This window comes from Phyllobates terribilis, unplaced genomic scaffold (assembly GCF_046119375.1).
Source record: "Phyllobates terribilis strain yellow unplaced genomic scaffold, ASM4611937v1 Scaffold_29__1_contigs__length_15306474, whole genome shotgun sequence".
NCBI classification, from domain to species: domain Eukaryota; kingdom Metazoa; phylum Chordata; class Amphibia; order Anura; family Dendrobatidae; genus Phyllobates; species Phyllobates terribilis.
Genome location: NW_027362789.1, coordinates 4676647 through 4820825, shown reverse-complemented (window position 1 = coordinate 4820825; position 144179 = coordinate 4676647). Strand labels below are relative to the sequence as shown.

The 144179-nt window shown below is 43.2% G+C and overlaps 1 protein-coding gene across 1 annotated transcript; it reads left to right on the top strand.

Moving 5' to 3' along the window:
• Positions 1-52663: 52663 nt before the first annotated feature.
• On the top strand, positions 52664-127053 carry LOC141178585 (uncharacterized). Its single transcript, XM_073660463.1, has 7 exons — positions 52664-52726; positions 124359-124508; positions 124638-124817; positions 124901-125024; positions 125108-125205; positions 125374-125464; positions 125831-127053. Exons 2-7 carry the CDS (start codon positions 124437-124439, stop codon positions 127006-127008), a joined length of 1743 nt encoding a protein of 580 aa, XP_073516564.1. The 5' UTR covers positions 52664-52726; positions 124359-124436; the 3' UTR covers positions 127009-127053.
• Positions 127054-144179: the final 17126 nt, after the last annotated feature.

Sequence of the window (144179 nt, the reverse complement as noted above, 5' to 3'; positions counted from 1 at the left end):
GTTCTATTGTTCTCGGTATTCTGCCGAAGCTTAAAAATGCTTTGGAACTCATCCATTCTTCTCGGAATTCCATTGAAGTTTAAAAATGCTTTGGAACTCTTCCATTATTCTCGGAATTCCGCTAAAGTTTAGAAATGCTTTGGAACTCTTCCATTGTTCTCGGAATTCCGCTGAAGTTTAAAAATTCTTTGGAACTCTTCTATTGTTCTCGGAATTCCACTGATGTTTAACAATGCTTTGGAACTCTATCGTTGTTCTCGGAATTCCGCTGAAGTTTAAAAATGCTTTGGAACTCTTCCATTGTTATCGGAATTTTGCTGCAGTTTAGCAATGCTTTGGAACTCTTCCATTGTTCTCAGAATTCTGCTGAAATTTAAAAATGCTTTGGAACTTTTCCATTGTTCTTGGAATTTCACTGGAGTTTAAAAATGCTTTGGAACTCTTCCATTGTTCTCAGAATTCTGCAGAAGTTTAAAAATGCTTTGGAACTCTTCAATTTTTCTTGGAATTCCGCTGATGTTTAACAATGCTTTGGAACTCTTCCATTGTTCTTGGAATTTCACTGGAGTTTAAAAATGCTTTGGAACTCTTCCATTGTTCTTGGAATTCCGCTGAGGTTTAACAATGGTTTGGAACTCTTACCATGATTCTCGGAATTTCACTGAAGATTAAAAATGCTTTTGAACTCTTCCATTGTTCTTGGAATTCCGCTGATGTTTAACAATGCTTTGGAACTCTTCCATTGTTTTCCGATTTCCGCTGAAGTTTAAAAATGCTTTGGAACTCTTCCATTGTTCTCGGAATTCTGCTGAAGTTTAACAACGCTTTGGAACTCTTCCATTGTTCTCAGAATTTTGCTGAAATTTAAAAATGCTTCGGAACTTTTCCATTGTTCTTGGAATTTCACTGGAGTTTAAAAATGCTTTGGAACTCTTCCATTGTTCTCGGAATTCTGCAGAAGTTTAAAAATGCTTTGGAACTCTTCAATTTTTCTTGGAATTCCGCTGATGATTAACAATGCTTTGGAACTCTTCCATTGTTCTTGGAATTTCACTGGAGTTTAAAAATGCTTTGGAACTCTTCCATTGTTCTTGGAATTCTGCTGAAGTTTAAAAATGCTTTGGAACTCTTCCATTGTTCTCGGAATTTTGCTGAAGTTTAAAAATGCTTTGGAACTCTTCCATTGTTCTCGGAATTCTGCTGAAGTTTAAAAATGCTTTGGAACTCTTCAATTTTTCTTGGAATTCCGCTGATGTTTAACAATGCTTTGGAAATCTTCCATTGTTATCGGAGTTCCGCTGAAGTTTAAAAATGCTTTGGAACTCTTCCATTGTTCTCGGAATTCTGCTGATGTTTAACAAAGCTTTGGAACTCTTCCATTGTTCTCGGAATTTCGCTGAAGTATAAAAAGGCTTTGGAACTCTTCAATTTTTCTTGGAATTCCGCTGATGTTTAACAATGCTTTGGAAATCTTCCATTGTTATCGGAGTTCCGCTGAAGTTTAAAAATGCTTTGGAATTCTTGCATTGTTCTTGGAATTCCACTGATGTTTAACAATGCTTTGGGACTCTTCCATTGTTCTTGGAATTCCACTGATGTTTAACAATGCTTTGGGACTCTTCAATTGTTCTCGGAATTCCGCTGTAGTTTAAAAATGCTTTGAAACTCTTCCATTGTTCTTGGTATTCCGCTGATGTTTAACAATGGTTTGGAACTCTTACCATGATTCTCGGAATTTCACTGAAGATTAAAAATGCTTTGGAACTCTTCCATTGTTCTGGGAATTCCGCTGATGTTTAACAATGCTTTGGAACTCTTCCGTTGTTTTCGGATTTCCGCTGAAGTTTAAAAATGCTTTGGAACTCTTCCATTGTTCTCGGAATTCTGCTGAAGTTTAACAACGCTTTGGAACTCTTCCATTGTTCTCAGAATTTTGCTGAAATTTAAAAATGCTTCGGAACTCTTCCATTGTTCTCGGAATTCTGCTGGAGTTTAAAAATGCTTTGGAACTCTTCCATTGTTCTCGGAATTTTGCTGAAGTTTAAAAATGCTTTGGAACTCTTCCATTGTTCTCGGAATTTCACTGAAGTTTAAAAATGCTTTGGAAATCTTCCTTTGTTCTCGGTATACTGCTGAAGTTTAAAAATGCTTTGGAACTCTTCCATTGTTCTTGGAATTCTGCTGATGTTTAACAATGCTTTGGAACTCTTCCATTGTTATCAGAATTCCGCTGAAGTTTAAAAATGCTTTGGAACTCTTCCATAGTTCTCAGAATTCTGCTGAAGTTTAAAAATGCTTTGGAACACTTCCATTGTTATTGGAGTTCCACTGAAGTTTAAAAATGCTTTGGAACTCTTCCATTGTTCTCGGAATTTCACTGAAGTATAAAAATGTTTTGGAACTCTTCCATTGTTCTCAGAATTCCACTGAAGTTTAAAAATGCTTTGGAACTCTTCCATTATTCTCGGAACTCCGCTGATGTTTAAAAATGCTTTGGAACTCTTCCATCAATTTCAGAAATCCGATAAAGTTTAAAAATGCTTTGGAACTCTTCCATTGTTCTTGGAATTCTGCTGTAGTTTAAAAATGCTTTGGAGCTCTTCCATTGTTCTCAGAATTCCGCTGATGTTTAACAATGGTTTGGAATTCTTCAATTGTTCTCAGAATTCCGCTGATGTTTAACAAGGCTTTGGAACTCTTCCATTGCTCTCGGAATTCTGTTGAAGTTTAAAAATTCTTTGGAACTTTTTCATTGTTCTCGGAATTCCGCTGATGTTTAAAAATGCTTTGGAACTCTTCCCTTGTTCTTGGAATTCTGCTGAAGTTTAACAATGCTTTGGAACTCTTCCATTGTTCTCGGAATACTGCTGAAGTTTAAAAATGCATTTGAACTCTTCCATTGTTCTCGGAATTCCGCTGACGTTTAAAAATGCTTTGGAACTCTTCCATTGTTCGCGGAATCATGCTGAAGTTTAAAAATGCTTTGGAACTCTTCCATGGTTCTAGGAATACTGCTGAAGTTTAAAAATGCATTGGAACTCTTCCATTGTTCTCAGAATTCTGCTGAAGTTTAAAAATGCTTCGAAATTCTTGCATTGTTTTCGGAATTCTGCTGAAGTTTAAAAATGCTTTGGAACTCCTCCATTGTTCTCGGAATTCCACTGATGTTTAACAATGCTTTGGAACTCTTTCATTGTTCTCGGATTTCCACTGAAGTTTAAATATGCTTTAGAACTGTTCTATTGTTCTCGGTATTCTGCCGAAGCTTAAAAATGCTTTGGAACTCATCCATTCTTCTCGGAATTCCATTGAAGTTTAAAAATGCTTTGGAACTCTTCCATTATTCTCGGAATTCCGCTAAAGTTTAGAAATGCTTTGGAACTCTTCCATTGTTCTCGGAATTCCGCTGAAGTTTAAAAATTCTTTGGAACTCTTCTATTGTTCTCGGAATTCCACTGATGTTTAACAATGCTTTGGAACTCTATCGTTGTTCTCGGAATTCCGCTGAAGTTTAAAAATGCTTTGGAACTCTTCCATTGTTATCGGAATTTTGCTGCAGTTTAGCAATGCTTTGGAACTCTTCCATTGTTCTCAGAATTCTGCTGAAATTTAAAAATGCTTTGGAACTTTTCCATTGTTCTTGGAATTTCACTGGAGTTTAAAAATGCTTTGGAACTCTTCCATTGTTCTCAGAATTCTGCAGAAGTTTAAAAATGCTTTGGAACTCTTCAATTTTTCTTGGAATTCCGCTGATGTTTAACAATGCTTTGGAACTCTTCCATTGTTCTTGGAATTTCACTGGAGTTTAAAAATGCTTTGGAACTCTTCCATTGTTCTTGGAATTCCGCTGAGGTTTAACAATGGTTTGGAACTCTTACCATGATTCTCGGAATTTCACTGAAGATTAAAAATGCTTTTGAACTCTTCCATTGTTCTTGGAATTCCGCTGATGTTTAACAATGCTTTGGAACTCTTCCATTGTTTTCCGATTTCCGCTGAAGTTTAAAAATGCTTTGGAACTCTTCCATTGTTCTCGGAATTCTGCTGAAGTTTAACAACGCTTTGGAACTCTTCCATTGTTCTCAGAATTTTGCTGAAATTTAAAAATGCTTCGGAACTCTTCCATTGTTCTCGGAATTCTGCTGGAGTTTAAAAATGATTTGGAACTCTTCCATTGTTCTCGGAATTTCACTGAAGTTTAAAAATGCTTTGGAAATCTTCCTTTGTTCTCGGTATACTGCTGAAGTTTAAAAATGCTTTGGAACTCTTCCATTGTTCTTGGAATTCTGCTGATGTTTAACAATGCTTTGGAACTCTTCCATTGTTATCAGAATTCCGCTGAAGTTTAAAAATGCTTTTGAACTCTTCCATAGTTCTCGGAATTCTGCTGAAGTTTAAAAATGCTTTGGAACACTTCCATTGTTATTGGAGTTCCACTGAAGTTTAAAAATGCTTTGGAACTCTTCCATTGTTCTCGGAATTTCACTGAAGTATAAAAATGTTTTGGAACTCTTCCATTGTTCTCAGAATTCCACTGAAGTTTAAAAATGCTTTGGAACTCTTCCATTATTCTCGGAACTCCGCTGATGTTTAAAAATGCTTTGGAACTCTTCCATCAATTTCAGAAATCCGCTAAAGTTTAAAAATGCTTTGGAACTCTTCCTTTGTTCTCGGAATTCCGCTGAAATTGAAAAATGCTTTGGAACTCTTCCGTCGTTCTCAGAATTCCGCTGAAGTTTAAAAATGCTTTGGAACTCTTCCATTGTTCTTGGAATTCTGCTGTAGTTTAAAAATGCTTTGGAGCTCTTCCATTGTTCTCAGAATTCCGCTGATGTTTAACAATGCTTTGGAATTCTTCAATTGTTCTCCGAATTCCGCTGATGTTTAACAAGGCTTTGGAACTCTTCCATTGCTCTCGGAAATCTGTTGAATTTTAAAAATTCTTTGGAACTTTTTCATTGTTCTCGGAATTCCGCTGATGTTTAAAAATGCTTTGGAACTCTTCCCTTCTTCTTGGAATTCCGCTGAAGTTTAACAATGCTTTGGAACTCTTCCATTGTTCTCGGAATACTGCTGAAGTTTAAAAATGCATTTGAACTCTTCCATTGTTCTCGGAATTCCGCTGACGTTTAAAAATGCTTTGGAACTCTTCCATTGTTCTCGGAATCATGCTGAAGTTTAAAAATGCTTTGGAACTCTTCCATGGTTCTAGGAATACTGCTGAAGTTTAAAAATGCATTGGAACTCTTCCATTGTTCTCAGAATTCTGCTGAAGTTTAAAAATGCTTCGAAATTCTTGCATTGTTTTCGGTATTCTGCTGAAGTTTAAAAATGCTTTGGAACTCCTCCATTGTTCTCGGAATTCCACTGATGTTTAACAATGCTTTGGAACTCTTTCATTGTTCTGGGATTTCCACTGAAGTATAAATATGCTTTAGAACTGTTCTATTGTTCTCGGTATTCTGCCGAAGCTTAAAAATGCTTTGGAACTCATCCATTCTTCTCGGAATTCCATTGAAGTTTAAAAATGCTTTGGAACTCTTCCATTATTCTCGGAATTCCGCTGAAGTTTAGAAATGCTTTGGAACTCTTCCATTGTTCTCGGAATTCCGCTGAAGTTTAAAAATTCTTTGGAACTCTATCGTTGTTCTCGGAATTCCGCTGAAGTTTAAAAATGCTTTGGAACTCTTCCATTGTTATCGGAATTCTGCTGCAGTTTAGCAATGCTTTGGAACTCTTCCATTGTTCTCAGAATTCTGCTGAAATTTAAAAATGCTTTGGAACTTTTCCATTGTTCTTGGAATTTCACTGGAGTTTAAAAATGCTTTGGAACTCTTCCATTGTTCTCGGAATTCTGCAGAAGTTTAAAAATGCTTTGGAACTCTTCAATTTTTCTTGGAATTCCGCTGATGTTTAACAATGCTTTGGAACTCTTCCATTGTTCTTGGAATTTCACTGGAGTTTAAAAATGCTTTGGAACTCTTCCATTGTTCTTGGAATTCTGCTGAAGTTTAAAAATGCTTTGGAACTCTTCCATTGTTCTCGGAATTTTGCTGAAGTTTAAAAATGCTTTGGAACTCTTCCATTGTTCTCAGAATTCTGCTGAAGTTTAAAAATGCTTTGGAACTCTTCAATTTTTCTTGGAATTCCGCTGATGTTTAACAATGCTTTGGAAATCTTCCATTGTTATCGGAGTTCCGCTGAAGTTTAAAAATGCTTTGGAACTCTTCCATTGTTCTCGGAATTCTGCTGATGTTTAACAAAGCTTTGGAACTCTTCCATTGTTCTCGGAATTCTGAGGAAGATTAAAAATGCTTTGGAACTCTTCCATTTTTCTCAGAATTCCGCTGAAGTTTAAAAATTGTTTGGAACTCTTCCATTGTTCTCAGAATTCCACTGAAGTTTAAAAATGCTTTGGAACTCTTCCATTATTCTCGGAATACTGCTGAAGTTTAAAAATGCATTGGAACTCTTCCATTGTTCTCGGAATTCCGCTGTTGTTTAAAAATGCTTTGAAATTCTTCCATTGTTCTCGGAATTCCGCTAAAGTTTAACAATGCTTTGGAACTCTTCCATTGTTATCGGAATACTGCTGTAGTTTAAAAATGTATTGGAACTCTTCCATTGTTCTCAGAATTCTGCTGAAGTTTAAAAATGCTTTGGACCTTTTCCATTGTTGTCGGAATTCCGCTGAAGTTTAAAATTGCTTTGGAATTCTTCAATTGTTCTCAGAATTCCGCTGATGTTTAACAAAGCTTTGGAACTCTTCCATTGCTCTCGGAATTCTGTTGAAGTTTAAAAATTCTTTGGAACTTTTTCATTGTTCTCTGAATTCCGCTGATGTGTTACAATACTTTCGAACTCTTCCATTGTTCTCGGAATTCCGCTGAAGTTTAAAATTGCTTTGGAACTCTTCCATTGTTATCGGAATTCTGCTGCAGTTTAGCAATGCTTTGGAACTCTTCCATTGTTCTCAGAATTCTGCTGAAATTTAAAAATGCTTTGGAACTTTTCCATTGTTCTTGGAATTTCACTGGAGTTTAAAAATGCTTTGGAACTCTTCCATTGTTCTCGGAATTCTGCAGAAGTTTAAAAATGCTTTGGAACTCTTCAATTTTTCTTGGAATTCCGCTGATGTTTAACAATGCTTTGGAACTCTTCCATTGTTCTTGGAATTTCACTGGAGTTTAAAAATGCTTTGGAACTCTTCCATTGTTCTTGGAATTCTGCTGAAGTTTAAAAATGCTTTGGAACTCTTCCATTGTTCTCGAAATTTTGCTGAAGTTTAAAAATGCTTTGGAACTCTTCCATTGTTCTCGGAATTCTGCTGAAGTTTAAAAATGCTTTGGAACTCTTCAATTTTTCTTGGAATTCCGCTGATGTTTAACAATGCTTTGGAAATCTTCCATTGTTATCGGAGTTCCGCTGAAGTTTAAAAATGCTTTGGAACTCTTCCATTGTTCTCGGAATTCTGCTGATGTTTAACAAAGCTTTGGAACTCTTCCATTGTTCTCGGAATTCTGAGGAAGATTAAAAATGCTTTGGAACTCTTCCATTTTTCTCAGAATTCCGCTGAAGTTTAAAAATTGTTTGGAACTCTTCCATTGTTCTCAGAATTCCACTGAAGTTTAAAAATGCTTTGGAACTCTTCCATTATTCTCGGAATACTGCTGAAGTTTAAAAATGCATTGGAACTCTTCCATTGTTCTCGGAATTCCGCTGTTGTTTAAAAATGCTTTGAAATTCTTCCATTGTTCTCGGAATTCCGCTAAAGTTTAACAATGCTTTGGAACTCTTCCATTGTTATCGGAATACTGCTGTAGTTTAAAAATGTATTGGAACTCTTCCATTGTTCTCAGAATTCTGCTGAAGTTTAAAAATGCTTTGGACCTTTTCCATTGTTGTCGGAATTCCGCTGAAGTTTAAAATTGCTTTGGAATTCTTCAATTGTTCTCAGAATTCCGCTGATGTTTAACAAAGCTTTGGAACTCTTCCATTGCTCTCGGAATTCTGTTGAAGTTTAAAAATTCTTTGGAACTTTTTCATTGTTCTCTGAATTCCGCTGATGTGTTACAATACTTTCGAACTCTTCCATTGTTCTCGGAATTCCGCTGAAGTTTAAAATTGCTTTGGAACTCTTCCATTGTTATCGGAATTCTGCTGCAGTTTAGCAATGCTTTGGAACTCTTCCATTGTTCTCAGAATTCTGCTGAAATTTAAAAATGCTTTGGAACTTTTCCATTGTTCTTGGAATTTCACTGGAGTTTAAAAATGCTTTGGAACTCTTCCATTGTTCTCGGAATTCTGCAGAAGTTTAAAAATGCTTTGGAACTCTTCAATTTTTCTTGGAATTCCGCTGATGTTTAACAATGCTTTGGAACTCTTCCATTGTTCTTGGAATTTCACTGGAGTTTAAAAATGCTTTGGAACTCTTCCATTGTTCTTGGAATTCTGCTGAAGTTTAAAAATGCTTTGGAACTCTTCCATTGTTCTCGAAATTTTGCTGAAGTTTAAAAATGCTTTGGAACTCTTCCATTGTTCTCGGAATTCTGCTGAAGTTTAAAAATGCTTTGGAACTCTTCAATTTTTCTTGGAATTCCGCTGATGTTTAACAATGCTTTGGAAATCTTCCATTGTTATCGGAGTTCCGCTGAAGTTTAAAAATGCTTTGGAACTCTTCCATTGTTCTCGGAATTCTGCTGATGTTTAACAAAGCTTTGGAACTCTTCCATTGTTCTCGGAATTTCGCTGAAGTTTAAAAAGGCTTTGGAACTCTTCAATTTTTCTTGGAATTCCGCTGATGTTTAACAATGCTTTGGAAATCTTCCATTGTTATCGGAGTTCCGCTGAAGTTTAAAAATGCTTTGGAATTCTTGCATTGTTCTTGGAATTCCACTGATGTTTAACAATGCTTTGGGACTCTTCCATTGTTCTTGGAATTCCACTGATGTTTAACAATGCTTTGGGACTCTTCAATTGTTCTCGGAATTCCGCTGTAGTTTAAAAATGCTTTGAAACTCTTCCATTGTTCTTGGTATTCCGCTGATGTTTAACAATGGTTTGGAACTCTTACCATGATTCTCGGAATTTCACTGAAGATTAAAAATGCTTTGGAACTCTTCCATTGTTCTGGGAATTCCGCTGATGTTTAACAATGCTTTGGAACTCTTCCGTTGTTTTCGGATTTCCGCTGAAGTTTAAAAATGCTTTGGAACTCTTCCATTGTTCTCGGAATTCTGCTGAAGTTTAACAACGCTTTGGAACTCTTCCATTGTTCTCAGAATTTTGCTGAAATTTAAAAATGCTTCGGAACTCTTCCATTGTTCTCGGAATTCTGCTGGAGTTTAAAAATGCTTTGGAACTCTTCCATTGTTCTCGGAATTTTGCTGAAGTTTAAAAATGCTTTGGAACTCTTCCATTGTTCTCGGAATTTCACTGAAGTTTAAAAATGCTTTGGAAATCTTCCTTTGTTCTCGGTATACTGCTGAAGTTTAAAAATGCTTTGGAACTCTTCCATTGTTCTTGGAATTCTGCTGATGTTTAACAATGCTTTGGAACTCTTCCATTGTTATCAGAATTCCGCTGAAGTTTAAAAATGCTTTGGAACTCTTCCATAGTTCTCAGAATTCTGCTGAAGTTTAAAAATGCTTTGGAACACTTCCATTGTTATTGGAGTTCCACTGAAGTTTAAAAATGCTTTGGAACTCTTCCATTGTTCTCGGAATTTCACTGAAGTATAAAAATGTTTTGGAACTCTTCCATTGTTCTCAGAATTCCACTGAAGTTTAAAAATGCTTTGGAACTCTTCCATTATTCTCGGAACTCCGCTGATGTTTAAAAATGCTTTGGAACTCTTCCATCAATTTCAGAAATCCGATAAAGTTTAAAAATGCTTTGGAACTCTTCCATTGTTCTTGGAATTCTGCTGTAGTTTAAAAATGCTTTGGAGCTCTTCAATTGTTCTCAGAATTCCGCTGATGTTTAACAAGGCTTTGGAACTCTTCCATTGCTCTCGGAATTCTGTTGAAGTTTACAAATTCTTTGGAACTTTTTCATTGTTCTCGGAATTCCGCTGATGTTTAAAAATGCTTTGGAACTCTTCCCTTGTTCTTGGAATTCCGCTGAAGTTTAACAATGCTTTGGAACTCTTCCATTGTTCTCGGAATACTGCTGAAGTTTAAAAATGCATTTGAACTCTTCCATTGTTCTCGGAATTCCGCTGACGTTTAAAAATGCTTTGGAACTCTTCCATTGTTCTCGGAATCATGCTGAAGTTTAAAAATGCTTTGGAACTCTTCCCTGGTTCTAGGAATACTGCTGAAGTTTAAAAATGCATTGGAACTCTTCCATTGTTCTCAGAATTCTGCTGAAGTTTAAAAATGCTTCGAAATTCTTGCATTGTTTTCGGAATTCTGCTGAAGTTTAAAAATGCTTTGGAACTCCTCCATTGTTCTCGGAATTCCACTGATGTTTAACAATGCTTTGGAACTCTTTCATTGTTCTCGGATTTCCACTGAAGTTTAAATATGCTTTAGAACTGTTCTATTGTTCTCGGTATTCTGCCGAAGCTTAAAAATGCTTTGGAACTCATCCATTCTTCTCGGAATTCCATTGAAGTTTAAAAATGCTTTGGAACTCTTCCATTATTCTCGGAATTCCGCTGAAGTTTAGAAATGCTTTGGAACTCTTCCATTGTTCTCGGAATTCCGCTGAAGTTTAAAAATTCTTTGGAACTCTTCTATTGTTCTCGGAATTCCACTGATGTTTAACAATGCTTTGGAACTCTATCGTTGTTCTCGGAATTCCGCTGAAGTTTAAAAATGCTTTGGAACTCTTCCATTGTTATCGGAATTTTGCTGCAGTTTAGCAATGCTTTGGAACTCTTCCATTGTTCTCAGAATTCTGCTGAAATTTAAAAATGCTTTGGAACTTTTCCATTGTTCTTGGAATTTCACTGGAGTTTAAAAATGCTTTGGAACTCTTCCATTGTTCTCAGAATTCTGCAGAAGTTTAAAAATGCTTTGGAACTCTTCAATTTTTCTTGGAATTCCGCTGATGTTTAACAATGCTTTGGAACTCTTCCATTGTTCTTGGAATTTCACTGGAGTTTAAAAATGCTTTGGAACTCTTCCATTGTTCTTGGAATTCCGCTGAGGTTTAACAATGGTTTGGAACTCTTACCATGATTCTCGGAATTTCACTGAAGATTAAAAATGCTTTTGAACTCATCCATTGTTCTTGGAATTCCGCTGATGTTTAACAATGCTTTGGAACTCTTCCGTTGTTTTCGGATTTCCGCTGAAGTTTAAAAATGCTTTGGAACTCTTCCATTGTTCTCGGAATTCTGCTGAAGTTTAACAACGCTTTGGAACTCTTCCATTGTTCTCAGAATTTTGCTGAAATTTAAAAATGCTTCGGAACTCTTCCATTGTTCTCGGAATTCTGCTGGAGTTTAAAAATGATTTGGAACTCTTCCATTGTTCTCGGAATTTTGCTGAAGTTTAAAAATGCTTTGGAAATCTTCCTTTGTTCTCGGTATACTGCTGAAGTTTAAAAATGCTTTGGAACTCTTCCATTGTTCTTGGAATTCTGCTGATGTTTAACAATGCTTTGGAACTCTTCCATTGTTATCAGAATTCCGCTGAAGTTTAAAAATGCTTTTGAACTCTTCCATAGTTCTCGGAATTCTGCTGAAGTTTAAAAATGCTTTGGAACACTTCCATTGTTATTGGAGTTCCACTGAAGTTTAAAAATGCTTTGGAACTCTTCCATTGTTCTCGGAATTTCACTGAAGTATAAAAATGTTTTGGAACTCTTCCATTGTTCTCAGAATTCCACTGAAGTTTAAAAATGCTTTGGAACTCTTCCATCAATTTCAGAAATCTGCTAAAGTTTAAAAATGCTTTGGAACTCTTCCTTTGTTCTCGGAATTCCGCTGAAATTGAAAAATGCTTTGGAACTCTTCCGTCGTTCTCAGAATTCCGCTGAAGTTTAAAAATGCTTTGGAACTCTTCCATTGTTCTTGGAATTCTGCTGTAGTTTAAAAATGCTTTGGAGCTCTTCCATTGTTCTCAGAATTCCGCTGATGTTTAACAATGCTTTGGAATTCTTCAATTGTTCTCAGAATTCCGCTGATGTTTAACAAGGCTTTGGAACTCTTCCATTGCTCTCGGAATTCTGTTGAATTTTAAAAATTCTTTGGAACTTTTTCATTGTTCTCGGAATTCCGCTGAAGTTTAACAATGCTTTGGAACTCTTCCATTGTTCTCGGAATACTGCTGAAGTTTAAAAATGCATTTGAACTCTTCCATTGTTCTCGGAATTCCGCTGACGTTTAAAAATGCTTTGGAACTCTTCCATTGTTCTCGGAATCATGCTGAAGTTTAAAAATGCTTTGGAACTCTTCCATGGTTCTAGGAATACTGCTGAAGTTTAAAAATGCATTGGAACTCTTCCATTGTTCTCAGAATTCTGCTGAAGTTTAAAAATGCTTCGAAATTCTTGCATTGTTTTCGGTATTCTGCTGAAGTTTAAAAATGCTTTGGAACTCCTCCATTGTTCTCGGAATTCCACTGATGTTTAACAATGCTTTGGAACTCTTTCATTGTTCTGGGATTTCCACTGAAGTATAAATATGCTTTAGAACTGTTCTATTGTTCTCGGTATTCTGCCGAAGCTTAAAAATGCTTTGGAACTCATCCATTCTTCTCGGAATTCCATTGAAGTTTAAAAATGCTTTGGAACTCTTCCATTATTCTCGGAATTCCGCTGAAGTTTAGAAATGCTTTGGAACTCTTCCATTGTTCTCGGAATTCCGCTGAAGTTTAAAAATTCTTTGGAACTCTTCTATTGTTCTCGGAATTCCACTGATGTTTAACAATGCTTTGGAACTCTATCGTTGTTCTCGGAATTCCGCTGAAGTTTAAAAATGCTTTGGAACTCTTCCATTGTTATCGGAATTCTGCTGCAGTTTAGCAATGCTTTGGAACTCTTCCCTTGTTCTTGGAATTCCGCTGAAGTTTAACGATGCTTTGGAACTCTTCCATAGTTCTGAGAATTCCACTGAGGTTTAAAAATGCTTTGGAACTCTTCCATTGTTCTCGGAATTTTGCTGATGTTTAAAAATGCTTTGGAACTCTTCCATTATTCTCGGAATTCCGCTGACGTTTAACAATGCTTCGAAACTCTTCCATTGTTCTCGGAATTCCACTGAAGTTTAAAAATGCTCTGGAAATCTTCCATTGTTTGTTTAATTCCGCTGAAGTTTAAAAATGTTTTGGAACTCTTCCATTGTTCTCGGAATTCCGCTGAAGTTTAAAAGTGCTTTGGAACTCTTCCATTGTTCTCGGAATAACGCTGAAGTTTAAAAATGCTTGGGAACTCTTCCATTGTTCTCAGAATTCCACTGAAGTTTAAAAATGCTTTGGAACTCTTCCATTGTTCTCGGAATGCTGCTGAAGTTTAAAAATGCTTTGGAACTCTTCCATTATTCTCGGAATTCCGCTGATGTTTAAAAATGCTTTGGAACTCTTCCTTTGTTCTCGGAATCATGCTGAAGTTTAAAAATGCTTTGGAACTCTTCCATGGTTCTAGGAATACTGCTGAAGTTTAAAAATGCATTGGAACTCTTCCATTGTTCTCAGAATTCTGCTGAAGTTTAAAAATGCTTCGAAATTCTTGCATTGTTTTCGGTATTCTGCTGAAGTTTAAAAATGCTTTGGAACTCCTCCATTGTTCTCGGAATTCCACTGATGTTTAACAATGCTTTGGAACTCTTTCATTGTTCTGGGATTTCCACTGAAGTATAAATATGCTTTAGAACTGTTCTATTGTTCTCGGTATTCTGCCGAAGCTTAAAAATGCTTTGGAACTCATCCATTCTTCTCGGAATTCCATTGAAGTTTAAAAATGCTTTGGAACTCTTCCATTATTCTCGGAATTCCGCTGAAGTTTAGAAATGCTTTGGAACTCTTCCATTGTTCTCGGAATTCCGCTGAAGTTTAAAAATTCTTTGGAACTCTTCTATTGTTCTCGGAATTCCACTGATGTTTAACAATGCTTTGGAACTCTATCGTTGTTCTCGGAATTCCGCTGAAGTTTAAAAATGCTTTGGAACTCTTCCATTGTTATCGGAATTCTGCTGCAGTTTAGCAATGCTTTGGAACTCTTCCCTTGTTCTTGGAATTCCGCTGAAGTTTAACGATGCTTTGGAACTCTTCCATAGTTCTCAGAATTCCACTGAGGTTTAAAAATGCTTTGGAACTCTTCCATTGTTCTCGGAATTTTGCTGATGTTTAAAAATGCTTTGGAACTCTTCCATTATTCTCGGAATTCCGCTGACGTTTAACAATGCTTCGAAACTCTTCCATTGATCTCGGAATTCCACTGAAGTTTAAAAATGCTCTGGAAATCTTCCATTGTTTGTTTAATTCCGCTGAAGTTTAAAAATGTTTTGGAACTCTTCCATTGTTCTCGGAATTCCGCTGAAGTTTAAAAGTGCTTTGGAACTCTTCCATTGTTCTCGGAATAACGCTGAAGTTTAAAAATGCTTGGGAACTCTTCCATTGTTCTCAGAATTCCACTGAAGTTTAAAAATGCTTTGGAACTCTTCCATTGTTCTCGGAATGCTGCTGAAGTTTAAAAATGCTTTGGAACTCTTCCATTATTCTCGGAATTCCGCTGATGTTTAAAAATGCTTTGGAACTCTTCCTTTGTTCTCAGAATTATGCTAAAGTTTAAAAATGCTTTGGAATTCTTGCATTGTTCTTGGAATTCCACTGATGTTTAAAAATGCTTTGGGACTCTTCCATTGTTCTCGGAATTCCGCTGAAGTTTAAAAATGCTTTGGAACTGTTCCATTGTTCTCGGAATTCCGCTGAAGTTTAAAAATGCTTTGAAACTCTTCCATTGTTCTTGCAATTCCGCTGATGTTTAACCCCTTAACAACATCTGACGTACTAATACGCGTCTGTGCCCTGGGACTTAAGAGCCAGACCCGTATTAGTACGTCATGGCGATCGCGCGCGCACACAGGCTGTGCGGACGCGATCGCCGCCGGGTGTCAGCTGATTGTCACAGCTGACACCCGGTAGTATGTGCAGGGAGTGGTCCTGCACCGCTCCCAGCACATTAACCCCCGCGATGCTGCGATCGAAGTCGATCGCAGCCGATCGCAGCATTGCGGGGGCAAGGGGAGGTGATCGCCGATACTCACCTCCTCTTCCGGCTTCCAGCGCAGTCTGCAAAGGCTTCCCGGGTGTTGCCATGACGACCCGATGTCGTCATGACAACATCCGGGTCACCAGACAGCAGGAAGATTGTTTGGATATGCGCAGTGCATCTCCAAACAATCTTCACACTGTGCACCGCTAACAGCCTGCATGGCATTGGGATTGTGCTCCGTCCCTATGCCATGCAGGCGATCAGAGAAAAAAAAGTGAAAGTCCCAGAGTGGGACAAAGTAATAAAGTGTATAAACTGTCTGAAAATAAAAAAATAAAAAAAAATTGCAAAAAATAAAAAATAAAAAAATAATCCACCAAAAATAAAAATATAATGTACCCATCAATAAATATTATTATAAAAAAAAAAAAAAAACTATAAAAGTACACATATTTGGTATCGCCGCGTCCGGAACAACCTGATCTATAAAACTGTCCCACTAGTTAACCCCTTCAGTGAACACGATAAAAAAAAAAAAAATAAATGACTCAAAAAACAATGCTTTATCACCATACCGCCAAACAAAAAGTATAATAACACGCGATCAAAAAGATGCATATAAATAAAAATGGTACCACTGAAAATGTGATCTTGTCCCGCAAAAAACAAGCCACCATACAGCTCCATCAGCCGAAAATTAAAAAAGTTATAGCTCTCAGAATAAAGCGATGCTAAAAAATATTTTTTTCTATAAAATAGCTTTTATTGTGTATAAGCGCCAAAACATAGAAAAATGATACAAATGTGGTACCGCTGTAAACGTACTGACCCGAAGAATAAAGCTACCTCATCAATTTTACTACACGCGGAACAGAATAAAAAAAAAATTAAAAAACCAATTCCTGAATTGTTGGTTTTTGTTTATTCTGCCTCCCAAAAATCGGAATAGAAACCATTCAAAAAATGTCACGTGCCTGAAAATGGCACCAATAACAACGTCAAGTCATTCCGCAAAAAACGAGCCGTCACATGACTGTCTGCCAAAATCTGGAAAAATTATAGCTCTCAAAATATGGCGATGCAAAAACTAGATTTTACAAACAATGCGTCTTTTAGTGTGTGACAGCTGTCAGTCATAAAAACCCCTTATGATTCTGGCATTGCTGTAATCACACCGACCTGAAGAATAAAGTCGTCTAATCACTTATACTGCACAAGGAACGGCGTCAAAAATAAACTCTTGGGTTAGGATTGGGCTAGGGTTAAGGCTGGGTTTGGGGCTAGGGTTGTGCTGGGGCTAGGGTTGTGCTGGGGCTAGGGTTGTGCTAGGGCTAGGGTTGTGCTATGGTTAGGTTTGTGCTAGGGTTAGGGCTGGGGTTGGGATTTTTTTCAAAAGTAAGAAAAAAAGATGACGATATGGCGACTAGTGTTGAGCGCAAGTGCTCGCTACTTTAGTTTGCATCGGGTGCTCTGGTATGCATTGAGTATCGTGGGTATTTGAGTGACATGCTCGAGTCTCTGCCCCATATGCTTCACGGCCAAAAAAACTTTACGGGGATTGCCTGCCATGCAAGAGCGATCCCCGCATGTTTTTTTTGGGGTGTCTAATAACCATGAAACATGCGGAGCAGGGACTCAAGCATGTCACTCGAGCACACGCTGTACATGGTGCATACCTGAGTACCCGATGCAAACTCAAGTAGCGAGCACTTGATCTCAAGAATAATGACAACTTATTCAATATGATGACCTAATGTAAACAAATTCTGTGCAGTACCTCTGGGTTCAAAATGTTCACTATACACCTTAATAATATCCTTGAGGGGTATAGTTTCCAAAATGGGGACACTTGTGGGGGAGCTCCACTGTTTAGGCACATCACGGGCTCTCCAAATGCGACATGGTGTCCGCTAACAAATTGAATGGAAAATCGGCTCAAATTGTTAGCGGACGCCATGTTGCGTTTGGAGAGCCCCTGTGTGCCCAAACTTTAGAGCTTCCCCACAAGTGACCCCATTTTGGAAACAAGACCCCCCAAGGCACCTATCTAGATTCATAGTGAGCACTTGGAACCCCCAGGTGCTTCACAAATTGATTCATAAAAATGAAAAAGTGTTTTTTTTTTCACTTTTTCATTTTTACGAATCAATTTGTGAAGCACCTGGGGGTTCCAAGTGCTCACTATGCATCTAGATAGGTGCCTTGGGGGGTCTAGTTTCCAAAATGGGGTCACTTGTGGGGGAGCTCTAAAGTTTGGGCACACAGGGGCTCTCCAAACGCAACATGGTGTCCGCTAACAATTTGAGCCGACATTTTGTTAGCGGATATCATGTTGCATTTGGAGAGTCCCTGTGTGCCCAAACTTTGGAGCTCCCCCACAAGTGACCGCATTTTGGAAACTAGACCCCCCAAGGCACCTATGTAGATGCATAGTGAGCACTTGGAACCCCCAGGTGCTTCACAAATTGATTCATAAAAATGAAAAAGTGTTTTTTTTTCACTTTTTCATTTTTACGAATCAATTTGTGAAGCACCTGGGGGTTCCACGTGCTCACTATGCATCTAGATAGGTGCCTTGGGGGGTCTAGTTTCCAAAATGGGGTCACTTGTGGGGGAGCTCTAAAGTTTGGGCACACAGGGGCTCTTCAAACGCAACATGGTGTCCGCTAACAATTTGAGCCGACATTTTGTTAGCGGATATCATGTTGCATTTGGAGAGTCCCTGTGTGCCCAAACTTTGGAGCTCCCCCACAAGTGACCCCATTTTGGAAACTAGACCCCCCAAGGCACCTATCTAGATGCATAGTGAGCACTTGGAACCCCCAGGTGCTTCACAAATTGATTCATAAATATGAAAAAGTGTTGTTTTTTTTCACTTTTTCATTTTTACGAATCAATTTGTGAAGCACCTGGGGGTTCCAAGTGCTCACTATGCATCTAGAAAGGTGCCTTGGGGGGTCTAGTTTCCAAAATGGGGTCACTTGTGGGAGAGCTCCAAAGTTTGGGCACAGAGGTGCTCTCCAAACGCAACGTGGTGTCCGCTAACAATTTGAGCCGATTTTCCATTCAATTTGTTAGCGGATACCATGTTGCATTTGGAGAGTCCCTGTGTTCCCAAACATTGGATCTCCCCCACAAGTGACCCCATTTTGGAAAATAGACCCCCCAAGGCACCTATCTAGATGCATAGTGAGCACTTGGAACCCCAGGTGCTTCACAAATTGATTCATAAAAATGAGAAAGTGTTTTTTTTTTCACTTTTTCATTTTTACGAATCAATTTGTGAAGCACCTGGGGGTTCCAAGTGCTCACTATGCATCTAGAAAGGTGCCTTGTGGGGTCTAGTTTCCAAAATGGCGTCACTTGTGGGGGAGCTCCAAAGTTTGGGCACAGAGGGGCTCTCCAAACGCAACGTGGTGTCCGCTAACAATTTGAGCCGATTTTCCATTCAATTTGTTAGCGGATACCATGTTGCATTTATACAAATGCACAAAGCATGGGCAACAAACAAGGAGAATTGGAACTACTAATGCAGGAAAAGGAATATGATGTCATTGGAATCACTGAAACTTGGTGGGACGATACACATGATTGGAATAAAAGGCTAAAAGGATACAACTTATTTGCAAGAAACAGACTTGATAAACGAGGAGGAGGTGTTGCATTGTATGTTAGAAAAGCGTATATCTGCACAGAGATTGAAGCTTCAGAGACTGGGAGTTCTGTGGAAACTGTTTGGGTAAGAATACAAGGAGAGAACAACGGAAAGGTCACCATTGTAGGCATTTACTACAGGCCACCTGGGCAAGCTGAAGATATGGATGAACTCTTTATGTATCAAATGACCAAGTTCTCCAAAAAATATGACATAGTGGTCATGGGAGATTTCAACTATCCAGACATTTGTTGGGAATCTCTCTCAAGTAAAACTAACAGGTCAAGCAAATTCTTATCCTCTCTTGCTGACAACTTTATCTTCCAAAAGGTAGGGGAGAAAACAAGGGGATCTGCTACTTTGGATCTAATCCTTATAAACAGGGAGGAAATGGTTGAGGAGGTAAAGGTGGCTGGGACTCTAGGAGGCAGCAATCATGCTATTATAGAATTTTGGATAACTAGAGGAGGAAGACATGTGAAGACTCAAACTTCAAGGTTAGATTTTAGAAAGGCAGATTTTAAGAGACTCAGAAAGAGAATAGGAGGGATCCAATGGCTGGATGTCCTTAAGGACAAAAATGTCCAGGAAGGATGGGAAATTTTTAAAAATGAGATTCTCAAAGCACAATCGTTAACAATCCCGAAAAGGAGGAAGAAAGGGAAGCATTTAAGGAAACCAGGATGGATGAACACAGAACTTAAACACATGCTAAAAAGAAAGAAAGAAATGTTTATTAAATGGAAAGAGGGAGGCATATCTAAAGAAGATTATAATGCAGTCTGCAGATCCTGCAGGGCACGTATCAGGTTAGCTAAAGCTGACAATGAATTAAGGCTTGCAAGAGATGTCAAAAGCAATAAAAAAGGATTTTGGGGGTATGTCAAAAGTAAAAGAAAAGTCAAAGATGCTATAGGATTTTTACAGGATGAAAATGGAGAAATGGTAAGAGAGGATGTTGAGAAGGCCGAACTTTTTAATTCCTATTTTGCATCTGTTTTCTCTCAGAAAGAAAATGTAACATCAACTGATCTTCACTGTCCTTTTAAAGGAATAGAGGAATCCAAGTTATCTGTAAACAGAAAGATTGTGAGAGAATATTTAGCTAACATAAATGAGTTCAAGTCTCCAGGTCCAGATGAATTACACCCCAGAGTACTGAAGGAGATCGTAGAAGAAATTTTAGAACCACTCTCCATAATCTTTGAAAATTCTTGGAGAACAGGAGAAGTCCCAGAAGACTGGAGAAGAGCAAATGTTTTTCCTATCTTCAAAAAGGGGAAGAAGGTGGACCCAGGGAACTATAGGCCGGTGAGTCTGACTTCTATACCAGGAAAGATCTTTGAACAAATTATTAAACAACATGTATGTAAGTACATGGATAAGAATGAAGTGATTAACCAGAGTCAGCATGGGTTTGTAACTAACAAGTCATGTCAGACTAACTTAATTTCCTTCTATGACAGAATCACTGACTGGGTGGATCAGGGAAATGCTGTAGATATAGTATATCTTGACTTCAGCAAAGCATTTGACAAAGTATCTCACACCATCCTTATTGAAAAAATGAACAAGTATGCAATGGACCAGGCAACTGTTAGGTGGATTCATAACTGGCTTAGTGATCGGACTCAAAGGGTGGTTGTAAATGGCTTCACATCCAGCTGGATGAATGTCTCAAGTAGGGTACCACAGGGCTCCGTCCTGGGACCTGTATTGTTCAACATCTTTATCAATGATTTAGATGAAGGAATTGAGGGTAAACTGATTAAATTTGCTGATGACACAAAGCTAGGAGGGATAGCTAATACTAGAGAAGAGAGAGAGAGGATTCAAAAAGACCTAAATAAACTGGAGCAGTGGGCAGCAACCAACAGAATGGTTTTTAACAGGAAAAAATGCAAAGTACTACATCTGGGCAATAAAAATGAAAAAAGCATATACAGAATGGGAGGAATAGAGCTAAGCAACAGTACATGTGAAAAAGACTTAGGTATACTAATAGATCATAGACTGAACATGAGTCAACAGTGTGATGCAGCAGCAAAAAAGGCAAATACAATTCTGGGATGTATTAACAGAAGCATACAGTCTAGATCACGTGAAGTCATTATCGGTCTTTACTCCTCTTTGGTCAGACCTCATCTGGAATACTGTGTACAGTTTTGGGCACCACATTTTAAAAAAGACATAGACAAACTGGAGCAAGTTCAGAGAAGAGCGACCAGAATGGTGACTGGTCTGCAAACCATGTCCTATGAGGAACGGTTGCAGGATTTGGGAATGTTTAGCTTGCAAAAAAGAAGACTGAGAGGAGACTTAATAGCTGTCTACAAATATGTCAAGGGCTGTCACATTGTAGAAGGATCATCTTTATTCTCATTTGCACAAGGAAAGACTAGAAGCAATGGGATGAAAATAAATGGGAGGAGACACAGATTAGATATTAGAAAAAACTTTTTGACAGTTAGGGTGATTAATGAGTGGAACAGGCTGCCACGAGAGGTGGTGAGTTCCCCTTCAATGGACGTCTTCAAACAGAGGCTGGACAGACATCTGTCTGAGATGATCTAGTGAATCCTGCTTTGAGCAGGGGGTTGGACCAGATGACCCAGGAGGTCCCTTCCAACTCTACCATTCTATGATTCTATGATTCTATGAAATTGATTCGTAAAAATGAAAAAGTGTTTTTTTTTCACTTTTTCATTTTTACGAATCAATTTGTGAAGCACCTGGGGGTTCCAAGTGCTCACTTTGCATCTAGAAAGGTGCCTTGGGGGGTTTAGTTTCCAAAATGGGGTCACTTGTGGGGGAGCTCCAAAGTTTGGGCACACAGGGGCTCTCCAAACACAACATGGCGTCCGCTAATTATTCAAGCAAATTTTACAATCAAAAAGTCAAATGGCGCTCCTTCCCTTCTGAGCCCTGCCGTGCGCCCAAACAGTGTTTTTTCCCCAAATATTGGGTATCTGCGTGCCCAGGGGAAATTGCACAACAAATTTTGGGGTCCATTTTTTCTTGTTACCCCTGTGAAAATAAAAAAAATTGGGTCTAAAGTAACATTTTTGTGAAAAAAGTTAAATGTTCATTTTTTTCTTCCACATTCAAAAAATTCCTGTGAAGCACCTGAAGGGTTAATAAAGTTCTTGAATGTGGTTTTGAGCACCTTGAGGAGTGCAGTTTTTAGAATGGTGTCACTTTTGGGTATTTTCTGTCATAAAGACCTCTCAAAGTGACTTCAAATGTGATGTGGTTTTGTAAATTTTGTTGGAAAAATGAGAAATCGCTGGTCAACTTTTAACCCTTATAGCTCCCTAACAAAAAAAAATTTTGGTTCCAAAATTGTGCTGATGTAAAGTAGACATGTGGAAAATGTTATTTATTAACTCTTTTGTGTGACATATCTCTCTGATTTCAGGGCTTAAAAATTCAAATTTTGAAAATTGCAAAATTTTAAAAATTTTCGCCAAATTTCCGTTTTTTTCACAAATAAACGCAAGAGATATTGAAGAAATTTTTCCACAATCATGAAGTATAATATGTCATGAAAAAACAATCTCAGAATCAGGGGGATCCGTTGAAGCGTTCCAGAGTAATTACCTCATAAAGTGACAGTGGTCAGAATTGTAAAAATTGGCCTGGTCATTAACGTGCAAACCACCCTCGGGACTTAAGGGGTTAACAATGCTTTGGAACTCTTCCATTATTCTCGGAATATCACTGAAGATTAAAAATGCTTTGGAACTCTTCCATTGTTCTTGGAATTCCGCTGATGTTTAACAATGCTTTGGAACTCTTCCGTTGTTTTCGGAATTCCGCTGAAATTTAAAAATGCTTTGGAACTCTTCCATTCTTCTCAGAATTCTGCTGAAGTTTAACAATGCTTTGGAACTCTTCCATTGTTCTCAGAATTTTGCTGAAATTTAAAAATGCTTTGGAACTCTTCCATTGTTCTCGGAATTCCGCTGGAGTTTAAAAATGCTTTGGAACTCTTCCATTGTTCTCGGAATTTCACTGAAGTTTAAAAATGCTTTGGAACTCTTCCTTTGTTCTCGGTATTCTGCTGAAGTTTAAAAATGCTTTGGAACTCTTCCATTGTTCTTGAAATTCTGCTGATGTTTAACAATGCTTTGGAACTCTTCTATTGTTATCAGAATTCCGCTGAAGTTTAAAAATGCTTTGGAACTCTTCCATTGTTCTCGGAACTCTGCTGAAGATTAAAAATGCTTTGGAACTCTTCCATTGTTCTTGGAATTCTGCTGATGTTTAACAATGCTTTGGAACACTTCCATTGTTATCGGAGTTCCGCTGAAGTTTAAAAATGCTTTGGAACTCTTCCATTGTTCTCGGAATTTCACTGAAGTATAAAAATGTTTTGGAACTCTTCCATTGTTCTCAGAATTCCACTGAAGTTTAAAAATGCTTTGGAACTCTTCCATTATTCTCGGAACTCAGCTGATGTTTAAAAATGCTTTGGAACTCTTGCATTATTTTCGGAATTCCGCTAAAGTTTAAAAATGCTTTGGAACTCTTCCTTTGTTCTGGGAATTCCGCTGAAATTGAAAAATGCTTTGGAACTCTTCCATTGTTCTCAGACTTCCGCTGAAGTTTAACAATGCTTTGGAACTCTTCCATTGTTATCGGAGTTCCGCTGATGTTTAACAATGCTTTGGAACTGTTCCGTTGTTTTCGGAATTCCACTGAAGTTTAAAAATGCTTTGGAACTCTTCCATTATTCTCGGAACTCAGCTGATGTTTAAAAATGCTTTTTAACTCTTCCATTATTTTCGGAATTCCGCTAAAGTTTAAAAATGCTTTGGAACTCTTCCTTTGTTCTGGGAATTCCGCTGAAATTGAAAAATGCTTTGGAACTCTTCCATTGTTCTCAGAATTCCGCTGAAGTTTAAAAATGCTTTGGAACTCTTCCATTGTTCTCGGAATTCTGCTGTAGTTTATCAATGCTTTGGAGCTCTTCCATTGTTCTCGGAATTCCGCTGATGTTTAACAATGGTTTGGAACTCTTCCATTGTTCTCGGAATTCTGCTGAAGTTTAAAAATTCTTTGGAACTTTTTCATTGTTCTCTGAATTCCGCTGATGTGTAACAATGATTTGGAACTCTTCCATTGTTCTCGGAATACTGCTGAAGTTTAAAAATATATTGGAACTCTTCCATTGTTCCCGGAATTTCGCTGAAGTTTAAAAATGCTTTGGAACTCTTCCATTGTTCTCGGAATTCCGCTGAAGTTTAAAAATGCTTTGTAACTCTTCCATTGCTCTTGGAATTCTGCTGAAGATAAAAATGGTTTGCAGCTCTTTCATTGTTCTCGGAATTCCGCTGATGTTTAACAATGCTTTGGAACTCTTCCATTCTTCTCGGAATTCTGCTGAAGTTTAAAAATTCTTTGGAACTTTTTCATTGTTCTCTGAATTCCGCTGATGTGTAACAATGCATTGGAAGTCTTACATTGTTCTCAGAATTCGGCTGAAGTTCAAAAATGCTTTGGAACTCTTCCATTGTTGTCGGAATTCCGCTGAAATATAAAATTGCTTTGGAACTCTTCCATTGTTCTCGGAATTCTGCTGAAGTTTAATAATGCTTTGGAACTCTTCCATTGTTCACGGATTTCCGCTGATGTTTAACAATGCTTTGGAGTTCTTCTATTGTTCTCAGAATTCTGCTAAAGTTTAAAAATACTATGGAACTCTTCCATTGTTCTCCAAATTCCATTGATGTTTAAAAAAGCTTTGGAACTCTTCCATTGTTCTCGGAATTCTGCTGAAGTTTAAAAATTCTTTGGAACTTTTTCATTGTTCTCTGAATTTCGCTAATGTGTAACAATACTTTGGAACGCTTCCAGTGTTCTTGGAATTCCGCTGTTGTTTAACAATGCTTTGGAACTCTTCCATTGTTCTTGGAATTCCGCTGAAGTTTAACAATGCTTTGGAACTCTTCCATTGTTCTCGTAATACTGCTGAAGTTTAAAAATGCATTGGAACTCTTTCGTTGTTCTCGGAATTCCGCTGAAGTATAAAAATGCTTTGGAAATCTTCCATTGTTCCCGGAATTCTGCTGAAGTTTAGCAACGCTTTGGAACTCTTCCATTTTTCTCAGAATTCCGCTGAAATTTAAAAATGCTTTGGAACTCTTCCATTGTTTTTGGAATTCCGCTGGAGTTTAAAAATGCTTTGGAACTCTTCTATTGTTCTCGGAATTTCGCTGAAGTTTAAAAATGCTTTGGAACTCTTCCATTGTTCTCGGAATTCTGCTGAAGTTTAAAAATGCTTTGGAACTCTTCCATTGTTCTTGGAATTCCGCTGATGTTTAACAATGCTTTGGAAATCTTCCATTGTTATCGGAGTTCCGCTGAAGTTTAAAAACGCTTTGGAACTCTTCCATTGTTCTCGGAATTCCGCTGATGTTTAACAAAGCTTTGGAACCCTTCCATTGTTCTCGGAATTCTAAGGAAGTTTAAAAATGCTTTGGAACTCTTCCATTTTTCTCGGAATTCCGCTGTAGTTTAAAAATTGTTTGGAACTCTTCCATTGTTCTCGGAATTCCTCTGAAGTTTAGCAATGCTTGGAACTCTTCCATTGTTCTCAGAATTCCGCTAAAGTTTAAAAATGCTTTGGAACTCTTCCATTGTTTTAGGAATTCCGCTGAAGTTTAAAAATGTTTTGGAACTCTTCCATTGTTCTTGGAATTCCGCTGAAGTTTAAAAATGCTTTGGAACGCTTCCATTTTTCTCTGAATTCCGCTGAAGTTTAACAATGCTTTGGAACTCTTCCACTGTTCTCGGAATACTGCTGAAGTTTACAAATGCATTGGAACTCTTCTATCGTTCTCAGAATTCTGCTGAAGTTTAAAAATACTCTGGAATTCTTCCATTGTTCTCGGAATTCCGCTGAAGTTTAAAAATGCATTGGAAGTCTTCCGTTGTTCTCGGAATTCCACGGATCTTTAACAATGCTTTGGAACTCTTCCATTGTTCTTGGAATTCCACTGAAGTTTAAAAATGCTTTGGAACTCTTCCATTTTTCTCGGAATTACGCCAAAGTTTAAAAATACTTTGGAACTCTTCCATTGTTCTCGGAATTCCTCTGAAGTTGAACAATACTTTGGAACTCTTCCATTGTTCTCGGAATACTGCTGAAGTTTAAAAATGCATTGGAACTCTTCTATCGTTCTCAGAATTCTGCTGAAGTTTAAAAATGCTTTGGAATTCTTCCATTGTTATCGGAATTCCGCTGAAGTTTAAAAATGCTTTGGAACTCTTCCACTGTTCTCGGTATTCCGCTGATGTTTAACAATGCTTTGGAACTCTTCCATTGTTCTTGGAATTGCGATGAGGTTTAAAAATGCTTTGGAACTCTTCCATTTTTCTCGGAATTCCGCTGAAATTTAAAAATGCTTTGGAACTCTTCCATTGTTCTTGGAATTCTGCTGAAGTTTAAAAATGCTTTGTAACTCTTCCATTGCTCTTGGAATTCTGCTGAAGATAAAAATGCTTTGCAGCTCTTCCATTGTTCTCGGACTTCTGCTGATGTTTAACAATGCTTTGGAACTCTTCCATTGTTCTCGGAATTCTGCTGTAGTTTAAAAATTCTTTGGAACTTTTTCATTGTTCTCTGAATTCCGCTGATGTGTAACAATGCATTGGAACTCTTACATTGTTCTCAGAATTCTGCTGAAGTTTAAAAATGCTTTGGAACTCTTCCATTGTTGTCGGAATTCCGCTGAAATTTAAAATTGCTTTGGAACTCTTCCATTGTTCTCGGAATTCTGCTGAAGTTTAATAATACTTTGGAACTCTTCCATTGTTCATGGAATTCCATTGATGTTTAACAAAGCTTTGGAACTCTTCCATTGTTCTCGGAATTCTGCTGAATTTTAAACATTTTCTGGAACTTTTTCATTGTTCTCTGAATTTCGCTGATCTGTAACAATACTTTGGAATTCTTCCAGTGTTCTTGGAATTCCGCTGTTGTTTAACAATGCTTTGGAACTCTTCCATTGTTCTTGGAATTCCGCTGAAGTTTAACAATGCTTTGGAACTCTTCCATTGTTCTCGGAATACTGCTGAAGTTTAAAAATGCATTGGAACTCTTTCGCTGTTCTCGGAATTCCGCTGAAGTATAAAAATGCTTTGGAAACCTTCCATTGTTCCCGGAATTCTGCTGAAGTTTAGCAACGCTTTGGAACTCTTCCATTGTTCTCAGAATTCCGCTGAAATTTAAAAATGCTTTGGAACTCTTCCATTGTTCTTGGAATTCCGCTGGAGTTTAAAAATGCTTTGGAACTCTTCCACTGTTCTTGGAATTCTGCTGAAGTTTAAAAATGCTTTGGAACTCTTCCATTGTTCTCGGAATTCTGTTGAAGTTTAAAAATGCTTTGGAACTCTTCCATTGTTCTTGGAATTCCGCTGATGTTTAACAATGCTTTGGAAATCTTCCATTGTTATAGGAGTTCAGCTGAAGTTTAAAAACGCTTTGGAACTCTTCCATTGTTCTCGGAATTCCGATGATGTTTACCAAAGCTTTGGAACCTTTCCATTGTTCTCGGAATTCTGAGGAAATTTAAAAATGCTTTGGAACTCTTCCATTTTTCTCGGAATTCCGCTGAAGTTTAAAAATTGTTTGGAACTCTTCCATTGTTCTCATAATTCCTCTGAAGTTTAGCAATGCTTGGATCTCTTCCATTGTTCTCAGAATTCCGCTAAAGTTTAAAAATGCTTTGGAACTCTTCCATTGTTTTAGGAATTCCACTGAAGTTTAAAAATGTTTTGGAACTCTTCCATTGTTCTCGGAATTCCGCTGAAGTTTAAAAATGCTTTGGAACTCTTCCATTGTTCTCAGAATACCGCTGAAATTTAAAAATGCTTTGGAACTCTTCCATTGTTCTCAGAATTCCGCTGAAGTTTAAAAATGCTTTGGAACTCTTCCATTGTTCTCGGAATTCTGCTGTAGTTTAAAAATGCTTTGGAGCTCTTCCATTGTTCTCGGAATTCCGCTGATTTTTAACAATGCTTTGGAACTCTTCCAATGTTCTTGGAATTCTGCTGAAGTTTAAAAATTCTTTGGAACTTTTTCATTGTTCCCTGAATTCCGCTGATGTGTAACAATGATTTGGAACTCTTCCATTGCTCTCGGAATTCCGCTGATGTTTAACAATGCTTTGGAACTCTTCCATTGTTCTCGGAATACAGCTGAAGTTTAAAAATATATTGGAACTCTTCCATTGTTCAAGGAATTCCGCTGAAGTTTAAAAATGCTTTGGAACTCTTCCATTGTTCTCGGAATTCCGCTGAAGTTTAACAATGCTTTGGAACTCTTCCACTGTTCTCGGAATACTGCTGAAGTTTACAAATGCATTGGAACTCTTCTATCGTTCTCAGAATTCTGCTGAAGTTTAAAAATGCTTTGGAATTCTTCCATTGCTCTCGGAATTCCGCTGAAGTTTTAAAATGCATTGGAACTCTTCCGTTGTTCTCGGAATTGCACTTATCTTTATCAATGCTTTGGAACTCTTCCATTGTTCTTGGAATTCCGCTGAAGTTTAAAAATGCTTTGGAACTCTTCCATTTTTCTCGAAATTACGCTTAAGTTTAAAAATACTTTGGAACTCTTCCATTGTTCTCGGAATAATGCTGAAGTTTAAAAATACATTGGATCTCTTCTATCGTTCTCAGAATTCTGCTGAAGTTTAAAAATGCTTTGGAATTCTTCCATTGTTATCGGAATTCCTCTGAAGTTTAAAAATGCTTGGAACTCTTCCATTGTTCTCGGTATTCCACTGATGTTTATCAATGATTTGGAACTCTTCCATTGTTCTTGGAAATCCGCTGATGTTTAAAAATGCTTTGGAACTCTTCCATTGTTCTTGGAATTCTGCTGAAGTTTAAAAATGCTTTGGAACTCTTCCTTTGTTCTCGGAATTCCGCTGAAGTTTAAAAATGCTTTGCAACTCTTCCATTGTTCTCAGAATTACGGTGAAGTTTAAAAATGCTTTGCAACTCTTCCATTGCTCTTGGAATTCTGCTGAAGATAAAAATTCTTTGCAACTTTTTCATTGTTCTCTAAATTCCGCTGATGTGTAACAATGCATTGGAACTCTTACATTTTTCTCAGAATTCTGCTGAAGTTTAAAAATGCTTTGGAACTCTTCCATTTTTGTCGGAATTCCGCTGAAATTTAAAATTTCTTTGGAACTCTTCCATTGTTCTCGGAATTCTGCTGAAGTTTAATAATGCTTTGGAACTCTTCCATTGTTCACGGAATTCCGCTGATGTTTAACAATGCTTTGGATTTCTTTTATTGTTCTCAGAATTCTGCTACAGTTTAAAAATACTATGGAACTCTTCCATTGTTCTCCGAATTCCATTGATGTTAAACAAAGCTTTGGAACACTTCCATTGTTCTCGGAATTCTGCTGAAGTTTAAAAATTCTTTGGAACTTTTTCATTATTCTCTGAATTTCGCTGATGTGTAACAATACTTTGGAACTCTTCCAGTGTTCTTGGAATTCCGCTGTTGTTTAACAATGCTTTGGAACTCTTCCATTTTTCTTGGAATTCTGCTGAAGTTTAACAATGCTTTGGAACTCTTCCATTGTTCTCGGAATACTGCTGAAGTTTAAAAATGCATTGGAATTCTTTCATTGTTCTCGGAATTCCGCTGAAGTATAAAAATGCTTTGGAAATCTTCCATTGTTCCCGGAATTCTGCTGAAGTTTAGCAATGCTTTGGAACTCTTCCATTTTTCTCGGAATTCCACTGAAGTTTAAAAATGCTTTGGAACTCTTCCATTGTTCTTGGAATTCTGCTGAAGTTTAAAAATGCTTTGGAACTCTTCCTTTGTTCTCGGAATTCCGCTGAAGTTTAAAAATGCTTTGTAACTCTTCCATTGTTCTCAGAATTCCGCTGAAGTTTAAAAATGCTTTGCAACTCTTCCATTGCTCTTGGAATTCTGCTAAAGATAAAAATGCTTTGCAGCTCTTCCATTGTTCTCGGATTCCGCTGATGTTTAACAATGCTTTGGAACTCTTCCATTGTTCTCGGAATTCTGCTAAAGTTTAAAAATTCTTTGGAACTTTTTCATTGTTCTCTGAATTCCGCTGATGTGTAACAATGCATTGGAACTCTTACATTGTTCTCAGAATTCTGCTGAAGTTTAAAAATGCTTTGGAACGCTTCCATTGTTGTCGGAATTCCGCTGAAATTTAAAATTGCTTTGGAACTCTTCCATTGTTCTCGGAATTCTGCTGATGTTTAATAATGCTTTGGAACTCTTCCATTGTTCATGGAATTCCGCTGATGTTTAACAATGCTTTGGAATTCTTCTATTGTTCTCAGAATTCTGCTAAAGTTTAAAAATACTATGGAACTCTTCCATTGTTCTCCGAATTCCATTGATGTTTAACAAAGCTTTGGAACACTTCCATTGTTTTTGGAATTCTGCTGAAGTTTAAAAATTCCTTGGAACTTTTTCATTGTTCTCTGAATTTCGCTGATGTGTAACAATGCTTTGGAAATCTTCCATTGTTATCGGAGTTCCGCTGAAGTTTAAAAATGCTTTGGAACTCTTCCATTGTTCTCGGAATTCCTCTGAAGTTCAACAATGCTTGGAACTCTTCCATTGTTCTCAGAATTCCGCTAAAGTTTAAAAATGCTTTGGAACTCTTCCATTGTTTTCGGAATTCCGCTGAAGTTTAAAAATGTTTTGGAACTCTTCCAGTGTTCACGGAAATCCGCTGAAGTTTAAAAATGCTTTGGAACTCTTCCAATGTTCTCGGAATACCGCTGAAATTTAAAAATGCTTTGGAACTCTTCCATTGTTTTCAGAATTCCACTGAAGTTTAAAAATGCTTTGGAACTCTTCCATTGTTCTCGGAATTCTGCAGAAGTTTAAAAATGCTTTGGAACTCTTCCATTATTCTCGGAATTCCGCTGATGTTTAAAAATGTTCTGGAACTTTTCCTTTTTTTTCGGAATTCCGCCGTAGTTTAAAAATGTTTTGGAACTCTTCCATTGTTCTCGGAATTCCGCTGAAGTTTAAAAATGCTTTGGAACTCTTTCATTGTACTCTGAATACCGCTGAAGTTTAAAAATGCTTTGGAACTCTTACATTTTTCTCAGAATTCCACTGAAGTTTAAAAATGCTTTGGAACTCTTCCATTGTTCTCGGAATTCTGCTGCAGTTTAAAAATGCTTTGGAACTCTTCCATTATTCTCAGAATTCCGCTGATGTTTAAAAATGCTTTGGAACTCTTCCATTATTCTCGGAATTCCGCTGAAGTTTAACAATGCTTTGGAACTCTTCCATTGTTCTCGGAATTCTGCTGAAGTTAAAAATGCTTTGGAACTCTTCCATTATTCTCGGAATTCCGCTGATGTTTAAAAATGCTTTGGAACTCTTCCACTGTTCTCAGATTTCTGCTGAAGTTTAAAAATGCTTTGGAATTCTTGCATTGTTCTCGGAATTCCGCTGAAGTTTAAAAATGCTTTGGAACTCCTCCATTGTTCTCGGAATTCCACTGATGTTTAACAATGCTTTGGAACTCTTCCATTGTTCTCGGAATTCCGCTGAAATTTAAAAATGCTTTGGAACTGTTCCATTGTTCTCGGAATTCCGCTGAAGTTTAAAAATGCTTTGGAACTCTTCCATTGTTCTCGGAATTCCGCTGATGTTTAACAATGCTTTGGAACTCTTCCGTTGTTCTCGGAATTCCGCTGAAGTTTAAAAATGCTTTGGAACTCTTCCATTGTTCTCGGAATTCCGATGAAATTTAAAAATGCTTTGGAACTCTTCCATTGTTCTCGGATAACAATGCTTTGGAACTCTTCCGTTGTTCTCGGAATTCCGCTGAAGTTTAAAAATGCTTTGGAACTCTTCCATTGTTCTCGGAATTCCGATGAAATTTAAAAATGCTTTGGAACTCTTCCATTGTTCTCGGAATTCTGCTGGAGTTTAAAAATGCTTTGGAACTCTTCCATTGTTCTTGGAATTCTGCTGAAGTTTAAAAATGCTTTGGAACTCTTCCATTGTTCTCGAAATTTCGCTGAAGTTTAAAAATGCTTTGGAACTCTTACATTTTTCTCAGAATTCCACTGAAGTTTAAAAATACTTTGGAACTCTTCCATTGTTCTCGGAATTCTGCTGAAGTTTAAAAATGCTTTGGAACTCTTCCATTATTCTCAGAATTCCGCTGATGTTTAAAAATGCTTTGGAACTCTTCCATTATTCTCGGAATTCCGCTGAAGTTTAACAATGCTTTGGAACTCTTCCATTGTTCTCGGAATTCTGCTGAAGTTAAAAATGCTTTGGAACTCTTCCATTATTCTCGGAATTCCGCTGATGTTTAAAAATGCTTTGGAACTCTTCCACTGTTCTCAGATTTCTGCTGAAGTTTAAAAATGCTTTGGAATTCTTGCATTGTTCTCGGAATTCCGCTGAAGTTTAAAAATGCTTTGGAACTCCTCCATTGTTCTTGGAATTCCACTGATGTTTAACAATGCTTTGGAGCTCTTCCATTGTTCTCGGAATTCCGCTGAAATTTAAAAATGCTTTGGAACTGTTCCATTGTTCTCGGAATTCCGCTGAAGTTTAAAAATGCTTTGGAACTCTTCCATTGTTCTCAGAATTCTATTGAAGTTTAAAAATGCTTTGGAACTTTTCCATTATTCTCAGAATTCCGCTGAAGTTTAAAATTGCTTTGGAACTCTTCCATTGTTCTCGGAATTCTGCTGTAGTTTAAAAATGCTTTGGAACTCTTCCATTGTTCTCGGAATTCCGCTGATGTTTAACAATGCTTTGGAACTCTTCCGTTGTTCTCGGAATTCCGCTGAAGTTTAAAAATGCTTTGCAACTCTTCCATTGTTCTCGGAATTCCGCTGAAGTTTAAAAATGCTTTGGAACTCTTCCATTGTTCTCGGAATTCCGATGAAATTTAAAAATGCTTTGGAACTCTTCCATTGTTCTCGGAATTCTGCTGGAGTTTAAAAATGCTTTGGAACTCTTCCATTGTTCTTGGAATTCTGCTGAAGTTTAAAAATGCTTTGGAACTCTTCCATTGTTCTCGAAATTTCGCTGAAGTTTAAAAATGCTTTGGAACTCTGCCATTATTCTCGGAATTCTGCTGAAGTTTAAAAATGCTTTGGAACTCTTCCATTGTTCTTGGAATTCCACTGATGTTTAACAATGCTTTGAAACTCTTCCATTGTTATCGGAGTTCCGCTGAAGTTTAAAAATGCTTTGGATCTATTCCATTGTTTTCGGAATACCACTGAAGTTTAAAAATGCTTTGGAACTCTACCATTGTTTTCAGAATTCCGCTGAAATTTAAAAATGCTTTGGAACTCTTCCAATGTTCAAGGAATTCCACTGGAGTTTAAAAATGCTTTGGAACTCTTCCATTGTTCTTGGAATTCTGCTGAAGTTTAAAAATACTTTGGAACTCTTCCATTGTTCTCGGAATTTCATTGAAATTTAAAAATGCTTTGGAACTCTTCCATTGTTCTCGGAATTCTTCTGAAGTTTAAAAATGCTTTGGAACTCTTCCATTGTTCTTGGAATTCCGCTGATGTTTAACAATGCTTTGGAACTTTTCCATTGTTATCGGAGTTCTGCTGAAGTTTAAAAATGCTTTGTAACTCTTCCATTGTTTTCGGAATACTGCTGAAGTTTAAAAATGCATTGGACCTCTTCTATCATTCTCAGAATTCTGCTGAAGTTTAAAAATGCTTTGGAACTCTTCCATTGTTCTTGGAATTCTGCTGAAGTTTAAAAATACTTTGGAACTCTTATATCGTTCTCGGAATTTCAGTGAAATTTAAAAATGCTTTGGAACTCTTCCATTGTTCTCGGAATTCTTCTGAAGTTTAAAAATGCTTTGGAACTCTTCCATTGTTCTTGGAATTCCGCTTATGTTTAACAATGCTTTGGAACTTTTCCATTGTTATCGGAGTTCCGCTGAAGTTTAAAAATGCTTTGTAACTCTTCCATTGTTTTCGGAATACTGCTGAAGTTTAAAAATGCATTGGACCTCTTCTATCATTCTCAGAATTCTGCTGAAGTTTAAAAATGCTTTGGAATTCTTCCATTGTTCTCGGAATTCCGCTGAAGTTTAACAATTCTTTGGAACTCTTCCATTGTTCTCGGAATACTGCTGAAGTTTAAAAATGCATTGGAACTCTTCCATTGTTATCGGAATTCCGCTGAAGTTTAAAAATGCATTGGAACTCTTCCATTGTTCTCGAAATTCCACTGATCTTTAACAATGCTTTGGAACTCTTCCATTGTTCTTGGAATTCCACTGAAGTTTAAAAATGCTTTGTAACTCTTCCATTTTTCTCGGAATTCCGCTGAAGTTTAAAAATTCTTTAGAACTCTTCCATTGTTCTCGAAATTCCGCTGAAGTTTAACAATGCTTTGGAACTCATCCATTGTTCTCAGAATTCCGCTAAAGTTTAAAAATGCTTTGGAACTCTTCCATTTTTTTCGGAATTCCGCTGAAGTTTAAAAATGTTTTGGAACTCTTCCATTGTTCTCGGAATTCAGCTGAAGTTTAAAAATGCTTTGGAACTCTTCCATTGTTCTCGGAACACCGCTGAAGTTTAAAAATGCTTTGGAACTCTACCATTGTTCTCAGAATTCCACTGAAGTTTAAAAATGCTTTGGAACTCTTACATTATTCTCAGAACTCCGCTGAAGTTTAAAAATGCTTTGGAATTCTTCCATTATTTTTGGAATTCCGCTGAAGTTTAAAAATGCTTTGGAACTCTTCATTTGTTCTCGGAATTCCGCTGAAATTGAAAAATGCTTTGGAACTCTTGCATTGTTTTCGGAATTCTGCTGAAGTTTAAAAATTCTTTGGAACTTTTTCCTTGTTCTCAGAATTCCGCTGATGTGTAACAATGATTTGGAACTCTTCCATTGTTTTCGGAATTCCGTTGATGTTTAACAATACTTTGGAACTCTTCAATTGTTCTCGGAATACTGCTGAAGTTTAAAAATGCATTGGAACTCTTCCATTGTCCTCGGAATTCCGCTGAAGTTAAAAAATGCTTTGGAACTCTCCCATTGTTCTCGGAATTCCGCTGAAGTTTAACAATGCTTTGGAACTCTTCTATTGTTCTCGGAATACTGCTGAAGTTTAAAAATGCATTGGAACTCTTCTATCGTTCTCAGAATTCTGCTGAAGTTTAAAAATGGTTTGGAATTCTTCCACTGTTATCGGAATTCCGCTGAAGTTTAAAAATGCATTGGAACTCTTCCATTGTTCTCGGAATTCCACTGATGTTTAACAATGCTTTGGAACTCTTCCATTGTTCTCGGAATTCTGCTGAAGTTTAAAAATGCTTTGGAACTCTTCCATTATTCTCAGAATTTCGCTGATGTTTAAAAATGCTTAGGAACTCTTCCATTATTCTCGGAATTCCGCTGAAGTTTAGCAATGCTTTGGAACTCTTGCATTGTTCTTGGATTTCTGCTGAAGTTTAAAAATGCTTTGGAACTCCTCCATTGTTCTCGGAATTCCATTGATGTTTAACAATGCTTTGGAACCCTTCCATTGTTCTTGGAATTCCGCTGAAGTTTAAAAATGCTTTGGAACTCTTCCATTGTTCTTAGAATTCTATTGAAGTTTAAAAATGCTTTGGAACTTTTCCATTATTCTCAGAATGCCGCTGAAGTTTAAAAATGCTTTGGAACTCTTCCATTGTTCTCGGAATTCTGCTGAAGTTTAAAAATGCTTTGGAACTCTTCCATTGTTCTCGGAATTCCGATGAAATTTAAAAATGCTTTGGAACTCTTCCATTGTTCTCGGAATTCTGCTGGAGTTTAAAAATGCTTTGGAACTCTTCCCTTGTTCTTGGAATTCTGCTGAAGTTTAAAAATGCTTTGGAACTCTTCCATTGTTCTCGGAATTTTGCTGAAGTTTAAAAATGCTTTGGAACTCTGCCATTATTCTCGGAATTCTGCTGAAGTTTAAAAATACTTTGGAACTCTTCCATTGTTCTTGGAATTCCGCTGATGTTTAACAATGCTTTGGAACTGTTCCATTGTTATCGGAGTTCCGCTGAAGTTTAAAAATGCTTTGGAACTCTTCCATTGTTCTCAGAATTCCGTTGATGTTTAACAAAGCTTTGGAACTCTTCCTATTGTTCTCGGAATTCTGAGGAAGTTTAACAATGCTTTGGAACTCTTCCATTGTTCTCAGAATTCTGCTAAAGTTTAAAAATACTTTGGAACTGTTCCATTGTTCTTGGAATTCCGCTGAAGTTTAAAAATGTTTTGGAACTCTTCCATTTTCCTCGGAATTCCACAGAAGTTTAAAAATGCTTTGGAACTCTTCCATTGTTCTCGGAATATCACTGAAGTTTAAAAATGCTTTGGAACTCTACCATTGTGCTCAGAATTCCACTGAAGTTTAAAAATGCTTTGGAACTCTTCCATTATTCTCGGAACTCCGCTGATATTTAAAACTGCTTTGGAACTCTTCCATTATTTTCGGAATTCTGCTGAAGTTTAAAAATGCTTTGGAACTCTTCCATTATTCTCAGAATTTCGCTGATGTTTAAAAATGCTTTGGAACTCTTCCATTATTCTCGGAATTCTGCTGAAGTTTAAAAATGCTTTGGAACTCTTCCATTATTCTCAGAATTTCGCTGATGTTTAAAAATGCTTTGGAACTCTTCCATTATTCTCGGAATTCCGCTAAAGTTTAACAATGCTTTGGAACTCTTGCATTGTTCTTGGAATTCTGCTGAAGTTTAAAAATGCTTTGGAACTCTTCCATTATTCTCGGAATTCCGCTGATGTTTAAAAATGCTTTGGAACTCTTCCACTGTTCTCAGAATTCTGCTGAAGTTTAAAAATGTTTTGGAATTCTTGCTTTGTTCTCGGAATTCCGCTGAAGTTTAAAAATGCTTTGGAACTCCTCCATTGTTCTCGGAATTCCACTGATGTTTAACAATGCTTTGGAACTCTTCCATTGTTCTCGGAATTCCGATGAAGTTTAAAAATGCTTTGGAACTGTTCCATTGTTCGCGGAATTCCGCTGAAGTTTAAAAATGCTTTGGAACTCTTCCATTGTTCTCAGAATTCTATTGAAGTTTAAAAATGCTTTGGAACTTTTCCATTATTCTCAGAATGCCGCTGAAGTTTAAAAATGCTTTGGAACTCTTCCATTGTTCTCGGAATTCTGCTGAAGTTTAAAAATGCTTTGGAACTCTTCCATTGTTCTTGGAATTCCGATGAAATTTAAAAATGCTTTGGAACTCTTCCATTGTTCTCGGAATTCCGCTGGAGTTTAAAAATGCTTTGGAACTCTTCCCTTGTTCTTAGAATTCTGCTGAAGTTTAAAAATGCTTTCGAACTCTGCCATTATTCTCGGAATTCTGCTGAAGTTTAAAAATACTTTGGAACTCTTCCATTGTTCTTGAAATTCCGCTGATGTTTAACAATGCTTTGGAACTCTTCCATTGTTATCGGAGTTCCGCTGAAGTTTAAAAATGCTTTGGAATTCTTCCATTGTTCTCAGAATTCCGTTGATGTTTAACAAAGCTTTGGAACTCTTCCATTTTTCTCGGAATTCTGAGGAAGTTTAACAATGCTTTGGAACTCTTCCATTGTTCTCAGAATTCTGCTAAAGTTTAAAAATACTTTGGAACTGTTCCATTGTTCTTGGAATTCCGCTGAAGTTTAAAAATGTTTTGGAACTCTTCCATTTTCCTCGGAATTCCACAGAAGTTTAAAAATGCTTTGGAACTCTTCCATTGTTCTCGGAATATCACTGAAGTTTAAAAATGCTTTGGAACTCTACCATTGTGCTCAGAATTCCACTGAAGTTTAAAAAATGCTTCGGAACTCTTCCATTATTCTCGGAACTCCGCTGATGTTTAAAAATGCTTTGGAACTCTTCCATTATTTTCGGAATTCTGCTGAAGTTTAAAAATGCTTTGGAACTCTTCCATTATTCTCAGATTTTCGCTGATGTTTAAAAATGCTTTGGAACTCTTCCATTATTCTCGGAATTCCGCTAAAGTTTAACAATGCTTTGGAACTCTTGCATTGTTCTTGGAATTCTGCTGAAGTTTAAAAATGGTTTGGAATTCTTCCTTTGTTCTCGGAATTCCGCTGAAGTTTAAAATTGCTTTGGAACTCTTCCATTGTTCTCGGAATTCTTCTGAAGTTTAAAAATGCTTTGGAACTCTTCCATTCTTCTCGGAATTCCGCTGATGTTTAACAATGCTTTGGAACTCTTCTGTTGTTCTCGGTATTCCGCTGAAGTTAAAAATGCTTTGGAACTCTTTCATTGTTCTCGGAATTCTGCTGAAGTTTAGCAACGCTTTGGAACTCTTCCATTGTTCTCGGAATTCCGCAGAAGTTTAAAAATGCTTTGGAACTCTTCCATTATTCTCGGAATTCCGCTGATGTTTAAAAATGCTTTGCAACTCTTCCATTATTCTCGGAATTCCGCTGAAGTTTAACAATGCTTTGAAACTCTTCCATTGTTCTCGGAATTCCGCTGATGTTTAAAAATGCTCTGGAACTTTTCCTTTTTTTTCGGAATTCCGCCGAAGTTTAAAAATGTTTTGGAACTCTTCCATTGTTCTCGGAATTCCGCTGAAGTTTAAAAATGCTTTGCAACTCTTCCATTGTTCTCGGAATACTGCTGAAGTTTAAAAATGCTTTGGAACTTTTACATTATTCTCAGAATTCCGCTGATGTTTAAAAATGCTTTGGAACTCTTCCATTATTCTCGGAATTCCGCTGAAGTTTAACAATGCTTTGGAACTCTTCCATTGTTCTCGGAATTCTTCTGAAGTTTAAAAATGCTTTGGAACTCTTCCATTATTCTCGGAATTCCGCTGATGTTTAAAAATGCTTTGGAACTCTTCCACTGTTCTCAGATTTCTGCTGAAGTTTAAAAATGCTTTGGAATTCTTGCATTGTTCTCGGAATTCCGCTGAAGTTTAAAAATGCTTTGGAACTCCTCCATTGTTCTTGGAATTCCACTGATGTTTAACAATGCTTTGGAACTCTTCCATTGTTCTCGGAATTCCGCTGAAGTTTAAAAATGCTTTGGAACTGTTCCATTGTTCTCGGAATTCTGCTGAAGTTTAAAAATGCTTTGGAACTCTTCCATTGTTCTCAGAATTCTATTGAAGTTTAAAACTGCTTTGGAACTTTTCCATTGTTCTCAGAATTCCGCTAAAGTTTAAAAATACTTTGGAACTCTTCCATTGTTCTTGGAATTCCGCTGAAGTTTAAAAATGTTTTGGAACTCTTCCATTGTTCTCGGAATTCCGCAGAAGTTTAAAAATGCTTGGGAACTCTTCCATTGTTCTCGGAATACCACTGAAGTTTAAAAATGCTTTGGAACTCTACCATTGTTCTCAGAATTCCACTGAAGTTTAAAAATGCTTTGGAATTCTTCCATTATTCTGGGTACTCCGCTGATGTTTAAAAATGCTTTGGAACTCTTCCATTATTTTCGGAATTCCGCTGAAGTTTAAAAATGCTTTGGAATTCTTCCTTTGCTCTCGGAATTCCGCTGAAGTTTAAAAATGCTTTGGAATTCTTCCATTATTCTGGGTACTCCGCTGATGTTTAAAAATGCTTTGGAATTCTTCCATTATTTTTGGAATTCCGCTGAAGTTTAAAAATGCTTTGGAACTTTTTCCTTGTTCTCAGAATTCCGCTGATGTGTAACAATGATTTGGAACTCTTCCATTGTTCTCGGAATTCCGCTGATGTTTAACAATGCTTTGGAACTCTTCCATTGTTCTCGGAATACTGCTGAAGTTTAAAAATGCATTGGAACTCTTCCATTGTTCTCGGAATTCCGCTGAAGTTTAAAAATGCTTTGGAACTCTTCCATTGTTCTCGGAATTCCGCTGAATTTTAACAATGCTTTGGAACTCTTCTATTGTTCTCGGAATACTGCTGAAGTTTAAAAATGCATTGGAACTCTTCCATTGTTCTCGGAATTCCGCTGAAGTTTAAAAATGCTTTGGAACTCTTCCATTGTTCTCCGAATTCCGTTGATGTTTAACAAAGCTTTGGAACTCTTCCATTGTTCTCGAAAATCTGCTGAAGTTTAAAAATTCTTTGGAACTTTTTCATTGTTCTCTGAATTCCGCTGATGTGTAACAATAATTTGAAACTGTTCCATTGTTCTCGGAATTCCGCTGATGTTTAACAATGCTTTGGAACTCTTCCATTGTTCTTTGAATTCCGTTGATGTTTAACAATGCTTTGGAACTCTTCCATTGTTCTCGGAATACTGCTGAAGTTTAAAAATGCATTGGACCTCTTCCTTTGTTCTCGGAATTCCGCTGAAGTTTAAAAATGCTTTGGAACTCTTCCATTGTTCTCGGAATTCCGCTGAAGTTTAACAATGCTTTGAAACTCTTCCATTGTTCTCGGAATACTGCTGAAGTTTGAAAATGCATTGGAACTCTTCCATTGTTCTCAGAATTCTGCTGAAGTTTAAAAATGCTTTGGAACTCTTCCATTATTCTAGGAATTCCGCTGAAGTTTAACAATGCTTTGGAACTCTTCCATTGTTCTCGGAATTCCGCTGGAGTTTAAAAATGCTTTGAAACTCTTCCATTATTCTCGGAATTCCGTTGAAGTTTAAAAATGTTTTGGAACTCTTCCATTGTTATCGGAATTTCGCTGAAGTTTAAAAATGCTTTGGAACACTTTCATTGTTCTCGGAATTCTGCTGAAGTTTAAAAATGCTCTGAAACTCTTCCATTGTTCTCGGAATACTGCTGAAGTTTAAAAATGCATTGGAACTCTTCCATTGTTCTCAGAATTCCGCTGGATTTTAAAAATGATTTGGAACTCTTCCATTGTTCTCGGAATACTGCTGAAGTTTAAAAATGCATTGGAACTCTTCCATTGTTCTCGGAATTCCGCTGAAGTTTAAAAATGCTTTGGAACTCTTCCATTGTTCTCGGAATTCCGCTGAATTTTAACAATGCTTTGGAACTCTTCTATTGTTCTCGGAATACTGCTGAAGTTTAAAAATGCATTGGAACTCTTCCATTGTTCTCGGAATTCCGCTGAAGTTTAAAAATGCTTTGGAACTCTTCCATTGTTCTCCGAATTCCGTTGATGTTTAACAAAGCTTTGGAACTCTTCCATTGTTCTCGAAATTCTGCTGAAGTTTAAAAATTCTTTGGAACTTTTTCATTGTTCTCTGAATTCCGCTGATGTGTAACAATAATTTGAAACTGTTCCATTGTTCTCGGAATTCCGCTGATGTTTAACAATGCTTTGGAACTCTTCCATTGTTCTTTGAATTCCGTTGATGTTTAACAATGCTTTGGAACTCTTCCATTGTTCTCGGAATACTGCTGAAGTTTAAAAATGCATTGGACCTCTTCCTTTGTTCTCGGAATTCCGCTGAAGTTTAAAAATGCTTTGGAACTCTTCCATTGTTCTCGGAATTCCGCTGAAGTTTAACAATGCTTTGGAACTCTTCCATTGTTCTCGGAATACTGCTGAAGTTTGAAAATGCATTGGAACTCTTCCATTGTTCTCAGAATTCTGCTGAAGTTTAAAAATGCTTTGGAACTCTTCCATTATTCTAGGAATTCCGCTGAAGTTTAACAATGCTTTGGAACTCTTCCATTGTTCTCGGAATTCCGCTGGAGTTTAAAAATGCTTTGAAACTCTTCCATTATTCTCAGAATTCCGTTGAAGTTTAAAAATGTTTTGGAACTCTTCCTTTGTTCTCGGTATTCCGCTGAAGTTTAAAATGCTTTGGAACTCTTCCATTGTTCTCGGAATTTCGCTGAAGTTTAAAAATGCTTTGGAACACTTTCATTGTTCTCGGAATTCTGCTGAAGTTTAAAAATGCTCTGAAACTCTTCCATTGTTCTCAGAATTCCGCTGAAGTTTAACAATGCTTTGGAACTCTTCCATTCTTCTCGGAATACTGCTGAAGTTTAAAAATGCATTGGAACTCTTCCATTGTTCTCAGAATTCCGCTGGATTTTAAAAATGATTTGGAACTCTTCCATTGTTCTCGGAATTCCGCTGAAGTTTAAAAATGCTTTGGAACTCTTCCATTGTTCTTGGAATTCCGCTGAAGTTTAAAAATGCTCTGAAACTCTTCCATTGTTCTCAGAATTCCGCTGAAGTTTAACAATGCTATGGAACTCTTCCATTGTTTTCGGAATACTGCTGAAGTTTAAAAATGCATTGGAACTCTTCCATTGTTCTGGTAATTCCGCTGTTGTTTAACAATGCTTTTGAACTCTTCCATTGTTCTCGGAATTCCGCTGATGTTTAACAATGATTTGGACCTTTTCCGTTGTTCTCGGAATTCTGTGGAAGTTTAAATATGCTTTGGAACTCTTCCATTGTTCTCGGAATTCCGCTGAAGTTTAAAAATGCTTTGGAACTCTTCCATTGTTCTCGGAATTCTGCTGAAGTTTAAAAATGCTTTGGAACTCTTCCATTGTTCTTGGAATTCTGCTGAAGTTTAAAAATGCTCTGAAACTCTTCCATTGTTCTCAGAATTAAGCTGAAGTTTAACAATGCTTTGGAACTCTTCCATTGTTCTCGGAATACTGCTGAAGTTTAAAAATGCATTTGAACTCTTCCCTTTTTCTCGGAATTCCGCTGTTGTTTAACAATGCTTTGAAACTCTTCCATTGTTCTCGGAATTCCGCTCATGTTTAACAATGATTTGGATCTTTTCCGTTGTTCTCGGAATTCTGTGGAAGTTTAAAAATGCTTTGGAACTCTTCCATTGTTCTCGGAATTCCGCTGAAGTTTAAAAATGCTTTGGAACTCTTCCATTGTTCTCGGAATTCCGCTGATTTTTAACAATGCTTTGGAACTCTTCCATTTTTCTTAGAATTCAGCTGTTGTTTAACAATGCTTTGAAACTCTTCCATTGTTCTTGAAATTTCACTAAAGTTTAAAAATGCTCTGAAACTCTTCCATTGTTATCGGAATTCCGCTGATGTTTAACAATGCTTTGGAACTCTTCCATAGTTATCGGAATACTGCTGTAGTTTAAAAATGCATTGGAACTCTTACATTGTTCTCGGAATTCTGCTGAAGTTTAAGAATGCTTTGAAACTCTTCCATTGTTGTCGGATTTCCGCTGAAGTTTAAAATTGGTCTGGAACTCTTCTATTGTTCTCGCAATTTTGCTGAAGTTTAATAATGCTTTGGAACTCTTCCAATGTTCTCGGAATTCCTCTGATGTTTAACAATGCTTTGGAACTCTTCCATTGATTTAGGAATTCCGCTGATGTTTAACAAAGCTTTGGAACTCTTCCATTGTTCTCGGAATTCTGCTGAAGTTTAAAAATTCTTTAGAAATTTTTCATTGTTCTCTGAATTCCGCTGATGAGTAACAATACTTTGGAACTCTTCCATTGTTCTCGGAATTCCGCTGATGTTTAACAATGCTTTGGAACTCCTCCATTGTTATCGGAATTCCACTGATGTTTGACAATGCTTTGGATCTCTTCCATTGTTCTCGGAATTCCGCTGAAGTTTAAAAATGCTTTGGAACTGTTCCATTATTCTCGGAATTCCACTGAAGTTTAAAAATGCTTTGGAACTCTTCCATTGTTCTCGGAATTTTTGCTGAAGTTTAAAAATGCTTTGGAACTCTTCCATTGTGGCCGGGTGTCCACACACGGTCCCTAGCGGCCTGGGGGCGGCCAGGTGTCCATAAACGATCCCCAGATGCCCCTATTTGAAGGACAGCCTACCCACAAACACGTGGACAAGTGAATGTGGCCAGGGATGGTCCATCTCACGCCTTCACACTGGGTTAATATTGTGGAAGCCGGGACACAGTTGGACACTGGGATGTAACACGTCCTCCAGACATAGAGGATTGCGGGTCCTGGGTCAATCAGGCTTCAACACAAAGTTCAAAAGGTAGACAGCAGCAGTGGTCAGCCTCTTACACAATGAGTAAATTATTCATGATCATGAGGCCATCCATCTTCTTAGCTTTCTTGGAATGCAAGCGCATGTATGTAGTAGGGGCTAGGTCTGAGGTGGTCAGCGTTGTGGCGCATATCCTACCTCCTCCGAGGATTGCTGGATGTTTTCCTGCTACTATCCCAGTTCTATGACTCCCGTTAAAACAAAGCTTCAGGTGATGAATGATGGATGAGGTGGTGGCAAAGGAGAAAGAGCAGGAGGAAAAGGGACCATTCACATCAATATCAGGCCAGTCAACCACACATGTCTTGTAGGATATGTTTCTGTACCAAAAGGAGCGGTTCGGCTACACAGTTATAGGGCATAGAGTGAGTGCAATGCCTACCAAAAATTTCGAGGCACTCCAATGCCCCTTGGAAGTGACATGGAGGTCAGAGGGCCTTAACTAAACCGTTTTTTCCATTTATAGCAACTGGGTCTCCTGTGCACTGGTGGCCTAAGCAGTGAATGGAAGGCTTTCCAAAAATTATGAGGAACTGAAATGGCCCTTGAAACAGACGTGCATTACAGCATACTAAAAACCTTCTACCCATTATTGGGGAGTGGGTCTCCCTTAGTATTCGCCTATGTATTGAAAAGCAAAAGCTGACTAAAATTAGGAGGAAATGCAATGCCTGTTGGAAGAGTCATGGAGGTTCGAGTTAATTAAAAACAACATTTCAATGCCCCTTGGAAGAGCTGTGGAGTTCAGAATGGTTTAACAAGACGGTTTTACTTCCCCTCGGAAGAGACGTGGAGGTCACAGTAGCTTAACAAAATGGTTTTAATGCCCCTTGGAAAAGTGGTGGAGGTCACAGTAGCTTAACAAGACGGTTTTAATGCCCCTCGGAAGAGACGTGGAGGTCCCAGTAGCTTAATAAGACGGTTTTAATGCCCCCCGGAAGAGACGTGGAGGTCCCGGTAGCTTAACAAGACGGTTTTAGTGCCCCACGGAAGAGACGTGGAAGTCTCAGTAGCTTAACAAGACGGTTTTAATGTCCCTTGGAAAAGTGGTGGTGGTCACAGTAGCTTAACAAGACGGTTTTAATGCCCCTTGGAAAAGTGGTGGAGGTCACAGTAGCTTAACAAGACGGTTTTAATGCCCCTCGGAAGAGACGTGGTGGTCCCAGTAGCTTAAAAAGACGGTTTTTATGCCCCTTGGAAAAGTGGTGTAGGTCACAGTAGCTAAACAAGACGGTTTTAATGCCCCTTAGAAAAGTGGTGGAGGTCGCAGTAGCTTAACAAGACGGTTTTAATGCCCTTCAGAAGAGACGTGGAGGTCACAGTAGCTTAACAAGACGGTTTTAATGCCCCTTGGAAAAGTGGTGGAGGTCACAGTAGCTTAACAAGACGGTTTTAATGCCCCTCGGAAGAGACGTGGAGGTCCCAGTAGCTTAACAAGATGGTTTTAATGCCCCTTGGAAGAGACGTGGAGGTCCCAGTAGCTTAACAAGACGGTTCTAATGCCCCTTACAAGAGCCATACAGTACAGCATAATACAAACATTATTCCCATTATTGGGGAGTGGGTCTCCCATAGTCTTTGCCTATGCTTTCCAAGCAAAAGCTGCCAAAAATTAGGATGGAAGAACTTGCAATGCCCCTTACAAGAGCCATGCAGTACAGCATATTACAAACATTATTCCCATTATTGGGGAGTGGGTCTCCCATAGTCTTTGCCTATGCCTTCCAAGCAAAAGATGACAAAAATAAGGACGGAGGAACATTCAATAATGGCAACACGGACCACGGTCACCCTGGTGGTATAGTGGTGGTGGAGGCTGAGGATAAGGAGAAGAATATAAAACAGCCGAAATGAGGAAGCATATACCCATGTGTGGGTGTGAAGCGGTGCATGTGAATACAGCTCCCGAAATAACACAGTGGATTTGACTTTATGTTACTCTGCTGTCATTTGGTGGTGATGAGAAGTCTGGCCCAATCCAGTCCTTGTTCATTTTGATAAGGATCAGCTTGTCAGCATTGTCAGTTGACAGGCGAGTGCGCTTATCAGTTATAATTCCCCCAGCGGCACTAAAAACACGCTCCGATAACACACTAGCGGCAGGACAGGCCAGGACCTCCAAGGCGTACCGAGCGAGTTCATTCCAAGTGTCCAGCTTGGATACCCAATAATTAAAAGGCACAGAGGAATCACGGAGGACGCTGGGACGGTCGGCAAGGTACTCCCTCACCATCTTTTGAAACTTTCCACTCCTTGTGAGAGTACCCCGCGCCTCAGGGTCTGTCCGAAGGGAGGGTCTGAGAAAACTGTCCCAGAATGTTGACAGTGTTCCCCTGCCTCTTCTGGATTGGAGTTGCATCTCTCTCGCATGTACGCCTTGGTTGGGCAATGAACTGTGACCTCTGCCGCTAGCGTGTTCAGATGGGAATTTTTTTAACAGTTCTGCAGCAAGGGCCTTCTGGTACTGCCCCATTTTTGTAGACCTCTCCACCTCAGGAATAAGAGAGTGAAAGTTCTCCTTGTAGCAGGGGTCTAAAAGTGTCACCAACCAGCAATGACTGTCACCCAACATTTTGACAACGCGAGGGTCACGGTTAAGGCAGCGTAACATAAAGTCAGCCATGCGTGCCAGACTGGTAACGGGCAAGACTTCCGTTTCCTCACCAAGATGACGACTGACCATGCTCTCCTCCTCCTCCCCTGTCCTCAGGCCAACCACGCTGAACCGTGGTATGACAGTTGTACAGGTACTACCGTCTACAGCGCATGATACCAGCTCCTGTTCTTCCTCCTCCTCCTCTCCCTCATTGTCCCCCAATGCACGTTGGGATGAGATGAGGCTGGGGTGTGTGTAATTGACCACTACAGCTTCTTGATCCATCTCATCATACTCTGGCTGCAATGCCTCCTCTTTAATTCTCTGCAGAGAGCGCTACAAAAGACAGACAAGTTGAATGCTGATGCTAATGATGGCGTCATCGCCACTCACCATCTTGGTGGAGTCCTCAAAGTTTGTCAGGATGGTACATATGTCTGACATCCAGGTCCACTCCTGAGGTCTTATGTGTGGAGTCTGACCTGAATATCAACGGCCTTGTTGCAGCTGGTAGTCCACAACTGCTCTCTTCTGCTCACAAATCCTTTGCAACATGTGGAGGGTAGAGTTCCAACATGTGGGGACATCACACACCAGTCGGTGTGAGGGAAGCTGCAAACGCTGCTGCAAAACAGCAAGGGCGGTGGAAGCTGTAGCCGACTTGTGAAAATGAGCTGACAGGCGGCGTACTTTCACAAGCAGATCTGGCAACTCGGGGTACGATTTAAGAAACCGCTCAACCACGAGGTTAAGCACATGAGCCAGGCATGGTACGTGTGTGATCTCACCTCGCCTCAGAGCCGCCACCAGGTTAAGGCCATTGTCACACACGACCATGCCTGGATGTAGGTTCAGCGGTGTTAGCCACAGATCTGCCTGCTCTTTCACAGCTGTCCACAACTCACAAGCAGTGTGAGGTTTCTCACCTAAGCTTATGAGTTACAGCACAGCCTGTTGCCGCTTGGCAGAGGCAGTACTGCAGTGCTTCCAGCTTGTAACTGATGTGATATCTGAGATGGAGGCTGAACATGAGGAGGAGGATGATGCGCAGGAGCTGTACACTGTGGGGGCAACTCTGACTGACATAGGGCCTACAATCCTCGGTGTGGGGAGGATGTGTTCCGTCCCAAGGTACGACTGGGTCCTGGGTTCCACTATGTTTACCCAGTGTGCCGTCAGGGAGATGTACCGTCCCTGGCCACAAGCACTTGTCCACGTGTCCGTTGTCAGGTGGACTCTCCCAGTAACTGCGTTGTTGAGGGCACGGCAGATGTTTTGGGACACGTGCTTATGTAGTGCGGGGATGGCACACCGGGCAAAATAGTGTCGGCTGGGGACCGAGTACCGAGGGACGGCCACCACCATAAGGTTGTGGAAGGATTCCATCTCCACCAGCCTAAAAGGCAGCATTTCCAACACAAGCAGTCGTGAAATGTGCGAATTTAAGACTGTGGCCTGTGGGGCGTTGGCTGCGAATTTCCGCTTTCGTTCAAAGGTCTGGGATATGGACAATTGAACGTTGCGGTGGGACGTGGACGTGGACGTTGATGCTGTTTCTTGAGAAACTGCCATAACAAGTGAAGACTGAGAGGAGGGGGCATCTTTGCCTGCAGTATGGACAGGGGATTGTCTTGCACGCACAACAGGGGGTTCTCTTACACGCACAACAGCGGAAGAAGCAGTGGTGACACCCGCTGACACTGGTCGTGGACCCTGGGGTTCACCCCACAAAGTCGGGTGCTTTGCTGACATGTGCCTGATCATGCTGGTGGTGGTAAGGCTGGTAGTTTTGTCACCCCTGCTGTTGCTGGCATGGCAGGTGGTACAAATGGCCTTTTTGGGGTTATCAGCAGTCTTTAAAAAAATCCAGACTCTGGAAGACCTACAGGTTGTACTGGCAATGTCCCTCGTGTTGGTGTTACGGGGAACTGTTGCCTGCCTTCTGTGTGGGGCCACCACACTGCTTCTTCCTGCCTGTTGGGGTACTCTGCCTCCCTCACCCTGTGTGCTGCTGGCCTCGCTCTGCAGGTTCTCCTGCCACGTTGGGTCAGTTACTAGATCATCCACCACCTCCTCCTCTTCCACTTGCGCACCTCGATCCTCCTTCTCACTTCCTGGCAATTGTGTCTCGTCATCGTCCACCTCTTGTGACAAATTGCCAGCGTCGACTTCCTGTGGCCGTGGCTGTTAAAATATTTGAGCATCGCTACATGGGATCTCCTCTTCCACCACTTCAAGCGGAGCAGGCGAGGGGCACAAATATGGAAATGGACCAGTGAACAGCTCTTCAGAGTGTCCAAGTGTTAGATCAGTTGCTGTCTGACGACACTCAGCATGGCGGGAGGAAGGAGCATCAGGGTGAGGAGGAGTATGTGGTCAAGACTCACGGCTACTAAGATTTGACCGTGTGGAAGACAGACCGGAGGTGGTGGTTCCCAGGTAACTGGAAGTGTTATCTGCTATCCAATTAATAAGCTGTTCACACTGATCAGTTCGCAATACTGGTGTTGTTCTGTGCTTCCCTAGTATTTCGGTCAAGAAGTGGGAGCGAGAAGATGTGGCTGTTGGTTGTGGCACATTTTCACCTTGGCCACGGCCCCGTCCTCTGCACGCGCCATCACCAGAACGTCCAGTTCCACGTCCCTTGCCACGCGCCTTGCCCTTTGTAAAGGAAGTAAAATAACTTACACTCGCACTATCAATGGAAAAAGGGTAATAAAAAGTAGATTAGAACCGTGGAAGAGGAAAACCACAGTTCTATTTCTCTGGCCTACACCCGACTAATTTAAACAATCTGAACAATCAGGGAGACACTATTACAGTTTTTTTTTTACAGCAAAAAATGCCAAAAGCAGGATAATAGAGATTTTTTACCGTGGAACAGCAAAACCACAGTTATAATTTACTGGCGTATACCAGACTTTTTTTAAATATATATATTTGCGGCTGAACAGTGAGCGACACACTCAAACTGTTTTTTTTTAGATACAAATAGCCCAAAAGTGGATAATACAGAGGTTTGAACTGTGGAACTGCAAAACCACACTTCTGTTTCTCAGGCCTACACCAGACTATTTTCAACAGATATATTTGTGTCTGAACTGTCACAGACACTTTTTTTTTTTTTTGGGGGGGGGCACCAAAAGGTTAATAAGACGGGTATTTGTACAGTGCGTACAGTGTGAAGGAGGAAAAAAAAAGATGATTTAGATGAAAAAAAAAGGATTTTTCCTGGCCCCTGAGACCTGGAGCTAAGTCCAGAAATTTTAGCAACAGGAGCACACAGGACTGTAATGCAGCGTTTGCTGGTATAACCACTGCGTCTCCTATACAGCCTGCCTGCCTGATATCTGGGATGGATATTAGTCCTGAGAAGGACTGTTTGTTTGATCTGGCAGCCTTTAGAGACCCTACACTACCTCTTTCGCAGTATAAATCTCTCCCTAGCTCAGCAGCACTTTCCCTACACTAGCTAATCCCGGGCGTCTGTGTCCAAGATGGCGGCGCTCGGTTTTAAATACTCGGTGACGCTGTGCGGCCAGCCAATCAATGTAATGCCCAAACCAACATGGCTGCGGCATTACAGTGACTGGCTGGCAATCCCTGCATGCTCATTGGCTCCGTAAAGAGCGCCAAACATGCAGGGCGGAGACCAGAGCTCCCGCCCGAGTAACCCGGAAATGCTCGGTGCTCACCGAACATCCCGAGTAGCGTGATGCTCAGGCAAGTACCGAGCAGTGTCGAGCATGTTCGCTCAACACTAGGGTTGAGCGAGTATGTTCTGTCCGAGTATGCTTGGGCCGAGCTCCGAGTATTTATAGCTGCTCGGTGATAAGGTTATATCGCTCCCGTGTGCATGATTTGCAACTGTTTGACAGCTTTATTACATGTGAGGAATGTGTAAGAAATAGACATTCCTCACATGTAATAAAGCTGTCAAACAGTTGCAAATCATGCACACGGGAGTGATTTAATCTTATCACCGAGCAGCTATAAATACTCGGAGCTCGGCCCGAGAATACTCGGCGAAAGGGTTAATAGAACATACCCGCTCAACACTACTCAACAATGAATGTTACTTGGAGATCAGGTTGAATTAGAACAGGAGCAGACATAAAGCACTCTTTCAATCTTTCAAAAGCCCCAATAGCATCTGATGGCCAAACATTGATATCCGCCCCGTACGTGTGAGGTCAGTAAGAGGTTCAACAATCTGAGAAAACCCCTAATGAATTTATTATAATAGTTGATGAATTCTACAAAACATTGCAACCCTTTCAGGTGACTATTATGGCTTTCACCTTCCCAGGATCCATCTGAAACCCATCAGCTGATAAAATGATCCCCAGGAATGAAATTTCCTGCACAGAAATAATACATTTTCAAAAATTTACCAAATAAAGAATTTTTCCATCATCCTTTCTAATGCAACACGGACATGTTCCTGGCGAGAATCCAGATCAGGAGAATAATTATATATCATCAAGATAAATCACAACAAATCCCCCAAAGTTATCAGCGAAATATAATTCAGAAAGTTGTAAAATCCTGTTGGTGCATTGGAGAATCCAAATGGCAGAACAAGATTATCGAATAAACCCTCCGCTCAGCACATGTCAAACATGCTCCTCTCCGTACATGCGCGACTCACCTCTGTACACGCAGCTCCTCTCTCTCCATATACCTCTGTACACACACGGCTCCGCTCCGTACACCTCTGTACACACGCGTCTCCTCTCCGTATACCTCTGTACACACGCGGCTCCGCTTCGTACACCTCGTACACACGCGGCTCCGCTCCGTACACCTCGTACACACGCGGCTCCGCTCCGTACACCTCGTACACACGCGGCTCCGCTCCGTACACCTCGTACACACGCACGGCTCCGCTCCGTACACCTCGTACACACGCGTCTCCTCTCCGTATACCTCTGTACACAAGTGGCTCCGCTTCGTACACCTCGTACACACGCGCCTCCGCTCCGTACACCTCGTACACGCGCGGTTCCGCTCCGTACACCTCGTACACACGCGGCTCCGCTCCGTACACCTCGTACACACGCGGCTCCGCTCCGTACACCTCGTACACACGCGGCTCCGCTCCGTACACCTCGTACACACGCGGCTCCGCTCCGTACACCTCGTACACACGCGGCTCCGCTCCGTACACCTCGTACACACGCGGCTCAGCTCCGTACACCTCGTACACACGCGGCTCAGCTCCGTACACCTCGTACACACGCGGCTCCGCTCCGTACACCTCGTACACACGCGGCTCCGCTCCGTACACCTCGTACACACGCGGCTCTGCTCCGTACACCTCGTACACACGCGGCTCCGCTCCGTACGCCTCGTACACACGCGGCTCCGCTCCGTACACCTCGCACACACGCGGCTCCGCTACGTACGCCTCGTACACACGCGGCTCCGCTCCGTACACCTCGCACACACGCATGACTCTGCTCCGTACACCTCGTACACACACGGCTCCGCTCCGTACACCTCGTACACACGCGGCTCTGCTCCGTACACCTCGAACACACGCGGCTCCGCTCCGTACACCTCCTACACACGCGGCTCTGCTCCGTACATCTCGTACACACACGGCTCTGCTCCGTACACCTCGTACACACACGGCTCCGCTCCGTACACCTCGTACACACACGGCTCCGCTCTGTACACCTCGTACACACACGGCTCCGCTCCGTACACCTCGTACACACACGGCTCTGCTCCGTACACCTCGTACACACGCGGCTCTGCTCCGTACACCTCGTACACGCGCGGCTCTGCTCCGTACACCTCGTACACGCGCGGCTCTGCTCCGTACACCTCGTACACACGCGGCTCCGCTCCGTACACCTCGTACACGCGCGGCTCCGCTCCGTACACCTCGTACACACGCGGCTCTGCTCCGTACACCTCGTACACGCACGGCTCCGCTCCGTACACCTCGTACACACGCGGCTCCGCTCCGTACACCTCGTACACGCGCGGCTCCGCTCCGTACACCTCGTACACACGCGGCTCTGCTCCGTACACCTCGTACACGCACGGCTCCGCTCCGTACACCTCGTACACACACGGCTCCGCTCCGTACACCTCGTACACACGCGGCTCCGCTCCGTACACCTCGTACACACGCGGCTCCGCTCCGTACACCTCGTACACACGCGGCTCTGCTACATCCACACTGTAAACCCCTCCTGACCCCACACATAAACTTCAGCTCATCCAGCACCATGACAACCAGCACAGCAGAGTCCTGCATCCACTGAGGCCCCTGATCATGTGACCCCTGACTCCTCCCCTCCTGTGACCTCATCACAGGTCCTGTGCGCACAGAGCAGCCATATATGTGGTGGCGTCTCTGCAGGTGGAGGTATGTGGAGACCCCCCATTACTGGGCGCAGGGGGCATTAACCCCTTCAGCACGGAGACTCTTTTGGGGTCTTGTGTTGCCCCTTTATAAGAATCATAAGGTTTTTGTTCTGTTCCCTGTAATAGATACATTCGACCCAACTATGGAGACAGGAAGGGAGGAAACATATTGTTCTCATAGTACAGGACCCCTTTACTGCCCTCACAGTGTAATGCCCCCATTATGCCCCTTATGCTGTATGTATGATGCCCCCACACAGTGTAATGTCCCCATTATGCCCATTATGCAGGATGTATGATGCCCCCCACAGTGTAATGCCCCTTATGCAGGATGTATTATGCCGCCATTATGCCCCTTATGCAGGATGTATGATGCCCCCCACACAGTGTAATGCCCCCATTATGCCCCTTATGCAGGATGTATGATGCCCCCACAGTGTAATGCCCCCATTATGCCCCTTATGCAGGATGTATGATGCCCCCCCACAGTGTAATGCCCCTTATGCAGGATGTATTATGCCGCCATTATGCCCCTTATGCAGGATGTATGATGCCCCCCACACAGTGTAATGCCCCCATTATGCCCCTTATACAGTATGTATGATGCCCCCCACAGTGTAATGCCCTCATTATGCCCCTTATGCAGGATGTATGATGCCCCCCACACAGTGTAATGCCCCCATTATGCCCCTTATGCAGTATGTATGATGCCCCCCACAGTGTAATGCCCCCATTATGCCCCTTATGCAGTATGTATGATGCCCCCACACAGTGTAATGCCCCCATTATGCCTCTTATGCAGTATGTATGATGCCCCCACACAGTGTAATGCCCCCATTATGCCCCTTATGCAGTATGTATGATGCCCCCACACAGTGTAATGCCCCCATTATGCCCCTTATGCAGGATGTATGATGCCCCCACACAGTGTAATGCCCCCATTATGCCCCTTATGCAGTGTGTATGATGCTCCCCACAGTGTAATGCCCCCATTATGCCCCTAATGCAGGATGTATGATGCCCTCATTATGCCCCTTATGCAATATGTATGATGCCTCCATGCAGTGTAATGCCCCCATTATGCCCCTTATGCAGGATGTATGATGCCCACACAGTGTAATGCCCCCATTATGCCCCTTATGCAGGATGTATGATGCCCACACAGTGTAATGTCCCCATTATGCCCCTTATGCAGGATGTATGATGCCCCACACAGTGTAATGCTCCCATTATGCCTCTTATGCAGGATGTATGATGCCCCACACAGTGTAATGCCCCCATTATGCCCCTTATGCAGGATGTATGATGCCCCCCACAGTGTAATGCCCCCATTATGCCCCTTATGCAGTATGTATGATGCCCCCACAGTGTAATGCCCCCATTATGCCTCTTATGCAGGATGTATGATGCCCCCCACAGTGTAATGCCCCTTATGCAGGATGTATTATGCCCCCATTATGCCCCTTATGCAGGATGTATGATGCCCCCCACACAGTGTAATGCCCCCATTATGCCCCTTATACAGTATGTATGATGCCCCCCACAGTGTAATGCCCTCATTATGCCCCTTATGCAGGATGTATGATGCCCCCCACACAGTGTAATGCCCCCATTATGCCCCTTATGCAGTATGTATGATGCCCCCCACAGTGTAATGCCCCCATTATGCCCCTTATGCAGTATGTATGATGCCCCCACACAGTGTAATGCCCCCATTATGCCCCTTATGCAGTATGTATGATGCCCCCACACAGTGTAATTCCCCCATTATGCCCCTTATGCAGGATGTATGATGCTCCCCACACAGTGTAATGCCCTCATTATGCCCCTTATGCAGTGTGTATGATGCCCCCCACAGTGTAATGCCCCCATTATGCCCCTAATGCAGGATGTATGATGCCCTCATTATGCCCCTTATGCAATATGTATGATGCCTCCATGCAGTGTAATGCCCCCATTATGCCCCTTATGCAGGATGTGTAATGCCCCCATTATGCCCCTTATGCTGGATGTATGATGCCCCCACACAGTGTAATGCCCCCATTATGCCCCTTATGCAGGATGTATGGTGCCCCCACTCAGTGTATTGCCCCCATTATGCCCCTTATCCAGGATGTATGATGCCCCCACACAGTGTAATGCCCCCATTATGCCCCTTATGCAGGATGTATGATGCCCACACAGTGTAATGCCCCCATTATGCCCCTTATGCAGGATGTATGATGCCCACACAGTGTAATGCCCCCATTATGCCACTTATGCAGGATGTATGATGCCCCCACACAGTGTAATGCTCCCATTATGCCTCTTATGCAGGATGTATGATGCCCCCACACAGTGTAATGCCCCCATTATGCTTCTTATGCAGGATGTATGATTCCCCCATACAGTGTAATGCCCCCATTATGCCCCCTATGCAGGATGTATGATTCCCCGACACAGTGTAATGCCCCCATTATACCCCTTATGCAGGATGTATGATGCCCCCCACACAGTGTAATGCCCCCATTATGCCCCTTATGCAGTATGTATGATGCCCCCCACACAGTGTAATGACCCCATTATGCCCCTTATGCAGTATGTATGATGCCCCCCACACAGTGTAATGACCCCATTATGCCCCTTATGCAGGATGTATGATGCCCCCTCGCAGTGTAATGCCCCCATTATACCCCTTATGCAGGATGTATGATGCCCCCAGACAGTGTAATGCTCCCATTATGCCCCTTATGCAGTATGTATGATGCCCCCACACAGTGTAATGCCCCCATTATGCCCCTTATGCAGGATGTATGATGCCCCCACACAGTGTAATGCCCCCATTATACCCCTTATGGAGGATGTATGATGCCCCTACACAGTGTAATGCCCCCATTATACCCCTTATGCTGTATGTATGATGCCCCCACACAGTGTAATGCCCCCATTATGCCCCTTATGCAGGATGTATGATGCCCCCCACACAGTGTAATGCCCCCATTATGCCCCTTATGCAGGATGTATGATGCCCCCCACACAGTGTAATGCCCCCATTATGCCCCTTATGCAGTGTGTATGATGCTCCCCACAGTGTAATGCCCCCATTATGCCCCTAATGCAGAATGTATGATGCCCTCATTATGCCCCTTATGCAATATGTATGATGCCTCCATGCAGTGTAATGCCCCCATTATGCCCCTTATGCTGGCTGTATGATGCCCACACAGTGTAATGCCCCCATTATGCCCCTTATGCAGGATGTATGATGCCCACACAGTGTAATGTCCCCATTATGCCCCTTATGCAGGATGTATGATGCCCCACACAGTGTAATGCTCCCATTATGCCTCTTATGCAGGATGTATGATGCCCCACACAGTGTAATGCCCCCATTATGCCTCTTATGTAGGATGTATGATGCCCCCCACAGTGTAATGCCCCTTATGCAGGATGTATTATGCCCCCATTATGCCCCTTATGCAGGATGTATGATGCCCCCCACACAGTGTAATGCCCCCATTATGCCCCTTATACAGTATGTATGATGCCCCCCACAGTGTAATGCCCTCATTATGCCCCTTATGCAGGATGTATGATGCCCCCCACACAGTGTAATGCCCCCATTATGCCCCTTATGCAGTATGTATGATGCCCCCCACAGTGTAATGCCCCCATTATGCCCCTTATGCAGTATGTATGATGCCCCCACACAGTGTAATGCCCCCATTATGCCCCTTATGCAGTATGTATGATGCCCCCACACAGTGTAATGCCCCCATTATGCCCCTTATGCAGGATGTATGATGCCCCCCACACAGTGTAATGCCCTCATTATGCCCCTTATGCAGTGTGTATGATGCCCCCCACAGTGTAATGCCCCCATTATGCCCCTAATGCAGGATGTATGATGCCCTCATTATGCCCCTTATGCAATATGTATGATGCCTTCATGCAGTGTAATGCCCCCATTATGCCCCTTATGCAGGATGTGTAATGCCCCCATTATGCCCCTTATGCTGGATGTATGATGCCCCCACACAGTGTAATGCCCCCATTATGCCCCTTATGCAGGATGTATGGTGCCCCCACTCAGTGTAATGCCCCCATTATGCCCCTTATCCAGGATGTATGATGCCCCCACACAGTGTAATGCCCCCATTATGCCCCTTATGCAGGATGTATGATGCCCACACAGTGTAATGCCCCCATTATGCCCCTTATGCAGGATGTATGATGCCCACACAGTGTAATGCCCCCATTATGCCACTTATGCAGGATGTATGATGCCCCCACACAGTGTAATGCTCCCATTATGCCTCTTATGCAGGATGTATGATGCCCCCACACAGTGTAATGCCCCCATTATGCTTCTTATGCAGGATGTATGATTCCCCCATACAGTGTAATGCCCCCATTATGCCCCCTATGCAGGATGTATGATTCCCCGACACAGTGTAATGCCCCCATTATACCCCTTATGCAGGATGTATGATGCCCCCCACACAGTGTAATGCCCCCATTATGCCCCTTATGCAGTATGTATGATGCCCCCCACACAGTGTAATGACCCCATTATGTCCCTTATGCAGTATGTATGATGCCCCCAGACAGTGTAATGCTCCCATTATGCCCCTTATGCAGTATGTATGATGCCCCCACACAGTGTAATGCCCCCATTATGCCCCTTATGCAGGATGTATGATGCCCCCACACAGTGTAATGCCCCCATTATACCCCTTATGGAGGATGTATGATGCCCCTACACAGTGTAATGCCCCCATTATACCCCTTATGCTGTATGTATGATGCCCCCACACAGTGTAATGCCCCCATTATGCCCCTTATGCAGGATGTATGATGCCCCCCACAGTGTAATGCCCCTTTTGCAGGATGTATTATGCCCCCATTATGCCCCTTATGCAGGATGTATGATGCCCCCCACACAGTGTAATGCCCCCATTATACCCCTTATACAGTATGTATGATGCCCGCACACAGTGTAATGCCCCCATTATGCCCCTTATACAGTATGTATGATGCCCTCATACAGTGTAATGCCCCCATTATGCCCCTTATGCAGTATGTATGATGCCCCCACACAGTGTAATGCCCCCATTATGCCCCTTATGCAGTATGTATGATGCCCCCACACAGTGTAATGCCCCCATTATGCCCCTTATGCAGTATGTATGATGCCCCCCACAGTGTAATGCCCCCATTATGCCCCTTATGCAGGATGTATGACGCCCCCACGCAGTGTAATGCCCCCATTATGCCCCTTGTGCAGGATGTATGATGCCTCCCACACAGTGTAATGCCCCCATTGTGCCCCTTATGCAGGATGTATGATGCCCCCACACAGTGTAATGCCCCCATTATGCCCCTTATGCAGGATGTATGATTCCCCCACACAGTGTAATGCCCCCATTGTGCCCCTTATGCAGGATGTATGATGCCCCCATTATGCCCCTTATGCAGTATGTATGATGCCCCCACACAATGTAATGTCCCCATTATGCCCCTTATGAAGTATGTATGATGCCCCCATACAGTGTAATGCCCCCATTATGCCCCTTATGCAGGATGTATGATGCCCCCACACAGTGTAATGCCCCCATTGTGCCCCTTATGCAGGATGTGTAATGCCCCCATTATGCCCCTTATGCAGGATGTATGATGCCCCTACACAGTGTAATGCCCCCATTGTACTCCTTATGCAGGATGTATGATGCCCCCATTATACCCCCTTATGCAGTATGTATGATGCCCCCACACAATGTAATGTCCCCATTATTCCGCTTATGCAGTATGTATGATTCCCCCCACAGTATAATGTTCCCCCAGTACCACCTGAGATTTTACAGTTGGAATAATCCGTCTGGAAAATGGTTTTCCCTTTGGCTGCTCCCCTACATATAGACCCTCGAGCTTGTATACAGGCATGTAGGGGAGCAGGCCTTACTAGATATCGAGGCTTTGTACAGTAATATACCGCATGATGATGGTATCAGAGGAGTAAGACATTTCTTGAAATCGAGATCAATAGAGTGTAGCAGACATAATGACTTCATGGAGGATCTTCTAAAATTCACTCTTACTCATAACTTCTTTCTTTTTGACAGGAAGTACTTCCACCAGCTCAGGGGTACTGCGATGGGGAGCCGCTGTGCTCCCTCATATGCTAACTTATCCCTGGACTGGTGGGAGGAAGCCACAATATTCAGGGATGATCATAAGTGATGGCATCCATATATTGGGGTATGGTACAAATATATTGACTACATTTTTATCACCTGGTCAGGGACGAGTGAACAATCTTTTTAATTTGTCGGGGAACTCAACATCAATAGAGTGGGCCTTAGATTTACATCTGAATTTATTATAATAATTTTTATTTTTATAGCGACAACATATTCCACAGCACTTTACAATTTTTTGGGGGGACTTATACAGACAATACAGACTTTCCAGAATAAGCATAACTCAGATATTAAAAGGAGTGAGGGCCCTGCTCACAAGCTTACAGTCTGTAAGGAAATAGGGGAGACACAAAAGGTAAAATGTACATATATTGTATAATACTGCCTTAATATACTAAATAGGGTAACTATATAACACTACATGAACTGGTCGCCAGCCAGTATGTGTACAGTACAGACAGAGGCTATTCGGTGCCTGGATGGTATGAGCACGATTTTGAAGAAAATTTTAATATGGGCCAAACTGGGACAGTTAGATAAGTATGTTGAGGTGATAGGCCAGTCTAAAGTAATGGGTTTTTAGGGCACGCTTAAAACTGTGAGTATTGGGAATTAATCGAATTGTCCTGGGTAGTGCATTCCATAGAATTGGTGCAGCATGCGAGAAATTTTGGAGACGGGAATGGGAGATTCGGATTACGGAGGATTTTAGTTTTAAGTCATTAGCAGAACAAAGGGCACGGGTAGGGTGGTAGACTGAGACGAGGGAGGAGATGTAGAGTGGTGCTGAATCGTGGATAGCTTTGTGGGTAAGAGCGATAAGTTTATATTGAACTCTGTATTGGATGGGCAATCAGTGCAATGACTGGCACAGGGAAGAGGCATCGTTGTGTCGGTTGGCGAGGAATATGACCCTGACTGCTGTGTTCAGGACGGATTGGAGAGGGGAAAGTTCAGAAAGAGAGGAATCGATAAGTAAAGAGTTGCAATAGTCCAGATGAGAATGAATAAGAGCTACAGTAAGAGTTTTTACCGAGTCAAAGGTAAGAAAATTTCTGATTCTAGAGATGTTTTTGAGGTGTAGATGACACGAGCGAGCGAGTGATTTGATGTGAGGAGTGAAGGAAAGATCTGAATCAAGTATGACCCCAAGACAGCGGGCATGTTGCTGGCGAGTAATGATGGAGCCACAAACGGAAATGGCAATATCGGGCATAGATAGGTTAATGGAGGGAGGAAATAGGAGTAGTTTAGTTTTTGACAGATTCAGTTTTAGATAGAGGGAGGACATAATGTTAGAGACAGCGGAAAGACAATCACTGGTATTTTGTAATAATGCAGGGGTGATGTCCGGAGAAGAGGTGTATAATTAGGTGTCATCAGCATAGAGATGGTACTAAAAGCCGAATCTGCTGATTGTTTGTCCAATAGGAGCGATATATAAGTAGAAAAGAAGGGCGTCTAGGACTAATCCTTGAGGAACCCCGACAATAAGGGGGAGGGGAGAAGAGGAGCCAGAAAAAGACACAGTGAAGGAGCGGTCAGAGAGGTAGATCCACAGAGAGATCCAGAAGAATCAGCAGGAAGTAGTGACCATTAGATTTGGCTGTTAGTAGATCATTAGAAACTTTAGTGAGTGCAGTTTCAGTAGAATGTAAAGAGCGGAAACCAGATTGTAAAGGGTCAAGAAGGGAGTTATCTGAGAGATAGTGTATTAGACAGGAGTGGAACAGGCTTTCCAGGAGTTTAGAGATAAAGGGAAGATTGGAAACAAGTCTGTAGTTAGCAGCACAGTTCTGGTCCAGGGATGTTTTTTTAAGTAATGGATGTATGCTGGAGTGTTTTAAAAAAGGTGGGAAAAATACAAGATGAGAGGTAGAGGTTGAATATTTTAGTTAGGTGAGTGGTGACAGCTGGAGAAAGGGACTGAAGGAGATGTGAAGGAATAGGGTCACTGGTGCAGGTGGTAGAGCGAGAGGAGGCAAGGAGCCTTGTCACTTCTTCCGTGACTGGTTCAAAGTCAGAAAATGAGCAATATACAATGTGGGAGGGAGGAGCATGCATAACATTTGGGGATTGAGAGAAAATTTCCTGTCGGATATGGTCAATTTTTTCTTTGAAATAATTGGCCAGATCGTCAGTGCTGAGGTTGGTGGTTGGGGACTGTGCTGTTTGATTAAGAAGAGAATGAAAAGTGTCAAACAGGTGTTTAGGATTATTGGACCATGAGATGATGAGGTTGTTAAAGTAGGTTTGTTTGGAGAGGTGAAGGGCGGAGTTATAGGTTTTAAGCATAAATTTATAATGGAGGAAATCTTCGGCCAGATTAGATTTTGTCCACAGCCGTTTGGCACACCTGGAGCCCCGCTGGAGAAAACGTGTTTGCAGCGTGTTCCAGGATTGTCGCCGTCTGTGCCGAGTTGTTCTCTGTGTAGGAGCTGCGCCTTCATCCAGGGCTCATTGCAATGTTTCGTTATAATGCTTCAGTGCAACGTCAGGGCATGAGAGGGAGGAGATTGGGGCCAATGATGATTGCACCGTTTTCATAAATTTCTGGGTGTTAATGGCATGTATATTTCTATAAGTGTGGAAAGTGGAGGTGTCTTGAGCAGGGTGACAGTTCTTGACAGAGAATGAAAGAAGGTTGTGATCAGAGAGCGGAAGAGGAGAGTTAGTTAAGTCATGTATTGACCAGAGCCGGGCGAAGATCAGGTCAAAGAGTATTTCCATCTTCATGTGTAGGAGAATTATTAAGCTGTGAAAGGCCGAAGGAGGAAGTTAGCGATAAAAGATGAGCGGCAGATGGGGAGAGGGAATCGCCTATTGGGATGTTAAAGTCTCCCATGATGAGGGTGGGGATGTCATAGGATAGAAAGTTTGGAAGCCAAGTGGCAAAGTGATCCACAAACTGACAGGAGGGGCCCGGAGGGCGATACACAACCGCCACTCGCAGGGAGAAGGGCCGGTAGAGTCTGACTGTGTGGGCCTCAAAAGAAGGGATGAAAAGTGAGGATACTGGGGATATAACCTGAAAAGTACATTTTGTTTAAAGGAGCAGACCAACACCAATTATTACCAGTTGCCTTTCCTGTATGTACTGATCAAGAAGGATTGTAACGGGACCCTAGGGACACTCATCTACCAGAAACCTTCAAGCACTAATAAACTATTGAAGTGGGATAACCACCACCCCTATCCCCATAAAAAGAGGAAAACCCAAGGGACAATTTTTATGGTTGAGAAGGTACTGCTCGAATGTCACAGATTTTAATATACCGGCAATAGACCTGAACACCAGATTAAGGGATAAAGGGTACTCGTGGTACATTTTGGATTCCGCATCATCGTTTGCAGAAAAATGGTCCATTAGCTCATCTTTTTCTCATTCAGATCTCTAAAATACCGGATCCTCTCAGTGACGATCGTCTATATAAGAAAATTTTCCTCATTTATCCAGGAAAATGATGGACAAGATGGTGGAGAGGATATTACACCTCACCCTAGAGATCCTCTTCCGGCTTACTGGAGAGGTGAGAGATTCTGATGATGTCCCATTACATCATTCTTATCTATGGGAATAACAGATGAACACAACTGGAGAGGTGAGGACTCTGGAAATGTCTGTAGTGAGATTTATTAATGTGTCTCTCCATAACCAGAGATTAATCACGGGGCCTCCACCTCACCCCCTGATACATGAGGACATCAATGACCAGAAGATCCTAGAACTCATCTACAAGATGATTGAGCTGCTGACTGGAGAGGTGACACTGCTAGGAATGCTGGGACATTATACAGTAACGCTATGAAGGGATTGGGGGATGACGGTATCATTGTATGTGTCAGGTTCCTATAAGGTGTCAGGATGTCGCCGTCTATTTCTCCATGGAGGAGTGGGAGTATTTAGAAGGACACAAAGATCTGTACAGGGACATCATGATGGAGGTTCCCCAGCCCCTCACATCACCAGGTAATAGGACTAAATACACACTGCCTACAATTATCTGTATGTGAAGAATGAATACAGTCCCTGTATGTGTTTCCTCCAGATCTATCCAGTAAGAGGAGAACACCAGAGAGATGTCCCCGTCCTCTTCTTCCACAGGACTGTAAACAAGAAGATCCCAATGTTCCTCAGGTAGATGGAGAGAAGGTGTCATTAGATCTCCCCTATGATGTGTAGACGGCTGTAAAGGTCATGTCTTCAGTTCTGTTTTATCCACCATTATTATGTTTTTCATTTGTGTCATGAGAACGGTGGAGATAACAGGATTAGAGCCGATCAAACTTGTGACTTTTCCATCTGTCTTTGACTTTTATAATATTTGTTTCAGGGTGAAGATCTGACCCATATTAATACTACAGAGACATATGTGAGGGGTGATGAGTGGTGTAAAGAGGAGATTCCTACATATGACTACCCAGGTGAGTAGTAACCACTGAATACACAGAAGTCACAGATTCTTTTCAGACACCAGCTGTGGCTTCTTTATCAGTGGTGTAGTTGTATCACAATCGTGTGATCACCATTTTGCCGCTAGACCACAACATTCTCCTCCGTCCGAAAATATTCAAATTACTTTGGGAAATTGTGAAAGCCCTTTTCTATAGAATTTACAACCTGGAGGATCCACCTACCCCCTGGGATTAGGAGACACTGACCGTTACCTGCCCAGTTCTGTAAACTATAAAGCCAAATGTCAGCGTACGTAGATTGTGCTGACAAATTAAAAAATCACTTGAAGAAAAATATTATGATGGGCCTTTAAGTGAAAGCAGAGGGTAATGATGGTGTTGGCTTCCTAAATCCCTGATATCTTATTGGATGAATCTACCTTCTCTCCCTTCTGTGCGGCTGAATGTGCTCATATGGTCCCTACAAGACCAGGTCCAGTCTTTCTGGCCAAACTTCACTTTTTTGATCGATAACATTAAATGACCACTGAGGGACACGTGTGAATTTCTGTACAATAACAACAGAGTTTCCCTTTATCCTGACTTTTCAATTTCTTTTAAAACCAACTAACTTCAAACAGGATTGTGATAAACTATACAGAAAACATTACACCTGTGCCATGATATATCTCTAAGCTGTGCGTGGCTGATGGCTGTAATGTACATTTATTCCTGCCTGCTGGAGATGTGTTGGCTCGAGCCCTGGTTTCATGGATTCACTCCACATCATAAATAGTATTGAGCGAATTTGTTCGGCATTTCAAATTCAGGTTCGTGTTCGGGGTTCCGGCTTGTTCGGCCCAAATGGTCAACCATAAATGAGTGTGACTCCAGTTTAGTGTTGGATTTCTCCCTTCATACATACGTTGTTGTTGGGGATGTTACATGTTTATATATTCTTTCTTTTTTTACAAGTTCATTCTGTATGTATTTTCATTGTGGTTGGATCGGCCTGCCTCGCTTATGTGAGTCTGTAACTCCCTGGTAGTCTTTCAAAAAGATCTCCATTGCGTCTTCCAAATGCCCGAGATCTATATTTAAGACACCTCATCTCTGCACTATTATAAAAAGTTCACTTTAAATGTCTAGTATTTCTTCTTGAAACTCATCTGACAGAAAATATTGTCCCTTACGATAGTTTAGATTGCCAAGAGCCACCGAGCCCCATACTCTAATTACCCCAGAGAGGTTTCACCACTAGTTACTATTTTTGATGCAGACAGTTCAGTTTTATCTTTTCAGTAGATGTGTTATTGTCTATACTCACAGTTTTTGACTTCAGTAATCCTCTGATTTAACCTCTTCCTGCAGCCAGTATTATGTTTCTAATCAGGCCCCATTTTTCAAATCTGACGTGTGTCACTTTATGTGGTGATAATTTTGGAATTCTTCACAAAGGATAATAGGAAACAAATGGACCTTACAAATTATTTTTGAATTTTTGAATCTGACAATCCCCTATATACGGTTGTACACTACTGTTTGGGCACATGGCAGGTTAAGAAGGTAAGGAGTGACATTTAGCTATTAGGAATGCTCAAAAGATGGCTACCATGAACAGGCTTATCACTATCTACCCTGTTTACAGATTTCACAAATTACTTTGCTCATCACCCTTTAACCCCTCTACATGGATCTGAACCTACACAGAGACCCCTAGGCTTGAGCCACAGTGTTACCTGCTATTCGGTGGACTGAGATGGAAAGAAGAATAGTCAGGTAGCCGAGTCAGAACCAAGAGGATAGAGAAAATACAAAATCAGAAGACACGAGTAGTCAGTAAACGGGCCGAGGTCACAACAGAAACAAATACACAAGCCGGGAGCTGAGCACAGAGGACTGACCCAGAGGAGAACAAGGCTGTATCTGGCAGCTTCCGGCAATATGCTTCCAGCTTTAGTAGGGTGTGGTGCTTTCCAAATTGCTGAAGCAGGGAGCAGATTAATCCAGCTAGACAGAACACACACACTCATACTGTCGGACTCGATGGTACTACAGGTACCAGCAAACCTAATCTTAGTAGCTGGACAGAGCCTGCGCCTTTTACTCCATATTTGGGAGGCAGAATGAACAAACAGTTGAACACCACGCTCCTGGTCCATCCTATGAGGTTTTCTATTAGACAGTCATTGTCCTGGTGAATAAGTGAATTTTTTAATATAACTTGCCTTTTTTACAGACAATTTAAGTAGAAATGTTCAAAAATATAAAATTCAAAGATTTTTTTATTAAAAAATAATAAATGGTTTTATTATTGGCAGATGTCTGTACCAGGAGATCAGAGGGACAGCTGACATCTTCAATTTTCAAATCAGATAATTTTCAGATCCCACAGGATACAATTGAAGTGAATGCCATTACTCCAGATTTACCATCATCCCTTCACTGCAATGATCTGTCATCTGATCCTTTGAAACAGGTCCTGTCTTCTGATTCATTACCGACTACTATGGAAAATCAAAGTCACAAAATAAGCATTAAAAAACAAACTGCTCCTAATGCAAAGAAGACATTTTCACATTCAGAATATAGAAATAGTTTTCCTCTCAAAAAGTCTTTTCTTAAACATCAAAAAATTCACACAGCGAAGAATAGATTTTCTTGCTCCAAGTGTGGGAGATGTTTTAATCAGAAAACAAGTCTCGTTAGGCACCAGATAACACACAGGAGAGAATCCATTTTCCTGTTCAGAATGTGGGAAATGCTTTACAGAGAAATCAACTCTTATCAATCATCAGAGAACTCACACAGGGGAGAAGCCTTTTCCATGTTCAGAATGTGGAAAATGTTTTACAGAGAAAACAACTCTTATCAAACATCAGAGAACTCACACAGGAGAGAAGCCATTTTCATGTTCAGATTGTGGGAAATGTTTTGTACAGAAATCAAATCTTAATATACATCAGAGAACACACACAGGAGAGAAGCCATTTTCATGTTCAGAATGTGGGAAATATTTTACAGAGAAATCAACTCTTATCAAACATCAGAGAACTCACACAGGAGAGAAGCCATTTTCATGTTCAGATTGTGGGAAATGTTTTGTACAGAAATCAAATCTTAATAAACATCAGAGAACTCACACAGGGGAGAAGCCTTTTTTATGTTCAAAATGTGGGAAATGTTTTAAACAGAAAGCGCATCTTGATAACCACCAGAGAACCCACACAGGGGAGAATGCCGCAACTACACCCAACTAGTCTCTGTACAGACAAGAAAGGCCCTAGCTGTACAACTAAAAACGCCACCACAGACCTAACTCCCTAATAAGTCGTTGAGGAGTTTCTCATACCTCCTGAGGAACCAGAGGGGAGGCCGCAACACAGTATCAACAAGGGGAAAGGAAAGTATGAAGTAAAACACGAAAACCCTGAATGAGAAACAAAAACACATTCATATAGGGCAAAGAAGGCAAGCTAAGGAGAACCAAAAATAAAAGGAACAAGTATAATCTCCCAGAAACCTAACATTTTTAGAATGAAAAGGTACTGGGAGGAAAAGCAAACTGACCGGTAGGATAGTTTCACCTTTGTGGTGAAACTTACAAAATTCATCCTCACCAACTGTATATGTCAAACCCGTCCATTTATAATGACCATGGACAAGATAAAGATTCCCAACTCACATCAGGACCACAAGATCCCAGGTACTTTCAGCTGCATCACATCTAATGTAATGTACTTAATTATATGTAGCAAATGTCTAACTGGGGGTCTGTATGTAGGGGAGGCAAGGCAAAAACTTAGATGAATTCTCATCGCCACACAAAAAGAAAAAAAGAATAGAACTACTTGTGGCCACACATTTTTCCGGCCACAACTGCTTATCCTTTTCCGAAACTGATAGTTCTGCTTCACGTCACTTGTCTTATCTATTGCATTATTCCTGTGCCCTGTTATGTATAAATATGTGACTCTTCAGATTTTGTGTTATACTTTGTCTGATGAAGAGACCTGAGTAGTCTCGAAAGCTTACTGACTAATGGCTAACTGAAGAGATTACCACTGAGGACTCTCAAATTTTAATATTTTTCTCCATACAGCAATTTTAAGATCTCTCCACAGGTGTTCAATGGGATTTAGATCCAGACTCATTGCTGGTCAGAACTCTCCAGCACTTTGTTTCCATCCATTTTCTGGGTGCTTCTTGAAGTATGTTTGGGCTCATTTTCATGCTGGAAGACCCATGACCTAGGACGCAAACTCAGCTTTCTGACACTAGGCACTATATTGTGACCCAAAATCCTTTGCTGATCTTCAGATTTCCTGATGCCTTGCACACAGTCAGAGGCAGCAAAGCAACCCCAAAATACCTTTGAACCTCCACCATATTTGACTGTATGGGTTGTAAATTTATTGATTATCTGTGCACCTTGGACAAAGGAACATGTGGATCTCTAAAGATGGACTTATAACCTTGAAATTGTTGATATTTTTCAACAATTTTGGTTCTCAAGTCCTCAGACAGTTCTCTAATCCTTTTTCTGTTTTCTACATGCTTAGTGTGCCTCATATATGTACACAATGCAAAGATTGAATCCATTTCTCCCATTTTTATCTGGTTTTAGTTGTGATTTTCATATTGCCCACACCTGTTACTTGCCACAATTGCGCTTGAACAAGCTTCACATGCTTGAAACAGAGTTGTTTACCCACAAGATGTCAACAATTTTGTCCGGCCTATTTTGTGTGAAATTATGTTCAATTTCCCTTTTTTTCTCTGTTTTCTTGTGTTGTTCCAATACATGCAAAGGAAATAAACGTGTATAACAAAACGTGTAATTTCAATAATTTTCTGGGAGAATTACTTCATTTTCTGGAACAATTTCAAGGGATCCAACACTTTTGACCATGACTTGTTTTTGTTGTCTTTTTAATTTGTTGCAGCATATTATCCTCTTCGTGTTCAGCTATATTAGGAGGCTTGTAGCAAAGTCCAATTAGCAGCTTTGCATTATTGCCATTTTCATGTACATTTACCCATACTGATTTTATATCAGGGTTGTAAAGCTCAAAACATGCAGAGGGCCAAAATGAAAAACTTTGACAAAGTCGTGGGCCAACCAGTATACAGTATAATGGGCCCCACATAGTCCTCCATACAGAATAATGGGCCCTACATAGTCCTCCATACAGTATAATGGGCCCTACATAGTCCTCCATACAGTATAATGGGCCCCACATAGTCCTCCATACAGTATAATGGGCCCCACATAGTCCTCCATACAGAATAATGGGCCCCACATAGTCCTCCATACATAAGAAACAAGAGGGAAAAACTTTGAGTCAGCGTCCCATATAATAGTGAAAAAATTACAAAATTGTATTAATTATAATTTATACAGGAAAAAAATATGAATTGCAAAAACAGAGACAGTTAATAGTAAAACAATAGAGGATCACTAATGAGGAGCATGAGACAAATTAACATGATTATTTTCTGATGTAAATACATAATTGGGCTGCCAAAAAAATAAGAATATATTGTTAAAATGCAATGAAGCATTCAATAAAAGTGCAGGTGCTTATGAGGTAGGTCAGAAGCAGTTGCTATATAAGAGGTTAGTCATACCGCTGTCTATATATAGGTACTAATATAGATAGCTCATACCGAAGATAGCAGATCTTTATTAGTGGTATCAGTGCCCTGACCCCTTAGGCTACAGGGTAAAAGTATATCCTAATACATATTAAAGCCTAGAAAATGCACCTAAGTAGGAAAAAAGATTAAAGAACGGCAGCAAAAAGAGTGTATCGTGAATCCTATAGAATACTTACAGCCACAGTGGATGTGAACACGGTCCTCATTGGCACTCACCCTAATGCGCGTTTCAGCACGGCTGCCTTCGTCAGGAGGTGGCGTCAATGAAGGTGGGTAGGGTTTAGAAACCCTTGAGCCAATAGAAAAGGGGGTGTGTAGTCTCTCCGCCAATGGGTGTGGGGAGGGTGTGGCATGACACATGGCAATCACCACTACACCGCCGCATCCACGGCAAACGCGTCATGTGATCCATGACGCCGCAAGCAAGTGGGGAACCACGTGACCGTGCATCATGTTGCACATATTGATACGGTCAGCGAGGACACCACAGAGAACCGTGAAGCCATGCGTACCGCCCAGTCCACAGACATATATAGTCAAATACAACCGGAGAGAAAAAGAAACTAGCATAATGGGGTAAACTGTCAATAATAGCATATCCCAAATGTGTATATATATATATATATCTAAGGGGTATAGGCGATAGCCAATTATATATAAGTCAGAGTTATATATAAATAAGTTAATTGACCATGACAAAATAAATATAGTATATCTTTAAGAAAAGCATGAAGTATAACATGATTATATGAGATCATAGTATAAATGTATAATCAGATATAAGAAAATATCTCTCAAAATATTGATCTATAAATGCGAAATATATACAATAATAACTGTATGGACAAAAAATGCGCACACAGAAAAAAGTTACAGATCTTGAGAGACAATACAGCGCCAGCAATTATGTCCATGTTATCCAATAGCAGAATGGAAGTCCTCAACATCATTGACGGATAGAAATGGAGATACAGTATCACGTATACAAACATGCCAATCGCCATGTAATGCCTTTATGAATATTTGGTAGAAAAAGACGACGAACTCTCATGGAGGAACAATAAAGAAATAGAAAAAAGTTAAAATACAAACAAACTACCCAACCATACTAGATAAAAAGGTAAGACAAAATAGCTAAAACAATGTGGATATAGGTGATCAGAGAAATGGGGCATAACTAATATTTTCGTTCAAGCCCAATGGATGGAGTGTTTTTAAAGTCCAAAACCATGTGCTCTCTTTCTGGGCTAATAGTTGGCTCATTCTGCCAACCCTAATTTTAGTGGTGATCATGTCAATAATAGAGATGAGCGGTGTTCGACTCAAACTGTTCGCCAATCTCAAATTCGAGCTGTTTTGGGCGGTGTTCGAGCCGTTCGGCGAACACGAACAATTTGAAAAAAATTCGGCTGTTCGAGTTTATGTTCGATAACTGTTCGTGCACCAAAATCATAACTGGATTTTTTCTCAGTAGTGCTGAAAATTAATGTTAATACGCAGTTTGAGGGGAGGGAGGGACAGGGGATGGATCTCTGCAGAAATAATGAAGATCTTCGCCACCATTTTCTCACTGCTGCAGCTGCGTGTTAGACGGTACCGCTGTTGCTGTGTGCGCTATACTTTCTTAATTTCAAGCCAATTTTCGCACAAATCTACAGATAGCTTGGGAGTAGGGAATAGTTGTGATTGCAGTCCTTTTGAGGACTAGGTTACATGATTTCCTACGACTTTTATCAGGCAGGTCTGTGCTCTTAAATAGATAGGTTGGGAGTAAAGACTAATTGTAATTGCAGTCCTTTTGAGGGCTAGGTTACATCAGTTCCTATCACTTTTTGCCAGGCAGGTCTGTGCCAGTGCTGTGCAAGTTTTTTTCACAGCATTTGGCTAAATCTAGCAAAGCAAATCCTTTGCAACCTGGTGGAGGTTAGTATAGATGGACTAATAGAACAAGTCCCACACACTGCTACAAGCCGAAATATTTTTTCAGAGCTAGATGCAGATAAAAATTATATTGAATTTGCAACCTGGTCGAGGTTAGTATAGATGGACTAATAGAACAAGTCCCACACACTGCTACAAGCCGAAATATTTTTTCAGAGCTAGATGCAGATAAAAATTATATTGAATTTGCAACCTGGTGGAGGTTAGTATAGATGGACTAAGCTAAGAGGTTGAATTTCACCATCTGCAAGCTCTTGACTACAGAAATGCTGCCTTTCCGCCTGGTGGACACAGAGGATTTTCGAGACCTTATGTCCGTCGCAGTGCCCCAGTACCAGATGCCCAGTCGGCACTACTTCTCAAAGAAAGGTGTGCCTGCGCTCCACCAGCATGTCGCACACAACATCACCGCTTCTTTGAGAAACTCTGTGTGTGACAGGGTACATTTCACCACAGACACTTGGATGAGTAGGCATGGACAGGGGTGTTACATGTCGCTGACTGGGCACTGGGTAACTATGGTGACAGCAGGACAAGGGGATGCTGTCCAAGTCTTGCAGTCCCCACGAGTTGTGCGTCAATCCTCTTTATCTCAAAGTTCCTCCACTGCTTCTGCCTCCTCAACCTCCTCTCGGTCCTCCACCTGCACCCAAAGCCTGTCTGGTCATGCCACAAGCTTTCTAACTGCGCAGAAGTGATCCTGCACACCTCCTTACTATGCTGGCAGTAGGGCTCAACGTCATCAGGCGGTTTTTACTTTGAAATGTCTGGGAAATGTGAGTCACACAGCTGAGGAGTTGTGGTCAGCTCTGGAGAACCAATTTCATGAATGGTTGTCTCCACTGGACCTGAAATCAGGGAAGTCCGTGTGCGACAATGCTGCAAACCTGGGTGCGGCCCTTCGCCGGGGCAATGTCACACACGTGCCTTGTATGGCTCACGTGTTGAACCTGGTTGTCCAGCAATTTTTAGCCCACTATCCCGGATGGCCTTCTGGAGAGGGCACGGTCGCTGTGTGCTCACTTCCGCCGTTCGCATCCCGCAGCTCAGCGACTTAAATCTCTACAGAAGTCGTTGGGCCTGCCACTTCACCGGCTAAAATGCGATGTGCCTACCCGGTGGAATTCAACTCTGCACATGTTGCGGTGACTGTGGCAGCACTGACAAGCCCTGGTGCAATACGTTCTGACGTATAGCCTGGCCCAACGAGATCCAGAGGTGGGGCAAATCACGCTGGAGGAGTGGTCTCAGATCAGGGACCTATGCACCCTTCTGCACAGTTTTGAAATGGTGACGAAGATGTTTAGTGCTGACGATGCCATTATCAGCATGACTATTCCGGTGATTTACATGCTGCAGCACATGTTAAACAGAATTCGGAGTCAGGTGGTGGCACAAGAGGAGGTGGAGGAAGTAGAGGAGGAGGAGTTGTATGCGGAAGGGCTAACATCTGCAAGGTCCAGACGGTCGGCAGCACCAAGGCGGCAGGCATGTGAGGGTGGGGGAGATGGATTTACCAGGGCGCATGGTAGCAGCCAAACTAGTGAGGAAGGTGCAGGAGCCCAGGAAGAAGTGGAGGACGAACTGATGGAAGACTCATCAGATGAGGGAGACCTTGATCACATTTCTGTTGTGCGAGGTTGGGGGGAGAGGGCAGAGGAAGGAAGCATGATTGTTACCTCGCCACCAACACAACAGGGACTTGGTGCTCCTGGATGCGCAAGACACATGAGTGCCTTCTTGCTGCACTACCTGCAACATGACCCTCGAATTGTGAGAATTAGAAATAATCCTGCCTACTGGGTTGCCACACTGTTAGATCCCCGGTACAAAAGTAAATTTGCAGAAATTATTCCTGCCATAGAAAGAGATGCACGCATGCAGGAGTATCAGCAGAGACTGTTGCAGAATCTTACATGTGCTTTTCCCCAAAACACTAGTGGTGCACGTAGTGAATCTCACAGTTCCAACTTGCCAACCGTGGGACCGTCGAGTGTTCAGCACTCAAAACGTAACAGAAACACAGTATCTGCTGGTAACATAAATTTTGCGGAATCATTTCACCACTTTTTTAGCCCATCCTTTGCAAGGCCACAGGAGACAAGAAGTCTGACACATAGTCAACGCCTAGAGACGATGGTACAGGAGTATCTCCAAGTAAACATTGAAGCCATGACTGTGTCACTGGACCCTTCCTCTTTTTGGGCTTCTAATCTGGATAAATGGCCGGAGCTCGCCACTTACGCCTTGGAGATCTTGTCATGCTCCGCAGCCAGCGTTCTGTCTGAACGTGTGTTCAGGGCTGCTGGTGGTGTGCTGACAGATAAGCGCACGCGACTCTCCACTGATAATGTAGACAGACTCACGTTCATAAAGATGAACAAATCATGGATCCGAAATGACTTTTCTACCCCTGTGTCATCCTGGGGAGAGTAAAAGCTTGATGATTTGTTAAAATCACCTCACCAACCGTTTTAAGCTTTCAAATTACTAATCTTGTTTATCTGTATCTTGGCTGGAAAATAATTTGGGCCTTGTAGCAGTGTGCAGTACTGATTCTATTAGGCCATCTATACTAGACTCCCCCAGATTTAAAATTACTAATCATGTTTATCTGTATCTTGGCTGGAAAATAATTTGGGCCTTGTAGCAGTTTGCAGTACTGATTCTATTAGACCATCTATACTAAACTCCACCAGATTTAAAATTACTAATCATGTTTATCTGTATCTTGGCTGGAAAATAATTTGGGCCTTGTAGCAGTTTGCAGTACTGATTCTATTAGGCCATCTATACTAAGCTCCACCAGCTTTCAAATTAATAATAATTTTTAGCTGCATCTAGCCCGGAAAATAATTTTGGGGCTCCTAGATGCGCAGGACACATGAGTGCCTTCTTGCTGCACTACCTGCAACATGACCCTCAGATTGTCAGAATTCAAAATAATCCTGACTACTGGGTTGCCACACTCTTAGACCCCCACACTCTTCGATCAACCTTTTCATTTTAATAAAGAACAAAAAAATGGTCATTTTTGAAATTATAAGCATTAGCAGGTTATTAGAATCTGAAATCAAACAGTTTTCAACTCAAAACTTTATTCTAGGTGATGTTACATTTGCACATAGGACCCCTTGTTCGAAAGGAGCTTCTGAACTCTCTCGTCCATTGAATTTGTCAGGATTTGGATGGTTTCTGCTTCAATTGTTTTGCATGAGGACAGAATACTCTCCCAGAGCTGTTGCTTAGATGTGAACTGCCTCCCGCCATCATAGACACTCCTTTTGATGATGCTCCAGAGGTTCTCAATGGGGTTGAGGTCAGGGGAGCATGGCGGTCACACCATAAGTTTGTCCCCTTTTATGCCCATATCAGCCAGAGATGCAGATGTGTTATGTGCAGCATGAGACGGTGCATTATCATGCATGAAAATGATCTTGCTGCGGAATACACGGTTCTTCTTCTTGAACCATGGCAGGAAGTGCTGTTTGAGAAACTCCACATACATTATGGAGTTCATCTTTACCCCTTCAGGGATCCTAAAGGGGCCGACAATCTCTCTCCCCATGATTCCAGCCCAAATCATTACTCCACCTCCTCCTTGTTGGCGCTGTAGCCGTGTTTGCATGGGGTGTCCATCAACCAGCCATCCTTCACTCCATCCATCTGGACCATCGAGCTTTGCATGGCACTCATCGGTGAACAAAACAGTTTTGAAGTCAGTCTTCATGTATTGTTTGGCCCACTGGAGCCGTTTCTGCTTGTGTACAGTGGATAGAGGAGGTTGACAGGATGGCTTACGCACAGCTGCAAACCTCTGAAGGACCCTGCATCTTGTTGTTCGGGGGACGTTGGAGGCACCAGCAGCTTCAAAAACTTGTCTGCTGCTATGACAAGGCTTTTTTGCCGCTGCTCTTTTAGCCTGACGTAATTGCCTGTAGGAAAGAGTCCTCAATTTTCCATTATCAGCACGCACACGTGTGTACTGTGAATCAGCTACATTCTTCTTGATTGTGCGATGATCAGTATGAAGTGTCTTGGCAATGTTGATTGTAGTCATGCCTTGACCTAAACACTCCACAATTTGTTGCTTCTCAGCAGCTGACGCATCCTTTTTCTTTCCCATTTTGGCAGAAAATTTAGGCTGCTTAATAATGTGGGACAGCCTTCTTAAGTAGTCTTGCCTTTCATTGGACACACCTGCCAAACTAATTAGCACAGGTGTCTGCAATTGCTTACAGTGATATAAAGAGCCCTGACACACATCACCATCAATGAGTTTAACTGACAAACAAAAAAATTCTTACCTTATCACTCTTAAACACTTTTTGCATAATAATTTGGAACACTGTGTACATGTGCTTTTCCACAAAACACCAGTGGTTCACGTAGTGAATCTTACAGTTCTAACTTGCCAACCGTGGTCTGTATGGAGTTGTTCAATAAAGGGCCCAAAATTAAGATAACACAGACGGGAGAGGTCTCTATGAATACGAATTCCTAAGTATTTGATACCCTGTGAGGGCCAGGCAAAGACAAAGTTGGACTGGATGGAATTCTGTATGGATTTGGGGAGGGAGACATCGAGGGCCTCAGACTTCGCTGCATTGATTTTAAAATTTGACCATGTAACAAAGTGATCTATTTCAGCCATAACAGCAGGGATGGATATATGTGATTGAGTGATATATACTAGGACATCATCAGCAAATGCAGAGCACTTGTACTCGGTGCCTCCCACCTCAATCCACCTAATATTGGGGTTATGGCAAATTGATGAGAGCAGGTGCTCCGTCACTAGGATGTATAAGAGAGGGGACAGAGGACATCCCTGCCTTGTCCCATTGGTGATTATGAAAGGTGATGAAAATGTTCCATTTATCTTCAGCCTAGGTGACTTATTGCGATACAGGGCCGTGATTTTGGCTATAAAAGGGTCCCCTAGACCCCTACACCAAGCTTTTTAAGAGAATAATATATGGCGTGCCAGGAGACTCTATGGAATGCTTTCTCAGCATCCAACGAGAGTATCTAATTACAAATTTTTAACTGCATCTAGCCCAGGAAATACTTTGTGCCTAGTAGCAGTGTCTGCTAGTCAGCGGATTATCCCAGCTGTTAAGCAAGCTACACCACCTGTAGTTTGGACACTTAATTTTTTCAAAGGAAATGGTTCGGGGCCCCGGGACACTCAGTGAAGAGCATCGGGGAGGCACCCCAAGGCACAGGGGCTGGGACTGGCGGTAGGACGCCTTGCGGTGGACCGCCAAGCTCAATCCTTAGAAAATCTTTTTAACTGCAGCAGCTTTAGTGGACGCTACTGGAGCTGGAATTACGCGGCTGCTGGCATGAGACTTGCCCTCCAATAGATCCTTTTAAAAGGATTTAAAGTGTACTCATTCAAATTAGAGAGACAATTTAAATTAAAAAGATTAGACCTGCCTCCACCACAGGGGGGCTCGCTCGACCCACCAGTGGAAAGGAACCAGTATTGGGAGAGGGGGGCTGGCCGTCAGGGTCCAATGCGGCTCTGGCACAAACCCGGCGACACGGAGGTCACACGGGCAGGAACGGATTGGCCGTGTCGGCTTCGCACTTTTTTGGTTTTAGAAGGGCATGACATGCCTATATCTGTGTCTCCCCCTCCTTTTACTCCTCCACCTCTTTTCTTTTCGCATGACTATATGTACTTGTCACTTTTCCATGTGTTAGTTGTGTCTTCTGAGCAGTTTGTCAGCTTTTGGACACCTTTGAAGGTGTTTTCTATGTGTTTCTATGTGTTTTTGTTTGCCTGCCATTGGTTTTGTCACTCTAACTCGGCGTACAGGAGGTCAGGAGCCTAAGCTGACCCTACACTGAGGCCCTGCCTAATCCCTCAACCTGGAGGTACTGTTGATGGTACAGAGGTCCAGGCCACCAGCGTAAATCTACCTCCTGAGAATCCCTGAACCTCAGTAATCTAGTCCTGAGAAGGACCCCGATCACAACTATAGGGGACAGGACCGTAAATGCCAAACACAGTACTAGACGAACGAGACAGTACAAGGGGCAAACCAAAAACCACCTCGCATACAAAAACTTGCACCACGGAGGGAACACCAACGGGAAAGGGGATAAAGAATAAAGCGAGGAAGGGAAAAAACCACACCAAGAACACTTCACTCTTAACTCCACAATACCACGTATCGCTCTGATAGTCTGCAAGAGAAGCTTTCACCGACAACTACCCTATCAGAACGGCAGGTATTTGAAGGAGTCCCCATACTGCAGAATTCACTGCAGCTGGGCGAGGCTGGGCCTCGTCTAGCACAGAGAGAGAGAATTAACTCCCTCCCTGCCGAAAAACACCAAGCACCAAAAACTCAGCTGCGAGAAGTCAGGCTGTGTAATCGCGACGATCTTCGTGGCGACACACCCGTGACAGTACCCCCCCTTCTACGAGGGGCCTCCGGACCCTCAGGGCCAGGTTTATCCAGGTGAGTCGTGTGGAAGGCCCGAATTAATCGGTCTGCGTTAATCTCCGACGCAGGAACCCACATCCTCTCCTCAGGACCATACCCCTTCCAATGAACCAGGTACTTAAGGGACCGGCGAATAAAACGTGAATCAGTGACTTTCGATACCTGAAACTCCAAGTTACCATTGACCACCACAGGAGGAGGAGGTAAAGGTGACGGTATCACCGGAGCCACATACCTTTTAAGCAAAGATCTGTGGAACACGTGAATTTTAAAAGTAGAGGGGAGGTCAAGACGAAATGCCACCGGATTAATTATAGAGCAGATCCTATACGGCCCGATGAACCTGGGACCCAGTTTCCAGGAGGGAACCTTAAGTTTTATATTTTTGGTAGACAACCATACCAGATCGTTCACACTTAGGTCCGGACCAGACACTCTCTTCCTATCAGCCATACGTTTATATCGGTTCCCCATAGTACTTAGATTATTCAGCACCCCTTTCCATATCGAAGCGAGTGATGACGAAAATTGTTCCTCCTCAGGAACCCCCGAAGAGCCCCCCCTACTGAAAGTACAAAACTGGGGGTGAAAACCATATGCCCCAAAAAACGGGGACTTACCAGTGGACTCACTCCGCCTATTATTAAGAGCAAACTCCGCCAGAGGTAAGAAAGAAGCCCAGTCCTCCTGGTTCTCTGACACAAAACACTGGAGATATGTCTCCAAACTCTGGTTCAGATGTTCCGTCTGACCATTGGTCTGAGGATGAAAAGCCGAAGAAAACGATAAATGCATCCCCCGCCGTGTACAAAAATCCCTCCAGAATTTGGACACAAACTGAGACCCCCGATCGGACACCACATCAGAGGGTACACCGTGAAGCCTTACAATCTCCCCAATGAACACCTGCGCAAGAGTTTTAGCATTAGGAAGAGCAGGAAGAGCGATAAAATGTGCCATCTTGCTGAACCTGTCCACTACAACGAGTATGACCGTTTTACCCGAAGATGGCAGGAGATCCGTAATAAAGTCCATAGACAGATGAGTCCAAGGACGTTCCGGGATCTTCAAAGATAAGAGAGACCCAGACGGATGGATACGTGGGGTCTTAGAGCGCGCACAAACCCCACAGGACGCAACAAAAGTTCCCACCTCCCTATGTAAATTAGGCCACCAAAACCGACGCGAAATGAGATCCACAGTTGCTTTACTCCCTGGGTGTCCTGCCAAAGCTGAGTTATGGTGTGTCTCGATCACCTTTTGTCGCAACTGATCTGGAACAAACAGTCTCCCAGGAGGTCCAACAGGGGCGTCCCCCTGAGCCTCCAATACTTCCTCCTCAAGCTCAGAGCATACTGCCGACACCACCACCCCCTCCTGAAGGATAGGAACCGGGTCATCCGTATTCCCGGCCCCAGGGAAACTACGAGATAAGGCATCCGCCTTTACATTTTTTGATCCAGGACGATATGTGACGACAAAATTAAACCTGGTAAAAAACAATGACCACCTAGCTTGTCTGGGATTCAGACGTTTTGCGGACTCCAGATATAGCAGGTTCTTGTGATCGGTGATGATGGTGACCGGATGGATTGCCCCCTCCAAAAAATGGCGCCACTCCTCAAAAGCTAACTTAATGGCCAAGAGTTCCCTATTACCGACATCGTAATTCCTCTCAGCGGACGAAAATTTTTTAGAGAAAAAAGCGCACGGACGCCATTTACCAGGAGACGAACCCTGTGATAATACTGCCCCTACCCCTACCTCAGAAGCGTCAACCTCTACAATGAATGGCTGTGACGCATCAGGTTGAATGAGTATGGGTGCCGAGGCAAAACATTTTTTCAAGGAGGAGAAAGCTTGACAAGCCTTGTCAGACAACCTAGAAAAATCCGTCCCTTTTTTTGTCATGTCTGTGAGAGGTTTAACCATGGACGAGAAATTACGAATGAATTTCCGGTAATAATTAGCAAACCCCAGAAAACGTTGTAGTGCCTTCAGATTCTCTGGCAGATCCCACTCAAGAACTGCCCGCACTTTCCCAGGGTCCATACGAAAACCAGACGCTGACACCAGGAAGCCTAGAAACTGGAGTTCCTGAACGGCGAACACACACTTTTCCCACTTGGCGTACAGTTTATTATCCCGCAAGATCTGTAACACCTGCCTGACATGCTCCTGATGAGACACAAGATCAGGCGAGTAAATTAAGATGTCATCCAGATAAATAACAACAAACTGACCCACCAGGCAGCGAAAAATGTCATTAACAAAGTGTTGGAACACCGCCGGGGCATTAGTCAGACCAAATGGCATGACAAGGTTCTCATAATGTCCCCCCGGAGTGTTAAAAGCCGTCTTCCACTCATCCCCCTCCTTCATCCTAATCAGATTATACGCCCCCCTGAGATCCAATTTAGAGAACCATTTGGCGCCCACGATCTGATTGAAGAGATCGGGGATAAGTGGGAGCGGATACGGATCTCGGACCGTAATCCGATTAAGTTAACGGAAATCCAGGCAAGGGCGTAGGCCTCCATCTTTCTTCTTCACAAAGAAGAACCCCGCGGCCACCGGGGAAGAAGAAGGTCTAATATACCCCTTAGCCAGACTCTCTGAAATATAATCCTTCATGGCCTGCCTCTCCGGACCAGACAAATTATACAACCTAGATTTAGGTAACTTGGCCCCAGGAAGCAGTTTTACTGAACAGTCATACACACGATGAGGAGGTAGATCCTGACACCCGCTTTCCGAGAACACATCCTCAAAGTCAGCCAGAAATGGGTGTAAGACCCTAGGAGCGACCGTACCGATGACAGTATTCATGCAGTTTTTTTTACAGAATACACTCCATTGGCTTATTTCTCTGGATTGCCAATTAATAACCGGGTTATGCTTAATTAACCAAGGAAGGCCCAACACAATAGGAGTGGAAAGACCCTCCAACACGTAACAAGACAACAGTTCCTTATGTATCGCCCCCACCTGAAGATTTATGTTATGCACCGCTTGCGAAAAACTTCCCTGGCCGAGAGGCCTGGCGTCGATCGAGAATATGGGGATGGGTTTAGCCAACACACTCAATCGCATACCTTGAACCCGAGCAAACCGAGCGTCCACCAGATTAGCCACGGCCCCACTATCCAGAAGAACAGATAACCTCTCAGTTCTCGTACCCACCACCACCTCCGCCGGTAAAAGAAACTGAGACGAACCTAGGGACGAAATACCTACTCCCAGATTGCCGTCCACCACACAACCTGGGATCAATAGTTTTCCGACGACTCTTTGCTCTGCAAAGGACGGGAAGGACACCCCCCAATAAAATGTCCCTTTCTCCCGCAGAAGAAACACCTTCCTGTCTTGTGGCGCACCGCCGGTCCCCTCCCCCGAAAGGCTGTCCCTCCTAACTGCATAGGTTCCTCCGGACTGACCAGGGGAACCTCCATATAAGGGACCCTTGTAGAAGGTGGAGTCATCACAGGGGGTGGAGTTATCCCGCACCTCTCCCGAAGCCGTCTGTCAATGCGAATAGCAAGGGACATAGCGACTTCCAGCGACGTGGGAGAGTCATACTGTGCCAACACATCCTTTAATTTGTCAGATAAACCTTAACAAAACTGGCTCCGAAGAGCCAGGTCATTCCACTGGGTGTCCGTGGCCCACCTACGGAACTCTGAACAGAATTCCTCCGCTAGACGATCTCCCTGCTGGATCCTACGTAACTTAGATTCAGCAAGGGAGATCCGATCCGGTCATCATATACGAGACCCAGAGCAGAGAAAAACCCATCCACTGACCGGAGAGCCCGGGGGAAGAGAGAACACCCAAGATTGGGGGTCCCCTTGAAGGAGCGAGATGACAATTCCCACCCTTTGTTCTTCGCTCCCCGATGACCGAGGCCGCAGCCGAAAGTACAACTTACATGCCTCCCGGAAAACAAAAAACTTGTCCCGCCCCCCGTGAACCTGTCAGGGAGAGCTACTTTGGGTTCTGATCCGGCTTGCTCCAGGGGATACAAAACCTTGGACTTAACGTCCGCCAGCTCCAAGGACAAACTCTGCAATTACCGAGCTATACTGGCTACTGGATCCATGGTGGCTGGAGAGAATTTTTTAGTGGTCGGTGAAAATGTCATGCTAACTCGGCGTACAGGAGGTCAGGAGCCTAAACTGACCCTACACTGAGGCCCTGCCTAATCCCTCAACCTGGAGGTACTGTTGATGGTACAGAGGTCCAGGCCACCAGCGTAAACCTACCTCCTGAGAATCCCTGAACCTCAGTAATGTAGTCCTGAGAAGGACCCCGATCACAACTATAGGGGACAGGACCGTAAATGCCAAACACAGTACTAGACGAACGAGACAGTACAAGGGGCAAACCAAAAACCACCTCGCATACAAAAACTTACACCACTACAACGGAGGGAACACCAATGGGAAAGGGGATAAAGAATAAAGCGAGGAAGGGAAAAAAACACACCAAGAACACTTCACTCTTAACTCCACAATACCACGTATCGCTCTGATAGTCTGCAAGAGAAGCTATCACCGACAACTACCCTATCAGAACGGCAGGTATTTGAAGGAGTCCCCATACTGCAGAACTAACTGCAGCTGGGCGAGGCTGGGCCTCGTCTAGCACAGAGAGAGAGAATTAACTCCCTCCCTGCCGAAAAACACCAAGCACCAAAAACTCAGCTGCGAGAAGTCAGGCTGTGTAATTGCGACGATCTTCGTGGCGACACACCCTTGACAGTTTTTAACGGTGTTCGACGAACATTTCGACGAACAGTTCGGCGAACATACGGGTGTTCGACGAACCGAACCGAACTCGAACACTATGGGGGTGGCTCAACACTAGTCAATAACCCTAACTTTAAGTTTAGATGCGTCACACTTATGGTGTATTCTAAAATGGTTGGGAATAGTTTTTAACGTAGAAATATCAGTTTAATTTACCGCCTCTTCAATACCTAGGACGTGTTCACGTATTCTTGTCTTAAGTTGTCTAGTTGTGAGCCTTACATAGATTTTAGTACACAGGCATGTCGCATAATAGACCACCGCTTTAGAGGTACAAGTTATCGGTTTGGTGATGTAATAGGTTCTAGAGCCCTGGGAATCTGTGAAAGAGTTAGCATGTTCAGCATTATGACACGCCACACATCTACCACATGGTACACATCCATTTACTGGAGGTGGTCTTTTCAAAATATTAGGGGGAGTGGTAGGATAACAGTGGCTTCTCATAAGATGATCACAGAGATTTTTTGCTTTTCTGAAGGTGATTTGCTGTCTCTCTGGTACATATTTTGCCAATATGGGGTCAGCCATTAAGATGGGCCATGATTTGTTAAGACAGTCACGTAATTAAGTCGCTTTAGAGTGGAATGTTGTAGTGAACCCTAACTAGTGATGAGCGAGCATGCTCGCTACTGCTCAGTGCTCGCCCGAGCATTTCACTGCTCGAGATGCTTGGCACTCGCCGAGTATTTCCGGGGTTGCTCGGCGAGAGCTCGGGTCCCCTCCCTGCATGTTAGAGTGTTAGAGCGCCAATCAACATGCAGGGATTGTCTGCCACACACTAATGCCGCAGCCATGTTGGTTGTGGCATTACAGTGATTGGCTGGCCGCACAGCGGCATCAGGTCTACATCAGACCTGGCCCCGCCATGCTAGGCAGGCAGGCAGGCAGGGTATATAGCAGACTGCAGTGCACATAGCAAGAGGGTCCATTCCACTTCTGTCTGCTGGTGCTTTTACATATATTTGAAGAAATAGGCCCAGGTATCAGGGGCAGGAATATTTTTTTTTTATCTTAATCCTGATTATTTGCTTAAAAAGCAATCCAGAGAACAATGTTTATCTGCGCCATTTGCTTGTTGGCACTGCAGAATACAGCCAGGTCCTTTCCATATTAAAGCGCTAAAAATCCAGCTATTTAAAACTGTGGTTTGTCCGTCACACTGATCACATATAAGTTCGCTCCAAATTCAGCCATTTGTAGTGAGCGTGGAAGATATTGTCCTCCATTTAGAATGGGCAAGGGACGGGGAACTGGACGTGATGGTGATGGTGTATGCAGAGGCCGAGGCCATGGGCAAGCTGAAATTGTGCCACAGCAAACACATATTCTCGCTCGACCTTCCTGTCCCAATTAATAGGGGACTGTAGTACCCCACTATTGAACACAGAGCAATGTGAAAAGGTTATTGGTTGGATAGCCGATAATGCTTCCAGTCACTTAGCCACCACCACCCTGTCTTCCACACGGTCAAGTCTCAGTAGCCGTGAGTCTGGACTGCATATTCCTCACCCTGATCCTCCTTCCTCCCACCATGCCAAGTGCCCAGAGACAACTGATCCCACACTTGGGCACTCCGAAGAGCTGTTCACTTTTCCATTTATAGATTTTGGCATCTCGCCTGGTCCACTTGAAGCGGCACCAGAGGAGATCGCATGTGGCAATGCCCAAATATTTGAGCAGCCATGGTCATATGAAGGCGACGGTGGGAAAGTGTCACAAGAGGTGGACGATGATGAGACACAATTGCCAGAAAGTCAGGAGGAGGACCAGGATTCGGAAGTGGAAGATGAGGTGGTGGATGATATAGTAACTGACCCAACCTGGCAGGAGGACATGCAGAGCGAGGACAGCAGCACACAGGGGGAGGGAGGCAGAGCACTCCAACAGGCAGGAAGACGCAGTGTGGTGGCCACAGACAGAAGGTGGGCAACCGTTCCCCGTAACACTAACACAACGGAAGTTGCCAGTGCAACTGCTAGGTCTTCCCAAGTCTGGTTGTTTTTTAACGACTCTGCCGATAACCCCAAAAAAGGCCATTTGCACCACTTGCCAGGCCAGCATCAGCAGGAGTAGGATAACTACCAGCCTGACCACCACCAGAATGATCAGGCACATGGCAGCAAAGCACCTGACTTTGTGGGCCAAACCCCAGGGTCCAGGAACAGTGTCTGGGGGTGACACCACTGCTTCTTCTGCTGTTGTGCGTGCAAGCCAATACCCTGTCCATAGTGCATGTGAAGATGCCTCCTGCCCTGCACCTGTCATTGCACACTCTCTACTAGCACCATCAGCAAGCATGACCTCGTCCCAGCGCAGCGTTCAGTTGTCCATACATCAGTCCTTGGAATGCAAGTGCAAATACGCAGCCAACGCCCCACAGGCCACACCCCTAAATTCCCACATTTCACGACTGCTTGCGCCCGAAATGTTGCCTTTCAGTCTCGTGGAGATGGAAGCTTTCTGCAACCTGATGGCGGCGGCCGTGCCTCAGTACTCGGTCCCCAGCTGCCACTATTTCTCCCGGTGTGCCATCCCCGCATTACACAAGCACGTTTCCCACAACATTAGCAGTGCCCTCAACAATGCAGTTACAGGGAAAGTCCACCTAACCACAGACACGTGGACAAGTGCTTGTGGGCAGGAATGGTACATCTCGCTGACGGCACACTGGGTTAACATAATGGAACCCGGGACACAGTTAGACCTTGGGATGGAACACATCCTCCCGACACAGAGGATTGCGGGCCCTAGGTCAATCAGGGGTGCCCCCACAGTCTACAGCTCCTGCACCTCATCCTCCTCAGTCTCCTCCTACTCTTCAGCCTCTATCTCTGAAATGACCACATCAGTCACAAGCTGGAAGCACTGCCTCGGCCAAGCGACAACAGGCTGTGCTGAAGCTAATATGCTTAGGTGACAAAGCGCACAATGCTGAAGAGTTGTGAACAGCTCTGAAAGAGCAGGCAGATCTGTGGCTGACACTGCTGAACCTACAGCCAGGTATGGTCCTGTGTGACAATGGCCGGAAGCTGGTGGCAGCTCTGAGGCGAGGCGGGCTCACATATGTACCATGCCTGGCCCATGTGCTTAAACTCGTGGTTCAGTGGTTTCTCAAATCCTACCTGGAGCTGCCGGATCTGATTGTACGCCGCCTGTGTGCCCATTTTAGAAAGTCAGCTACAGCTTCCACCGCCCTTGCCGTACTTCAGCAGCATTTGCAGCTTCCAGCTCACTGACTGGTGTATGATGTCCAAACGCGTTGGAACTCTACATTGCAGATGTTGGGAAGGATTTGTGAGCAGAAGAGGGCAGTTGTTGACTACCGGTATCAACATGGCCATCGATATTCAGTTCAGACTTCATACAAGACCTCAGGAGTGTACATGGATGTTAGAAATCTGTATCATCCTCCAAAACTTTGAGAACTCCACCAAGATGGTAAGCGGTGATGACGCCATAATTAGCATCACCATCCTGGTTCTCTGTCTTATGAAATGCTCTCTGCTCATAATCAAAGAGGATGCATTCCAGGCAGAGCACGATGAGATGGAGCAAGGAACCATACAGGGTGATTACACACAGCCCAGCCTCATCTCATCCCAACGTGGATTGGGTGACAATGAGGAAGAGGAGGAGGAACAGGAGCTAGTTTCCTGCGCTATAGATGGTACTACCTGTACAAGGACAGGGAGGAGGAGGAGGAGAGCATGGCCAGTCTTGCCTGTTAGCAATTTGGCAAGCATGCCTGAGTTTATGTTACGCTGCCTTTCCCATGACCCTCGCATTCTAAAAATTTTGGGTGACAGTCATTACTGGTTGGCGACACTTCTAGACCCACGATACAAGGAGAACTTGATATCTCTTATTCCTGAGGCAGACAGGTCTACAAAAATGGGGCAGTACCAGAAGGCCCTTGTTGCAGAACTATTAAAAAAATTCCCATCTGAAAACGCTGGCGGCAGAGGTCACAGTTCGTTGGACAACCAAGGAGTACAACTGAGAGAAACACAATTCCAATCCAGCAGAGGCAGAGGAACACTGTCAAAGTTCTGGGAGAGTTTTCTCAGCCCCTCCCATCGCACAGGCCCTGAGGAGCGGGTTACTCTCACAAGGAGTGCAAAGTTTGGGAAGATGGTGAGGGAGTACCTTGCTGACCATACCAACGTCCTCCGTGATTCCTCTGTGCCTTATATTTATTGGGTATCCAAGCTGGACATGTAGAATGAACTTGCTCTCTACGTCTTGGAGGTCCTGGCCTGCCTGCCACTAGAGTTTTATCAGAGACCGGTTTTTAGTGCAGCTGGTCGAATTATAACTGATAAGTGCATCTGCCTGTCAACTGAAAATGCTGAAAGGCTGATTCTTATAAAAACGAACAAGGGCTGGATTGGGCCAGACTTGTCAACACCACCGAATGATAGCAGCGTAACATAAACTCAAATCCAGTGTCTTTTTTTGGGAAGTGTATTCCTATGCATCTCTTCACACCCACACATGGGTATACGCTTCCTGATTTTGGCTATTTGCTCTTGTCCTCATCCTCCACCACCATATCACCAGGTTGACTGTTGTCCGTGATGCAACACCCACATAATTTTTTTAAAGGGTGTTTATGATGTCCGTAAAAAACATTTTTTATACAGTATGTTCATGTATACCCCTCCAGGGATAAATGTTTGTTAACCCATACACTTAGTGCATGGGCATTACAAGTATAGGAGACCCGCTCGTTTCTAATGGGAACATTTTTTTATGAGACCCTCCTCCACATCTTTTCCAAGGTGCATTGGAGTGCCTCCCAATTTTTGGCAGACCTTGCATTCACTGCATATGCTAACAGTATGGGAGACTCACTTCCTAATAATGGAAAAAAAATTTCATGAGGCCCTCTTTGTCTATTCCAAGGGGCATTGGAGTGCCTCTCAATTTTTGGCAGCCCTTGCATTCACTGCATAGGCCAATGCTATGGGAGACCCACTTCCTAATAATGGGAACATTTTTTCATGAGGCCCTCTACGTCTCTTCCAAGGGGCATTGAAGTGCCTTCCAATTTTTGTCAGCCCTTGCATTCACTGCATAAGCCAACATTATGGGAGACCCACTTCCTAATAATGGAAACATTTTTTCATGAGGCCCTCTACGTCTCTTCCAAGGGGCATTTTATTGCCTCCCAATTTTTGGCAGCCCTTGCATTCACTGCATAGGCCAAAACTTTGGGAGACCCACTTCCTAATAATGGGACCATTTTTTCATGAGGCCCTCAATGTCTCTTCCAAGGGGCATTTTATTGCCTCGCAATTTTTGGCAGCCCTTGTATTCACTGCATAGGCCAAAACTTTGGGAGATCCACTTCCTAATAATGGGAAAAATTTTTCATGAGGCCCTCTACGTTTCTTCCAAGGGGCATTGGATTGCCTCCCAATTTCTGGCAGCCCTGGCATTCACTGCATAGGCAAACAGTATAGGAGACCCACTTCCTAATAATGGGAACATTGTTTTCAGGAGACCCTCTGACCTCCACGTCTCTTCCAAGGGGCATTGGAGTGCCTCCAAATTTTTGGCAACCCTTGCATTCACTGCATAGGCACACACAATGGGAGACCCACTTCCTAATAATGGGAACAATTTTTTTTTCAGGAGGCCCTCCTCTACATCTCTTCCAAGGCGCATTGGAGTAGGTCCAAATTTTTGGGGGGCAGCCCTTGCATTCACTGCATAGGCAAACAGTATGGGAGACCCACTTCCTAATAATGGGAACATTGTTTTCAAGAGGCCCTCTTCTAAGTCTCTTCAAAGGGGTATTGGGGTGTGTCCTAATTTTGGGCAGCCCTGCCACTCACTATGTAGAAAATTAGCGTGCACACTGTCTAATTTAGTTGAGATGCAGATGCAATGGACTGGTAGTGTCCGTAGATTGCATAGAAATTAATTCATCGCACACTCTTTGAAATTTGCTATTTGATGTAAGTTTATTCACACAGGAAAAAAAGAAGAAACAATACAATGGTGAAGGCGACTATAAGTAGACGTTTCAGCCACACAGGCCTTATTGATTACGTCGCTACTGCAAGAAAGACAATAACAAGATGAGGATATAGAATTGATAAAATAAGCCATACATAAAAAATACAATTCAAATGGACAAAAGATTCCAAATAATGGGAAAGTAGGTATCGGAATGGGAGGTATAGGTAAAAAAGGGAAAGGAGGGATAGTAGGGGAGGGAGGGGAGCGAAGAGGGGGGGAGGGGGAGGGGGAGCGGAATTACAGATATACACACAAATAGTTAAAACATTTATAGGCAGTCATGGAGTACCAGGGGGAGCCCAGATGTTATCTACAGGGGTAGGGGGTTTCCTTACTTGTATCTGATTTAGACCATAGGTCAAAGGAAAACACCAGAGTATACGGATAGATGATCCAGTTAGAAGCTGTAATGATGAGGGGATACATGTCAGTGTCATTAAGCACTTGGTTGGGCACATAAGTTCATGGATATGAATACCTTCACAGTGGTACCAGAATTCATCAGCCCGTGGAGAGCTGGAATAGAGGTAGTATCTGTTATTCATAATGCCAATAGTGGAAAAACTTAAGGCGTTGGCTGAGAAGAGTATATACCTGTAGATCCTGCGTCATGAACGTCTCTCAGGTGGGGGTCCCACGTGTGGTGGCTGCGGAGGGTGCAAGAGCAGCGTTCCTACGCTGTGCTATAGGCAGTGTGAGGACCAGTCTGCCTTATGAATGCAGCGCCGCGCGCTGCCGGAAGTGCGTCTTAAGGGGTTTTGTCCCCGAAATGACGCGCCGCGGCTTGGTCATGTGACGGAGACTGTCATAGGTAGCCAGGGTGATGATACACAGAGCGCTGTGTGGTGGGCCGTTCTATGAGTGGGAAAAATTTCTGGAATGCCATTATCCCACCAAACTCCTCCAACAAGAAAGAATCTGGGCCTTGGACCCGATACCTCCACATCCACCCACCACAAAAACCGAACGGATACCATTCGTCCACATGTACCACCCCTTCATGCCAAAAATACACGCTACCATCAAAAAACATTGGCCTCTTCTGTCCAAAGTTTATCCTGAGATCCCGGCTTTCACGACCCCTGCCCTCATGTGCACTAGGAGATCACCCAACATTAAGGACAAAATTGTCAGAGCAGATCTCGGTAGCACACGGACACTCCCATCACAACGTTTCCTCAGTACCCATCGTAACGGGACATTTCCTTGTCTAAATTGTGCAGCCTGCTCTAATATCATTAAATCTGACACTGTCACACACCCCAGGACAGGCGAAAGTTATCCCATTAAGGGATTCTTCACATGCGACTCAAATTTCGTTATCTATGTAATCAAGTGCCCCTGTGGTGTCCTCTACGTAGGGGAGATGACACAACATACTCGAGATCGAATTGCAAGTCACAAATCCACCATCCGGTGTAGCAAAAATTGGCTCCCATTACCTCACCATTTCTCAAAAGCGAAACATACCGTTGCCCAACTCTGCTTCCAGGTCATCAAGCATGTGGCCAGACCTAGACGGGGGGGTAACCACATTAGTCTGCTAAAACAACGGGAATCCTACTGGATCTATACTTTGCAAATCATCTCTCCTAGGGGACTCAACAGGGAAATAGACTGGATTTACTAACTTATTCCTTCCTTTACAGACCCACTGAATCTTCCTGACCTATTAGGTGAGTTGACTCTACCCTACAATACAGTGACATCCACACTGGCTCTACCCCCCCATTACATACTTCTTTTTGCCTCCCTATTGAGGACCCTCTAACCATATGCCCCTACATCACACCTCTAGATCCCCAGGGGATCAGCTAATACTTACGGGTACTACCATATTTCCTTTCCCATATAGCCTATCCCTAACCGCATCCTACCTCCTATGTGAGCATTTCACTATCCCTGTCTAAACTTTCCCACAGGTCCATTTACTTGCAGTGCCCAGCGTTATCATCCCACCCTTTCATTCATAGAATGTCTTACACATATGCCGTCATTACACAGCGCTCTGTTTAGTATCGCCATGACTCCCTGTGATAGCTTCCCCCACGTGACCTGCCGCGGCGCGTCACTGCCAAGTAAACGCCCAACGCTATGTCAGCATCTCACCTCCCCACTCATAGAACGGCCCACCACACAGCGCTCTGTGTACCATCACCATGGCTACCTTTGACAGTCTCCGTCACATGACCAAGCCGCGGCACGTCATTTCCGGGACACACCCCCTTATGACGCACTTCCGGCAGCGCGCGGCGCTGCATACATAAGGCAGCCTGGTCCTCACACTGCCTATAGCACAGCGTGGGAATGCCGCTCTTGCACCCTCCGCAGCCACCACACGTGGGACCTCCACCTGAGAGACGTCCATGACGCAGGATCTACAGGTATATACTCTTCTCAGCCAACGCCTTCAGTTTTTCCACTATTGGCATTATGTATAACAAATACTACCTCTATTCCAGCTCTCCACAGGCTGATGAATTCTGGTACCATTGTGAAGGTATTCATATCCATGAACTTATGTGCCCAACCAAGTGCTTAATGACACTGACATGTATCCCCTCATCATTACAGCTTCTAACTGGATCATCTATCCGTATACTCTGGTGTCTTCCTTTGACCTATGGTCTAAATCAGATACAAGTAAGGAAACCCCCTACCCCTGTAGATAACACCTGGGCTCCCCCTGGTACTCCATGACTGCCTATAAATGTTTTAACTATTTGTGTGTATATCTGTAATTCCGCTCCCCCTCCCCCCTCTTCCCTCCCCTCCCTCCCCTACTATCCCTCCTTTCCCTTTTTTACCTATACCACCCATTCCGATACCTACTTTCACATTATTTGGAATCTTTTGTCCATTTGAATTGTATTTTTTATGTATGGCTTATTTTATCAATTCTTTATCCTCATCTTCTTATTGTCTTTCTTGCAGTAGCGACATAATGAATAAGGCCTGTGTGGCCGAAACGTCTACTTATTGTCGCCTTCACCATTGTATTGTTTCTTGTTTTTTTCCTGTGTGAATAAACTTACACCAAATAGCAAATTTCAAAGAGTGTGCAATGAATTAATTTCTATGCTGCCACTCAATATAACAGTATAGGAGTCCCACTCTTTAGTAATGGGAACAGCAAAGCATAGCCGGCTGATGGCTCTCTAAGAATAGCGAGGGCCGACTGCTGGCCCTTTAAGAATAGTAATAGGCTTTGTGACTTTCAGAGTCCCGCCTTCATAAATGAAACAGGATGTGTCTGATCATGTCTCACACACCACATGGCCAGATAAGGTTGTAAAATGTTAAAATGACATTTCCCGGTGAATGCATTAGTCACGATTGAAAGCACTGCAAAAGTGCAAAAACGCATCAAAAACGCTACGTGTGAACATAGCCCAAGGTGTGGAGGAGTATTTTTGTTTTTGGTTATTTATTTTGCCTTATATACAAGTTATTACCCTGGAAAGGATGTTCCTTAACATATTTTCCAAGAAAATCCATTTTGGTTTAGTTTTTGTATGTTTTATTGTGAGTCCGTAAAAGTGGCGTAATACCTCTGACAACATTGTTGACAGCAGTGACGGGGGAGTCAGAAATGCTTCCAGGGGTCTTCCCCATGCTGTTCCCATGTCATTTTAGCACTGTTTCCATGTCATTTTAGCACTGTTCCCATCGATTTCGGCAATTTTTAGGCCTCTGCAGACCGCCGGGGGGAGCCACCTTAAAAACATTACATTGGGCTCGTTGCTCGGGTCGCGCACCCGAGCATCGAGCACCCGAGCATTTTAGTGCTCGCCCATCACTAACCGTAATGTATTGTCGTTTTTGGCTGGTTTTATATTATAGAGGGTTTTATATTACAGAAGGATTTATGACGTGTGGTATATTTAGCTCGGTGAAATGCTTTCTTCACAGAGCGATGGCTATACCCTCTTTCTCTAAATCTAATTATGAGATCTTCTGCTCCTCCATACAGTATAATGGGCCCCACAAAGTCCTCCATTCAGAATAATGGCCCCACATGTGATGGTTCTGGTGTCACGGGTCAAATATAATCACCAAGAGTTGGACATGTGTGCTTTATATTGTTGAATCTCCCCCCCCATGTCATCACTGAGCTTGAGGTCTTAAATTGGTTTTAACGAAAATACCCACCCCTCTACCTATTTTTCTTTCCTATCCGTTTGAATATAGTGTAACCCTCTATGTTTCTCACCCAGTTATGGCTTTCATCCAGCCAGGTTTCTGTAATGCCTGACATAAGAGTCTCTAATTCATTCATTTTGTTTTCAAGCCTTCTTCCAATTGCCTGCAGACATTTAATACTATTAGCACATTTATTACTGCTACTCGCCTCCTTATTTTCCTTGAATGTCCCAGCCCCCCTAAATCCTCATTAACCCCTATTGTCTCACTCTCTCTGTCTAATCTTCCCCCTTATTTGCACAGCTACCCTCCCTCCCCCAGATCCTAGTTTGAAAGCTCCTCCATTCATCCATCTGACCATTTTTTCCCCCAGCACAGCTGCATTCTCCCCATTGAGGTGCAGCCTGTCCCTATTGTAGAGCCTGTAGCTGACAGAGAAGTCAGCCCCATTCTCCATGAACCTAAACCCTTTCCTCCTAACGTTTAATTATCTCCTTAAGGGCTCTTTCTCTTTTCAGTATCTCCAGTACGAGTGGTGACAGTTTCCACACGTACTGGAGACACTGACACACGCAGACTCATTCAAATCAATGGTTCTGTGTACACCTCAGTGTATTTTCACGGACCACGCTCCACATGGAGACAAGTCCGTTTTTTCACGACAGCACCAATCACATGTACCCATTAAAGTCAATGGGTCCGTGTAAACATGTACCGCACACGGATGACATCCGTGTGTGTTTTTTAACGTTATAGGGCTAACATAAAAACAATTTGTTTCAATTTCAGCCAGGTGTTTAGACCATGATTGTTTTAAAAGTTTGGCCTAATCTTGTCAGCATTTTGTGAGAGGTGAAGTTGGAATACTATGAGAGTGGTGGTGTTTTGCAAGTGTGGTGAGGATTCGATGCAGAATGGCTCCCAGGGTGGACATAGCACGGCTAATATCTCTTGTGGAGCAGCATCCTGAGCTTTGGGACACCAGAACAGAGGGATACCATGACAGACTAAGAATAGAGCGGGCTTGGCTCTTCCCAAGACCAGGATGGGCCACATATTCACCAGCCAAGCAGGCAAAGTTTGGTAAGTTATCCCATAGCAGTTCCTTTATCATACCAAAATGTATTTTTTACATGCATATACTGTACATTGTGCTGTGTGCTTTGTAATTTAAAAGGGCTAAACCACAGACATTACCAGACGTGTACATTGTTTTTACTTTGTTATAAATAACATATAGACCTAATTATTCATATATTACTGTGTGGACTGTTTTTCATTCCCAATTGTTTAGTTTAAAGTTTGGTTGTTAGTAATTAACCTAGCTTAAGCATGTATTACACATGCATTGTGTGTCCGTGGCCTGATTTGTAGCTTGTATTTATGCATTTTATCAGGCCAGTGTTATTTCCAGTCTTTTCCTACAACACATTAAATAATTTGTTAGTTAATATGAGAAAAAATCTCAAAAGTAGCTGCAATGTGGAAATCCATAATATGTGGAGAAGTGTTTGGCCAAATCCCTTTTAATTTTACATAAAAAACAAAGTGTAATATTGTTTGGAATTCCCTTCCATGGCCTTGTAACTTTCTGCTAATAGGCTGAGTTCACACGATGCGTTTTTCATGCGTTTCCGCGGCGTTTTTGCAGTTGCGTAAACGCCGCGGAAACGCATGAAAAACGCATGGTAGAAGGGCAGCAATGTTCCCCAATGGAAATCCGCATGTGCTGTGCCCATGATGCGGATTTTTCCGCAGCGTAAACGCTGTGGTCAAAAATCCGCAGCATGTCAATTAATTTTGCGGAAACGCTGCTCTTTTGCCGCCATTGACTTGCATTAGACCGCATGGAATCCGCATCACTGTATATGTTGATGCGCTTTTCATGCGGTCTAATGTGCGGATGGTACCCGGGTGTGGAGGAGAGGACTCTCATCCAGACCCAGGTACCATTAAAAAAAAAAGAATAAAATAAAAAATATATATATTCTCACCTTCTGACGGCCCGCGCTGCGTCCTGCCGGCTTCCCGCGCACTTCGCGGTTGAATGAAGGACCTTCGCTGACGTCAGAGTCATGTGACGGGTCACGTGACGCTGACGTCGGAAGGTCCTACAGTCTTCACTGCCGGCAGCCGGGACCGATGAAGCAGGACACCGGGGGCCATCAGATGGTAACGTATAGATTTATTTTTTATTTTTTGACATCACACACTATATAAATCCATGCCGGTTGCATGGATTTATATAGTGTGAAGTTGACAAGCACTTTCCAAGTGATGCTAAAATCGCTTGGGAAGCGCTTGTCAACCCGCATGCGGAAATGAAAGTGAAGACCGCTTCATTTCCGCATGTCCCTGGCAGGAAACCGCATGTACAATCCGCATGCGTTTTTTCCTGCCAGAGAGATGCAGAAACGCTCAGGAAAAAATCCTGAGCATTTCTGCATCGTGTGCACATACCCTTACTTTTGATTTTTCTGCTTTTTGTATTGCACCACATGTACAGTACAGACCAAAAGTTTGGACACACCTCATTTAAAGATTTTTCTGTATTTTCATGACTATGAAAATTGTACATTCACACTGAAGGTATCACAACTATGAATTAGCACATGTTATATACTTAACAAAAAAGTGTGAAACAACTGAAAATATGTCTTATATTCTAGGTTCTTCAAAGTAGCCACCTTTTGCTTTGATGACTGCTTTGCACACTCTTGGCATTCTCTTGATGAGCTTCAAGAGGTAGTCAACGGAAATGGTTTTCACTTCACAGGTGTGCCCTGTCAGGATTAATAAGTGGGATTTCTTGCCTTATAAAAGGGGCTGGGACCATCAGTTGTGTTGTGCAGAAGTCTGGTGGATACACAGCTGATAGTCCTAATGAATAGACTGTTAGAATTTGTATTATGGCAAGAAAAAAGCAGCTAAGTAAAGAAAAAACGAGTGGCCATCATTACTTTAAGAAATGAAGGTCAGTCAGTGCGAAAAATTGGGAAAACTTTGAAAGTGTCCCCAAGTGCAGTTGCAAAAACCATCAAGCGTTACAAAGAAACTGGCTCACATAAGGACCGCCCCAGGAAAGGAAGACCAAGAGTCACCTCTGCTTCAGGCAACAAGCAGAAGAGACTTGTTTGGGCTAAAGAACACAAGGAATGGACATTAGACCAGTGGAAATCTGTGCTTTGGTCTGATGAGTCCAAATTTGAGATCTTTGGTTCCAACCACCGTGTCTTTGTGCGACGCAGAAAAGGTGAACGGCTGGACTCTACATGCCTGGTTCCCACCGTGAAGCATGGAGGAGGAGGTGTTATGGTGTGGGGGTTCTTTGCTGGTGACACTATTGGGGATTTATTCAAAATTGAAGGCATACTGAACCAGCATGCCTACCACAGCATCTTGCAGCGGCATGCTATTCCATCCAGTTTGCGTTTAGTAGGACCATCATTTATTTTTCAACAGGACAATGACCCCAAACACACCTCCAGGCTGTGTAAGGGCTATCTGACTAAGAAGGAGAGTGATGGGGTGCTACACCAGATGACCTGGCCTCCACAGTCACCAGACCTGAACCCAATCGAGATGGTTTGGGGTGAGCTGGACCGCAGAGTGAAGGCAAAAGGGCCAACAAGTGCTAAGCATCTCTGGGAACTCCTTCAAGATTGTTGGAAGACCATTTCCGGTGAATACCTCTTGAAGCTCATCAAGACAATGCCAAGAGTGTGCAAAGCAGTCATCAAAGCAAAAGGTGGCTACTTTGAAGAACCTAGAATATAAGACATATTTTTAGTTGTTTCACACTTTTTTGTTAAGTATATAATTCCACATGTGTTAATTCGTAGTTTTGATGCCTTCAGTGTGAATGTGCAATTTTCATAGTCATGAAAATACAGAAAAACCTTTAACCACTTCGCACCAGAGCCTGTTTTTGCCTTCGTGACCAGGCCAATTTTTTCAATTCTGACCACTGTCACTTTATGAAGTAATTACTCTGGAACGCTTCAACGTATTCCCCTGATTCTGAGATTGTTTTTTCATGACATATTGTACTTCATGATAGTGGTAAAATTTCTTCGATATAACTTGCATTTATTTGTGAAAAAAATCGGAAATTTGGCGAAAATTTTGAAAATTTTGCAATTTTCTAACTTTGAATTTTCATGCCCTTAAATCAGAGAGATGTGTCACACAAAATACTTAATAAATAACATTTCCCACATGTCTACTTTACATCAGCACAATTTTGGAACCAAAATTTTTTTTTGTTAGGGAGCTATAAGGGTTAAAAGTTGACCAGCGATTTCTAATTTTTCCAACAAAATTTACAAAAAACATTTTTTTAGGGACCACATCATATTTGAAGTCACTTTGAGGGGTCTTTATGACAGAAAATACCAAAAAGTGACACCATTCTAAAAACTGCACCCATCAAGGTGCTCAAAACCACATTCAAGAACTTTATTAACCCTTCAGGTGTTTCACAGGAATTTTTGGAATGTGGAAGAAAAAAATTAACATTTAACTTTTTTCACAAAAATGTTACTTTAGACCCAATTTTTTCTATTTTCACAGGGGTAGCAGGAAAAAATGGACCCCAAATTTTTTGTGCAATTTCTCTTGAGCGTGCTGATACCCCATATGTGAGGGAAAACCACTGTTTGGGCGCACTGCAGGGTTCGGAAGGGAAGAAGCGCCATTAGACTTTTTGAATATAAAATTTGTCTGAATAATTAGCAGACGCCATGTTGCGTTTGGAGAGCTCCTGATGTGCCTAAACAGTGGAAACTCCCCACAAGTGACACCATTTTGGAAACTAGACCCCTTAGGGAACTTATCTAGATGTGTGGTGAGCACCTTGAACCCCAAGGTGCTTCACAGAAGTTTATAATATTGAGCTGTAAAAATAAAATTTTCACATTTTTCCCACAAAAACTTTTTTCATCCCTTAATTTTGCATTATCATAAGGGTAATAGGAAAAATTGCACCATGAAATTTGTTGTGCAATTTCTCCTGAACACGCTGATACCCCAAATGTGGAGGCAAACCACTGTTTGGGCGCACGGCAGGGTTTGAAAGGGAAGGAGCGCCATTTGACTTTTTGAATGTAAACTTTGTCTGAATAATTAGCGGACGCCATGTTGCATTTGGGGAGCCCCTGATGTGCCTAAACAGTGGAAACCCCCCACAAGTGACACCATTTTGGAAACTAGACCCCTTAGGGAACTTATCTAGATGTGTGGTGAGCACCTTGAACCCCAAGGTGCTTCACAGAAGATTATAATATTGAGCTGTAAAAATAAAATTTTCACATTTTTCCCACAAAACCGTTTTTCATCCCTTAATTTTGCATTATCATAAGGGTAATAGGATAAATTGCACCATGAAATTTGTTGTGCAATTTCTCCTGAGTACGCCGATACCCCATATGTGGGGGAAAACCACTGCTTTGGTGTACGGCAGGGTTCGGAAGAGAAAGGAGCGCTATGTTGGCTGGGATAGGTGGCAGACACCATGTCACATTTGAAGAGTCGCTGACATGCCGAAACAGCAGAAACCCCCACAAGTGACCCCATTTTGTAAACTACACCTCTCAAGGAATTCATCTAGGGAAGTAGTGAGTATTTTTTAATTTTTAAATTTATACCATTGGACAGTGAAAAAAGCATAATTATATTTTTACCACAAAAAAATGTTTTGCCCTCAGATTTTACATTTTCACACAGGGCAATGGGTAAAAATGGTGCCGAAATGTGTCACACAATTTCTTCTAAAAGTGGCAATACCCCATATGTGGCTGTATCGTACCGCTCAGCCATACGGCGATATCTGGGGGGGACGGAGCGCTATTTGACAATTGGAGAACAAATTATTGTAGAATAGGCATTTGGATTTGGGAGCACAAAATTTTCTGAATTTCTTTTGGGGGACAAGGGCCATTTCACTTTTCCAGAGCCTTTCTGCTACCAGTAACTTGGAAGTCCCTTATATTTTTAACAGATGACGGACCTGAGTGGGGACTAGCTTTTTTTGAGGACTGAGTTGAAGCTTTTATTGGGAACATTTTATGTAACATTTATCCGGCGCTCTAGGCTGAGCACTTACATCGGGGTTTCCATCTAAATTTCCAAGTGATATAATTCAGATGAAACCTCTGCGGGATCCATTCACTGTAATGAGGCAGCAGAGTTACTCTGGACTCCGTCTGGCCTCTGTTTAGCGGTGTCCTTTTTTTCAGAAGTGCACAAAACTGGCCAACCGCATTTTTATGCACGCCTAAAACAAATGACACCGTGGGATCCCAGGCTAGACGGCGTCCACAGTGGCCTATATCTGCCTCATTACAGGGAATCTTCCGTCATGGGTTCTGGCTGAATCACGTATTTCAGAGATTTACACGGAAACTCTGGTGTAAGTGCTCAGCGCAGAGCGCAGAATAAATGTGAGCAGAGCCTTACTGCGATCTTTCGGAGACATAATAAACAAATCAGTAGCAGATGAAGAATTGGTTTTATTTATTTTTTACGCCGCTCCTCGTGCGGTATAAGTGATGAGATTACTTTATTCTTCGGGTCGGTGCGATTACAGAGATACCAGATTTATATCTGGTTTTTATGACTGACAGCTGTCACACACTAAAAGACGCTTTTTTTTGCAAAATCTAGTTTTTGCATCACCATATTTTGAGAGCTATAATTTTTCCATATTTCGGCCGACAGTCATGTGATGGCTTGTTTTTTGCGGGACGAGTTGACATTTTTATTGGTACCATTTTTGGGTACGTGACATTTTTTGATCGCTTCCTATTCCGTTTTTTGGGAGGTAAAATTAACAAAAACCAACAATTCAGAAATTGTTCTTTGAGGGGTTTTTTTATGCCATTCTGCGTGTGGTAAAAGTGATCAGTCAGCATTATTCTTCGGGTCAGTACATTTACAGCGATACTACACTTACTGTATTTTTTTTTATGTTTTGGCGCTTTTACACAATAAAACAAATTTATAGAAAAAAATATTTTTTTTGCATTGCTTTATTCTGAGCACTATAACTTTTTTATTTTTCGACTGATGGAGCTGTATGGCAGCTTGTTTTTTGCGGAACAAGATGACGTTTTCAGCGATACCATTTTTATTTCTATTTTGCTTTTTGATCGCATTTTTTTCCACTTTTTGTTTGGCGATATGATGAAAAAGCATATTTTTTTGCTCCGTTTTTTTATTTATTTTTATTACGGTGTGCACAGAAGGAGTTAATTAGTGTGACAGTTTTATAGCTCGGGTTGTTTTGGACGCGGCGATACCAAATATGTGTTCTTTTTTTGGTTTTGTAAAAATATACGGATTTATTGGTTTAATATTTTATTTATTTATTTGTATTTATTTTGTGATTTTTTTTTAACAGTTTAAAAACTTTTATTTTTACTTTTTTTTACATTTTTACTTAGTCCCTGTATGGGACATTAATTTTTATTTTTCTGATCACTGATCTCATGTAATGTAATAGACATATATTACATTACATTACATTACATGAGATCTTCCCTGACTGTTTCAGTCAGAGTCTCCTGTCTGGCTCAGCTTGCAGGCTGAGCCAGACAGGACACCATATATGGCAGAGCTGGAGGCGGTCATGTGACCTCCACCTGCCATAGCAACCCCAGGTCCTGGAAGGAATCGGAGGTCTTCGGAGAGGTAAGTAAGACGACCCCCTCTCCTCCTGCTGTCTCCTATATGCCGCGATCACTATAGATCACAGCATATAGAAGACAGCAAAGGGTTAACATCACTGGGACCTGATCCAATTAGGTCCCGATGATGTTCCCTGTCAGAGCTAACGCTCTGCACCGCTCCTGAAGCGCTTGCAGGACCCTGGGGGTCCTGAGCGCTGCGGGACCACCCACCATTTTTAAACGTCCGCGCTGCACAGAGCCCAGGCAGCGCGGACGTTTATGTACAGTGGGCGGTCGGGAACCGGTTAAATGAGAAGGTGTGTCCAAACTTTTGGTCTGTACTGTATATTATCTAGATCAGAAAGACACATACAGATCAAGTGCCTAATGAAATACATATGTGTTAAGTTAGAAGTACACATAGTCAAATTGTGATCTTCATAATGGTAAAGGCCTTTACACTGACGCTTTAGCTTCATATGTTGTTATCATTTTAAAGATGCCAACACTTATGTTTGTCTACATTTTATTATACCTACAATAATATCTTGGCAATGTAATTTCTCACAAAACTGATGACAACCTGGATGACTCAGATGAATCTACAAGAGCAGAACCATCCTCAACATTTACATCAGCATCCAAGACAGACCCCCCCCCCCAGCTGACCAGAATCCACTCAGGCTGAAGAAGTGTCTGATGCTGCTGAAGGCTCCACTGATCCTGCTCCAGTAAGCACACAAGAAAGTTCTCAACCATCAGCCCAAACACAAAATGCACCAGAAACACAGTCATCCACACCGATTTGTCCAAGGATTATTGCCACCAATGTCCGAGGAAGAAGAACCAGGTGTCTGGAAGAGCTGCGTATGCTGCCATAGGTCATTGATGCTTGGGTTCTTGCGATCATTAATACCCTCACACCAGAAACATCAGTTGATCACTTTTGTAGGTCACTGTCTCCATGTCTTGCAAAAGTTCCAGAGGAATGCCAAGAACAGGTACAGGCTGCAATACTGACCCTCATTGAGGCTAACCAGGGACAACAGGTGCCAAACCAGGTCTTTTCACCAATTGAACAATGGCGAGCTGGCCACCATGAAACTCAGCTGTCATCTGCTACTTCCCGTACACATGGTCAAAATGTTGCTACACTGTCTTCTGGGCTGGTAAATCTAACTGCAACTTAACCCTATCAGCACATGCCTGCACCCTCTGCTGCCCCATAAAACCACGGATACACCCATCATTATCAGCACCTGGCTGCTCCCCCTTCCGTCCCGCCAAACACCGCCTACACCCATCAATACCAGCACATGCCTGACCCTTCTTCTGTCCGTCCAACACCACCCTACAACCAGCAACATTCACATCTGACTACCCTCATGCCTGTGGAGGCTACTGGTGGGCCAACATTTTGTGAGCCTCAGCCCTACACTCAACAATTTGGACTTCACAAGCCTCTGCCAAGATCACAACAAGCTAATCCATCTGAAACATGTCAGCCACATTACAACCACACAAGACTATACACAATCTGGTGTGGCAGCTCACCAATGCGGAGCCCCTCAAAATTACTCACAGTAATTGCCACTCGGGCCTTATTTAAGCATGTATAATTGCACTAACCTCACAACACAATGTGTGGGATGTTGTATACAGAGTGTGAACTTAAAGTTTGTGTGCTCACTGACGATATATGCAGCAATAAGAAGAATTGTGTGCTAACAGTGGTCCAGTAAGCAGACATGGAATAATTTATGGCAAGATATTGACTAAAAACAACAATAAAAGTACAACATCAGAATGTTTTTTTGCTTTTATATGTTAAACAGGATGAAAGCAAATATATCTTACAAAATTAAAAATAAAGATGAGGCTTCTTTTAAAAAAAAAGATTTTTAATCAAACAACGGTAAACTTATGGAAAATTGAAAAATTAGGTATTTGTTATTTGGTCTGGGAAACAGGAAGCCTTTGCGAAGGGTGTGTAATATTTTCCACAAACAAAAATAAGCTCGCAACCCACGTGACGGATCCTCATTGTCTTGTGAGTCACTAACTAACTTTTCTCTCAATTTGGAAAAAAAGCCAGTTCAAAAATTCAAACCCTAGAACTCTATCTAATGATGGCATGCTTTGAATCACTCCTTTTGCCATGGGACACTACCATCTGGTGACATAAAATAATCACAAAAAAGATTCCTGACTCGAAGGCCAGAAGTACCAGCTTGTAGACCACTTGGAACGTCCTGTGGTCTTGGCACGCCTCACATTGTCACATTCTCAACATCTTACAAGAATGCTTCATGCGTTCATGCAAAATTATGCAAGAGGATGCTTGCCATTATGGCTGCCTTAACATTGGATGGATGCATTTGTATAGCACTGTCAAATATGCGCCACTTAGAGGTTAACAATCCAAAAGCACACTCAACAAAATGACGGGCTTTTGTCAGTCGCATGTTAAAAATGCGCCTCTGTGTGTCCAAACCTCTCCGCGCAATTGGACTCAAAACATGGCTTGAGAGTGCAAAGCCCTCATCAGCAACCATAATAAATGGTGCAGGTGAACCAGAGGCTCCTGGAAGTGCACATGGCTGGGGAAGGTTGACATTCATTTCAGCAAGCCGCCTAGCAAATCTGGAGGAGCGAAAGATGCGAGCATCCGACGCACTCCCATAGGCACCAATGTCAGCCATTACAGAACAGTAGTTACTGTCAGCTAAAGCCAGCAGCTCTACTGAGAAAGATATCTTGTAATTAAAGAATGGTGAGCCTGAGTTTGGCGGCTTCTTGACACGAATGTGCTTCCCATCTAGTGCACCTATACAATTGGGAAACTGTGCTGCTTCCATGAACCCTGGGCAATCCTCACCTAGTCATGTGTGCTTGGCTGAGGCATCAACCGGCTCTTCAGTTTGTCCAAAATAATATCACAGGTTGAGCGTACAATCTGGGATATCGTCGACGTGAAAAATAGGAACTGAAAATGAATTTGCAAGTAGCCAGGAATCTGAAATTACAGATAAAAACATTTTTAAATCTAAAAATCAGACATGTCCTAAATATTTAAGAACACAAATTAACAATATACACTGATTTTGTTTTAAAATGGGGAATAGAGTGAAAAAAACATTATAGGCCAAAATTCCAATCACAACGTTTCACATCTAACCATATTCAATACATGGCAAATGTGTGGGGTGAAATAGAAACCACAACTATGACTGAAGCACACAGGTGTGACATATACTGGAGAGCTGGCAAATGCTGGATAACACATGTGGGGGAGGGGAATGGCCTTAGCTTTGCTATCATATCAGATGCCAAAAATGTTGTTTGCATTTGAGAAATTTATACTTGGAGATTAATAAAACATGGGCAGCGCTTATAAATAATGAGCAATGGCCAACATAGTTAAGGGGTTAGCAAAAAATGAGTGTGAAACAAACTTACCTCAGTTACTAGAAATCACTCCTCTGGAGAAATGCTTAGTCTCATGCAGGTGTCTTGTCTAAGTAGCAAAGGACGCAAATCCTCCAGAAGTTTGTCAAAACAACACATGGACAGGCGACAGAAAGCCACAAACTTTGCAGGATACTTGTGAAGTTCATTATACAATGTATGAAAATTACGATATGCCCCACGTTGCAAGAGGAGAGGGTGAAACCATAGTCTTTTGTGACGCCGTGGTTCTTCACCAAGCATATGGTGGCGAACCCCAAAACGACGGGACAGAAGCCAGGCCAACCACAACAACGCCTCATTGGAAACAGACATATTTGGCAAAACACAAAACTACTAATACACGAGACTAAGCAGATATGTGTGAGCTAATTGTGTTTGTGGTAAAACCATATAATTAAAGGAATAACCCTTTTTTTTTCAAACAAAATTTAACTTTACAATACGTATTCACACGGAAAGTACACGGATGGCACACTGATGTGTATGTAAAAAACGGACACACGGAAAGCGAACGGATACGGATAGCTCCGGTTCCATTTTTTCCACTTCTGGAAAAAAACGGACATGTGAAACTGGCCTAAAACACTTTATTTGAAATACAACAGACACATTGGAAACAACAAAAGAGCAAAAAGAGACAGGAGCAAGCAACGACAGCAAAGGCATATAACAACACGGAAAAAGGGCATGAATTAGTGGTAAATATATCAAGTAAAGAGTTATCAGAATCACAAATGGCGCTTCTGAATAAAGGTTTGACTTTTAGTCCAACCAAACACGTGAATTGGTTTCAGTTAGTGCTGGATCTTCAGAAGTTCGTTAGAAATATTAAGTTAAAAAATTGATTTACCAATAATGTTGTGGTTCCCAAAGTATGTGATAGTGAGCTCAGTCTACAGCAAGCGCTTATAACTAAAAAGGGAACCTTTACACCACCAGGGAATGTGCCTGTTATAGAGGCATTTATAGAAGCGGCACACAGAGATATAGAGGTACTCAAAAAGAATGTAAATAGGAATACAAGAAATCCTAATCTAGGAGTAGAGGAATTGAAGGCTCTAGATGCCCTTGTCCATGACGACGACATCATAATAAAATCTGCTGATAAAGGTGGGGCTGTCGTCATCATGGACAAGGGCAAGTATATTAATGAAATTAGAAGACAATTAAGCAATGGGGAGGTATATAATAAAAAATAGAGAGGGACCCCAAGTTTGAATTCATGCGTATTTTGGGATATTTTGATTATCTTGCTTGAAGCATTGGATAAAAAAATATTTAACAAGGATTTGTATGAATATTTATGGATGGAGCATCTGACCACACCCGTACTATACGTGTTGCCCAAAATCCATAAGTGCTTACAAAGCCCACCGGGGCAACCGATACTGTTGGGTGTGGATTCGTTGAGCAGTAAAATTGAGACATACCTAGATAAAATTTTGGATCCTCTATCAAAAAATTCGGTATCGTATATATGAGACACTTTGGATTTCATCTTGATTCTTCTTACAAAATGTTGAACTTAAAGGGGAGGTGATGTTGGCCTCGTTTGATGTGGCTTCCCTTTACACATCTATTGATAATGAAAGCGGGATTGAGGCAATCAGATGCAAGTAGCTGACAACTGAGTACACTAGTGAGAGCCAGAAGTTTTTTATAGAATTATTAAAATTTGTACTGTATCATAATTATTTTCTTTTTGGAAATGATTTTTTTGTCCAATTACGTGGTACTGCGAGCTGGGCCAATATGGCCCCGGCTTCTGCCAATATTGTGACGGTATCCCTGGAGGAGAACCTCGTCTATGTGTCCCACCACGTCTGGAAGGTTCTGGAGTGGTGGTGATACATAGATGACGTCTTCCTCCTGTGGACTGGTACTGAAATAGAGTTGGAAGAGTTCCACATTTATTTAAATAAAGTTGATGAAACCATAAAATTAACTTTGGTGAGCTCTAAAGAAAAAATTAATTTTTTGGATGTTCTTGTTTCACAAAAAAATGTCTGCAAACCTCCCTTTATACCAAACCTACGGATCATAATGTTATGTTAAAATTTAATAGCCATTATCCAAAATAGACTATACAATCCTTGCCATATAGCCAATATTTGAGGATTAAAAGAATTGAAAGTGAGGAGAGTGGTTTGGAAACAAATTTTAAAATATTAACAAAAAAATTGAGGACAGAGGTTATCCAAAAAAATTATTGGAACAACAAATAGCTAAAGTTCAACAAGTTGAAAGGAGGGATTCAATCAAAAAAGGAGAGGGAGGATATGGGTAGGATACCTCTTGTCACAACACATGGTGAGGAAAGTGGGGAGGTAGTTAAAATGATTAAAAATCATTGGAAAATGTTAGGAAATTGCCTGACAAATGTACCAGAATTTAAAAATCCTCCATTATTCTCTTATAAAAGGGCACAAAATATCAAAGACAAGTTGGTCCATTCAGACATTGGAACATTAAAAACTATGACACAGACATTCATTACAGGTAGGAGCAAAAAGGGATGTTACCCCTGTCTCTCATTTATACATTGTAACTCAATGCTGAAGGGTGAAAAGTTTACTCATCCAAACATGGGAGTTATATATAACATCAGACATTATTTGATTCTGATTATGTGATATATCTTTTGTAATGTCCTTGTTCACTTTGGTATGTTGGGGAGACAACATGTGATTTTAAAACCCGTATCAATCACCATAGATATACAATAAGGAAAAAACGGATGGACCTCCCGGTATCGAAACATTTTGTGGAAGCTGGTCATGCAGAAAAGCAATTAAAATTCTTGTAGGTCAACACCTCCATGAATAAAGATGGTGAAATGGACGACTCATCCAGCATCAGTATTTACATGATTAATGATATTCTTTATGAAGGTGTAATGTGAAAAATGATTTCATTCATGAATATGTAAATATATTTAATGGAGGTCGCAGAATGATTATCCTTGCTACACTAAAGGAGGTGGAATTACATATAGTGAGCCAATATACATATATACTAAGGAAAGAGGATGGGGCTTTCACACAGCTCTGACTCTGACCTGGTGCCTGGATTCCTAGGACATACCCAGAAATGGGGAAATCCCTAGATATAAAATGGGGGCCTTAATATGGATCCCTAAAAAAAAAGTAGCAGTATATGATTATTAAGACCAGCCATGCGGTCCATAAATATATAAAAGGCATTGGTTATGCTAAAAAGCCGTAAATTGAAGTGCTGACACTCTGGGACACATCTTCCACATTCCAAGATGGCGACCGCGATTTCAGAATGCAGCATGCGCGGGTGTGACGCCGTCGGAGGAGGATTTTCTATTGGTTTCTGTATGTATGACAGAGCGGACATGCGCAGTTAACATCACAGGACGCCGAGGACAACGCGACGCAGCATGCCTTATCTTCATGTTTATGACTGTTGTTGGGTGAGTCGCCCTAATATAATTATGGAATGCACCTGGTGATAATTGTTTAGTTCATCAGCACAAAGTACTTTATATTATGAAATGTTTACATGTTTATAAAGCGGTTTTGCACATGGATCTGCATAATGAAATGTTAATGTATGATAAAAATTACTTGTAAATATCATGGTTGTAATGATGTGTAAAAATGTAATTATACTTAATGAAATGGGATTATGTAACCCAGGGTATACAGGGTAGTCCAAAAGTAGGTGGACAGAAAGTGTAATAAGATTATGAAGGGGGAGATTTATCAAACACTAAATTGCAATAAACCATGAATTAGACGTGGACGATAAGCTTTCCACCCAATAGATTTCAGGATTCGCATGATAGAAGCTCGTGAAATTCCCAGTTCCATAGAGGCTCTTCTGTGGACTTTTTTGGACTCTGAACAAATGTTTCAGCAACAAGTTGTTTATTATCTTCTGTACAGACGGTTTTGGGTCGAGCAGTTTTTGGAGCATTAAGGATTGAGCCAGAGGCATTGAATTTGTCACGAATGCGGTAAATGGTTTGTCTCTTTGGGGCTTGAGTACCAAATGTTTCAACCCAATTTGCTCTAATGGTTTCAGCATTTTGAGATTTCCAATATTCTGTTAAAATCCATTTTCTTTGATCTGTATTTAAATTATTTGCCATTTATGTATTATCTGAATTATCTGAAAAGAAAACAGATTTGGGGGAGATCTATCTGTGAAAACTAGATCTGTGAAACTGGCTCAGTTGCCCTTAGCAACCAATCAGATTCCACCTTTCATTTTCCAAAGAGTCTGTGAGGAATGAAAAGTGGAATCTGATTGGTTGCTAAGGGAAACTGAGCCAGTTTCACTTTACACCATGTTTGATAAATCTCCCCCTTCATAAGCTTATTACACTTTCTATCCACTTACTTTTGGACCACCCTGTATATACCTCACCAGTTGTATCTGCACTTAGCTTGAGAAAGGTTCTCCGAACCGAAACTTTGCTGTAACAATGTGGGCTAAATAAAGGTCCATTTTTTCAAAAGAAATGTTCCTGTTGGAGTGTTGATTATACTTTTTTGTCTATATATGTGTATGCCTACTTTTTTATGTTCTAAGGCTGCGTGCACACGATGCGTTTTTCATGCGTTTCCGCTGCGGAAATTCCGCAGCGGAAACACATGAAAAACGCATGGTAATCCGCACCCCATGGTCCCCAATGGCATTCCGCAATGTCAATGCACATGCTGCGGATTTTTCTGCAGCGCTCATAAATCCGCAGAATGTTCATTAATTTTGCGGAAGCGCCGCCATTGACTTGCATTGAGACGCATAGAATGCGCGTCGGTACATTTGAACACGCGGATTATATGCGATTCATTGTGCGGATGGTACCCAGTTCTGGAGGAGAGGAGACTCTCATCCATACCTGGGTACCATTGTACCTGTAAAAAAAAGAATAAAATTAAAAATAAAGTTTATATTCACCTTTCTGACGGCTTCTCTCTGCATGCCGGCAGCGCTGAAGGACCTTCGGTGATGTCACAGTCATGTGACCGCAGGCCCTTCACCGCTGTGTCTCGCGATATGCCGGCAGCCGGGAACCAGACAGGAACGAGCGCTGCAGCAAACGCCGGGGCATCGGGGATGAGTATAGCTTTATTTTAAGCATTGTTTTACGGTCACACTGTATAAATCTATGCTGTTTGCATGGATTTATATAGTGTGACCTAGTTGTCAAGCACTTTCCAAGTGATGCTATCGCCTGGAAAGCGCTTGTCAATCTGCATGCGGAAACGCATGTGAATCCGCATGTATTCCGCATGTATTCTGCAGGAAAAACGCATGCACAATCTGCATGCGTTTTTTCTGCCAGGGAGATGCAGAAATTTTCTGCTTCATTTCTGCATCGTGGGCACATAGCCTAATAGAACTTTATGAAATTTTATTGGTGCACTATTGACTCCATGTTCTTAGTAGTTTATCCCATTTTTGGAGCGTCCATTCTGCTTACCTTTAGACCGGTTTCACACGTCCACATATTTCAGGTATTGGAAAAACTGGTACCGGAGATATCCGTGTCCCGTGTGTCCGAATGTGTCACACGTGTGGGAACAGTGTGCTGCATCAGGATCATACGGACGGCGCCTGGGAATCAGCGCTACAGTTAGAGCTGTTCCCAAGCGCCGGGTGCTGAACACTGCCCTTATCATGGTTCCCTGCCGTCGCTGCCATCAGCGCCAGCAGGGACAATGATGAGGGTAGTAGTAGTCTGCTCTCACAGTATCCCCACCTGTAAAAATAAGAATAAAATCCATATACTCACCTCTCCTAGGTGTCCCCCATTGTGATCCATGCCACCGCTGCTGGTCACAGCGGTCACATGGATACAGCGGGGGACACCTAGGAGAGGTGAGTATATGCAGGATAAAGTCTTCTCCAGCAGTGGCAATACTGAATGTTCCACGGGAAATAAGGAGACCTTTCAGAGGCTGCAGAGCAGGCAAGAAGATCAAGTCCTGGAGGAGAAGGTTTAAACCAGTGGTCCCATCCATTATCATGGGTAACGTACGATCGCTGGGAAATAAGTCGGATGAACTGCTGGCTCTGAGTAAGACCCAGAAGGAGTTTAGGGAATGCAGTCTCATGTGCTTTACAGAAACCTGGCTGCATGAGGAGGTCCCAGATTCATGTGTCTCGGTACCAGGGTTTCAAATGGTTCGGGCTGATAGAGAGAGAGTTAGATGCGGCAAGAAAAAAGGTGGAGGAGTGATACTCTACATTAACAACAGATGGTGCAATCAGGGGCATGTAACTGTTAAGGAGAAACATTGCTGTCCAAATATTGAACTGTTAGCAGTGGGCCTCAGGCCTTACTATCTGCCTAGAGAATTCACTCTTGTTATTGTAGTTGTGATGTATATACCACCATCTGCGAACCCAGAGGCTGCTGGGGATGTGTTGTCAGGGGTGATGGCCCGGCTTCAGACTAAACACCCAAACTCTCTAACTGTAATTTCTGGGGATTTCAATCGAGTAAAGATCTCATCTGCAATACCAAAGTTCTATCAATATGTCAAATGTCCTACACGGGACAACAACACACTGGATCTCCTCTTTGCTAATGTTAAGAATGCTTATTCATCGGCTGCATTACCCCCCCTGGGGAAATCTGACCACAACCTCATACTATTGTCTCCTGCTTACCAACCAGACGTCCGCAAACAACCAGTGACAATTAAAAAGATAAGGAAGTGGTGTCCAGCAGCAGAGGAGGCGTTACAAGACTGCTTTGACTGTACAGACTGGGAGGTGTTGTGTACCATGAAAGAGAATTGTGATGTTAATGAGATTACTGGCAGAGTTACTGATTACATCAACTTCTGTATGGACATTGTAGTACCTGTTCAAGAGATTCGGTGTTATGCAAACAATAAGCCATGGATTACAAAAGAGTTGAAACATTTACTAAACATGAAAAAACTGGCTTTTAAAAGGAAGGACAAGGAGGCATTGAAAATTATACAGCGAGACCTAAAGGGGAAAATTAAGATTGCCCGTGAGGCATTCAGAGTTAAATTAGAAAATCAATTTGCACAAAAAAGCTCCAGAGAGGTGTGGGCTGGAATGAAGCTAGTGACTGGGTTTAAGGCAAGGTCGGAGCAGGGGGGTGGTGGACTTACAATGGCTAATGAAATGAATCAGTTCTTCAATAGATTCAGCAATAAAGGTGCGGTAGCAGCAGGGAAGGGGGAGGAGGCCGGGGAACAACTAGCTAAATTAACAGGGGGTGAAATAGATCATTTCTCGGTCTCCAAAAATGACGTGAGGGACCAGTTTAGTAAGCTGGCCATTGGCAAAGCAGCAGGGCCTGACGGTCTCAGTCCACGTGTCCTCAGAGTGTGTGCAAATGAGTTATGTACTGTCTTCCAGCATCTCTTTAACCAGAGCTTACAATCAAAGAGAGTACCAGTGCTATGGAAGACTTCCTGCCTGGTGCCGATTCCCAAGACTACCTTCCCGGCTTCCCCGGGGGACTATAGACCGGTGGCCTTAACATCGCATGCGATGAAGTCCTTGGAGAGAATAGTACTTGCTCACTTGTGTCCGAGGGTGATGGCGCATACTGATGCTCTTCAGTTTGCGTACCGGCAGGGACTGGGTGTGGACGATGCTGTAGCGTCTCTGCTACAAACAGTACATTCCTTTTTGGACAATGATGGAACCACAGTGCGTGCTTTGTTCTTTGATTTCTCTAGTGCGTTCAACACATTACAGCCACTCTTACTGCGAGGAAAGTTGATTAAAATGGCGGTGGATGAGGGACTTGTGAATTGGATAATTGACTACCTGTCGGATAGGCCACAGTTTGTTAGGTGGGGGACGGCTACATCAGATAGTGTACTGAGCAGTGTCGGAGCCCCGCAGGGAACAGTGCTGTCGCCATTCCTCTTTACATTGTACACAGCTGACTTTCAGTATAAATCAGACCGTTGTCACCTCCAGAAGTACTCGGATGACTCTGTGATAGTTGGCGGTATTGGGAAGGACCAGGACGAAGAGGAATATAGAAGGGTGGTTGCGGACTTTGTAGTATGGTGCCAGGCTAACCATCTAGAACTAAATGTTAAGAAAACCAGGGAGTTGGTGATGAGCTATGGAAGGTGCAAGAAGGTATGCCTACCTGTTACCATTGACGGTCAGGATGTGGAGATGGTGGACAGTTTCAAATATTTGGGGGTTTACCTGGATAGCAAGCTAGACTGGAAGTGCCACATGGAGAAGGTCTACAAGAAGGGGATGAGTAGATTGTACTTCCTAAGGAAGTTAAGGTCTTTTAATGTGTGTGGCAAAATGCTTGAGGTGTTCTACCAATCCATTGTGGCTAGTGCCACCTTTGCGGCAATAATTTGCTGGGGTAACAGTGTGCGTGTTGCTGACGCCAACAAGCTCAACAAACTTATAAAGAAGGCTAGCGCGACGGTGGGCCTACAGCTTGGGACTTTTGAAGAGGTGGTAGAGGATAGGATTAAGAAGAAGTGCAGAGCTATAATGGGCAACAACACACACCCGCTTTATGAACTGTTTGCGAAACAGAAGAGCACATTCAGCAATCGCCTAATACAACTAAGGTGTAAAAAGGAAAAATACAGGAGATCGTTTGTTCCAACAGCTATGGGGGTGTTTAACAAATGTCTGAAAAGCAATGTCTAAAGCATTCCAAATGTTATGTTATCATATGTGTCATGTTCGAGATCTGTGTTCTGCTGCTGTGATACCGCAATTTCCTCCGGGATAAATAAAGTATATCTTATCTTATCTTATCTTATGAGGGCACTGTTCAGCACCCGGCGCTTGGGGACAGCGCTGTCATTCGTGTGTGTTCAGCGTGAGGCACTTTTGTGGACGTGTAGCCCAAAAAAAAAAACAGACTTGTCTCCGTGAGGAGCACACGGTGTGTGAAAACACACGGAGATGTGCACATACACTTTCATTTGAATGGGTCTGCTTGTGCCAGTGTCTCCAGTACGTGTGGAAACCGTCACCACACGTACCAGAGATACTGACGTGTGAAAGATCCCTTATAAATATTCATCTAAGGTCGGCCTCATTGAGGCATAAGGGCCCTGAACATATTTTGAAAATAATATGTTTTCTGTTCTGATGATATTATTGCTAAGTGTAAAATTATTTATTTATTTATTTATAAATTTATTTATGGTAAAATTAATTTCTCCAATTACTTTTGTACACCTCGTACACTCACGGCTCTGCTCCGTACACCTCGTACACAGGCGGCTCTGCTCCGTACACCTCGTACACACACGGCTCCGCTCCGTACACCTCGTACACACGCGGCTCCGCACACCTAGTACTCACGGCTCCGCTCCGCACGCCTCGTACACTCGCGGCTCTGCTCCGTACACCTAGTACACACGGCTACGCTCCGTACACCTCGTACACTCGCAGCTCCGCTCCGTACACCTCGTACACGCGCGGCTCCGCTCCGTACACCTCGTACACTCGCGGCTCCGCTCCGTACACCTCGTACACGCGCGGCTCCGCTCCGTACACCTCGTACACGCGCGGCTCCGCTCCGTACACCTCGTACACTCGCAGCTCCGCTCCGTACACCTCGTACACACGCGGCTCCGCTCCGTACAGCTCGTACATGAGCGGCTCAGCTCGGTACACCTCGTACACATGCGGCTCCGCTCCGTACACCTCGTACACGCGCGGCTCCGCTCCGTACACCTCGTACACTCGCAGCTCCGCTCCGTACACCTCGTACATGCGCGGCTCAGCTCGGTACACCTCGTACACATGCGGCTCCGCTCCGTACACCTCGTACATGCGCGGCTCAGCTCGGTACACCTCGTACACACGCGGCTCCGCTCCGTACACCTCGTACACTCGCGGCTCTGCTCCGTACACCTCGTACACACGCGGCTCAGCTCCGTACACCTCGTACACACGCGGCTCAGCTCCGTACACCTCGTACACACGCGGCTCAGCTCCGTACACCTCGTACACACGCGGCTCCGCTCCGTACACCTCGTACACACGCGGCTCTGCTCCGTACACCTCGTACACGTGCGGCTCCGCTCCGTACACCTCGTACACACGCGGCTCCTCTCCGTACACCTCATACACGTGCGGCTCCGCTCCGTACACCTCGTACACACGCGGCTCTGCTCCGTACACCTCGTACACACGCGGCTCTGCTCCGTACACCTCGTACACACGCGGCTCCGCTCCGTACACCTCGTACACACACGGCTCCGCTCCGTACACTTCGTACACACACGGCTCTGCTCCGTACACTTCGTACACACACGGCTCTGCTCCGTGCACCTTGTACACACGCGGCTCTGCTCCGTACGCCTCGTACACACGCGGCTCTGCTCCGTACGCCTCGTACACACGCGGCTCTGCTCCGCACACCTCGTACACACGCGGCTCCGCTCCGTACACCTCGTACACAGGCGGCTCTGCTCCGTACACCTCGTACACACGCGGCTCCGCTCCGTACACCTCGTACACACGCGGCTCTGCTACATCCACACTGTAAACCCCTCCTGACCCCACACATAAACTTCAGCTCATCCAGCACCATGACAACCAGCACAGCAGAGTCCTGCATCCACTGAGGCCCCTGATCATGTGACCCCTGACTCCTCCCCTCCTGTGACCTCATCACAGCTCCTGTGCGCACAGAGCAGCCATATATGTGGTGGCGGCTCTGCAGGTGGAGGTATGTGGAGACCCCATTACTGGGCGCAGGGGGCATTAACCCCTTCAGCACGGAGACTCTTTTGGGGTCTTGTGTTGCCCCTTTATAAGAATCATAAGGTTTTTGTTCTGTTTCCTGTAATAGATACATACGACCCAACTATGGAGACAGGAAGGGAGGAAACGTATTGTTCTCATAGTACAGGACCCCTTTATTGGCCCCACAGTGTAATGCCCCCATTATGCCCCTTATACAGTATGTATGATGCCCCCACACAGTGTAATGCCCCCATTATGCCCCTTATACAGTATGTATGATGCCCCCACACAGTGTAATGCCCTCATTATGCCCCTTATGCAGGATGTATGATGCCCCCACACAGTGTAATGCCCTCATTATGCCCCTTATGCAGGATGTATGATGCCCCCACAGTGTAATGCCCCCATTATGCCCCTTATGCAGGATGTATGATGCCCCCACACAGTGTAATGCCCCCGTTATGCCCCTTATGCAGGATGTATGATGCCCCCACACAGTGTAATGCCCCCATTATGCCCCTTATACAGGATGTATGATGCCCCAACAGTGTAATGCCCCCATTATACCCCTTATGCAGGATGTATGATGCCCACACACAGTGTAATGCCCCCGTTATGCCCCTTATGCAGGATGTATGATACCCCCACACAGTGTAATGCCCCCATTATGCCCCTTATGCAGGATGTATGATGCCCCCCACAGTGTAATGCCCCCATTATGCCCCTTATGCAGGATGTATGATGCCCCCCACAGTGTAATGCCCCCGTTATGCCCCTTATGCAGGATGTATGATACCCGCACACAGTGTAATGCCCCCATTATGCCCCTTATACAGGATGTATGATGCCCCCACACAGTGTAATGCCCCCATTATGCCCCTTATGCAGGATGTATGATGCCCCCCCACAGTGTAATGCCCCCATTATGCCCCTTATACAGGATGTATGATGCCCCCACAGTGTAATGCCCCCATTATGCCCCTTATACAGGATGTATGATGCCCCCACAGTGTAATGCCCCCATTATACCCCTTATGCAGGATGTATGATGCCCCCACACAGTGTAATGCCCCCATTATGCCCCTTATGCAGTATGTATGATGCCCCCCACAGTGTAATGCCCCCGTTATGCCCCTTATGCAGGATGTATGATGCCCCCCACAGTGTAATGCCCCCGTTATGCCCCTTATGCAGGATGTATGATACCCCCACACAGTGTAATGCCCCCATTATGCCCCTTATACAGGATGTATTATGCCCCACACAGTGTAATGTCCCCATTATGCCCCTTATACAGTATGTATGATGCCCCCACACAGTGTAATGCCCCCATTATGCCCCTTATGCAGGATGTATGATGCCCCCACAGTGTAATGCCCCCATTATGCCCCTTATGCAGGATGTATGAACCCCCCACAGTGTAATGCCCCTTATGCAGTATGTATGATGCCCCCACACAGTGTAATGCCCCCATTATGCCCCTTATGCAGGATGTATGATGGCCCCGCAGTGTAATGCCCCCATTATGCCCCTTATGGAGTATGTATGATGCCCCCACGCAGTGTAATGCCCCCATTATGCCCCTTATGGAGTATGTATGATGCCCCCACACAGTGTAATGCCCCCATTATGCCCCTTATGCACGATGTATGATGCCCCACACAGTGTAATGCCTCCATTATGCCCCTTTTGCTGGATATATGATGCCCCCACACAGTATAATGCTCCCCCAGTACCGCCTGAGGTCCTGTAGTTGGAATAATCCCTCTGGAAAATGGTTTTCCCTTTGCCTGCTCCCCTACATGTAGACCCCCGAGCATGTATACATTCATGTAGGGGAGCAGGCCTTACTAGATATTGAGGCTTTGTACAGTAATATACCGCATGAGGATGGTATCAGAGGAGTAAGACATTTCTTGAAATCTAAATCAATAGAGTGTAGCAGACATAATGACTTCATGGAGGATCTTCTAACATTCACTCTTACTCATAACTTCTTTCTTTTTGACAGGAAGTACTTCCACCAGCTCAGGGGTACTGCGGAGGGGGCACAGCGGCTCCCCATATATGCTAACCTATCCCTGGGCTGGTGGGAGGAAACCACAATATTCTGGGATGATCATAAGTGGTGGAATCCATATATTGGGGTATGGTATAAATATATTAATGCCATTTTTATCATCTGGTCAGGGACGAGTGAACAATTTCTTGAATTTGGAACTCAACATCCATAGAGTGGACCTTAGATTTATATCAGAGTTTAATTATTACCAGTTGCCTTTCTTTGATGTACTAATCAAGAAAGAATAGGATTGGACCCTAGGGACACTCATCTACCATAAACCTACAAGCACTAATAAACTATTGAAGTGGGATAGTCACCACCCCCATCCTCCTTAAAAAAGCAATATCCAAGGGCCAATTTTTACGGTTGAGAAGAAACTGCTCTAATGTCACAGATATTAATATACAGGCAATAGACATGAACACCAGATTCAAGGAAAAAGGTACCACAGTACATTTTGGATTTCACACAGTTGTTTGCAGAAACACAGGAGAGACAGACATTCCTCCATACCTAACCAAGAGACCCAGAAAAATATGGGATAACACAAGTAATAGGAAGTTATGACAATCAGAGTGACCATATCTTTAATATCCTTAGAAAACCCTGACCGACCTGGACCTGAGGGTGCTGCGTGATTTACTCCCACAATAAGTTTCAGAAAGGGTTGGTCAATTAGGGACCGTTTAGTGCATAGTTTCTAATAAAACCTGCACCAAAAGGGACTTGGCTGGATAGAAGAATCTGTGGTTTCTTTAAATGTGGAGAAAGTTGTACATGTAATTGGATGAGACCATGTAGATCTTTCTCGAGTTCCTCTACAGGTAAAATCTTTTTCCAGAGGGATTATTCCAACTGTAAAATCTCAGTACTTGTGTATATGGCCACATGCAGCTGTCCCCTAGATTATATATGCATGGCCAAGAGAGAGTCTAGGAGGAGGGTGGGGGGGGCATTTGGGCGAAATACGCCATGGTCGGGACACCCCATTAGTGAGACACATGAACAGTGTACATTGAGGTGAAACCAGAGACATCTCCTTTTTGCATCATTGAGGTGATTAATCCCAATGTGAGAGGAGGTGATCACAATAGATGTATCCTCAAAAAGGAAAGCGAGTGGATTTCCAGACTGGATTCACGAGCCCCTAAGGGACTGAATGAGCAAATTTCCTATGCCTGTTTTGTATGATTACAGCCCCATCCTGGATTACATTTTGGATTTTATACTCTACCCATTACTACTTAGTTCCCTGTGAATGGGGTTCACATATTGTTGTAATTTATCGAGAGATCTGAGCTTCTATATCAGAATTATTTATTATCAGTTATATCCCACATCTACTACTTCATAATTACCAAGTGTGGTGTTCCTTGTGTATCTCTATGCAATAGGGGTCAAATTTGACCATTTAGGAATATACTGTGGGCCACCATCCCATATTTTATGTAGTGATAAAGTAGATCTACATGCCTATTGCCTGATGGGAGGATGTGCAATACTTGCTTTAGTCTCCCATGACTCTGATCTCAGAGACAGGACTTTTCTATATTGGTGGAATGCAATCCAATACCATATGCGCTCCGGCGTGGAACGCATGCTTCCGGACAGGCGCAGTCTCAGACAATGATCCTAGATGTGCTGCGAGATGGAACGCATATCTACGGGCATGCATAGTCACGGGTACGTGTGGTGCAGCAGCAATTAGTTTATTTGGCGTTTAAGTTCAAAGCACGTCACTTTCGGTCATGCACACTAGGGAATGAATATTATTGGACCTCTAGCGCATGAGAAGTAGCGCAGGAGCAGTACATTATTGTAGACAGACTCCATTCTACTCTGCTCAAAAAAAAAACAGTTAAACTACAGAATATAACTCCAAGTAAATCAAACTTCTGTGAAATCTAACTGTCCACTTAGGAAGCAACACTGATTGACAATCAATCTCACATGCTGTTGTGCAAATGGAATAGACAATAGATGGAAATTATTGGCAATTAGCAAGACACACTCAATAAAGGAGTGGTTCTGCAGCTGGGGACCACATCTCAGTACCAATGCTTTCTGGCTGATGTTTTGGTCACTTTTGAATGTTGGTTGTGCTTTCACACTCTTGGTAGCATAAGACAGACTCTACAACCCACAGAAGTTGCTCAGGTAGTGCAGCTCATCCAGGATGGCACATCAATGCGAGCTGTGGCAAGAAGGTTTGCTGTGTCTGTCAGCGTGGTGTCCAGAGGCTGGAGGCGCTACCAGGAGACAGGCCAGTACACCAGGAGACGTGGAGGGGGCCGTAGGAGGGCAACAACCCAGCAGCAGGACCGCTACCTCCGCCTTTGTGCAAGGAGGAACAGGAGGAGCACTGCCAGAGCCCTGCAAAATGCCCTTCAGAAGGCCACAAATGTGCATGTGTCTGCACAAACGGTTAGAAACCGACTCCATGAGGGTAGTATGAGGGCCCGACGTCCACAGATGGGGGTTGTGCTAACAGCCCCACACCGTGCGGGACGCTTGGCATTTGCCACAGAACACCAGGATTGGCAAAGTCGCCACTGGCGCCCTGTGCTCTTCACAGATGAAAGCAGGTTCACACTGAGCACATGTGACAGACGTGACAGAGTCTGGAGAAGTCGTGGAGAGCGATCTGCTGCCTGCAACATCCTTCAGCATGACCAGTTTGGCAGTGGGTCAGTAATGGTGTGGGGTGACATTTCTTCGGAGGGCCGCACAGCCCTCCATGTGCTCGCCAGAGGTAGCCTGACTACCATTAGGTCCCGAGATGAGATCCTCAGACCCCTTGTGAGACCATATGCTGGTGCGGTTGGCCCTGGGTTCCTCCTAATGCAGGACAATGCCAGACCTCATGTGGCTGGTGTGTGTCAGCAGTTCCTGCAAGAATAAGGCATTGAAGCTATGGACTGGCCTGCCCGTTCCCCAGACCTGCTTCTGATTGAGCACATCTGGGACATCATGTCTCGCTTCATCCACCAACGTCACGTTGCACCACAGACTGTCCAGGAGTTGGCGGATGCTTTAGTCCAGGTCTGGGAGGAGATCCCAGAGGAGACCATCCACAACCTCATCAGGAGCATGCCCAGGCGTTGTAGGGAGGTCATACAGGCACGTGGAGGCCACACACAATACTGAGCCTCATTTTGACTTGTTTTAAGGACATTACATCAAAGTTGGATCAGCCTGTAGTGTGTTTTTCCACTTTAATTTTGGTGGTGACTCCAAATCCAGGCCTCTATTGGTTAATAAATTTGACTTCCATTGATGATTTTTGTGTGATTTTGTTGTCAGCACATTCAACTTTGTACAGAACAAAGTATTCAATGAGAATATTTCATTCATTCAGATCTAGGATGTGTTATTTGATTGTTCCCTTTATTTTTTTGAGCAGTGTATAATTACTAGCTATTGAGCCCATTATACGGCCGAGTGGCGAGCATTTTTATTGATTATTAATTTTATTAATGGCGCCTGAGTCAGTACGTGCGCATACTGTGCTATTCTGCGCCATTTTATTAAAGACACTGATTGCAAATTCGCATATACGATGTCTTCAATAAAATGGCGCCGTAGTGCGATATGCACATGTGCTGACTCCGGCGCCTCACTACACAGGCACCACTCATCCCGGCTTTGGACAGAAGGACGCTTCCAGCATACTGAGAATTCAGGAGGGTGTACTCATGCTGAGCGCTGTATATGTAACATACTGAGAATACGGGGGGGTGTACTCACACTGAGCACTGTATGTATTACGTGCTGAGAATACAGGGGGGTGTACTCATGCTGAGCACTGTATGTATAACTCGCTGAGAATACAGGGAGGTGTACTCACGCTGAGCGCTGTATATATAACGTACTGAGAATACAGGGGGTGTACTCACTCTCTCACGGTCTCTATCTCTCTCTCATCCTGGACATAATGTCATTATTGCTCCAAACTGAGCATGCTCAGTCTATAGAGGCTTAGGACAGATGGACACATCCCTGGTTATATTATAGAGATATATATATATATATATATATATATATATATATATATAGTTCCCAGCTTGGGTATAAATATATATGTATGTAATAGACTGTAGACTTATGTGTAATAAATATTCTTTATGATGCACAGTTTTGTCTCAGTGTATAGCATAAGGAACAGATAACGTTAAGCATCACTAACAGGGTTGGACTGGCCTGGCGGGGTATCGGTGAAATGCCCTGTGGGCCCCAGAGAAGTAGGAGGAAAGAAAATAAAATGGAAAAAAAAACAGTTTGTCAGGACACTGGCCCTTTAAAGCCGAAGGCAGGGCGCGCGCATGCAGGGTTCTTACCTGACCCGCTGCGTTGACGCACATCAAGATGAACGCGGGATGCAGCGGTGAGAGGGCGCTCTGCTCTGACAGGCCGCGCGCCGACGTCACATTGCAGTAACATTACATGGCCGCTGGCCCATCAGAGGCCTCACTTGTCAGCTTGCGGTCTCAGATAGGACGGTGGCCTTTCAATGTTCCTGCTATGTGACATAAGAACGCGGCCTGTCAGAGCAGAGCGCCCTGTCACAGCTGCAGCCGGCGGCCAGTTTAATCACCGCAGCAACTATGAAGCAGCAAGAGGACACCAGGGGAGCGTAGGAAGGTAAGAAGTATTTTTTTTTTTTTTTTATCCCCCCCACCTTCTGTGATTAGACAGGGTAGAGGATATGGGGTCTGACAGATGGGCTCAAGATGAGGACAACAAAGCAGCCCAGAATGGGCTACTAGGTGGAGGGGCCCAGGATCTGGGACATTATTAAATAACATTATTAAATAAAGGGGCTCAGTGTGGGGACACTATTAAAGGGAACCTGTCATGTGAGTTGGAGCATGTAAACTGCCCACTGCAATATTCATCACTAACACGCTTTTTGAATTAATATCGGTGCTATAATCTTTAGTAAAAAAAAAAAATCACTTTATATGCTTACTTACTTGTTTAGTCATATGGGTGTTCCTTTCTTTATTCAGTCCGACTTGCGCAACCCACTCAATTTGAATTGTCCCCGGTTTTCGCCGACGTCACATGATTTGGCTTGTTGTGGTCCCGCGCTTGCGCACTGTATGCTGTCATCCACGCTTGTGCAATGTGTATTGTAAAGCCACGTGTCGCCGCGATGATCGGTTCTCGCGCATGCACAGTGACAAGCGGCTCCCGTGCATGCATGTATACTATATATACAGGAGCTCTGTATATAGTGTCAGTGTACAGGTAATGCAGTGATCAACAGTGACATTATATACAGGAGCTCTGTACATAGTGTAATGTCACCAGTCACCGTATTACCTGTACACTGACACTATATACAGAGCTCCTGTGTATAATGTCACCAGTGGTAATATTAGTGTTATCAGTATTGTAGTATTCGGTCACTATGTTGTAGTAATATGTGGTCTGGTCATGGTGTGACAGTATTTCTCTCTTGTATGTGATATTATTTGATCACTATGTGGTCTGGTTGTGGTGTCTGTGGCAGTTTTTGACCCTTGTATGTGGTATTATTAGGTTACTATGGGGTGGTAATGTGTGGTCTGGTCATGGTGTGGTGGTATTTATCCCCTGTAATTGGTATTATTAGGTCACTATGTGGTGGTAATATGTGGCCTGGTCATGGCGTGGTGGTATTTCTCCCTTGTATGTGGTATTATTGGTCTTGGTGTAGTGGATTGTTCTGTGTATGGAGGTAATTTATTCTCTCTGATATCAATAAGGGAAAGATTCTTGATTTCCAATAGAGATTAAGGGGATTAAGTTAATAAAGGATTCGTTATCTTAGACGAAAAGGATTTAAGCAAACAATTGTCTATACTAGAGAGGAAGCTACAGTGTCACCAAACTGGAACACTAGTTCTCCTACGGAGAGCTGAAAATGCAGTGATAAAGCAAGGAGTGCGTTGTCCGCATCAAATGGACTTTGAGTGTACTAGTGAGGAGTCGTACCAATGCACCTCAGCCAGTGAGGTCCTCAGAAATCAACTGGGAGCTGAGAGTAGCTCTGAGGGGCCATAGTGACACATCTTGACCCTTATGGTCCCCACAGGGCATGTTGGGCCTTCCCATAATAATTTGTTGGACTGTTGTAGCTTGTAACAAAAGTTATATACTTCTACATGTAACCGGAAAGTTCCTGGCTGTGCATAATGCTGAAGAAGCATTCATAAAGTGTTGTGCCTGCTATATGATGTATTACTTCTCATCAAGTTCTTGTTAAGAAAAGAAAAGTTTATTTTCAGACTTTGGTCTCCCTCATTCATCTCCATACCATCTGCTCCGGGTCTGCCCAGTACAACGGCAGCATGCCAATTGCAGAGTTGGGGGATATGACTCCGCAATATATATATATAATTTTATACATTTTTGTCCTTTTGAGGTTGTGGGGCTCAATTTCAGCTATTGCTGTGGGATTTGTGATTTCTATCTGCGCCACTGTGTATAGGATAATAGAGTATAGTAAAATTGTTATGGACGTGACTTAACTAACATTGTGGTAACATACATAACATACTGGGAAAACAGACTCACTGTCTGTTTTCCGTGTAGTAATGGATATTTCTTGTTGCTAAAACTGAGGTTTTTTTTTTTCACTTTAAAAAAAGATTTAAACAGCTCTCATTACTGCGATCATACAACATACAGGCTCTGATTGCTCCGGTGATGCACTGTACTACTGTAGTGCCGTGTATTATCACTGCCTGTCACTGTAATACTAACGGCCCCATACACATGAGATAAGTGGTGGCTGAACAGTTATTTGGCAGACGGCTATCTCTCCAGACTCCCCCATACACACAAATATTCCAGCTTTCCTGTGGTCTGTATGAGAGAGTCACCTCCAGACTCCACTAGTGGAGGATTATCTACAGGAAGAAGAAACAGATTATCCTCTGAAATTCAGGATGCCAGATCCTTCTCTGCCCTGACATCATCTGTCAGGAGGCCCCCAAATACGTTATATAGTCGACCAAAAACCCCCGAAATCACTACTTTCATGCAACTTTAGTCTGTGTATGAAGGCGTTAAAAGGTAACTTATTGAACGCTACCTCTGGCCCGACCTAATAGACCTTCATACATTGCAGGCCCAGACACCATTATTAGGCATTTGAGTATTGTAGTAACTAGGCAGCCACATACTATCGAGTACTTGGGCATTCAGCTAAACTCTGTCAAACTTCCTTAGATGCCATGTTTGCTTTTGAAAGCAGCAAGTGGTTAAACTGCCAGGGTTTTTGTTGTAGCCGCACCTGTGCCATCCCTGTGGTGTACATCTATGTTCTGGTGCCCAAAAGAGTTAATTTCTTTTTTAAAAACAACAAGTGTTTAAGGTGTTAAAAAAGAAAATGTGTCTTGCGCTTTTGCGTATTTTTTTCTTTTTACAAGAATTGTTAGTGCAATTTTCTTTTGAAACATTTTAATATCTGCTTTTTTCTGGTGTTTTTCTTGTAATATAGGAAAGCCTAAGGCCAGACATAAACCCCATAAAACACTGTACATGTAGACTTTGGTATCAAATAATTTCTGTCTGCGGTGTTTGTGCAAACAAAAAAGTTTTTTATGAAAGCCTCAAACTTCTGTGTGTGAATCAGACATGAGATCTAACGTGATAGAAGATTACAGTCCGGGGAAGACGGGAAACATTCATATAGACGGACGGTGCTGATGTGGACAGTGACGGACTCTGGCCAAATATGTTTTTAGAGCAGTAGTAGAAGATGAAGATGTCGTCCTCATCATGAAGTAGTTATTTCTCATGTCACGTGTAATGAATATCTCCTGCAGTATTGCTAATGCCGATTCCAGTGTCGGTAAATGAGACGAGAATTAGCTTTATGGAAGATGAGTCTATGAGAAATGTATTCAGCTGCAGACTCCAAGGAAGAAACTGCTTGTTGTCTGCGGCCTAAAATATATAGGTTTTATTAGTAGATGTAAAGAAGAAAGCTACATACTGTGAAATAATAAATTTCATATGTTTCCCCTTAATACTTAACTCCAGTAATTTGTATTATTATACGTGATTTTTATGGTGTTACATCCGTTGATTTTCTTCTCATTTAGGTCTCTACAATATCAGATCCTCTCAGTGAAGATCTTCTATATAAGAGAATTTTCCTGATTTACCCATCAAAGATCGAGATGAACAGAGACGAGATGGCGGAGAGGATATTACACCTCACCCTAGAGATCCTCTTCCGGCTTACTGGAGAGGTGAGAGATTCTGATGACGTCACATTACATCATTCTTATCTATGGGAATAACAGTTGGACAGAACTGGAGAGGTGAGGACTCTGGAAAGGTCTGTAGTGAGATTTATTAATGTGTCTCTCCATAACCAGGATTACACAGTAGTGAAGAAGACCTCTAGTGAGCGCTGTCAGGACCCTGTGTCTGGGGGATGGAGAAGACCCCTGAGCCCAATCACAGGGCCTCCACCTCACCCCCTGATACATGAGGACTTCAATGACCAGAAGATCCTAGAACTCGCCTACAAGATGATTGAGCTGCTGACTGGAGAGGTGACACTGCTGGGAATGCTGGGGCATTATACAGTAATGCTATGAAGGGATCGGGGGGATGACTGTATCATTGTATGTGTCAGGTTCCTATAAGATGTCAGGACGTCACTGTCTATTTCTCCATGGAGGAGTGGCAGTATTTAGAAGGACACAAAGATCTGTACAAGGACGTGATGATGGAGGTTCCCCAGCCCATCACATCACCAGGTAATAGTCAGGACTAAATAAACACAGCCTATAATTATCTGTATGTAAAGAATGAATTCAGTCCCTGTATGTGTTTCCTCCAGATCTATCCAGTAAGAGGACGACATCAGAGAGATGGCCCCGTCCTCTTATTCCATTGGACTGTAAACAAGAAGACCCCAATGTTCCTCAGGATCATCAGGTAGATGCAGAGAAGGTGTCATGAGATCCCCCCCTATATGTCTTGTTTTATCCCCCAGTATTATATGTTTTATACTTGTGTAATGAGATTGGTGGAGATGGCCGGATTAGAGTTGATCATAGATGGGACTTATCCATCTGTCTGTGACTTTTACAATATTTGTTTTAGGGTGAAGATCTGACCCATTTTAATACTACAGAGACATATGTGAGGGGTGATGAGCGGTGTAAAGAGGAGATTCCTACATATGACTACCCAGGTGAGTAGTAAGCACTAAATGCAGAGAAGTCACAGATTCTTCTCAGTCACCGGCTGTGGCTGCTTTATCGGTTGTGTAGTCCGGCTGTATCACAATCGTGTGATCACCATTTTGCCTCTAGACCATAACATTCTCCTCCACCCAAAACTGTTCAAATGACTTTAGGTATTGAAGCCCTTCTCTAGAACTTACAACCTAGAGGATCCATCTACCAACTGAAATGAGAAGATCACTGTGATCTGTCATTGCCTTGGTGAATAATTTAATATTTTGCCATTTTTATGGACAGCTTAGATAGAAATGTTCAAAAATATAAAATTCAAGGATATTTTATTAAAAAATAATAATTAGTTTTATTCTTGGCAGATAATTTTACCAGGAGATCAGAGGGAACGCTGACATCTTCAATTTTTAAAACAGATGATCTTGAGATCCCACAGGACACAATTGAAGTGGATGCCATTACTCCAGATATGCCATCATCCCATCTCAACAAAGATTTGCCATTTGATTCTTTAAAACAGCTCCTGTCTTCTGATTCATTACTGACTGAAAATCTGAGTCACAAAAGAGGCATTAAAAAACAAACTGCTCCTAAAGCAAAGAAGCCATTTTCACTTTCAGAATATGGAAAAAGTTTTCCCCTCAAAAAGTCGTTTCTTCAAAAAATGTACACAGCAGAGAATAGAATTTCCTGCTTCAAGTGTGGGACATGTTTTAACCAGAAATCAGATCTTGTTAGTCACCAGAGAACTCACACAGGGGAGAAGCCATTTTCCTGCTCAGAATGTGGGAAATGTTATTTATCGAAATCACTTCTTGTTAGACACCAGAGAACTCACACAGGGGAAAAGCCATTTTCATGTTCAGAATGTGGGAAATGTTTTACATGGAAATCACTTCTTGTTAGACACCAGAAAAGTCACACAGGGGAGAAGCCTTTTTCATGTTCAGAATGTGGGAAATGTTTTATCCAGAAAGCGCATCTTGATAGCCACCAAAGATTACATACAGGGGAGAAGCCTTTTTCATGTTCAGAATGTGGAAAATGTTTTAGCCATAAATCAGATTTTGTTAGTCACCAGAGAAATCACACAGGGGAAAAGCCTTTTTCTTGTTCAGAATGTGAAAAATATTTTAGCCGTAAATCAGATTTTGTTAGTCACCAGAGAACTCACACAGGGGAGAAGCCATTTTCCTGTTCAGAATGTGGGAAATGTTTTGGCTCGAAAGCAAATCTTGATAGCCACCAGAGAATCCATACTGGAGAAAAGCCTTTTTCATGTTCAGAATGTGGGAAATGTTTTTTACAAAAATCACTTCTTGTTAGACACCAGAGAAGTCACACAGGGGAGAAGCCTTTTTCATGTTCAGAATGTGGGAAATGTTTTAACCAGAAAGCCTATCTTGATAGCCACCAGAGAACTCACACAGGGGAGAAGCCTTTTTTCTGTTCAGAATGTGGAAAATATTTTATGACGAAATCATCTCTTCTTAGACACCAAAGAATTCACACAGGGGAGAAGCCTTTTTCATGTTCTTAATTGTGGAAAATGTTTTACTTGGAAATCAACTCTTACTAAACATCAGAGAAGTCACACATTGAAGAAACCTTTCATGTTCAGACTGTTGGAAATTTTCTAACCGAAAATTATATCTTCTTAAAGGAGTTGATTACTACTAGGACATCCCCTTGTCATTCCTCATGTTTGGTCTCATTAAAATAAAAACACTCATACTCTCCTCCCGTTGCAGCGCTATTCAAGTGGTGTCGCGACTCGCGTTCCTGGGGCTCACATAAGGTTGTTACATCACACTAGCCATGCGCATAATCAGTTTCATTTACTGTCATTATATCTGGGCTGTGGTTACATCATACTGTAGAGGGAGCTGTGAGGGACATTATACTGGTAGTTGTAGGGTACATCATACTGTATAAGGGTCTGTGGGTGACATTATACTGGAGGCTGTGGGGATATCACACTTGTTTTGGGGCTAAAGGGGACACTATACTGGCGATTGTGGTGAAATCCTACTGTATAGTCGGCTATGGGGGAAATTATACTGGGTACTGTGGGTACATCATACTGTATAGGAGTCTGAGGTGACCAAACTGCATAGAGGGCTGTGAGGGACATTATATTGGGTCTGTGGTGACCATACTGTTGGGCACCTTAGATTGACAGTCCATCTGTAACTGAAAAGTCATAATGACGTTTGAACAAGATTGAGATGAAGAGAAAGAGAACGACAAAATCAGAGAAAATGTCCCTTTATGAGGTACTTGGATGTAAATTTTTATTTGTGATGCTGCCTGCATCTCATCCGTACTGTGATTTTGTAAGGGCCGCAATCTGATGATGGCTGGAAACATCAACTCCCAGAATATTTTTACCATTGATAATGACATACTGGGAGTTGTTGGTTCATGTGCTACAAATGCATATGGCTCTGACCTGACATTAGAAATAATTGTTATACTAAGCTTGGTTCATTTATTCAAATACTTATGGTGGTTCTGATGCTGTATTCTTGTTCTGATGGTAGTTCTGGTGATTTATTCATGTACTGATGATGGTACTGGTTTTGTATTTATTTACTGTTGAAGGTATTGGTGCTGAATTTATATACTAATAGTGGTTCTGATGATATATTCATGAATTGATGATGATTCTAGTGGCCTATTTATTTACTTAGTGTGGTTCTTGTACCATATTCATATATTATTGATGGGTCTGGAGAAGTGTTGGTCGAGCATATGTATTCTTAACCCTTTAGGCGTCCACGCTCGGGTGCTCGCCGAGTATATGCGGCTAGCTCGGCATCTATGTTAGTGTCACCGCGGGTGCATGGCTGATAAACAGGCAATCCCTGCATGTGTCACAGCTGTTTATCAGCCGTGACACTAACATAGAGGCCGAGCACGCCGCAAATACTCGGCGAGCATCCGAGCGTGCATGCCGAAAGGGTTAACAATTAGTGATGATTGAACATGCTCTTTGCTCGAGATTTACGAGCATGCTCGGGCGAGCACCTATTATCTTCAGCGTGCTCAGGCGAGCACCTATTATCTTCAGCGTGCTCGGGCTTTAAGTTTTCGTCACTCCGTGCACATGATTTGCAACTGTTTGACAGCTTTAATAACAAGCATTCCTCACATGTATTAAAGCTGTCAAACAGTAGCAAATCATGTTCACGGAGCGACGAAAACATAAAGCCCGAACACGCTGAAGATAATAGGTGCTCGCCCATCACTATTAACAATACATGCTCGATCAGCACTAGTCTGGAGTTCTATTTATATACTAATGATGATTTTGGTTTCATATTCATGTACTGATGATGGTTCTGTCGATGAATGCATCACTAGAACACCATTAGTACATGAGTATAGTAGCAGAACACCCAACCCTACATAAATATGTCACCAACACCACCATCAGAACAAGAATATGTCAACAGAACCATCATATGTACATGAATATGTCACTAGAAACACGATCAGTACAGGAATATGGCACCAAAAACATCAGTTTCATTGCAAGCTGTATATTTTGCATAATTGAAACCAAATGGCCTCCATTATACTTAAGCTATATTAGTTTCCACGACTATCCTTGGGTCTGACATTTACAATATATAATGTTAGGAATTAATATTGCTATTTGGCATTGTGTAAGTGGTCTGCAAACAATGAATGAGTCTATATCTATCTCTGAAATTGCAATCACTATTAAGCCTCACCCATAAAGTACACCACATATTTTAGTTTTGCTGGGATTTTTTTGGTGAAAAGGTAACAATGTTAATGGAATTGGTCATCAGATCTTGATAACTGACCAATCTGGGCAGGGGGATGTGTTAGGGGTCATATTACCTTACTGTCTGACCCATTCCTTTGCTTGGGGTGAGGTGCCATTGGCCTTATCTGCCTAGGGCATTAAAATGCCTTGTCCTGAATGACTTCAATGTAATACTGACATGTGGACCGGGTCATCAAGGACTGGTAGCAGAGCCCATTTCTCCAATAACTCCCCACGACAGCACCACAGGAGGATGTCACCCCACTCTAATAGGGACAATAATCACAAAGAGGTCAAATAGCCCCTCCCATATCCTCTCTCCAGTGTTTTTTCCTGTCCCTATTGGAATGAAGACGTCATCTCGTGGTGTTCTGTGCCGGCGGTAGACATTGGATTAAGATTATCTATAGCCAGGTATCGGAGATCGACTGGCCCTACTTTTCCTCTCCTTTTTCTGCTCCTGTCTCCTAGTGGACCCAGGACTCCCCTTCCAGTCCTCACCTTTGGTTAAAGTCTGGGAGGTTCTTCAGGCTGGAGGCCTCACTGAGCTCTCCAGCCTATCCCCCCTCCCCCCCTCGTGATCATCGTCGGACCTGGGACAGCGTGGGACACGGAGCTCCTCTGCATACTTCCGGCTTGTCCCGCACTGGAGTACATGTGACATGGGTCCGGTCATCGGAAGTGACGTGTTTATAATGTCACTTCCGGTTTTGCACTCCACACTGGAACTCAGCAACACTGCTACACCAGATAGTGAAAATTATGGTGGAGATGACCATCTCTGATTGCATGGGCCATCCACCCCTTGCTCTCACAGCTGGACATTGGGTGGGGAGTCTCTATAAGGCTACGGCCCCTCGTTATTTGGTCAGTATTTTTTCTCAGGAGTGGGAGCCAAAACCAGTTGAGGTACAATCAGAGAAAAGGTATACTAGAAACAAGTGCACCAATTCTGCATTTATCACCCTCTCCTGGTTTTGGCTCCCACTCCAGAGAAAAAATACTGATGAAATACTGATAGTGGGGCCGTGGCTTAATCAAGACAAAGGTGCTGGGTCCAGTTGCCTATATAAGAGCTCGGACTGAAGACACCCTAAGGTAGGACCACCTATTGTGATTTACATAGAGGATTTAAGTTCTTCCCGCTCTTCGTCTGCAGAGCCTAGCGCTGTTCCAATCTCAGTAAGTTGTCTGGCATTGAGGGGCCCTTCTCCTTGGAGCAGGTTGTTGTGTATGATAGCAGTATTTATCGGTCGACCATGACAGCACCACGAGAGAGGGGATCCGCCCACCAAGGACAGGAAACCTACAGGCTTAAAAGGCGGCGGCCCTCCCTCTCGCCTCAGTTTGGTTTCCTGTCCTTGATGGAGGGAACCTATTGCAGGCTCGTGGAAGATCTGGATGGCGACGGCTGTCAAGCAGCGCCCCTATCTGGGATCTGCAGCTCCAGCGTTCTGCCTATGCGAGTGCACCCTTATCTGGGAGAGGCAGAGCATGTTTTTGCACCGGATATGCAGGGGAGCTGCGCCCCTATCTGGAGTGGCAGCCCTTTTATCTGCTTCAGCCAGATTGCTCTTTCTGTAGAGGAGTCTGCCCTGGTTGGGATCCGGATTGCAGTGGGACTGCGCCCCTATCTGAGGTGGCAAGCCCACCATTGCCCTGGAGATGCGAGTTGCGTGGGGTGTTGTCCCCATCGACACCAGGCGGAGGTTGGCGCGCCGGGTCTGAGGCCGTCTACGAACCTCCGCCCTCGACCAAGAGCGGGCCGCAGGAGAGCGGCGCCCCGTTCAGAGGTATCAGGCCATCGCTATGGGCAGGACCTACCTGGGAGCGCCGGCGGTGTATGAGGCATCCTCGCACGGGCGCACACTTCCGGTAAGTTGCGGCCTGATGACGTCACCGCGCCTGGAGGACATCATGTGACCGGAAGTCGGGTTACCGGCATCTGTTTGTTAGTGTGGTATTAACCGCGATGCATGCGTCCCTGAAAAAAAAAAAAGTCGACAACTCCAGTTCCGTGCATAAGTGGAGAAGTGGCTGTGGACCTGCGCCCCTGTGGACCTGCGCCCCTATCTGGGGTCGACAGCTCCAGTTCCGTGCATCAGTGGAGAAGCTGCTGTAGAACTGCGCCCCTGTCTGGGATCAGCAGCTCCAGCTCTGTACATCAATGGGAGCACCTTTTGAGCTGCGCCCCTGCCTGGGGGCAGCAGCTCCTGCTTTGATTGGCGCACTATTGGAGGCGCCCCTGCCTGGGATTTACCACCTCAGTATTGCTCAGGCATGGACGGAGGGAGAGGAACAGGCCTGTGACTCGTTCCTGCCTCCGAATCCGTACAGCTGGTGGTGAGTGATCTTCGTGAATGTTTACCTTGTTTATGGGGCCCTTTCCTTGGTATGGTTTCTAGGAAAGGCTGAAGGATGTTTGCGCAAAACTCAAAAATGGGTGTGTGTGCGCTCTGTAAGACCCCATCTGGGCCAAGGGCATCATGCTTTAAAATTGGCTTCAGGATGGAAGCTGGACCTTAGACCTCTAGGCTAAAGTTAGCCACATGTCTGGGCCGCCAGAGCCTCATGCTTGGCCTTCAGAATTTACCACAAAAATGAGCCTCAATCTGCTCAGTAAATGTTAAAGTAACACTCAGAGGTTTTTACTGTTGTCCTCCAGTCTGTTTCCTCCATCCATAGGACGGCACATGGTGTTAATACATCACATGGTCTCTGTGAAGGTCTGCTGTCCAGCTGCGTCTCATCAGTTGGCTCCTTCAGGTGGGGCTAGTCTGACAATTGAGATTTACCACCCAAAGGAAAGGTTTATCCTTCATTCAGATTTTAAATATAAATCTGAGCGCAGTGCCTCACAGTGCCTTATAAAGCCTCTTTGCACTTCACAAAGAGCACATCATAGCTCTTTATATCACATTATAGTGCCTCATTGCACATCATAGTGCGTCATGGCAGCGCTTTATAGCACATCATAGTGCCTCATGGCTCATCATAGTGCCTCATGGCTCATCATAGTGCCTCATGGCACATTATAGTGCCTCATAGCATAGCGCCTCATGGCACATCATAGTGCATCATAGAATAGCGCTTCATAGCACATCATAGTGCCTCGCCTCATGGCACATCTTAGTGTCTCATTGCACATCATAGTGCGTCATGGCATAGCGCTTTATAGCACATCATAGTGCCTCATAGCATAGCGCTTTATAGCACATCATAGTGCCTCATGGCACGTCATAGTGCCTCATCGCATAGCGCTTTATAGCACATCATAGTGCCTCCTGGCACATCCTAGTGCATCATAGCATAGCGCTTCATAGCACATCATAGTGCCTCACCTCATGGCACATCATAGTGCGTCATGGCATAGCGCTTTATAGCACATCATAGTGCCTCACAGCGCCTCATGGCACATTATAGTGCCCCATAGCATAGCGCCTCATGGCACATCATAGTGCATCGCCTCATGACACATCATAGTGCCTCATGGCACATCATAGTGCGTCATATCATAGCGCTTCATAGCACATCTTGGCACATCATAGCATGGTGCCTCTTGGCGCATCGTAGCATGGTGCCTCTTGGCGCATCGTAGCATGGTGCCTCTTGGCTCATCGTAGCATGGTGCCTCTTGGCGCATCGTAGCATGGTGCCTTACGGCGCATCGTAGCATGGTGCCTCACGGCGCATTGTAGCATGGTGCCTCACGGCGCATTATAGCATGGTGCCTCAGGGCACGTTATAGCATGGTGCCTCACGGCGCATTATAGCATGGTGCCTCAGGGCGCATTATAGCATGGTGCCTCTTGGCACATCATAGCATGGTGCCTCTTGGCACATCATAGCATGGTGCCTCTTGGCGCATCGTAGCATGGTGCCTCTTGGCGCATCGTAGCATGATACCTCTTGGCGCATCGTAGCATGGTGCCTCTTGGCGTATTGTAGCATGGTGCCTCACGGCGCATTATAGCATGGTGCCTCACGGCGCATTATAGCATGGTGCCTCACGGCGCATTATAGCATGGTGCCACAGGGCACATTATAGCATGGTGCCTCATGGCATAGCTTTTCATGTCACTTAATAGTGCCTCGTGGCACATAGCGCCTCACAGTGCCGCATAGCTCTTCACAGTGCCTCATAACGCATGTTAGAGTCTCAAAGCACATTATAGTGCGGTATAGCATCTCATAGTGCTTTATAGTGTCTCATGGCATAGTGCCTCATAGCGCTTCATAGCGCCTTTTGGCTCTTCATAGCATAACATATCATAGTGACTCATAGCATATCATAGTGCCTTATGGTGCATTCATAGTGCCGTATAGCGCCTGTTAGTATCTCATAGCGATTCACAGTTCCTTTTAGTACCTAATGGGGCCTCATAGTATCTCAGTGCTTCAGGGTGCCCCTGTGCCTTGTAGTGCTTTTATAGGGTGTCTGTACCTCATAGTCCCTCTTTGTAAAGGTACTGGGAAAAAAAAAGAGGAATTTGATTGAAATCTGGTGACGGAGGGGTGGATCAAGGCCTATTTAACTGGCCAGGCACCACTGTTCAGGGCTTCCCAGCTTCATTCTCCCTATCATGGAGTTTGATAGTGAACAGCAGCAGCTACTGCAGCAGCAAGTTGAGCAGCCGCCATCTCCACCATCTCAGCGGCAGTTTGGGGAGCCCCAAAAGGTGCATCGCCCGCGTGTTTCTGGTAATGCCCGGTCCTCAAGAAAACGAGGTTCGGCGTCTAAGTCCAGTCATCACGGCTCCAGCAGGATGGACGAATCTGCAGCCTCCAGGGATGATACCCCCCCCCCCCCCGGCTGAGAAGGGTCCTTCCTCCAAATCGGTACCAGCCTTTTGAGCCACCTGGATTTCGGAAGGCCATGGTTCTAAGAATGATCAGAGAGGACAAGGCGAGGGTCCTTCTGGTTGCCCCCTTTTGGCCCAGGAGGCCCTGGTTCTCATGCCTGAGGAACATGTCCATCTCCGATCCTTGGGTCCTACCAGAAATCCTGGATCTCCTCAGCCAGGGTCCGATACGCCATCCTCAAGCTCCTGGCCTCCACTTGACGGTGGGGAACTTGAGAGGTCCCTGTTAGAACGCAAAGGATTCTCCCGAGATCTAGTGACTACACTAATGCATAGTAGAAAACCTGTCATGACCAGGATTTACGCTAGAACTTGGAAAACACATTTTTAATCTTTCTCTGGTTCTACAGTTGGTACGGGAGCTCCAATTAGTAAAATTTTAGGATTTTTACAGAAGGGCCTCGAGATGGGGTTGGCGACAAGCACCCTTAAAGTCCAAGTCTCGGCCTTAGGTGCTCTATATAACTGTGACTTGGCAGGGAATTACTGGATTTCTCGCTTTATCAGAGCTGTGTTGAGATCCAGACCAGTTATCAAAAGCAATTTAGTACCCTGGGATCTAAATTTAGTTCTAAAAGCATTAACCGGTTCACCTTTTGAACCAATAGAGTCGGCATCTCTTAAAGTCCATCTCCCTTAAAACAGCGCTTCTAATACCTCTAACATCAGCTAGAAGGGTTAGTGATATCCAGGCTCTGTCTTCATCCCCACCTTTCACTCAAATCCTGGACGATAGAATAATTCTTAGAACGGACCCGGCATATCTCCCTAAAGTAGTTTCCCGTTCCATAGACTCCAGGAAATAATACTTCCCTCGTTCTGTCCTAATCCAAGAAACCAAAAAGAAGCAGAGTTCCATACCTTAGATGTTAGAAGATGTGTGATTAAGTACCTGTCAGTCACCCAGGCCTTCAGGAAAGATAGTTCCTTATTTATCTCCTTCCAAGGGGTGAGGAAGGGGCTTAAGGTTACTAAATCCTCCATAGCTAGGTGGATCAGGGAGGCTATTAATCTAGCCTATGTCTCCAGCGGTGAGGAAGCGCCACAGGGGTTGAAGGCTCACTCTACCCGAGCAGTGGCGACCTCGTGGGCGGAGAAGACGGGTGTCTCGATGGAAGACATATGTAAGGCTGCTACCTGGTCTTGTCCATCTATCTTCTATAGGCACTATAGACTGGATTTGGGTGTTTCATCCAACCTCACATTTGGGAGAAGAGTGCTCCAGGCTGTGGTCCCTCCCTAGACTTTTTTCATCTCTGCAATTCTCTCGTGGTGCTGTCATGGTCGACCGATAAAGTCATAAGTTACTTACCGGTAACAGGATTTTTCGGAGACCATGACAGCACCCTTATATTCCCTCCCTTCATCTTATGGGAGCGCTCCTGATCTATTAGTTACAACCTTTTCTCACTTAGTGGTGTTGTATAAAAATGTTATTTTTATGATTGTTTTGCTATGTCTACTAACCTGGCGGTCCTCTCAATGCTCTGTAATCCAAACTGAAGCGAGAGGGAGGGCCGACCCCTTTTTAGCCTGTAGGTTTCCTGTCCTTGGTGGGCGGATCCCCTCTCTCGTGGTGCTGTCATGGTCTCCGAAAAATCCCGTTACCGGTAAGTAACTTATGACTTTTCCTTCTCCCCTCTCTTTTAGGGGGACAAGGCTCCTGCACCAAGGAGCTGATTTAAAACATTGAGCTGCAAATGTGCAATTTGTGCAAAAAAAACAGACATTCTCCCATAGAATGCCGGTATGAGAGTAATGCACTGAAAAAATTGTTAAAGGTGACCAACCTTCCTTAATGGAGGATATCAAGGGGATAGTTCACCATGAAATCCAATCTTCCCTGGCCTCTTTTTCCCTATCCACTCCCAGTATCCCTCCAGTGGCTAAGAAAAGAAAAGTTAGCAAGGAAGAAGAAGGGGACTCTGACTGTCAGAAGAGATGTCCATACCGAAAAAACGTCTAGAGGAAGGCGAACTAAGCCCAGCCCCAGAAGCTGTTCAGAATAGGAAATATTATTTCTCTTCCAAGAATATGGAAGACCTCCTTATGGCAGTGAGAAAAACCATGGAAGAAGGTGGAAGAAGAATAAAACTACACTTATGGTTCAAGAAGAGTTGTTCGGCGGCCTCCGGTCAAAGAAGAAGTTGGTATTTCCCATACACAAAAACATCCAGGACCTAATCTTGGATCAATGGGAATCCCCGTTGAGGCTTAGTATTCCCACCGAACTAAGAGACCGGTTTCCAGTGGTAGAGGAAACTGTAAAATACTGGTCCGAAAATAGACATTCAGGTTGCAAGAGTGGCCAAAAATGGATGGACAGTCTTTAAAGAAGATCCTGGGAGACTTCAGCAGCCCTGCTGAACACAAATGTCATCTCCACTTGCATAGCATGATCAATGTCCCGCCAGCTTGTTCAGCTAGAAGAACATCTTTCTACGGGTACTCCCAGAGAAGATATCCTAGCATCCTTACCTCTCTTCAAGAAAGGTTGGGTTTTCTAGCAGACGCGTCGGCAGAATCAGTAAGGGTGAATGCAAGATCGTCAGTTCTATCGAATTCCTTGAGACGTGCGCTCTGGTTAAAATCATGCAGTGGTCATATGACTTTGAAGATGAAGCTGTGTTCTATTCCCTATAAAGGAAACTACATGTTTGGACCAGCTCTTGATGACTTATTAGAGAAGGCCTCAGACAAGAGAAAATCTCTGCCTGAGCCAAGAATCTCCAGGAAGAGATCCTTTTGACCTTCTCAAGAACAATCACCTCAGTACAGAGTTAAAGGAAAGTCGAGTAGGTGGAACGATCGAAAATGAAGGCGGGTCAAAAATGTATTTCTCTCCCAAAGTCAATGTCAGAGCAAACCATGATGCCAAAAAAGTAGGGGTCCGCATTTTAAAATTCCTCCACAAAAGCGCAAGATGTGCAAAAACCCATAGACCCTAAAATCGTTCAAGAAGGGATAAAAATAGAATTCTCCCCTTATCCTCAACAAAGAATGAAGATAACTCGCCTCTAGTCTTCAAAGCTTTATGACCCCTTGATGTCCGGCCTAAGAGGCTTGCTATCCTCAGGAATAATCTCCCTAGTTCCAGAAGCAGAGAAAAACTGAACCAATACCTCGTATACAGAAGATTCAAGATGGAGTACATCAGATCGACTTTCCACCTATGTGGAGAGCTGCCCACTTACTAAAGACTATGAGACTTTTTCACCACGGAGCACTGGTTCTGTCAATATTTATTATTATTATTATTATTATTATGATTATGTTTTATTAGTGATTTACATGTTATGTTTTATATAATTCTGCTTGCTTGTCAGTATGTGCAATAGATTCACTTGTAAAGTGTCCAGCATTCCATTAATCTCAGTAGTGATTTGTTTGCTCATTAGTTCAGCTTCAGGAATCAATACTTCCATTCAATGACCATTGCTCAGGAGCCTTAAACCATTGTTCTCTGAGAATCACCACAGGGGTCACCAGTGATGGGCATCTGAAAGATTTTTCATTTTTACAGCTAAAAGGAAATGTCTAGGGGAGGAGGCTGATCCCAGGGAGGGAGTAAGAGAAGCCATGTATTTGGTGGGAGTTGTTTGGAATGATGTCGAAGGGAGAGGATCTAATCTAAGGACCGACTGGGCTGCAGGGCCACCATCAGGGCATTACTGCCCTTACTGGCGTATGGGGGCCCAGTGAGCAGAGGGGCCCGATGGGGACCTAGCAATCTGAACTTACGTCCTCGGACATAGGTTCACTTTAAATTTATTACCGTGCGGGAGCTTCCCGCACGGCAATAGTTAACAGTCGCCAGCCAATCGCAGGCCAGCAGCTGCCTGACATCAGTTTGCACATTGCCAGCATGTGACGTCACTGCCGGCCTGTAACTGGCTGGCGTCCGCACCTCAGATGAGGAGGAGAGTTGTCGGTGGAGCGGCAGCAAGGTAAGGAGAACTTTTTTTTCATTTTTTTGTAAAACTGAGACATGGGGGCAGAATGCTGAGGGGGAGACACACAGCAGAATGCTGAGGAGGAGACACACGGGGGGCAGAATGCTGAGGAGGAGACACACGGGGGGCAGAATGCTGAGCAGGAGACACACGGGGGGCAGAATGCTGAGGAGGAGACACACGGGGGGCAGAATGCTGAGGAGGACACACGGGGGCAGAATGCTGAGGAGGAGGCACACTGGGGCAGAATGCTGAGACACACGGGGGCAGGATGGTGATGAGGATGAGACACACGGGAGCAGGCTGGGGATGAGGATGAGACACACGGGGGCAGGATGGTGATGAGGATGAGACACACGGGAGCAGGCTGGGGATGAGGATGAGACACACGGGGGCAGGATGGTGATGAGGATGAGACACACGGGGGCAGGATGGTGATGAGGATGAGACACACGGGGGCAGGATGGTGATGAGGATGAGACACACAGGGGCAGGATGGTGATGAGGATGAGACACACGGGGGCAGGATGGTGATGAGGATGACACATGGGGGCAGAATGCTGAGAAGGAGACACACGGGGGCAGAATGCTGAGGAGGAGACACACGGGGGCAGAATGCTGAGGAGGAGACACATGGGGGCATAGCCCTGTGGAGGAGACACACGGGGCAGAACGCTGAGGAGGAGACATACTAGGGCAGGATGGTGATGATGAGACACATGGGGGCAGGATGTATTTTATTTTTGAGGATACTGTTTTCAGTGAGAGGTGGTCCGGTTAATGTGCAGGGCAGCACTATGTCACTTTTTTTTCTTCATCTGGTGTAGTGTAAAAGTTGGGGAAAAATTGGGGAATGTGCTCTGCAAACTGCTCTAGATAATCTGTTATGCAAATGTAATGCAGGTGCCGGAATGCAACGCACAGAGACACAAGGCGAGAACAGAGATGATTGTAAACAGTTTTATACAACAGGTATTCTGAAACAAGGGATTAGCAACAAGGGTAATGAACAGTGGTTTGAAATATCAGCGAAATACGAAATTTCTCAAAGTAAGGCGCAGTCTCTTAAAGTAAGGCGCAGTCTCTTTAACTGTGCATTTGGCCCTAGCGGGTTTCACCGGTTATTCCCGCTAGGCCGTGAGTCTCTTCCGGACAAATTCAATTAGATCACGTTGTGCTACTTTAGCCCCAACCGTTCCCCTCCCAACCTGAGTATCTAAACCCAATTGTCCCCGGTACTGTGGGTGAACAGTGGAAGTGACGGCCCTGTTCACGTATGCAGCTCCTCTGCTTCCGCTGGCGTGACTTTCCTGAGGCAACCGTCTCTCAACTCCTCTCTGATTGGCCGTTGGAGGCAGTCTCTCGAGCCTTGGATAGGGGGGTCCAGGCCTCGTCTGTCGGCGGGCGACGTCGGGTTCCGCAAACTCACTCAGTACCGCGATCAGGTTCCTAGTCCCCTCAGCAGGCACAGTACTCGGGTCACAACTGTGAGGGATCCGGAGCTCTTTTACCGGTGCCCGGCTGGAGTACCTCTCAGGCCTCTGTATTTGGCCTGTGACGCGGGGTTTCTCAGGACGCAGGGAGCACGTCTGCTCCTTTCTGCTGCTTGGCGCCAAAGACCCCTCAGGTTTGGCGCGCTGGCCTCTTATCTCCTGGAATTCCTTCCTGGAAGTCACCTGATCGGGTCCAGCATCTGAACCTGCCCTCCCTGCAACTTCCCTTGCATATTTTGGTTCCGCTTGACTGTATCTGGCCAGTAGATGGCAGTCTCGCTCCATCCTTGAAACGTCATGTTGAAGTCCTTTTACAAGCTTTCTTGCCTGTTCTACACAGAGACGAATCCTGGCTGGAAGAAGTGCTGGCAGTCTGTGCTGGATGAAAGAGAAAAGCGAAGATGAACGACTTCAACTAGAGACGTCACTGATGAGTCGATGTGTTACCTGTACACTATACACTACACTGTACGCAGGGCTCCAGTGTATAATGTCACTGATGATCCCTGTATTACCAGTACACTTACACTATAGACTCTATATTATGTACAGAACTCCTGTGTATAATGGCATTTATGGTAATATTAGTATTGTTTTTTTTTTATTAATGATCAGTATTGTAGTATTCAGTCACTATGTGATGGTAATATTATTATTTATTATTATAGCGCCATTTATTCCAAGGTGCTTTACATGTGAAAAAGGGGTATACATAGCAAAAACAATTACAATAATCTTGAACACAATGTGACAGTGACTGGTACAGGAGGAGAGAGGACCCTGCCCGCGAGGGCTCACAATCTACAAGGGATGGGTGAGGATACAGTAGGTGAGGGTAGGGCTGGTCGTGGCGCTGTATGGTGGAGAAATGGTTAATGCAGGTTGTAGGCTTGTCGGAAGAGGTGAGTTTTCAGGTTCCTTTTGAAGGTTTCCACGGCCGACGAGAGTCTGATGTGTTGGGGTAGAGCGTTCCAGAGTAGCGGGGGAAGCACGGGAGAAATCTTGTATGTGATTGTGGGAGGAGGAGATAAGAGGGGAGTAGAGAAGGAGATCTTGTGAGGATCGGAGGTTGTGTGCGAGTATGTACCGGGAGACTAGATCAGAGATATATGGAGGAGACGGGTTGTGAATGGCTTTGTATGCCATGGTTAGGGTTTTGAACTGGAGTCTCTGAGCAATGGGAAGCCAGTGAAGAGATTGACAGAGAGGAGAGGCCGGGGAATAGCGGGGGGACAGGTGGATTAGTCGGGCAGCAGAATTTAGGATGGATTGGAGGGGTGCAAGAGTGTTGGAAGGGAGGCCACAGAGCAGGAGGTTGCAGTAGTCAAGGCGGGAGATGATGAGGGCGTGCACTAGTGTTTTTGCAGATTCATGGTTGAGGAATGTGCGGATCCGGGAGATATTTTTGAGTTGGAGTCGGCTGTAAGTGGAAAGGGCTTGGATATGTTGTTTGAAGGAGAGTTCAGAGTCCAAGGTTACCCCAAGGCAGCGAGCTTGAGGGACTGGGGAGAGTGGGCAGCCATTGACGTTGATAGATAGGTCAGTTGGGGTAGTTGATTGAGATGGCGGAAAGATGATGAATTTTGTTTAGTCCATGTTAAGTTTTAGAAATCTAGCAGAGAAGAAGGATGAAATAGAGGTCAGACATTGTGGGATTTTGGTTAGTAGAGAGCAGATGTCGGGTCCAGAGAGGTAGATCTGTGTGTTGTCAGCATAGAGGTGATAATGAAAGCCATGAGATTCTATGAGCTGTCCCAGGCCTAAGGAGTAGATGGAGAAGAGTAGGGGTCCTAGAACTGAACCTTGGGGGACACCGACAGATAGGGGACGCGATGAGGAGGTGGTGTGTGAATGGGAGACACTGAAAGTCCTGTCTGTTAGGTATGAGGAGATCCAGGATAGGGACAAGTCTGTGATGCCGAGAGAAGAGAGTTTGTAGTAAGAGGGAATGGTCCACTGTGTCGAAGGCAGATGACAGGACTAGGAGGAGGAGGACAGAGTAGTGTCGCTTGGATTTGGCGGTTAGTAGGTTGTTGGTGACTTTAGTCAGTGCAGTTTCAGTAGAATGGTGCGGTCGAAAACCAGATTGTAGGCGGTCGAAGAGGGAGCTGGAGGAGAGGTGGGAGGACAGTTCAGAATGGATGTGTTGTTCCAGTAGTTTTGAGGCATATGGGAGAAGTGATATGGGGCGATAGCTAGTCAGAGAGGATGGGTCAAGGGAGGGCTTTTTGAGGATGGGTGTGATTTGAGGCATGTTTGAAGCATGAGGGGAAGACACCAGTTGTTAGTGACAGGTTGAAGAGGTGGGCTAGGGTTGGGATGAAGATAGTGGTAAGGTTTGGGATGAGGTGGGATGGGTTTGGGTCAAGTTCACAGGTGGTGAGGTGTGATTTGGAGAGTAAAGAGGAAAGTTGATCTTCCGTAATGGTGGAGAAGGTGGTTTTGGAGGAGGAGGGTTGAGTAGGTGTGGGGAGGGGCTCTGTGGACTTTAGGCAAAAGCTTTGTCTGATGGTATCAATCTTCTGCTTCAAGATTGAGGAAAAGTCTTCGGCTGAAATAAAAGGAGAGGGAGAAGGCACTGGGGGACGGAGGAGAGAATTCTACATTCAGCAACCCTAGAGGCCCGTCGCAGTTCTTTAGTTAGGCTGGTGTGCCAGGGTTGTCTGTTGATTGAGCGAGCTTTGGTATGGGTGAGGGGGGCGACTGAATTGAGAGCTGCAGCTGTTGTGGTGTTGTATAAAGTGGCAGCAACATCTGCATTATGTAAGGACCTAATGTCTGTGAGAGGGAGGAGGTATTCAGAGAGTGAATGTAGGTCAAAGTGTTTAAAATCTCTGCGAGGGTATGCAAGTTTGTGGAGTGGGGATTATTGCCCTGGAGAGGAGAGGATAGAGAATGTAAGTAGGTTGTGGTCAGAGAGAGGTTAGATAGGGAACAGAGGCGGTTGAAGATGAGGTCCAGTGTGTGGCCGTCTTTGTGGGTGGGTGCGGAACACCACTGAGTAATGCTGAAGGAGAAAGTGAGGGATAGAAGCTTAGAGGCAGCTGAGAGGGAAGTGTCAATGGGGATGTTGAAGTCACCCATGAGGATAGTGGGGATGTCAACAGAGAGGAAATGAAGTAGCCAAGTGGTGAAGTGGTCAAAGAAGGTGGTGGTTGATCCTGGGGGGCGGTAAATGACAGCCAGTTGGAGGTTGGAGGGGGAGTAAATGCACACATAGTGCACTTCAAAAGAGGGGAGAGTAATGGAGGGCAGCAGTGGGATATGGGTGAAGGAACAGTTATCTGACAGGAGGAAACCTATTCCTCCACCATGCTTGCCGGGGGGGGTATGGGAAAGGTGGAATCCACCATACAAAAGTGCAGCAGGAGAGGCCGTGTCGGAGGGGGTGAGCCAAGTTTCAGTGATGCCAAGGAAGGAAAGCTTGTTAGTGATGAAGAGATCGTGAATGTAGGAAAGTTTGTTGCAGATGGAGCGAGCGTTCCATAGAGCTCCTGTTAGAGGGACTGGGGAAGCGGGAGCTGGGCGGATGGGTATAAGGTTCGAAGGGTTATGAGAGTTTGGGATAGATCATGGGTAGGAGGTGGAAGTGATTGTAGGGATGTGGTGAGGAGGGCCAGGATTTGGAGAGATGTCGCCGGCAGTGAGGAGGAGCAGAGAAAGCGTTATTAGGTGGGAGCAGGAGAGGGCATGAGGTGGCTGTCTGTGCTTGGAGACAAAGGATTGTATGTTGAGGAATAGCTTTGAGTAGGAGGTGAGGTGGGTGGGGAGAATGGAGGGAGAGATGAAGAGTTTATTACTAGGTGTAGAGATTAGGGGTGGTTGGAAAAGGTGAAGGATTAAGGGGGTGAGTGAAAACAAAGAAAAACATTGTTTACTGTGACTTAGTATCCACTTACCTTCAGTTCCCTTCAGGTTAAATTCAGGATTAATTCATATTTCTCACACTTAAACAATGGACACAGACTAAAGTCTAACAGACTTCTGGCCCACAATATATATGTAGCAAAATACATTCAGCTGTGAACCAGAGGGGAGTGGTCTGTGCTCATCTTGATCAGCTGATTAAGGCTGAAACAGATGCTGGATAGTCAAAGGCTAAGTAAATAAGGTCATAAATGAAAGTGGGGGGTAGCTGGTATTACTTGAAGAACAAACCATTAGTAAATAGGAGCAGAGAGGTACAGAGAAATCTGCATGGAAATCAGGATGGGAAAGCTGAGTCAGGTACCTGTAAGAGAAATGGATAAACAGACATGCTGATTAGAGAGCGATGGTGGCTGATAAGGTACAGTCTGCATGCATCATATGTGGTAATATGTGGTCTGGTAATTGTGTGACGGTATTTGTTCCTTGTATGTGGTATTATTTGGTCACGATGAGGTGGTAAAATATGGTCTGGTCATGGTGTGACAGTATTTGTTCCTTGTATGTGTTATTATCCGGTCACCATGTGGTGGTAATATGTGGTATGGTCATAGTGTGGTGGTATTTGTCCCTTGTATGTGGTATTATTGGTCATTTTTAAAAAATGTATGTGACACATTCCCATAAAGAAAAATATATCAAAAAGAGTATTGTGTATTATAAGAAATATTTAATAG

What these genes read in the sequence shown, in the direction of transcription:
- LOC141178585 (XM_073660463.1), top strand. Translation starts at nt 124,437, where the DNA reads ATGAACAGAGACGAGATGGCGGAGAGGATATTACACCTCACCCTAGAG. An exon ending in ATGTTCCTCAGGATCATCAG is followed by an intron (nt 125,206 to 125,373) that starts GTAGATGCAGAG and finishes TATTTGTTTTAG; the next exon opens with GGTGAAGATCTGACCCATTT. An exon ending in TCCTACATATGACTACCCAG is followed by an intron (nt 125,465 to 125,830) that starts GTGAGTAGTAAG and finishes TATTCTTGGCAG; the next exon opens with ATAATTTTACCAGGAGATCA.